This window comes from Pseudomassariella vexata, assembly GCF_002105095.1.
Source record: "Pseudomassariella vexata strain CBS 129021 chromosome Unknown BCR38scaffold_7, whole genome shotgun sequence".
NCBI lineage: Eukaryota > Fungi > Ascomycota > Sordariomycetes > Amphisphaeriales > Pseudomassariaceae > Pseudomassariella > Pseudomassariella vexata.
In genome coordinates, this window is record NW_024467962.1 from 937,169 (window position 1) to 1,052,089 (window position 114,921).

At 51.6% G+C, this 114,921-nt stretch overlaps 33 protein-coding genes across 33 annotated transcripts; 14 read left to right on the top strand and 19 right to left on the bottom strand.

The window, feature by feature from the left end:
* Positions 1 to 2,029: 2,029 nt before the first annotated feature.
* On the bottom strand, positions 2,030 to 3,351 carry BCR38DRAFT_297278 (uncharacterized protein; the record flags this gene model as incomplete). The annotated part of the gene is made up of 10 exons (XM_040854511.1): positions 2,030 to 2,091; positions 2,148 to 2,218; positions 2,272 to 2,302; positions 2,355 to 2,469; positions 2,522 to 2,612; positions 2,665 to 2,701; positions 2,757 to 2,835; positions 2,906 to 2,935; positions 2,997 to 3,193; positions 3,282 to 3,351. Coding segments are annotated over 10 exons (783 nt in total), but the record flags the coding sequence as incomplete, so codon positions are not given.
* A 3,437-nt stretch (positions 3,352 to 6,788) lies between these two features.
* BCR38DRAFT_343510 (uncharacterized protein) lies at positions 6,789 to 8,355 on the bottom strand (the record flags this gene model as incomplete). The annotated part of the gene is made up of 3 exons (XM_040856040.1): positions 6,789 to 7,104; positions 7,157 to 8,094; positions 8,152 to 8,355. The coding sequence occupies 3 exons, from the start codon at positions 8,353 to 8,355 to the stop codon at positions 6,789 to 6,791; spliced, it is 1,458 nt and encodes a 485-aa protein (XP_040715491.1).
* A 3,484-nt stretch (positions 8,356 to 11,839) lies between these two features.
* BCR38DRAFT_433945 (tubulin cofactor B) lies at positions 11,840 to 13,523 on the bottom strand. The gene is made up of 2 exons (XM_040860281.1): positions 12,793 to 13,523; positions 11,840 to 12,616 (listed from the first exon to the last, which is right to left on the bottom strand). The coding sequence occupies exons 1-2, from the start codon at positions 13,027 to 13,029 to the stop codon at positions 12,131 to 12,133; spliced, it is 723 nt and encodes a 240-aa protein (XP_040715492.1). The 5' UTR covers positions 13,030 to 13,523; the 3' UTR covers positions 11,840 to 12,130.
* A 1,479-nt stretch (positions 13,524 to 15,002) lies between these two features.
* Positions 15,003 to 16,099, top strand: BCR38DRAFT_206208 (uncharacterized protein). The gene is made up of 2 exons (XM_040854127.1): positions 15,003 to 15,926; positions 16,008 to 16,099. Exons 1-2 carry the CDS (start codon positions 15,451 to 15,453, stop codon positions 16,039 to 16,041), a joined length of 510 nt encoding a protein of 169 aa, XP_040715493.1. The 5' UTR covers positions 15,003 to 15,450; the 3' UTR covers positions 16,042 to 16,099.
* A 1,440-nt stretch (positions 16,100 to 17,539) lies between these two features.
* Positions 17,540 to 19,380, top strand: BCR38DRAFT_457871 (uncharacterized protein; the record flags this gene model as incomplete). Its single annotated transcript, XM_040862086.1, has 3 exons — positions 17,540 to 17,558; positions 18,036 to 18,570; positions 18,690 to 19,380. 3 exons carry the CDS (start codon positions 17,540 to 17,542, stop codon positions 19,378 to 19,380), a joined length of 1,245 nt encoding a protein of 414 aa, XP_040715494.1.
* A 1,174-nt stretch (positions 19,381 to 20,554) lies between these two features.
* On the bottom strand, positions 20,555 to 21,334 carry BCR38DRAFT_343560 (S-adenosyl-L-methionine-dependent methyltransferase; the record flags this gene model as incomplete). Its single annotated transcript, XM_040856044.1, has 1 exon — positions 20,555 to 21,334. The coding sequence occupies one exon, from the start codon at positions 21,332 to 21,334 to the stop codon at positions 20,555 to 20,557; it is 780 nt and encodes a 259-aa protein (XP_040715495.1).
* A 1,783-nt stretch (positions 21,335 to 23,117) lies between these two features.
* Positions 23,118 to 24,404, bottom strand: BCR38DRAFT_343323 (uncharacterized protein; the record flags this gene model as incomplete). Its single annotated transcript, XM_040856025.1, has 3 exons — positions 23,118 to 23,235; positions 23,299 to 24,298; positions 24,356 to 24,404. 3 exons carry the CDS (start codon positions 24,402 to 24,404, stop codon positions 23,118 to 23,120), a joined length of 1,167 nt encoding a protein of 388 aa, XP_040715496.1.
* Positions 24,405 to 24,888: 484 nt separating this feature from the next.
* BCR38DRAFT_433957 (NADP-dependent oxidoreductase domain-containing protein) lies at positions 24,889 to 26,338 on the top strand. The gene has a single exon (XM_040860282.1). It carries the CDS (start codon positions 25,210 to 25,212, stop codon positions 26,275 to 26,277), a length of 1,068 nt encoding a protein of 355 aa, XP_040715497.1. The 5' UTR covers positions 24,889 to 25,209; the 3' UTR covers positions 26,278 to 26,338.
* Positions 26,339 to 26,568: 230 nt separating this feature from the next.
* Positions 26,569 to 28,954, bottom strand: BCR38DRAFT_343062 (uncharacterized protein; the record flags this gene model as incomplete). The annotated part of the gene is made up of 5 exons (XM_040855996.1): positions 26,569 to 27,015; positions 27,072 to 27,267; positions 27,319 to 28,070; positions 28,122 to 28,619; positions 28,787 to 28,954. 5 exons carry the CDS (start codon positions 28,952 to 28,954, stop codon positions 26,569 to 26,571), a joined length of 2,061 nt encoding a protein of 686 aa, XP_040715498.1.
* A 2,078-nt stretch (positions 28,955 to 31,032) lies between these two features.
* On the top strand, positions 31,033 to 33,003 carry BCR38DRAFT_433970 (uncharacterized protein). The gene is made up of 5 exons (XM_040860283.1): positions 31,033 to 31,283; positions 31,351 to 31,446; positions 31,503 to 31,539; positions 31,597 to 31,664; positions 31,727 to 33,003. Exons 1-5 carry the CDS (start codon positions 31,188 to 31,190, stop codon positions 32,678 to 32,680), a joined length of 1,251 nt encoding a protein of 416 aa, XP_040715499.1. The 5' UTR covers positions 31,033 to 31,187; the 3' UTR covers positions 32,681 to 33,003.
* Positions 33,004 to 33,125: 122 nt separating this feature from the next.
* On the bottom strand, positions 33,126 to 34,028 carry BCR38DRAFT_485223 (uncharacterized protein; the record flags this gene model as incomplete). Its single annotated transcript, XM_040863851.1, has 2 exons — positions 33,126 to 33,165; positions 33,229 to 34,028. 2 exons carry the CDS (start codon positions 34,026 to 34,028, stop codon positions 33,126 to 33,128), a joined length of 840 nt encoding a protein of 279 aa, XP_040715500.1.
* Positions 34,029 to 35,739: 1,711 nt separating this feature from the next.
* On the top strand, positions 35,740 to 36,954 carry BCR38DRAFT_433975 (uncharacterized protein). The gene is made up of 3 exons (XM_040860284.1): positions 35,740 to 36,059; positions 36,261 to 36,345; positions 36,419 to 36,954. Exons 1-3 carry the CDS (start codon positions 35,997 to 35,999, stop codon positions 36,463 to 36,465), a joined length of 195 nt encoding a protein of 64 aa, XP_040715501.1. The 5' UTR covers positions 35,740 to 35,996; the 3' UTR covers positions 36,466 to 36,954.
* A 596-nt stretch (positions 36,955 to 37,550) lies between these two features.
* On the bottom strand, positions 37,551 to 38,668 carry BCR38DRAFT_343816 (uncharacterized protein; the record flags this gene model as incomplete). Its single annotated transcript, XM_040856065.1, has 3 exons — positions 37,551 to 37,966; positions 38,044 to 38,281; positions 38,336 to 38,668. The coding sequence occupies 3 exons, from the start codon at positions 38,666 to 38,668 to the stop codon at positions 37,551 to 37,553; spliced, it is 987 nt and encodes a 328-aa protein (XP_040715502.1).
* A 2,169-nt stretch (positions 38,669 to 40,837) lies between these two features.
* On the bottom strand, positions 40,838 to 41,604 carry BCR38DRAFT_485226 (SMN family protein Smn1; the record flags this gene model as incomplete). The annotated part of the gene is made up of 5 exons (XM_040863852.1): positions 40,838 to 40,932; positions 41,019 to 41,115; positions 41,229 to 41,337; positions 41,403 to 41,461; positions 41,512 to 41,604. The coding sequence occupies 5 exons, from the start codon at positions 41,602 to 41,604 to the stop codon at positions 40,838 to 40,840; spliced, it is 453 nt and encodes a 150-aa protein (XP_040715503.1).
* A 1,283-nt stretch (positions 41,605 to 42,887) lies between these two features.
* Positions 42,888 to 43,792, top strand: BCR38DRAFT_206403 (uncharacterized protein). Its single transcript, XM_040854128.1, has 2 exons — positions 42,888 to 42,986; positions 43,036 to 43,792. Exons 1-2 carry the CDS (start codon positions 42,943 to 42,945, stop codon positions 43,655 to 43,657), a joined length of 666 nt encoding a protein of 221 aa, XP_040715504.1. The 5' UTR covers positions 42,888 to 42,942; the 3' UTR covers positions 43,658 to 43,792.
* Positions 43,793 to 44,728: 936 nt separating this feature from the next.
* Positions 44,729 to 46,438, top strand: BCR38DRAFT_206405 (uncharacterized protein). Its single transcript, XM_040854129.1, has 2 exons — positions 44,729 to 45,827; positions 45,879 to 46,438. Exons 1-2 carry the CDS (start codon positions 44,893 to 44,895, stop codon positions 46,270 to 46,272), a joined length of 1,329 nt encoding a protein of 442 aa, XP_040715505.1. The 5' UTR covers positions 44,729 to 44,892; the 3' UTR covers positions 46,273 to 46,438.
* Positions 46,439 to 46,603: 165 nt separating this feature from the next.
* On the bottom strand, positions 46,604 to 47,742 carry BCR38DRAFT_457877 (uncharacterized protein; the record flags this gene model as incomplete). The annotated part of the gene is made up of 2 exons (XM_040862087.1): positions 46,604 to 47,657; positions 47,723 to 47,742. The coding sequence occupies 2 exons, from the start codon at positions 47,740 to 47,742 to the stop codon at positions 46,604 to 46,606; spliced, it is 1,074 nt and encodes a 357-aa protein (XP_040715506.1).
* Positions 47,743 to 48,406: 664 nt separating this feature from the next.
* Positions 48,407 to 49,389, bottom strand: BCR38DRAFT_206432 (CHD5-like protein-domain-containing protein). The gene is made up of 2 exons (XM_040854130.1): positions 48,928 to 49,389; positions 48,407 to 48,860 (listed from the first exon to the last, which is right to left on the bottom strand). Exons 1-2 carry the CDS (start codon positions 49,094 to 49,096, stop codon positions 48,502 to 48,504), a joined length of 528 nt encoding a protein of 175 aa, XP_040715507.1. The 5' UTR covers positions 49,097 to 49,389; the 3' UTR covers positions 48,407 to 48,501.
* Positions 49,390 to 49,729: 340 nt separating this feature from the next.
* Positions 49,730 to 50,746, top strand: BCR38DRAFT_457879 (uncharacterized protein; the record flags this gene model as incomplete). Its single annotated transcript, XM_040862088.1, has 1 exon — positions 49,730 to 50,746. The coding sequence occupies one exon, from the start codon at positions 49,730 to 49,732 to the stop codon at positions 50,744 to 50,746; it is 1,017 nt and encodes a 338-aa protein (XP_040715508.1).
* Positions 50,747 to 53,317: 2,571 nt separating this feature from the next.
* BCR38DRAFT_342600 (aspartic peptidase domain-containing protein) lies at positions 53,318 to 54,774 on the top strand (the record flags this gene model as incomplete). Its single annotated transcript, XM_040855959.1, has 2 exons — positions 53,318 to 54,422; positions 54,473 to 54,774. 2 exons carry the CDS (start codon positions 53,318 to 53,320, stop codon positions 54,772 to 54,774), a joined length of 1,407 nt encoding a protein of 468 aa, XP_040715509.1.
* Positions 54,775 to 55,479: 705 nt separating this feature from the next.
* Positions 55,480 to 57,891, top strand: BCR38DRAFT_474638 (vacuolar amino acid transporter 2). The gene is made up of 4 exons (XM_040862978.1): positions 55,480 to 56,851; positions 56,928 to 57,145; positions 57,198 to 57,552; positions 57,633 to 57,891. The coding sequence occupies exons 1-4, from the start codon at positions 55,693 to 55,695 to the stop codon at positions 57,659 to 57,661; spliced, it is 1,761 nt and encodes a 586-aa protein (XP_040715510.1). The 5' UTR covers positions 55,480 to 55,692; the 3' UTR covers positions 57,662 to 57,891.
* A 2,786-nt stretch (positions 57,892 to 60,677) lies between these two features.
* On the bottom strand, positions 60,678 to 62,007 carry BCR38DRAFT_514863 (Rho GTPase rho1; the record flags this gene model as incomplete). Its single annotated transcript, XM_040865076.1, has 5 exons — positions 60,678 to 61,087; positions 61,154 to 61,288; positions 61,350 to 61,547; positions 61,838 to 61,865; positions 61,940 to 62,007. 5 exons carry the CDS (start codon positions 62,005 to 62,007, stop codon positions 60,926 to 60,928), a joined length of 591 nt encoding a protein of 196 aa, XP_040715511.1. The 3' UTR covers positions 60,678 to 60,925.
* Positions 62,008 to 64,617: 2,610 nt separating this feature from the next.
* Positions 64,618 to 66,107, top strand: BCR38DRAFT_434005 (uncharacterized protein). The gene is made up of 2 exons (XM_040860285.1): positions 64,618 to 65,184; positions 65,248 to 66,107. The coding sequence occupies exons 1-2, from the start codon at positions 64,738 to 64,740 to the stop codon at positions 65,971 to 65,973; spliced, it is 1,173 nt and encodes a 390-aa protein (XP_040715512.1). The 5' UTR covers positions 64,618 to 64,737; the 3' UTR covers positions 65,974 to 66,107.
* Positions 66,108 to 66,618: 511 nt separating this feature from the next.
* Positions 66,619 to 70,808, bottom strand: BCR38DRAFT_343261 (elongator complex protein; the record flags this gene model as incomplete). The annotated part of the gene is made up of 5 exons (XM_040856017.1): positions 66,619 to 68,311; positions 68,357 to 68,699; positions 68,752 to 69,537; positions 69,590 to 70,524; positions 70,615 to 70,808. 5 exons carry the CDS (start codon positions 70,806 to 70,808, stop codon positions 66,619 to 66,621), a joined length of 3,951 nt encoding a protein of 1,316 aa, XP_040715513.1.
* Positions 70,809 to 71,579: 771 nt separating this feature from the next.
* Positions 71,580 to 72,710, top strand: BCR38DRAFT_343599 (uncharacterized protein; the record flags this gene model as incomplete). Its single annotated transcript, XM_040856046.1, has 1 exon — positions 71,580 to 72,710. The coding sequence occupies one exon, from the start codon at positions 71,580 to 71,582 to the stop codon at positions 72,708 to 72,710; it is 1,131 nt and encodes a 376-aa protein (XP_040715514.1).
* A 3,078-nt stretch (positions 72,711 to 75,788) lies between these two features.
* On the top strand, positions 75,789 to 76,808 carry BCR38DRAFT_206656 (hpt domain-containing protein). The gene is made up of 3 exons (XM_040854131.1): positions 75,789 to 76,031; positions 76,106 to 76,278; positions 76,393 to 76,808. The coding sequence occupies exons 1-3, from the start codon at positions 76,020 to 76,022 to the stop codon at positions 76,640 to 76,642; spliced, it is 435 nt and encodes a 144-aa protein (XP_040715515.1). The 5' UTR covers positions 75,789 to 76,019; the 3' UTR covers positions 76,643 to 76,808.
* Positions 76,809 to 79,073: 2,265 nt separating this feature from the next.
* BCR38DRAFT_434011 (uncharacterized protein) lies at positions 79,074 to 79,832 on the bottom strand. Its single transcript, XM_040860286.1, has one exon. The coding sequence runs from the start codon at positions 79,734 to 79,736 to the stop codon at positions 79,272 to 79,274; it is 465 nt and encodes a 154-aa protein (XP_040715516.1). The 5' UTR covers positions 79,737 to 79,832; the 3' UTR covers positions 79,074 to 79,271.
* A 1,170-nt stretch (positions 79,833 to 81,002) lies between these two features.
* On the top strand, positions 81,003 to 82,776 carry BCR38DRAFT_457890 (uncharacterized protein; the record flags this gene model as incomplete). The annotated part of the gene is made up of 6 exons (XM_040862089.1): positions 81,003 to 81,154; positions 81,793 to 81,965; positions 82,021 to 82,062; positions 82,122 to 82,200; positions 82,262 to 82,608; positions 82,673 to 82,776. The coding sequence occupies 6 exons, from the start codon at positions 81,003 to 81,005 to the stop codon at positions 82,774 to 82,776; spliced, it is 897 nt and encodes a 298-aa protein (XP_040715517.1).
* A 1,183-nt stretch (positions 82,777 to 83,959) lies between these two features.
* On the bottom strand, positions 83,960 to 85,594 carry BCR38DRAFT_485241 (uncharacterized protein; the record flags this gene model as incomplete). Its single annotated transcript, XM_040863853.1, has 1 exon — positions 83,960 to 85,594. The coding sequence occupies one exon, from the start codon at positions 85,592 to 85,594 to the stop codon at positions 83,960 to 83,962; it is 1,635 nt and encodes a 544-aa protein (XP_040715518.1).
* A 1,752-nt stretch (positions 85,595 to 87,346) lies between these two features.
* BCR38DRAFT_342620 (velvet factor-domain-containing protein) lies at positions 87,347 to 88,230 on the bottom strand (the record flags this gene model as incomplete). The annotated part of the gene is made up of 2 exons (XM_040855960.1): positions 87,347 to 88,032; positions 88,092 to 88,230. Coding segments are annotated over 2 exons (825 nt in total), but the record flags the coding sequence as incomplete, so codon positions are not given.
* Positions 88,231 to 95,270: 7,040 nt separating this feature from the next.
* BCR38DRAFT_485243 (uncharacterized protein) lies at positions 95,271 to 97,776 on the bottom strand (the record flags this gene model as incomplete). The annotated part of the gene is made up of 3 exons (XM_040863854.1): positions 95,271 to 95,341; positions 95,480 to 95,862; positions 97,742 to 97,776. 3 exons carry the CDS (start codon positions 97,774 to 97,776, stop codon positions 95,271 to 95,273), a joined length of 489 nt encoding a protein of 162 aa, XP_040715520.1.
* Positions 97,777 to 99,581: 1,805 nt separating this feature from the next.
* Positions 99,582 to 101,148, bottom strand: BCR38DRAFT_369486 (glycosyl hydrolase catalytic core-domain-containing protein; the record flags this gene model as incomplete). The annotated part of the gene is made up of 2 exons (XM_040857266.1): positions 99,582 to 100,731; positions 100,894 to 101,148. 2 exons carry the CDS (start codon positions 101,146 to 101,148, stop codon positions 99,946 to 99,948), a joined length of 1,041 nt encoding a protein of 346 aa, XP_040715521.1. The 3' UTR covers positions 99,582 to 99,945.
* Positions 101,149 to 110,550: 9,402 nt separating this feature from the next.
* BCR38DRAFT_434035 (6-phosphofructo-2-kinase) lies at positions 110,551 to 113,719 on the bottom strand. Its single transcript, XM_040860287.1, has 4 exons — positions 113,342 to 113,719; positions 112,097 to 113,277; positions 111,878 to 112,039; positions 110,551 to 111,826 (listed from the first exon to the last, which is right to left on the bottom strand). The coding sequence occupies exons 2-4, from the start codon at positions 113,222 to 113,224 to the stop codon at positions 110,969 to 110,971; spliced, it is 2,148 nt and encodes a 715-aa protein (XP_040715522.1). The 5' UTR covers positions 113,225 to 113,277; positions 113,342 to 113,719; the 3' UTR covers positions 110,551 to 110,968.
* Between the last annotated feature and the right edge of the window lie 1,202 nt (positions 113,720 to 114,921).

Here is a 114,921-nt window from a genome sequence, read left to right on the forward strand (position 1 = left end):
TTGAGTTCCGGGAGCTCGAGGTAGGTTTGCCATATTGATATCGACTTGGTAGACCACAACGCTTGCCGCATCGCAGCACAGACCGTAGGATGGGGTTGACATTTCCCGGCTCCCCTGGTAATATCGGAAACGAGGCAAGATACAACGCAATGATCTGATGGTAGACCTACGCCCAAAGACGGTAGTAGGACCGTGGTCTCGTTTTTTTAGAAATGGAATGGAGCAAATATGCCTGGTCGGTCTGGGCGGCTTAGGGCAATATCTACCACTTTACGAGTAACTAGGTTCCATACAGATTCACAAAGGGACTATTATAGCGCTGCTTAGGCGTGGGCATGTTCCTCGTCACCCGTGATTTGTCTTGGGGAGTTGAATGCGAAAAGTCGTTTGGAAACCCCTTGAGCATCTAACTCAGGCATCTCGCTGGCTTTCTGGGGAATTTCTGTGACAGTCTACTGTGCAGGGATCTCTCCCGTGCTATAGTTGAGGTGATGCTGACGCAGATAATAAGCTAATTTACTCAGAAGTGTACGGGGGAACAGCCCTAGTACGTATGCTCTTGCCAGTGCAAGTAGGAGAGCTATATTAATGATGATAATAATGACAATGAGATAAACTATTACACCTCTGCAGTTATACAAGCGCTATATATATCTAGTTGTTACGAACCGTTAGTCCTCACAGCCTAACCAACACAGCTGGCCCGTTAGGTTAGCATACCCGCCGGCACCCCGGAGGAAGAAATCGGTTCGTGAAGGAATCATTGGATCGGGATCAGTAAGATCCGAGTTACGCGAGAGAAAGCATCGAGGTTAGATCATTTAACGATCATCTTGTTCCGGATCACTGTGATTACCTAATGACCGTGGCAATCGTTGCCGATCATTGTTGCAATCCAATGATCAGCCACGTGGTCCCTCCTTGATGTCGCCGTTAATCGTCCTATTGTTCCTCCGTTCTGTTGTTCCGTTCAGCCCGTGGTGTCACTTTCACCTATTGGATTTAGTTCGATCGAACGGTTCGTGACACTTCTATTTCCGGGTAATCCTCTATTGTTCTATCTGCGTCCACTACACCGCCTGAGTCTGTTTGGTAGATATGTGTATCGTGTCGTGTCTTGATGAACGGATACGCTCTTCCGGAGCTAGGCTTCTCCCATTCTGGACAGAATAGCAGAAGAACGACAGGGCACTGAGCCAAGATCGTTTACACGTCGTTCAGGTGTCTATTGGCACCACAGTTACTACATTCAGCTCGATTCTTGTAAAGTGAATAATATGAGTGTTGCCCCAGTAAAACCCCAGACCCCGAAATGCATCGTTTTCCGCAACGTGATATCGCCAGACGCCTAGTCCAAACCCTGTCTATACTCCAACAATGCTCCAGTCCCGTTCCGGCCTGTTCTCTGGTGAATCTCATCAGTTGAGTGTCCCGTTGTCGCTATGCTAATCCAGTGGTATTCTATATTATGTCATGCCTACCGCGATGATGTCGGAAGGTAGCACGTGGAGATTTCGCGTCATCCCGATCAAGCCGTTATTTTCTCATTCGAGTTCGTACTTCTTTAAACCCCCGTCGAGGCCGGACTCTCTCTACCCTCTACTGACGAGGTCCCACTCCCACTCGCTACGGACTTTTCTTCCCCGTCCGCCTCTTGGTCTTCCCCATAGTTCCCTGTTTGCCGTACTTGATCTCGTATTAGCACCTTCTCCAGCATCATCACTCCAGTGCTGAGTTGCTGCTCCAGTCCCGCACCGTCCGCGTGAGCATCGCTCCACATGCCGCTATCCCGTATCTTTCTATGTTCGTCCGTCCCAGAGTCCGTCTGCCTCACAATATCTGTCGGATATTCGTTATGTTGTTGTTGTTGTATTTGTTGTAGTTGTTGCTGTTGTTGTTGTTGTCTATTGCGAGAATGATTATTCAAGCTAACCATTCGTCTGTGTACCTCCAGTTCATGGCTGTTGACGTTGGGTGAATTGGAGCCCGACTGGCCGACGCGTAAGTCGTACAGCCATGGGTCGATGACAGACGCCTTGCCTTTGTGGTCCCGAGATGTCACCCAGTGTATGACCATGGCTGAAAAGAGGACTATGTGGAATTTGGTGTCAGGACGGTCATCTTGCGTATATACGGGTGTAACCTACTGTCGATATTACAGCACATCAAACATACCCAGCCTGGCTCGCCATTGAGCACCATCAGAACGCTCAGATTACTGAATTCTTATCAGAAATTAGCAAACTAACAGGATGAACATGGCAAACTTACACGACGCTGGATACGGTCGTACAGCATGCCCCTGCCGAGACTCAAGTTAACGACTACGTTTCCGGCATGTATCATTTGCTCACCAACAAAAGTGCGCATTGCCACGGTGCGCAACCTATCAGTGATTGGCGTGCGTTGCATATTTCGATACGAGTAAAGACTTCGGAGCGGGATCATGAAGATCAGCGTCAAATAAATCTATTGCCGAGTCAGCTCGTGACGGCCGAACATCGAAGCTGGTAGTACTGACGTTGACGAGGAGGTCGAACGAGATTAGTGGTATCATGGCCACCTTCTTCATTCCAATGGTGCATTGGCCGTGCTCGATTCGGGCAATGCGGCTAGGGGATCGTTAGAAGATCAACCACAGGTAGACAGTGTATGGAGACTAACAAGACGAAATTCAAGGCCGATACAACGACATATACAGCTGGAATTGTGTGAGTACGGTTGACGTGCACTCCTCGCTCCTCAGAACAGCTTACATAACATTCCGAACGAGTTGAATACGTACAGCTTGGAAGTCAAGCGCGTTGTAGACGAGGTGCCTTTGCGAATCAAGAACTGTCAAATTCCTCAGTTAAAACTCTCGTGTCAATTCTGACGGAGGAACGCAGTAGGACGATAGACTGACGGCTTTCTCGACGAGGAAGAAATATATCAACTACCAGAATATATCAGCATCAACTTGTTTGCCATATGCGAGCTGGTCATGCGCAGCTTACAATTTTAGTGGTAACATAACACACTAGACAGAGCAGAATAGCGCCCTGACATATCTTATAGGAGGTGCTGACGCCGATTCCGTGTTGGAGGATGGCCGAGGTGAAGACAAAAGCCCACGAGTCGCAGAATATAGCGAAGACGACCCAGACGACGAGAGGAAGCTGCCGCCAGGCTGTAATACCAAGAAACCGCTCGGCTGTTTCCATCGTTAGTTCCTTCATGATATCGACATTAGTAGCAAAAAGGTGGCAATATAAAGAGAGCGAGGATATGGGTATACGAACTAACAAAACCGGACAGTATCGCTATAGCGAGAAGCGACACTACCAAGGCAATAATCGTCCCGGCGAGCGGCTCGACATGAGCGCCAGGCATAGCGGAAGCCTGATCCCGCCCATAGAATAGCAGGTCGGGCAATTGTTCTGGTGGTGGCATATCGCCAACCCTTTTTCGCTACAGAAATAAGAGAAGAAATACCTGCTTCTCTGGGATAACACTGTTTCGCGGCTTTCGCACGGCGAACGTAGTATACAACCAGTGCGGACGGTAACCACGGAATGAATCGATGAAGATGGAGCACCAATGAAAACAAGGACGTGACACCCTCTCGTTAACCTTTAGCGTAGGTAGGGTTCCTGGGTTGGGTTCAGGGCAGCGGTGCTGAGCTATGCAGCTTCTGATCAGAAGATTAGGTTGACTGTTACGTCATGCCGTGCTGGCACCGGTCTCAGAGTATGGGAGATAGGGAGGGGAAGGGCTACGTCCAACTGGGTGGTCAACCAAGCTCGTGCTATTCGCTAGTGATTTACAGTTCTTTTCCGAGCAGGGTAAGGAGAGATGAGAGGGAGGGATAGGCAGAAGAAAGGGGGGGGAGGGAGGGGGCCCAGGGAGGGAGGCCCACAGGCGGCGGCATGGGCACGGAAAACAGGCAAACCTATATCTTCAGGAGCGACGCGACTTTGACTATTTCCTGATACTCCATCCGAACTAAAGTCTTGCCCTCGTGAGAAGCTAGGATGAAAATACCCTTGCCATGAGATCAGAAACGCACCACTTACGCAAGGGCTAGATCACCATATTTCTGCGTTCGTGGAACATTCTCTCTTTGCCACTTGTATCCCACAGGAAAACGGGCACGACAAGCTCGGGGCGAAGTCCCGAGTCTACTGTGTGGCATACGTTATAATCACCCGGCCTCCTCACCGTTATTTGAGTTAGCCTTCTTCAAATAAGGGTCCAGCCGTACACGGACTCTTCAGGACTCATGGGGAAAGTATAAAGCTAGATCCAGGAAAGCTCGCACAGGGATGTTGACCATAAAAGTCTCCCCACATCCAGCCCAAAGCTTCTGGAAGCTAAATGTAATGTTCCTCACCGAGTTTGTGAATTCGTGCTTGTCTCTTAGCGGGAAGCTTGCTGAGAATTGCGGCCAGACAGGCACCTTAGCTAATGTTCGTCAAGACCTAATGCAGCTCATAGTCGAGACGAAGAACTGTCCTTTTCAGCAGTCCTCATGTGTATTCACTCGTAATTGCAGGACTGGAATGTGATCTAGTGACTGGCTGAGCAGAGCACTTCAGAATCAGCGACATGTAGCTACTGACCTCGACCGCCTGCGATTCGACAAAGTTCTTATCTCGTTTGCTTGCGGAAATATTGACCAGCTTCCAAGCATTCATGATGCCACACCGCCAAGCTCAATTGTTAGGTTTTAGTGACTGAAACTACCCCATTCGTGCTTGCGGTGTGGGATGGAGTGGGAACGGTCAATGGAGTTATCACGGGAACAACGTCGCCACGATGCCCGAGAAGATTCCTAACAACCGCCAAGAGTTATCAAGGCGAGCGAACTGTAACGTCCTTGTCGGGGGATACACGGCTCCGGTTCTTTGGACGGACACGAATGAGTGAAAGAGCTCTGGCCATCCGTACATATCTTGGCTACAACCTTGGGCAAACTTCAATGATCTCGATAACATATGCGGGCATCGGTATGAAGCGTCGGTGAACCCAGTGAAACCTTCTACGTCTGTATACACCTTGATACAACGCAGAAAGGGAGTATGAGAGACCGTCGTCCTTCCTGTTCGTCAAGGTGGAAAAATGTCCATCCCTGTAGCAACTCGACCGCTTGCCATATACATGCACGTTTAGGGCTTTCCGCGATGCCAAGCTGACGGGATCGTCGTGATCACCGTGATCGCCGTGGTCAGTCTGTGATGGCGACTCAAGTCATAATGAAGCACTCGGCTTGGTTGCAAAGTAGTGCAGACACCGACGAAAACTTGTCGTTGCCGGCAGCTGCATGGCGACGCCGTAGCCCACATGGAGTTCTATCAGATGGCTTTACCAAGTTCACCTTCGTTGCATGGAACAACACGTGTTGAAATCGTGTCTACTGATTCGCTACTTCCATTTTGTTGTTTGGAGGGGCGAGTATCATACGCATCTCGTAGTAAACTCGTCGATGTGGACTATAGATCAGAATAGCCAATTGGGTTGTCGTGAGTCATGGCATAGGCACGACTACAATTGTCTGAATGTTTCCCAAAGCTTGCTAGCCTTCACGAGATCAGCAATGGGGGACATGTTCTGGTTCTCTACATTTACAATCTCATCCTAATCGAGTCCTACGCAGTTCTCCATCGCCGGTCTTCCCACGAACTCCACTAACAATACCGCAAGGCCATCTGCAGGTGCGACAATTTGCCCTTTCCACCCTTCCCACCCTTCCCACACCCCCTCCCCGGGATCCTGGCCTACCGGTCTACTAGTCAGCCCCCGCGGGCGATGCAGACAAGACCTTTGATCGAGACGCCATCCCTGTTCCTCCTAGCTGGGTAATGCTCAAGCACACCCGAAAACAGCCCCAACTCGTCTCCATATGACGGTCCCTCTTTTCCCAGGGAAGTTTGTGCCAAGCCTGTCAAGCTCGCCCATTGCCTAAATGTGGTTTCCAGAAGAACTGAGTTGAAGTAAACAGTGGATATTTGCTAGAAGGACAGTGGGGAGGACATGGAAAGGAGAAGGGCTTAATCCCATTTAATTTTACCTTGCCAAGTTGCTGCTCCAGACATAAAGCGTAAAAAATATGCAAGTATATGAATCCCGCTTCTGTAGGTAAGGTATGTCGTCGAGATTTGCAAGACGACCCGATTGAATGTCTCGGAGGAGAGAGGCGAGTATCAGGTTCTCTGGGGACTCTCTGGGACCAGCCAATTTGCTTTTACTCTTCAAAGTTAACACCAAGGAGACATTAGGTAGGATCAAAGAAAGCAGCGGTATTGGATCATTGAGCGATATGAAAACCACGCCACTGAACAACAGATGCATGATGTATCAACTTAGCAGGACATGAATAACCATATTCCAAGACATGGCTGATGATCTATTGTAGCAACAGTCTATGTACACGCATATAACTACGCCCAACTCTAGGAAACGACAGTGTGTCAAATTAATCGATCAATGAGCCCTCTTCGCCCTGTACATAGTCCTTCAAAGTCAAATGCTGTTGATATCGATAAAATGACATGTCCGCTAAAACGCCATCCCAATGCATTTTGAGCAGTTCGCTCCCCTGTCCATGTGCGCCCGCATGCTTGAATATTTCGAAGCCTTCTACCCAAAGCATCAGAAAGTGTATATCGCCCATCAGAAAACACGAATAAAAACGTCATTCGTGACCCGCAACATGCTCATTCATGCATTCCCACTCTATACGTTGACCTGTCCAACCCGTAGTGGCATTATTACATTATGCGCCAAGAACGGTATTGGGCGTCTGAAAATCACGTTCTTGTGGTGCGAACGTGAAACTTCTCCCTCAACCTGTCAGTAAAAGTCGGATGCGGCCCACGTTCACTGGGCAGCCCCTGAGCTGATCCTACGTCTTGCTGCTCCCGGAATTGTCTCAGGGCTCGGATACGCTCGTCGACGGAAGCGTGGCGTAACCTATTCCAGTCCAGAAGACGTGACCTGCGCCGCCGCTGTGCCGCGTCGGTGTCGTTCACATCCTCCACTGACAGCGAGTCGCCAGGGAGCTGGCCGTTTTCGGACCTGGCTTCCTCGCCCTCAACAGCTCCTTGCGAATGCAGGTCAAGTCGACTATTGGATGATAATCAGTAGTGCAGACAAACACACCAGTGTGGGGACTTACCATAACGGACAGGTACCCGACACATTGATCAGCCACGGGTCGATACATGCCGGATGGAACTTGTGGTCGCACGGGAGAACCCTCACATCCTCACCAACCGTAAAGTCCTCGGTGCAGATAGTACAGCCCGGGTGCTCATCCTCCGCGTGATCCTCACTGGTCGGGCGCTGCCCTACCGTGCCGACAGCACCGGACATGGTCTCGGTAGTACCGCGCGCCCTCTTTTCGACTGACACTGATGGCCTGGCCTCGTTGGTAGCTTCATTTGTCGTCGATCTCTGCACCGGCACGGCAGTCTCTGGCCGGGGATCACTAGAAATGCTTTCGAGTTCATTTTCCGGATCACCCTTGACTGGATGCGGATCGCCAAATTTTACGATGGGGAGCGTCTCGAGTACAGCTCGTGCTAAACCCCGAGCTCTACTCTGTCTTGGTTGGCCTCCGTGGCCAGCGCGAGGCCCATATCGTTCGGGATGCCTGTGAGCCCGGATCGCTCCAGTGCCGATGATAACCAAGAACAAAAGCGTGATGAGGCCCGTAATGCTGTAGAGGATGCTCATGGCGACGGCCGAATTGTTGCCGCCCGCACCGTCGCCCGCATCGTTGTCAGAGGTAATATTCCCGCTAATGGTTGCACGAATAGTCCCCGTGGCAGCCGTAGTCCAGTTTCGCGCCTGCCCAGATTCACCTGGGTTGAGCATAGTCCAGATCGCCCCGTACGCCAGGTCGTTCCCTCCCAGGGAACAACAGCTTTGCTTGATGCTGTAAAGAACAATGGCTTCCAGCTGTTTAGTCATAAGACTGTCGAGCATGTTGCTTTGAGTGATGTACGAGTCGTCATTCGAATCGCATGACAGGTAGGCAATGACGTCGCTACCATTGATGTTGTTGAAGTTGCTCTGATCGACAACGACCATAGTCCCCTCCACGCCGATGTTCTAGATCTGGGTTTAGCATGCCGGACTACTCAGTCACGAAGGAGAGGTTCGATTTACTCGGAGGTAGTTCAGATTGGACGTGTTCAGACCCTCCTGTTGCGTCAAAGGCGTTATGGGATAATTGACATCCAGTGGACCTTCCGACGCCGTGAGGGAGAGCTTCATTTGGAACTTGGTGTAGTACCCGGGAACCTGTGTCAGTGCGCTGGTTGTGGCCTTTCCGGCAGCGACGGCAGGGAGTAGTGCAGCAACGAAGGCCATCAAATAGCAAGCCATCCTTGTAACAGCAGCGACGGTCGAGGCCGCCATGTCCGGAAACTATTGGGCGCTCGGCCGGAGGGTTGAGGAATGCTCTGAACGACGCGTAGGAGATGAACAATGGGGAGAATTGGGTGTCTTTGAGAACAGAGTCGCAGACAAAGGCGTTGTGTCGCATCCCATCCGCTATCACTGCCTTCGGCCGCCGGACATTGGGGTTCGGAACACGCGGGGTTGGCGCGGCTTCTTTGGCTTTGCGATCGGCTGCTGACACTCTAATCGCAGGCTCTTTGGGCAGCACTCACTTGGTGCGTTATTATGGCGATTGGCTTGGTTGATAAAAGGGAAAGGATTGCGTCCAGTTATTTCTGTTCAAATGATGACAGCAGCGATTTGAGAAGTCGAGCACGATCTGGTTAGATGCGCATAATCAGCACAGGAGGGATGGGCGGCAGTTTCCAGAGGCGGCGGCCGGCTCGTCAATAGAGTGGAGATCATGAGCGTCTATCGATGCTAGTCTGGGTTGGGCATGGAATACCAAGGTGCCTTGAATGGGCTGTGACTATGTCAAGCCATTGTTTTCCTCGTCGGCTTGGGCAAACTTGCATTGAGGCGCTCTCGGCGTGGCGATCAGAGGTGTTTAGCAACTTTGCGACGCTCAATTCTCCAGCATGGGCCTTGATTGGATTGGAGCTTGGCCCTGATCGTCTCTTTCTGGTTTGTGAGATGGGTTTGGATGGACATCCATCCCGAGACGGACCTGAAGAGGCGTTTGGGACATGTCTGAGACGTCACATCTGTTTTAGCGCATCTTTGTTAAAGCACGACGGCCTAAGCGATCCAATCGCAGACCTGGTCATCCCGCATTTCGTCGTCACCCCACTGACGACACCGCATCTCATCTGAGGATTTGGCACGAACTGGAGTGGGTTGACGAGCTGGCAATTGCCAATTACCAAGTTGGCATGGCCTTTTCGAGCCTTGTTCAAAGGTAAAAGCCAAAAGGGCCGCCATGCAACGCAACCACAACCGGCAGATCAGCTAGCTGCCGCCGTACCACAAGACCCTGGTAATATATGTGATATATCGGTACAAGCTGCTGGAGACGCCTTACATCCTATGCCTTATCCACGCGATAACGACTTACTTCAAACGCACAGAGCAAACAGATCTCCATGCTTCAAACCGTGCATGTCTAAGATTGTAATTCCGTCGGTTTCTTCCATCCTGCGCTTGGCGATCGGACTGCGGAAAACAATGATTGATATTGTTCTCTCCCAGTCGCCGCAAGCGTATGTCATCGCCGCGATAGCAAACCAGCCATTGAACGCGTTCTTGGAGTCCCGCGCGCGACGTGATGGCGAGGACTTTTGTGGTCAGTGAGCGGCAAATGTGGTTGTGCTACAGCAGCCATCATTCGTCAACAACACACTTCCAGACCCACAGTTTATCCATGCCTGCGTACATGATCATTTGGGTTTCGGCCTTCCCATGATTTTCATCCTGTCCAAAGACGGAAATTGTCCGTCGGCCGAGCTCAGGCTTGCTCCCGTTATCTGACCTCCATTTTGGCCAACACTTTTTTCTGCAATGGTGACTTGTCCGGGCATGCTATCGACGACAGAAAACTTGGGAACGGTCACAGCGTCCTGCATCAGGATGCACATCATTGTTTTGTTCGATTTACCTTGGATTGGATGCACCAGGTCTGGGGCGCCCCATCCGGCCGTCTCAGAACTGTTCAACTGAACCCTGGAACCCCTGAAAACAGATCCGGCACTCAAGGTGTAGATGCTGAGGCTCAACTAACCCATGCCAAGGCCGAATCCCCTTGCTTTGGACGTAACCCACCCGTTGAGCCTCAAAAGTTGTTGGCACTGCTCCGTAATGCTCGCTCAATTAGGTTATCTAATCGTAAATGTGGGCGCTAGATGGCATAGATTGATCGTCCTCACCAACAGTAGATGGAACGTCTTCGGAATGAGACCAGCGCATGAGAGTCCTCGGGACAAGTTTAGAGCCATGCCAAAAATTGTCTGCTTGACTGTGTTACGTTCGAGGGGCTTTTGGCATGACTGGCCGCTTTCTCATTACCAGAATAACTTCTTGTTCCAAGTCCAGCACAGCATCAACTCATCGTGACATGCAGTATGTTGAGAGGACATGACAACTGCCAGACTCGATAGATATTTTCATCTCTTGTCTTCACTTGAAGTTGATTTATATGTTGATTCGCGGAATGGTCCTTCAAATAAAAATGCTTTCAATGACATGTCTGCACAAGGCTATACGTAACACACATGGCTATCTTGTACTGTGTATACTACCCAGTAAAATCGGCTTGGTAGTCATGTCGATTCAAGGCAAATGATGCTTACCAGCACATGCAAGATCCTGAATGCTCTAAAACCATTGAGAATGGCACTCCTTCGACCGTAACTAGTTTCCGTAAGCGCTACTAGCGCGACTCTGTTCTCATACCTAACTAACACGAGACTCCATGCTTCACCATGATTATCGCTGGCACTGTACCGCAATTGTCAGACGCCCAGTGATATTTTCAGCCTCATTCACTCAGTTCTAACGAATATTGCACTTCTCAGTGTTCCCAAATATTGCCCGTCTCTCCTGGTCTTGCCCACGTATATATGTGACCAGCCTCGGCTTTCTTCCTCGTTATTCTCGGCACTAGCCATCCACAGAAGTAAAGATTGTCATGTGCCTTCCGCTTTTTCTTCCTATCACTCTGAGACGCATATAGGAATAGGCCGGATACGGTCATGAAGCACTCACTGGGAAGCCAAGAGCATCCCCCTTCCTCCCTCAACCCGCACTCTCATACCAAGACTGGTACTTCCTATCTCACCGAATCAGCGCGAACGACGTACTCCAAGATTCGGATTCCGTGCTCGCGGTACTTGTCTGAGCTGTTGCGGAGTTGTTTTCATATCTCGAAGCAACCTCGCGACAGCGATATGTAAAGTGCAGCACCCTGCTGGACCAAATGTGTACAAACCTTGCCACATACCTACTGTATTGGAGGTATGGGGTGGGCGTATAACGTACTGTGGTTTTGTTTTTGTTATTATCCTGCATTGGCGTTGCAAAGACTATAGAAGCCGGAACTCAGTGAAAGAGAATACAGGCACAGAATAGCTTCAAACCTCTGATTAAATAGACTCAGATATAAGGCCGCTCGGTGTTCGTAGCTACAAACAGCATCGCCAAGCTGGCCAAGCTCGACTCATCTACGAGTAGTTTACAAATTCGCAAACTGCTGGTGGGGGCAACAGATTACTTATTTGAAAAATGTGATGCCGTTCGGGTTCGTACCCGGGGTGGGACGGAGGGGTGCTTGACTTAGCTGACGCCTAGCGGGATTGCGTTCGGGTTGTCCTGTATCTCAGTCCAAGTCTTGTTAGACAGGCCTTCGTTGTGGGATGACCTGGTTTATTGCTCAATGGCAGTTGAGCTCAAGCCACGTACTCGCTGATGAAATCACGTTGGTATTACTACGGCAAATCTACTCTCTGGCCTTGTGCTTTAGTCATGGAATCCTCACATCTTATGCAAGCCATCCCAATACATGCTTGGCAAGAGACGTACATTCCGCCGACGACGTCTTCCGTACCTCACGTCAATGATGAGGCTGGTCATGGTACATCATTAATGCTACGCCATGGGAAATCATCACAATCCCAAACAAGCTGGTGACCGCAAAGATTGCATCTCTGAAGAGATAGGTCAACTGGTGATGAACAGAGCGTGCCGAGGTCACTCATATCTCTTCCATATCCCCCAAATCATCCAGTGCCGGCCAGTCCCCCACCTCCACTCGCTCGGGCCGTACAAAGACACCATGCTTGAGCGACGACTTTTGTCCCCAATATCTGGAGTCGCCTAAGCTGCCATCGTTCTTGCCCACGGGCTCATCAAGCTGAACCCCAACCCAGCCTCCTAAGCCAGGGATCTCTTTGACATCGCCCACATACTTGATTTCACCCCGTCTCGAGTCATCGCCACCCACCCGGCATCGCTTGCCAACCTCTATGCCACGTTTTGCGATTTCTTGCGCAATAGCATCAAGCTTAGCTTTCTCCAGACTGGGAGCATCAGGGTTGAAGCGACCTAGCTTTTCCGCCTTCTTCCAGGCCAGGACCGAGTCCGATTTCTTCTCGTACTCCTCCTCCGGCATGATGTACTTGTCAACGCCGGAAGTATCAGTGAAATTGGGTTTGGCACCGGCTGGTCTGGTGTCCACAATCTGCGGCAGTTGTCAGTGGTCATTTACACATATGTCGGTGTTAGAAACTTGAGTCATGAACAATGCCTCCGTCAGAATAGCCACACGTGAGGTTTCGAGAGTCGTCAAGGCGGTCATAGCCGCAAGACCAATCGTCTCACTTCAAATTTGGGATAAGTGTCTTCAGGCACACTTACGTGTAGTTCGGCATACGCGGACAAGGGAAAATTGAACAGGTGGGTATTGTCCTCATCTGCAGCCTCGATCGGGATATTTTCCTTGGCCGTGGGCTTAAGAGAGAGTCGCTGGGATGAGGGGGGAATCCCCGTCACCGGCTCAAGTTTCGCCTTGAGCTGGGTGATTGTCCATGATGGGGTGATCCGGCGTTCAGACGAAGAATATTCGGAAACGACGAGGAGTGGTACATCGGCCATTTTTGCCCTTGTGGTCCGGTTTCAGCGTTGGCCAAGTGGGTTCAGACGAGAGCAAACGGTTGCCAAATGAGGCTGAAATTGCTCATAAGCTCTTTAAACTCCTTGGCTGCGACGCGAGCTGCGAGGTCTGCTGATGCGAGGCCAACCTGATCTAGTTTGGGACGATGAAGTGTATACCGGTTTCGCGGCGATGGGCGTTGTTCCTTGTGCGAAAGCGGGAAAACAAACTATGCTTGTTTCTTCCAGGTCTGGGGGACGAGGCAAGCCTGAAGTGTGATAAGATTGGCGCGACGATTCGAGATGTCACAAGGTACCTAGGGAAATTGTAATGATAGTCGAACCACGAGTCGCTGCTTTTGAGTGAAGTCGACAACACTACGCGAGGGCTTTTAGCGCAAGTCCAAGTCTGTCATCGTTCCGAATTGGGCTTCCTTAGGCCTATTGTGAACTGTAATCTTGCAGCCACCTCCAGCCACAGTTGCTTCAATTCTACAATGGCAGTCTATTGCCAAGAATTGAAATGCACAACTGTATTATTATACCCTTTCGTTCCCTACAAAATTGGTATTTAAGTTACTAGTCCCCGAGAAGTGACTACTATGCGTCTAGGTCAAAACACGCGTTCTCAACATGATTGACTATACATTCCTGTATTCCTTCAGGTTCTAGTCTTATGCACCTTCAGCATTCGCCTTCCGGTTGCTTCTTCTCGCGTACTCCTTCCTTCCTCTACAATTCAGCCGTTCTGCGTTATGTCTATTCAATGCGGAAGAACGTTCACTTCCCGAAGAGCTTCTACGTGCAGATCGTTGCGGACCCAATAACTGTGGCCATTGGACAGAAACGTTTGCGATGATGCCAAATCCACAACTTCATTGGGTACACGACAGAACGCCGGCAGCATCGAGGCATCTGGCGGAGGGTCTTTCTGCAATCAAACAATGGCATAGACGATTTGGTAGCGGCCCTGATATCGACACGCCATCAGTGGTACTTCGCACTTGGTTACTTATTTTGCCATGCCAGCCCTGCTTTCAGGGATAGAGTTCCGTCAGGTAGTGTTCAAACGGATAGTTTCTAAAGCTATCTTGCATTACCGGCACGACCGCAGTTCCCTCAGCCGCCTCGTCGGGGAGGGGAGTGGGGGGGGGAACACGGACGGCGCGGCTCCAATAATCTTAGGCTGGGCAAACAGGTTGCCTGTCCTGCTTCTTTCACTCTGTGTGTCATTCCAAGATACGAAGAGTGACCAGTCACAAGCCTTCGGAACTGCGCCTGCCACCAGGGCATGGCGGGTGTCTTCGAGTCAGGCTTGAATGTGTTTCTTTCTGCAGATCAAAGTCTCGCCTTATGCCACGCTTTGACAATGTATCCCCTACCCGCCGCTGAACCGCTTGATATTCTTTCGACGCTCAACGGGGGCCTACAGCAGCGTTACTTACCACCATCACGTATTACCAAACCCCATGCCAACTCCTCTTGACTCCGTCTGGAGGCTGGTTTGGCTGGTCAGTAGCTGCCACAAGCCGATTGCATCTTGAAAGGGCGTGATGGCCACACGAAGACATTCTGACGTGTACTACCGGTGAGGACGGCCACCACAATCGGAACTTGAGAACTTGAGTACCTGAAGTTTTTCCCACCGCGTCAGCGTATCGGGTAGCACCAAGACTCTATCGTAATGCGCCACGACTGCCACATTCACATCGGTCGTCTTATGCGAGCGAGATCTTCGTCCGTCGGGCTCAGGTGTGGCACGATGGCAAATCTAGCATTACATCCCATAAAAAAAGTGGGATGAGCGTTGTTTGACGTATGCAAGTATTGGATGAGGCGGCCAGGTCCAGCCACCAATGCATGGCCAACAAAGCGCAGAATACCGGTACGGCACACTCACTGCTTGGGGGCGCAAGAAGCTCCATTGGACAATGACGTCCAGAGAACGCAAGGCTAATGAGCCCAACAAGATGGCCCTAGAATTGACTGGTCCGTCGGGAGCCATGCCAGGAGTATTCTTGACATAACTTATAGAATGCATACATAGGGCTCGTCTCACTTGACAATCAAAGTCGCATACCCATCAGCCGCCGATGAGACACGAGGACCTCGACAACAGCATTGCGGAGAAGCTCGGCCATATCGGACGCATTATAGGGTTTCTTTTTTGTGTGTGATTATCGACCGCTCCTCAAAACATAACAATTATCACAATCACATTGTCCGCCATCCCGGGTTTAACTAGGCAATAGCGCTTGTTGTTTATAGCTGGGAAAGTGACTGGCAAACGGAGATGCATACAAAGAAAAGCGACTTGACCCGCTGAGTTCGGGCAGCAACAGGCCAAACAGAGCCGACCGATGATCTGCCGCCATCCCACGCCGACTGCGTTTCTCCATCTGTGTGTGTCGTCCAGTTTTATCGATGCCGCCGAAGACTGGGAACTCATTTGGCAACCTTGGAACCCCGGAGGTGCTCATTGTAGATGCCCGCTCGGCTGATCGACGTCAAACCCGCAAGACAAAGGCGTGGCATCCTTCCACGAACCCCACCCGCCTTTTCCAAGACCAACGTCGTCACCCATCAATCGGTCAAGCTACCCTGCCTGCCTGCCAACCTGCTTTGAGCCGGTCCTTAGAGGACAACGATTATGTACGAGGGTACGAGCAAACCCCTCACAAATTCTGCATTGCATTTTTCAACCCAAAAGAAGGCGAGGGGTCGACGGGGGTGCTGGTCCTATCAGACAGCAGCCGAGCAAACAGATCTATGTGCGTTGTGAAATCGACTTGGGTTGCAGGCCAGGCCCGGGCAGATCATGGTTCATGGCAGTTGTTACAATGCAAGCCATCGTCGTCAATGGATACTTCGTACATATGTAGTAGTTCGGAGAGCGGCCGGTAGGTACTGGCCTGGTCCCTGGAGAATAGCAGTCAACTGGAAGTACCCAAGTCATGCAAAGCTGACCGCCAGTTCATCAGCCTAAGCAGGATGTCCCCGGCGGCCAGGCATTGACGGTTTGTCGTCTTTGCTGAGCATCTGGGACCCATTGTGTGATGGAGTGCACAATGTGCATTGTCAGGTCGTGGAGAAAAGCCTTATCTGACAATCGATGTATGATGTGTGCGAGCTAAACGCTGCCAATGGAGGCCCGCACAGACATTGGGCTCTGCAGTTTCCTACCAGGGAGCCCCATTTCCCGCACCCGGGACCCGAGCAACAAAGCTTTTGTCAGGTTCCAACGTTGAGAACAGACACAGCACCCCAACAACAACCCTCGCTCTCCCCCCCTCCACCCCCCTCCCCCTTCGCTTCCGTGGTTAGCATTCATCCATAGACGCGAGGAGTAGTCTCGTTCGGGTAAGATGGCCAACACCAGAACCCGGAAGAGCATACAATGGACCAGTATCCGCGCAGGTGCATCCGCAGCTAGCACTGAGGACATATAGCAGCACTCTCGTTTCAAAGTCCCCACTGTTCTATGCAGTTTCATGGCAGCCACTTTCACCACCTGATGATCCCATTGGGGACGCCGTCTTCTCCAACTCCTTTGTACCACGGCCCTACGACGGCTGCTCGATGGGCTCTCGTTGGTTTGGCTGGTGGTTGACGCCAGCGTGAATATGCTCTATGCCCGGGGTGCCTGTCCAGTCCAGCCCAGTGTCGCAATGCAGCGCCAACCGACCAATTCGCAACGCATGCACCCATTCGTTGTGTCAAACCCACAATGCCATTATCCACCCCATGAGCTTGGAGCTTGACCGGCAGAACCCTGCTTGGAAGATGCCATCTCGAACTCTTGGAACAATGGACACACTTTGTGCTTGACTATTGCTCAAGAAGCCAAAGCCTAGACAGTCAGAAGTTCAACGTGCGCCATTAACCCGCTTATTTTCCAATTATCTTAGCGTGAGGAGGAGTGGTGGTGGTGACTTTTTTTTTTGTTCACAGCGAGCTCATGCATGCTTTCGTGTCCATGCCATCGGCCCTAGTCGCAACGTCGGCGTGGCCAACAAAGTCGTCTGTTCAACTTACATCTAAGACCATCTGGGATAGATTGAGTTCCCATACAGCCAGTTCGTGGTGCGACTAGAGACCTTTTGGCTTCTGTTCATCCTATGTAGCACAAAGGTACCTACTGCTGGTCTCGTTGACGGGGTCGTACGCGCCCTACCTCACACGAGCTGGTGCGTCTGTTATAGCTCGCTGACTTACATATAGACTGTTGTTGTCTTTGGACTCCACTCTTACCTACGTTTCAACACACCTCTCACACCCTTTACACCCCTCCCCTGGTCAACATTTCCTCTTTCTGGTCGTTGTTAGCTGGACCCTTGCTCTCGTTCCCCCACCGCTAACCAGCTACTAGAGTTCCCAAGCCTTCACGATTCTGTAGGAATTTCTCTAGCTCTTCTTTTTTTTCTTCTTTTATGTCCAGCTGCACTGCGCAAGTTCCCGACGTGGAGCCTCGCTACCCTGCGTCTTATTCCATACCGGCATTCGGCAGGATATCATGACTATCGACCAAGCCCGTCTGGCCGTCCGAATCCCTGACATCTACCTGGCCTGACTGACGTATTCACCCGCTCTGGCGTTGTCTCTCATTGCGAGCTTCATTTCTGTCCTGGGTTGTCCGTCTATTGGTGGAGAACTTGTTGGACGCATCCAATCATGTTGATATCTCTCAAAAACGCGAGCCACGCCTCATTGATCTAAAGCCTGGCCACCTTGGGAGCCTTCGTTTTCCCATCTCTTTGGGCTATCAGGCGCAGTCGACGTAGACTACGAGTCACGAAACCCTAATTACCTGAACAACCTGTCAGACGACACGACTTGTTCAGGTCTTTACATTCGCCTGCCCCCAACCCCCAAACCCTCATTCTCCCCCCCCTTTAAGTGCGTGGAAGAAGTACCATAAGCCTTTGACGAAGCCCGAGCTGGAGCCTTGACCCAGTAGAAGAAGAAAGAGTGCTACGAGTGACTTGAAGACGAAGACATCGTCGATTTAGTCAAAAGGTCCCCCTCAGCGCCAACAGCGACGCTCCCACGCGAACCTGCCTGCTCCAGGCTCTGTAGGCGACATACCGTCATCGTGGATATCGCCTCCCTTCTCAAAGCCCCCGACTCAAATGAGTCTTCCGTGTCTCCTTCCCAGCATCCGCGTTCTGCATCAGTTCCTCCCACGGTGGCTACGACGGCCTCGACAGTGCCCATCGGGCCCCCCTTGTACGCGTCGCCCCGTCCAAATCTAGGAATGGGCATGGGCATGGGCATGGGCATGGGGCCGTCGGTGGCAGTGACGGGGAAGCGCAGCATGCCTCCTCACGCCTCGGATCCTCCAGCGAAAAAGCAAAGCAAGTGGTCGCCCGAGGAGGACTCGCTCATCATCGACCTCCGAGGCAGCGGGATGAAGTGGGAGGACATCTCTAAGCGGTTGCCGGGACGCAGTGCCATCAGCTGTCGACTCCACTACCAAAACTATTTAGAGAGACGCAGCGAGTGGGACGAGGAGCGCAAGAACAAGCTTGCCCGACTCTATGAAAGGTAAGAACCCGAAACACTAACAGTCCGAGAGTCTCCTCCGTCTAATTGTCGAAACACAAGAGTTGGGGAGCCTGTCGGGGTGGAACTAAGGAAGTGGGTTACTGACGAAATAATCATAGGTTCAAACCTGAAATGTGGGCAAAGGTAGCGGAAGAGATGCAAATCCCCTGGCGAGCGGCCGAGGCAATGCATTGGCAGCTAGGCGAACAAGACATGGCCCGGCGTACAGGCACAACCCCCTTTTCTCTCACAGCAGTCAACTCGGATAACAACACGCATTCGGGGGGCCGTCCCCGGGGCCACGCTCACTCGCAATCTCAGGGCAGCATTCCCCGCGAAGTCATGGGCGCGTCATCGAGGGCAGGAGGAGCGTACGGCAGAGGCAACACGATGCCATCCATATCACCCAGCCGGCCCTTAGCCACACGCAAAGACCTGGGCCCCCCGCCGCCTCATCACCACCACTTTCCTGTCAAATACGAGCACAATACCGACAGCGCGTATGTACAACATGGGGCGCCCCTGGCCCCGATCCAGACGCAAGCACAATCCCGGCCCGGCATGCTCCCCGGCCTCGCCGAGCTGACGACGGGCGTCAGCCCTTACAGCACCCCGGCATACTCGGTTGGCGTTCCCAGCGCTAGTCCCGCCCACAGCGCAACGGTAAGTCCGGCACCGTTCGTGCCCGTGGGGTACCCGTCTCTGGAGCCGGCCGGGTCGAAGCGCAGACGGAGTCCTGATCTAGGACCGTCGCCCGAGACGAGCAGACGGAGACATTTGGACCAGTCGATACCGCGGCACATGCCCTGAACTTGATCGGTATCGACATTACCAATACCAATACTTACGTCGCTGCCATTTCTTATCTATCTCACACGCCGGGGTTGACGGCAACGGGAAGCACAAAAAGAGGAAGAGAAAAGTGCTTTAGGAGCAGGTGTTCGGGTTCATATCATCCAGCCTCGTTGCGTTGATGTCTATCTATCCATCTACCTATTAAACACGTCACATACTTACTTGCCTGTTTATTCTTTCTTCCCAGCACATACATACATACTTCGCTTCTTCTTCTACACAGAAAAACGAAAAATCGGCATGGGAGGGAAATGGGAATGGAAAGGGACATGCATGTTGCATTCATCTGCATCGGACTGGAGCGAGCATTGGAGTGGCTTACGGGCGTTTTATGCATGAGGGGGATGGGATTCACGACGGACGAATGGACGAACGAATGAACGACCCCGAAAGATGGAGGAGTTGGATGGGTGTGTTGCTATTTCGTTGGTTCGTTGTCTGTTGGAATTCTCGAACATAATTTGTCACTTTGTCCCCAACCTTCATGCGGATTGATTGGGCAGCGGTGCGACGGGGTCATAGAGCACACAGAATCCCTTCTCCGAAGACGGGCAGGACAGGACAGGGCAGGGCAGGGTAGTGGTGTACGGCAGGATGGGATAGGATGGGTTGGGTCAGGACGTTGTGGATGATCATCCACGGGACCCAGAGAAAAAGCATCACTTGGGAGGAAGGAGTTGGTGTAGTCGCGCGTGTCGCTTTGGGAATGAACGAAAGAGTGTTTCATTTTTTTTGTTTTGGGTTTAGTTTCCGTTTTGCTTCACGACGAATACCATCGGCAGCATTTTGAAGAGCCAAGCGAATCTTTGTTTTTTACCCTGAAAGACGTTGTCCTCGACATTCCATAGCATTACTATCATGATAGAGGAAAGAGGAGGAGGGATAGGAGGAAAGAGCATTTAGACTAGGGTTTAGGGGGGAGGGAGGGGAATATGTGCGTGAGTCAGGAGACGGATGGATCTATGTATGCGTGGAAGACGCACCACTACCAATACCGCAGCTAGTCACAGTCCCTACTGTGTCAGTACTTACTCAATTATCTTACTCAAGTTCCTCGTGCATGTACTTAATCCACCGACACAACCCGGGAAGAAGACGACTCAACTAGTCAACTACCTACCTACCTACCTTAGGCCCGACTCGCAACGACCCACCAATTATCCCTATCGTAGCCACTTTCCACGACTCTACCACCCACAGCTAGCACGTCTTCCTCGAGCTCCCCCTTTCGGTACAGGTGATAGTATCGCTGGTAAGTAGTCTCCGCGTTCCCAGGCCCATCCACCCCGCCCTGCTTCGCCTTCATCACCCACGGTACCAGCTGATCCTGATCCGATCGTGCATCCCAGCCTCGCCGGCTGTTCCCCTGCTCCAGCGCCCACACGTACACCAGCACCTTCCCTCGTCCTCCCTCGACGACACTCCCCAACAAAGTCCCCACCGCCTCCCGCCTCCGGTCCCGCGTAGACATGTGATGTATCACGGCCACACAAATCGCGAAATCCACGCTTCCCTCGCGGTACGGCAGACTCAGCCCATCCGCAACCGCGACCTCACACCGCCGTTCGCCGGAGTGATCCCGCGCGATGCGCACCAAGTTGGCGCTGCGGTCCGAGCCCAGGATAAACACGTTGGGGTTCACGGCTAAATACTTGCCGTTACCGCAGCCGACGTCGAGGCCTACGGACCCTGGGGGCAGGGCGGAAAGGAAAGAGGCGATGACAGGCCAGGGCTTGTACCGGGTGGAGGAGAAGTGGCTGGCAATGGACTCGTAGACGTTGTGCACGTGGGTTTGCTCGTAGGACTCGGGGGCCGCTGCAAGCGCTGCTTTATTGAGAGCTGGCTGCTCTTGCGGCTGCGATATCCCGGCGGCAGATGCTGCGCTAGCGGCCGTGGTAATCCGAGACATAGAAGTGGCCTGGGAAGACTTGGGAGAGGGGGTATGTAAAACAGCCGCGCCAGCTGATGATAGAGTTGCTGGTTGTGACTGTTGCTGCTGTGCAGAACTGCCGGCGCCCTCAGAAGTTTCTTCCTTGTCAGCACTTGGTGAAACGCCTAGATCTTGTGTTTTCTCGGTATCGGTAGGCTTCGACGTTGATATCTCCGTCATTGTGACCGCTCGTACGCTCTTCTTGGCCGGGGTCATGCTCGGCGAACTACGGCTGCCACGAGAAGGGTTGTCGGTGGTGGCAGAGTTGCCGGCTCCTTTTTCTTGCCCCAACTGCCGCGATTCAGCATCATCGACATGACCACCATGCTCCCGCCGCCGCAGTGGTTGATGACCAGTTATGCTTTCCCCACCAGCATCGAATGTGTTTTTGTCCTGCTGCTGCACCATGACGTGCATGGGAGAGCCCTGTCAAGAAAAATCGGATTTGCGGCGATCTCCTCCCCGCCGTAGTTGCGTGGAAATGCTTGGGCATACAAAGTGCAACGGTACATTGGCACTCAGGCGTCTAAGACAGCTACAATTAGCATAAGTTTTTTTGTGCAGTGTTGTGTGATGTACCGAGGTCGGTCGGTCGGTGGTCCAGCACTTTTTTCTTCCGACGCGGCCCTTATCCGGGACTTCACCGATTCCATGACCGTAACCAGGTTTCCTCGTTGTTGTGTCTTGCTCATGCAGATGGCAGCTAGGCCTGCATTGGAGTGTGACGCACGCAACATGTCTCAGTCACAGGACGTGACATCCTATTTGCCAACTACCCCTACAGTTGCCAGCGTTGTGTTTCAGCTTCCGGAATCTACTCCGTGGCTTCGGCGTTCGGCACTCACGGGCAGAGACGGATGGGGTTTGCAGATTAGGTGCCGATTAGTGGCATTTCTTGTCGCCAAATAAGGAAGTACGTATCTTGTCAGACGAGGCATGGTACTATTCCGTTTCGTTCAATCCGACGGTTCAAAAGCTGTCTAACCGTGCGCAAGTGCCCGAGACAGCAGATCGTTCTGGGCGTTTTCTCGAACTTCCTCTTTTGTGTTTGGCGCGTGCGTTGTTTATGCATTGTAGAAAAGTTGGTGTCGGCTGTCTCAAACTGCGGTAGCAAGGAGCTCGGGATGAACTCTGCACTAGATGATTGTGGAGGAGAATCCATGGATATTTCCAGTACCCTTATGCTAAGAGCTGAAGTACACCCCGTGCCATCCTGTCGAAATATATCAGACTCGTCATGAAATGAGACTGTGTAGCAGGAAACCTAGTTAGGCATCATCAAGCCTTTTCTCGTTGCCGGGCACCGTTTCAGCTCCCTTCATTCGGACAGAACCATTTTATACCTATAGTTCGTCAGGCGTCCTGACAGTTCATGCATTAAAAACTCTTGGTTCCTCGAAACGAACTTCCTCGGCAGTGCCAGCATTGATGCAGACAATGCATCAAGCACGAACCGCTGTTATGGCAAGAAGAACTCGATGTAGCCAGGTCATTCCTTGATATGTCTTGGCCCTTATAGAGAGACACCCAGGGGTGCAGGACCGAAATTGTATAGTCCCCTACGTGACTTTTCAACGGCGCCTATAGCGGTTCGGCCGAACTTTATTTGTTGCTAGAATGACTCAATCGTGGAAGTCGAAGTGAAGTCATGTCTAATGTCAGGACCATTCAGTCTAGACCAGTCTGTCTAGACCAGTCTCTGAAGTACCCTATCCTACCTACATGTATGCTTGAGGACATGGCCTCGTCATGTGCCCGCCACTTACCGGCGCCCTGTGTTGAGCGGGCTATTCGGATCGTAGACGTCGGTTGTGATGAGTTCGGGGTACTCGATTCCTCCTTGCTTCAGCGCTTCATCCATCACCTCCATTATTGTCACACTGTCTGCATGTCAGCGACAATCAACCAGAACATATGCGAGCTCAGTTCAGCCCATGACTTACCTCTCCGACCAAGGAAGCGTGGCACTCTCAAGCTTGCCATTGCGGATACATTTAAAGCACTCGTCAGCTTCCCAGAACATACCATGGCCCCAATCTCGGTCTTGGTCCTTGGGAATGGGGCAATCGACGACCTCCATTTTGCCAGGCTTCTCCTTCAGAATCACCCTGTATGATAGCGGCTTGAAAGCCGGTCCCATCACCTGGATCTCGCCAAGTGGTCCTTGGATTTTGATAGCTGGTCCTGCCGTGTTTTGACCATCGACATCAGTGGGGAGCCGCATACCCGTCATGGCGATTCCCATGCTCTTGTGCTTCGGGAACTGCACAATGATATTCGTCATTTCATCCGCACCAGTGGTGTACTTGTTCATCGCCGCCACCGTGTTGGGCTTCTCCTTCACAGCCTCCGGCTGACAGTGGTATAGGATTTGGAAGACCCACGTCAGGGAGTAAATACCCAGGTCAAGAAGAGCACCGCCAGCTAGTTCCCGGTTCACCATCCTGTGCTCATCGGGGAAGGTGAGCGAGCCGTTGGGTCCGTCTTGGCCGAACGAGTTGTCGGCGACAACCCGGTACACGGGACCGACGAGGCCAGACTGCACTAGCTCACGGATCTTTATGCTCAGGGGGAAGTACCGAGTCCACACGGCTTCCATCAAGAATAGCTTCTTCGCCTGAGCCACATCAACGAGCTTACGTGCCTGGGCTGCGGTTACGGTGAATGCCTTCTCGCAGAGAACGTGCTTCCCAGCTTCCAGGGCCAGCATGGTGTTTTGGAAATGATGGCTGTGGGGGGTCGCGACGTAGACGATCTCGACGTCTGGGTCGGCTACCAGCTCGGCGTAAGAGCCGTACGTCTTGACACTGTCTGGTGCGTTAACCTCGGACAGGAACCTCGTAGCACTGTCCTTGGAGCTGGACGAGGCCACGGCAACGAGCTTGTGCTTGACATCGTGGACATCTCTGCTGGCTGGGTTGGTGAGGAGGTCCTTAGTGAACGCTATTTATCATCACCACGTTAGTCCTGCTGATGACAAGCTGGGGTAGTGAAACCGACTTTGGGCGATGCCTCCCGTTGCCATAATACCCCACTTTAGCTCGGCCATGATTGAGGCTATGAGTCCTGGGTCGGGAGAGCACATCAAAGACTGAAAGATCTAACAGTTGAGAAACTATCACAAAAGCAGTCAATATTTCAGAGAAAAGTATGCGGCGTGTGGTTTATTATATTTGGTTACACGACTACGAGCTAAGCAGTGAAGTGAGTGAGGGATATTGCCCCCTCACGTCGTCACTTCCAAGAGTGGGGTAACACGTACACATTGCATCACCTTGTCTGCCGTTGATACAGATTGTTCAACCGTTTTTCGGTGAGCATCTGATCGCCAATCTGCTAACTCTCTAGGTTAGCAATATCCGGCATCGGAGCCGATAAGTCCCTTGCGGTTATTGGAATCACCATACGGTATCCCGAAGCGTTTACATAGAGCCCCACCCAGCACTGCTGCCCAGTATCCCATTGCTCGAACAGTTCTCGACGAATACACTTGGGGAGTTACGCAAACCAGGTACTACCTACTATAGTTCTCATGTCAATACAGTCATTCGATGAATAAGTTGCCAATTGAGATTGCTGAATACGTAGTAGACGTGACGTTTGATATCTGCACACTTGAACGAGCAAGTCATCTGGACTTTCAGCCGATCCCATTCGATGTTGTCATTATGCGTCGAGATAAATCACCGTTTGGTTATTCCGCCTCTGTCTTCCATCCAGTTGCCCAACAGTGAGAATCGCAGCACTTTTCAATCCCAGCAAACAAACCAATCCAATTCACAATCTTATCAACGGCGTAGAAACATAACACATTCCCCAAATCCTCGACGGGAATAAAACGAGTTGCAGTGGGCATGTCCACGAGGACGACAATATCAAGAACCCTCAAGTTCAGAACCACCCAAATCTTACCATTCACACCGTCACCACATCAACCCCACCTTCCAACGAATCATCAATCCCTCACCATGTCCACCACACCCCTAACCTTAGCCCTCTCCAACGACCTGACTCTCCCGGGGTCCCCCACAACCACCACTCCCCGTCTCGTCTACGGCACTGCCTGGAAGAAAGACCAAACCGCGGACCTCGTCTACCAGGCCCTGAAAACCGGCTTTCGAGGCATCGACACCGCCGCCCAGCCGCGCCACTACCAAGAACACCTCGTCGGCGACGGCCTGCGCCGCGCCATATCCGAGGGTATCATCACCCGCAAATGCGTCTTCTTGCAGACCAAGTTCACCTCAACTTCCGGGCAGGACCTGGACAACCTACCTTACGACCCTTCCGCGCCTTTAGAAGAGCAGGTGCACGCTTCTGTCGCTTCTTCGCTGCAGAATCTCGCTACGGGAGGGGATGGTAAGGCTGAGGGAGAGGAAGGGACATATCTAGACAGCCTAGTCCTCCACTCCCCCCTCCACCACCGCGAAGACACCCTGCGCGTCTGGCAAGCGCTCAGCACCTACGTCCCTCACGCGATCCGCCACCTCGGCATCGCCAACACCCCCCTCCCGACGCTCGAGATGCTGTTCTCGCACCCGGATGTCGCCGTCAAACCCGCCGTGGTCCAGAACCGGTTCTACCGGGACACGGGGTACGAGTCAGCCCTGCGGCGGTTCTGTCGGGCCAAGGGGGTCGTGTTCCAGAGCTTCTGGACGTTGACGGGGAACCCTGCTTTGGTCAAGAGCGGTGTGGTGGCGGAGCTGGCGAGGAGTGCGGGCGTGGGGAGAGAGGTAGCGTACTATTCGCTTGTGTTGGGGTTGGAGGGGGTGACGATCTTGGATGGGACAACGAAGGAGGAGCATATGCGGGAGGATCTCGAGGGGATTGAGAAGGTAGAGATTTGGGCTCAGGGGGACGGAAAAGAAGCTTGGAAGAGGGCATTGGCGGATTTCAAGGCTGTAATAGGGGAAGTAGAGTGAATACAGTGGTAATGGTAGTAAGCAATAAGTCATAAAGCGACGGGAGACAACAAGTGCATAAACGCTACATCAGTTGGTCATCTACTCAAACAGTTCATCTATGCTTCATCTCCAGAGAGGAATGGCTGGCAGTTCAGGTGTATCCTGCGTTATGCAATGCGGTAATGCTCCCTAAGTTTCACCCCAGTCCCAATGCAATAACCCGCAACGCCAAAAGATGACTGCCGCTCCTCTCAATGTAGGTGCCGCCCAGCCATGCTCAAAAGTCGACAGCGTAATGCCGTTCCCTCCTTACGCTGCCTCCATCTTCAGCTTCCCGCGTATACCCGTCAGTTCATCCTGCTTGGGCTCCGTTAGTCGCAATCCATATGCTGTGCACTTCTCAAGATGACTTCGACTCACCTCGGCCTTTCTCTTGCCCAGCACCGGCTCAGGGGTATTGCGAGAGTAGAGAGATCCAACCGCGCTACTACCCATGGCCTCCTTGTGGCAACTGGCGTGATGTATCCGGTCTCCCACTCGGAGGGCATCCGGCCAGACAAACTCTTGCGCATCGTCGAGCCATCTCGTTTCGAACTTCTCCTGGCAGATGGGGCACACACTGTTCGCTAGCATCGGGTCATCGGGGACGGGGATGTACTGGAGCTTGGGGGCTTTAGCAGCCGAGCCCTGAGCACCCGAATCGCCCGTGGGAGCGACGTAATCCTCATCAATTGTCTCCCGAGAGTTGATCCAGTCCTAACGCGAAATATTAGTACTTATTAAAGAAACAGCTGTTTTTAGTGGTGACGTACCATCTCGTCAATGAACCAACTGCGGTGCTGGCCTCGCTTCTCCGTCTCTGCAATCCGCTGGTTGACCTTGAAGTGCCAGTCCATGTGTGCCGTCTTCTTCTTCTTCCCTTCCTCATCCGTCTTGAACCGTCGGCCGCATTGCGTACATTGTGGTCCAAGAGCCTCGTACATGAAGGACAGCAAATGTGGTCGGAAGCTAGACCGTGTGAGTGTTGGTAACCAATATTAGTTAAGTCATGCGGAGAACACATACTGCTTTAGCGAAGAGGCTTTGAACGCAATATCGCCTGTCAGGTTCTCAAGAGAAGGCGGCGTCATACCATGAACCGGGAGAGGGAACGGGGTTGCCACAGATGGCGCGACGTTCGGTACCGGTGTCGAGCCACTGGACGGGGTTGTGGCTGGAAGCATACCGGCCTTCCGTAACATGTTCAAAAGCGACATAGGGTCGGCCTGCGGTGCGGCCACCTTGGGAGGTTCAACCCGTTGAGGCGGTGGTGATCTGATGGCCACTGTTGCAGGAGGAGGTTGTGGTGTAGAAACTTGTGGCGTGGCAGAACCTCGTGCCAGCAGAGCAGCCAATGCACCCGACCCGAGTAAAGAATCTAAGGACACCTTTGGCGCCGCTGCGGGAGAAGGAGCTACTGCTACAGGTTGGGGGATAGGTACAGGTGTGGCTATTTGGGCAGGAGGTGCCCTTATGGTCACGGCGAGTTCAGCAATTCGATTTTTAACAAGCACTAACTGATCCTGCGGCAAGTTCTGGCTTTGAAGTAGACTTTGCAAATCCAAGAGCGCCTTAAGTCTTGTCTGTATACTAGGATCATGTGGGTTGCGTGAAACTTCAGCCTTAAATGCTGTAATCAGCCTCTGAATGTCATCAGTCAAAGCGTCTACGCTGATTCCTGATTGTGGCATGCTATAGCCACCATGAAGCGGTTGAAATGCATGCAAGCTTGCCGGAGGCTGTGGGGTTGATCGTGTTGGAGGGATTTGTTGCTGCATGGCCAATTAGTCACTGTTCGCTCCAGGTGAGGCATCCAGACTTACCTGGTGAAGGGGATAGTGGGACGGAGGTTGCGTCGGATGGCCATGGGGGCTGCCGTTCGCCATGGAGGCTGCATGCTCAGCTGGGTAGCCGCTGGCCTGAGAAGGTGGTCGATATCCGGAACCAGGCGGAGTTGGCGTCTCGCGGTACGGAACAGGTTGACCCATTGATCTGCCTCGACCAAGCAGCTGCTGCTCAGTTCTGAGATTTTGTTGCTGTGCGTGCATGGCCGACGTCCTCGCTTTGATTAAAGCATTCTCTATCGGGCGGGTGACATCCGGAGGGAAGACCGGCCGTGTGTCGATGGAACCCGGAATGGGCTCCTTCCAGGTTTTGAGCATCTCGTCCATCTTTCTCCGGGTGTTCATGTCCACTGAAGCGTAGGAGTCCATGTACGTTTGAAACAGCCTCTTGCCGAAGAATAACGTGTATGGTGTTCCGACATTCTTGACGATGGAATCAAGAACGTACAGCGAGGGCAGCTTCTTGTGAGGCGCGATCTATACAACGATGTGAGTAGTGGTTCGACAGACTTAAATATTTGGAGCAAACAATAAGAGGATAGGACAGTGTCGGTCGATGCTGCGGACGGATAATTTTGAGGTTGAGGAAGTGATTCAAGCGTGTAACGGGAGGAAGTGTCGGGACATTGGAAATATTAGCCTACCCGTTTGAGGTGATCTTGCAGCACCTGCGAGATGGCGAGTGCGTGTTCGGTATTCTCGCGAGCAATCATAGTTAAGTTCTGTATGTCATACCGGTTGTTCACTTGGAGATCCTCGAGAGCCTCGCGAAAGTCTCTCTCGAAATCCTCAGTTTCCTGATAGGATGACATGATGCTGTAGTTTGCAGACAATGGGCCCGTCTGTGCGTTGGTGAAAATAGAGAAGAAGCAGTAAGGATAGTGCTGCTGGAGGTGACGATGGCGAAGGCTTTGTTGCAAGGAAAGCTTCTTTAATGCTTGCACTGAGAGAACAATAGCGTTGCGTCAAACGAGGGGGTCACAATGGCGAGTGGCCCTCTTGAAATCTCTTCATCAAACGATATTGAGATCTGGAATTTGAATCACTCCTCCCTCAGAGCACAACCCCAGTGTCTTCTAATGCTCGTCAATAGCCAATTTGCCGCCGAGCAGAGCCCTTTTTGGTTGAGCCAGATGCCAGCAGCCCTTCCGATCCCGCGCGCCTGACTTATCCCCACCGACGAAGGCACCTCTCTAGCCGTATAAAGTACTTGAACTCTTCCCGCCTAGGTACTGGTGTACTATGGTAATATAAACCGGGGTGGCGGTGACGTGAATGCGAGAGGTCGTAAGGGAGAGGCGCACAAATCGAGTTCTTCGACCGGCGTCAACGCTGCGCCGTGGAAGTGGGTCGAGAAAAGTATGGCGCAAGCTGAGAAATACGCGACGCATCGACTAGATCTGAATTTGATGACGCTGTCGACAAGCACCTACTTGGTAAGTTGTATTCATTGTGTGCACGTCAACAGTCATTTGAAGATGTTGCCAGTGGCTTCCAGCCAGGAAAACAGGAAGCAGCGCTGAGTGTTGTGTGCACGTGCCACCTCGTGTCATAGCGCGAACTAGATCCACTGAACACAATGCTGCACTGTCTGTACTTCGTCCTTCAGGGCTGCAACATCTCATATTTAAATCGGCTCTGAAACAAGGAAAATTGAAATTTCGGTTGTTGCTTATACATGGAAAACTTAACGCGAAATTTCATCCATCATATCCATCTAATTTCTTCACTGAAGTCGCTGGCTGCCGCCTCGGATTACAATCTGGAGTTAGAAATTGGCTCACGAACAAGACCGTTGCGTTATCAAGCCTTCAGCAAGTATGAGCAGTCTATTTCTTGTACTCCAACAGCCTACAGACCAGGGGTTTTTGCTCACAACTATGTAGCCTTCTTCTTTACACCGTCTTTGCATCCTGTCCGGAAAGCTGTTGTCTAATAAGTCTACCAGCCTCTCGTGGCCCGAACATACCAGTGCCATCCTGGAAGTTGGCAAACGCTCTCGATCAATATACTCCGAGCACGTCCGTTGCTGATTCAAGCATAGCCGTGGGGTGAGCGCCATAGTTTTCGTGCGCACTACGTGAACCATGTGGGGGCGCAAAATAGGGAGCCCCTACCTACCGCGGAATGTCTTTGGACCGTCCGTCCCAAACCAGAAGCTCATCGATCGAGGAATAGCTAGAAGCACTTGCAGCTGACGGCCAGGAGCTGTGTTAGACCGTAAGGCATTGGCTATTATTAAACGTCTTCACGGGCCATGGATGGGTTCCTTGTGGATAGAAGGAGATTCAAACTCCGAGTGCTATGGGCCAATTCTAGTTGGATATGTTGGGATGAATGTGTCTTGACACGTCATGAGGGGTATGCCGTATGTCATTTGGTGTTAAACTTTCGAATCAAACACTACTACGGTATCAGGCCAAAGTTTTCACCCCCTTGACAAGTACCAGTGGACCACTGCCAAGGTAACGCTATACTGATTCTTACCGATTCTTACCTAGCCTATTCATACTAACGAAAAGGTACTTCCACCTCTGATTCCAACTTGCTGTTAACGCGTCCTAATTATCGCGTATGTAGCAACTACAATAGGGACTAAACACCTTACAGAAGCAGATCGCTAACCAATTCGAACCCTCCATTTCGACGGTGGTAAATCGAAAGCCGAAATTCAAACTACTACAACGTTTTCTTTTAATCTGATTAAGACAGCTAGCTGTTAAGGTCGCTTCAAGCCAGGTAGCTAAGAGTTGGCTCGTGCCTAGGTGGAGCACGGTACAAACATACAATTGAAAACTTACCCATGATACCATAGTACATGACCTGCATATGCCAAGAGAAGTCAAAAGAAAGTCTCGACCCCGGATGTTGATCACTAGACCAATTTTCTGGCTGCGTAGGTCCTGTAACTAAAGGTCAAGTCCAGTAACATGGTCCAGACCAATTTTAGTCTGAGCCGTTTAAGTCCTCTTTTCCTTCATTACACAGCTATGAGACTGGGTTTACAACCGACCAGTACAGTGACTTTCTTACACCAGTGTTTTCATGTCAGACTCGCAAACCATCACCGACTTTGCCGATCAACCCCAGCCATGGATCAACAAGGCAAGCAACTTCAGGGGCGTACATATCACAATGCTGGTATGGTTCCATATAAAAGGCATGGCTGCGGTAGTCTTCCCTGCTGATCGTTTGTTTGCCAACGCAGACCCTAGTCTACATCTTCATCGCCCTGCGGCTATATACGCGATTCTGGGTCCTTCGCTTACCAGGATGGGATGATATCTTTGTCATTTTCTACAGCGTGAGTTCCTTCTATTGACCTTCCGGTACCTGCCAACTAACAGTTGGGATACACAGTTCTGGTACATGATTGGGATCGTCCCCACCTTGATGTGTATGTCAAAATTCAAAATGGTCACTACAGCAGCTGGTCTCTGACATGGAACACAAGTACCGGCCGCGGGCTTCGGCAAGCACGTCTCGGAGCTCAAACCTGCGTCACTCGCAAATGTCATGAAGGTGTGTTGCACGACGCCGTGATGCCGTCGGATGCGATCAATGTGGACTGAATTGGTATGTAGTTATTCTACATCATGTACGGGAGTTATAATGTGTCGGCAGCACTCGTGAAGCTTTCACTCCTGTTCCAGTACATGCGCATATACGACACTGACAGCCGCCTCCATAAAATATGCGTTACGACAGCGTACCTGGTCGGTCTGTGGGGATGTGTGTTCAGTATTCTGGCGTGGTTTCCCTGCTGGCCGGTCAACGCCTTCTGGAACCGAACTGCTTCAGGGCAATGTTGGGGTGTGGCCATCAGGGGCAACTCCTTGCTCCTGGCTTACCTCATCCATGCGGCGACGAACGGACTTTGGGACCTGATTGTTCTCGTGATCCCCGTACCCCTTTTGATCCGGCCTCATAGCGATACCAAACATAAACGGGCCGGTCTCTTCACACTCTTCTCACTGGGTCTTGTGGTCAACGCACTAAGTGTCTGGCGAGTGGTGGTAAACATCAGAAACCAGGTGGGACAATACCCGACATATGACCCCACGTTTTACGGCCCGATCAGCGTCACGCTCGGTGTGGCGGAGATATCCATTGGCGCCATCGCGGGCAGCATTTCCGTCTTTTGGCCCAACCTCATACGACCCCGTCTGAACCAAGTCGTTGTCAAGTTCGAGGTCATGGTCAGGCGAGAACCGCTCCCTACCCAGCCGCTCCAATATCCGGAGAACCTGGGTATGGGTAAACTACTGTCACTTGTCGATGCGGATCCCCTCCTCCACAGCATGGACGACGGCAGAAACAACAGCGAAAGGCATGGATGCAGCACCGGGCGAGGTTTACATATGAAGCCTGCGCATTACCGAGACAACTTTGTTGCTGGGCAAGTGCTTCCATTTCCAGGGTCTACGGGCAGTAGTGGAGCATGGTCCGAAGTGAAGTCTGAACGAGTTCCGACGATGGCGAGCACCAGGGACCCGATGCGTAAACAATCGCTGGTGGAGCTTCTATGTAACTCATGATCTGAATAAACTGCACGGTGGCTGAGCTACGTGCAATGGATTTGGCATGCTTCGTGGCTTCAACAAAGCACAATCCACAGATTCACACTAATTTGGCTTCTAATACAGGGAATCGGCAGCATAATATACATTATGTAGCCAAATGGAGTGAAATTCTATGTGAAGTCCTCGTGAGTGAAGCGGGCTGCATATTTCGAGCGTCCGCCTACTTGGTTTTGTACAGGCTTCACCGGCTCACACTTATAACAAACTTCCAATATAAAACAAAATTGCGGGGTGCAACGCAAGGTAAAAAGAATGAAAATAAATTGTTAAGTATAGACCTAATTAACTAGGTGAAATCGCTGCCTATTTCAAGGTCCCCTGGGTATTTCCTATGCAACCTAAACGCCTTTTCGTGTATATGTGTAATGTTGACCTTATGTCAAGATTTTGGTACTTCTCTTCAAAATCGTGGGATGTGTGACGCCTCGCTGTACCGTGGACTGCCACCAGTCCGCATTAGTCCGGGAGTCCGATACGCGACGTGCCGCACACACTCGACTTACATATAGTTCCCTCGGTTGTAGGGGTGGTGAGAAGACTCGGGTCTCACGAGGTTGGGGACGATAGGAGACGTCTTGACTTCGGGATGGTAGGCCGACTCGTCATCGGAGCAACCCGCCTCGAGGTCGTGGTCGTATGCAGAAGTATTGATGGGACCGCTGATCTGGGGCTTCTTGGTGTCCTTGTCCCTGCCGCCACCGAAGACGCCGAAGAACTTGCTCTTCGACTTTTCCTTGCGGACCGAGTTGCTGCGCTGGCTGGAGTGGTCTTTCCAATTGACGTTCTCGACGGTAGCGCCTCCGCGTCTGACCTCCCGAGCACACAGGCCACTACCCTTATTGGAGTAGAGCCATGAAGTGATGATGTTCAGGAAGCCGAAGACGATGGCCAAGATACCAGCCGCAATGCAGAGGCGCCAGAAGGGAAGACCCATCTTCTGCGGGATGTTGCGAGAGTCGCTGAGTTGACCGAGAGTGTGCGACCCCATGATGATCATGGCGAGTCCCAGCCAAGTCAAGCCTCGGTTGGGACCAATGACAGGAAATGTCTGGTCGAGGAAGCGGTGGATCCTTTCGAATTCCGTCTCTGCCAAAACAAGAACAACGCAGACTCCAACCACAAAAAACAGGGCAATGTCATTGAAGAAGGTGAAGCCGTTGGGCAGCTTGGCCACGACCATGAGTACCACTGATGCGGCACCGATGATGGACAGGATGAGGACATTGATGACCCGGATGATGTTGAGGATGATGTAGCCCAGCCCTTGGAGGCGGCCCGAGTTGGCTGGTTTCTTGCCGAACATTTTGTTGATAGTAAGATTGGTATCTCTGGGGGTGTAATCGTCAGTTTTTGGCGTGCTGGCCATGTAGATGAGGTGCGTGTGAGTTCCGGGATCACCAACGAGTGTGACTGCCTGCAGTGGAGCGGATTTGCGAACGAGTGAATCGAATGAGAATAGACTGTGGGTTGATTGCTTTTCTGATAATACGATCTCGCAGATCGCAAGGTAGATTAACTAGAAGGATTCAAAGGACTGTTGAGGGTGGGATGAGTGCTGGAAGTCGAGGGAGATGCCGAGTCGCTTCCACCAAGGAAATTTATAAGGCCGAAGACAATGAATAGAAAGTGAATAGTATCATCATTCGCCTCAGCCAAGGACAAAGAAGCGCTGACTAGTCAAATCGAGGGACAAGTAGATCGATAGATGGCCGGCGGGTCTCGAAGCTTTATTGTGAGAAAGAGCACCACTATCGAATATTAAGATGAATGGACATTGAACCAAAGGAACAATGGGAAAAGCTTAGAAAAAACTTCGGTCTGGGGTTCCTCCAGGCGTTTCGCATTGAATAATTGTTTCTTCAGTCGCTAGCCAATGGATTAGTTTCTTGATGAAGTGTGTCAAGCCTAATGAAGCCCAAATGCCCAAATCAATCTAGCGAGCAAGCGCACGGCATTGGCAATTTACAGGCCACAACGCGTGATGTTCGACTGATACAGCTTCGCAATGTCAAACTGACGCGTTCCTGCAGGTGGTCTACCGCCGCTCCTGGCTTGCCGGGTTGTTGATAGCTCGTGATACTAGAGGGGTCTCTTTGAACAGTTCACACTTGAAGATGTATGGATCCCACGTGCCCACAGGCAATCGCTTGGTAAATTGTTGACAGCCCTGTCTGACGGGGTTGATATGATCCAATAAGGATGAGTATTCCCAAGATCAGACGGATTGGCATCGCCATGTTCCTGGAAGGGTTCAGTAAACGCATCAGGGCATTTCAGGACTAGTTGATGTTGGAAGTTCGATTGGCTGTGGTTTGAACAGGCTTTGTTTCACTCTCTCTTTATGCATGCAGTTCCTATGCCCCACATAAACCCGACAAACCCACACAAGGGAGCGGCTGCTTCGTGCTTCAGGATGTCCACAGGGAGAGCCTCCAGATTCCAGATGCTTTGTCCCCCAACGAGACTTGCAACAGTTCAAGTCTCGTAATTTCTTGTAGTGTTGCGCCAAATAGGGCAGTGCCTCGCCTTCTCCCAGATTGCCGAGCCAACGAACCAGATGACAATGTCAAAGCATCTGCAGCTTCGTGGGAGAAAGTTTGACGGTTTCCTCAACCTCAAGACGCCATGTGTCACCATGCACACCTGTTATTCAAGCCTCTATGAAAGGTTTGATGTTACAGGTTCTGTTGCTCCTAGTCTCATCGAAAGAGTGATGCTACTTTACTTACAAAACCTTACAAGACATCGAGACTGGAGGCGTTGGAAACCAGCACATAGTTCTGCAACTGTTCCTCCGATGACTTGTCGTTCCGCACACATGCATTTCTAGAAGCGACAAGGCCATCTTCATCTCAACCGCAATGACATCCTCAACGGCGAATAGAGGATGGGCAGTAAACGCACTCAGCTGTTGTGTTGTTCAAACAGACCGAACTTACAAACAGAGGACAATTCTAATAAAAGTAAGCGGCGCCTAGCAAGACGGGGAAAGCCCCACCGAGGTCCAGACAAAGCAGCCGCCGAACACAGCCTCACTTCACCTGAGGCCTACGACCTTGCAGGCGAATTTTATTTCTCTGCGCTTCCAGATTCCCGATGCTTTGACTGGCCTTTACCTTCTCGACCCACGAAACCAAACCAGACGCAGTCCCATCCAACCCATCTCTCGTCCCACGGCCTGCTTTGTCTGCTTTTTTGCATTTGTCCACACATTTTTCTTTTGCTCAAGCGCTTGCATAGAGAGTCCAGTACCACCTCGCGTATAAAAATAATGGCCCGCGGCAACCAACGCGAGAAGGCGCGTGAGAAGAACCTCAAGGCGCAAGCATCCCAGGTAAGGCCAACCACAACCGCCGCCACCGCGGTCGTTGGGTCCAGTACATGCGCCAGCAGATGCGCATCTGTAGCACTTGTCGTCGTTGTCGTTGCCGCCCGACTATCTATCGGGCCAACACAGAGTTCCCACACTGCTTGCTAATCCACTGCCCTTGTGCGCGGGAGAGATTACTGACCATTTGCTTCGCGCTTACTACAGAAATCCAAGAACGCGAAGACTGGCGCCGAGATGCAGCGCGACAAGGACAACGTAGCCGAGATGATGCGGAAGAAGCAAGCCGCTGGTAAGGCACCAAACTACCGTTCCTGCACCACTGCGAAAGAACCTCGTCCACTAACGAGACTCTTTGTTCCCAGCCGATGCGAAGAAGGCTGCTGAAGCAGCCGCGGCCGCGAAGAAATAGAGCGCCCCTCCCTCGTTGCAAAATGTCTTGATGGGGCCCACTGTTGGACAGCAAGAACACGATATCACGATATGGATGAACCAATGGGCGAGACTGGCGTCGGCGTGTAGGCAGAGCTTCCTGCCGTAGGATCACTTAATGAAGCCCAATACCCATAGAATCTAGCGACCTACATTATGAGCAGTCCTCATTGGGACATCGTCATTCCGTGGTGTGATCATGTTGGGAGGAGAGTGCTATACGGTTATAAGATTGGGAACGATCTGCCATGCCTGTGTCTTGATCTGAACATGACATATCTCCCCCAACAGGTATTTCTGGATAACCTGCCATTCAGGTCCTCGATCATCCCCAACTTCCGTGAAATTTAGTATGTCGATGAACCTTCTGATGATCCAGCTGCTCAAAGTTGAAACCAAGGGCACATATATTGCTTTTTTTTTCAAAATAGTAACAAACTGAACATAAATGAGGAAGATAAAGCCCCTTGGTTTGAAGAGGAAACGCAACAAAGTAACTATTACCGTGGCAGGACACCTACGTACGTCTTACTCGGCCATGACGTTCTTATACTGATTCTTTCTGAGAATCCATACCACCAAGTAGTTCAGTGTCCTGGGGGGTATAATTCTACGTCTCCCTATCTTAGAGTATACGGAACACTAAATAAACAATGGCCACCAACTCAACATGACTCCCACACGAAAACAGTGGTGCAAAAATAGCGACAAAATATATAAAAAGAAGAACATGGTATTTGACTATCATTCAATGACCTATTAAATTTGCATCCCCATCCAGAAAAAATACGATCCAGTCATATCTAACAACACCATTCGTCTTCTTCTAAAGCCCGATAGAAAAAACGCGCATTGAAGAAGAGGAGGAGAATATTCTAAGCCACTACAACCCCAAACCCTAAACCCAATAAGGACTGATGGTATGACGGGGTTTTTGTTCGACTCAGGTCTATACGTTGTATATATAGAACAAAAAAAAGTCGAGGTATCATTCGCATCATGCCCATTACCGTAACGGACGAAACCGCGCCCCGATCCCAAGAACCACTGACTGACTTAATTCCACTATGCCTCGACCATGGATGCGGGCAGACCACCTGGAATGCCGCCAAAGGCACCAAGGCCTTGAGCTTGGATGGCAGGGAAGGCACCGGCTCCGCAGGCGACGGCGCAGATGCAGGTCTCGCCAGTGAGGGTGGTGCCGGTGCCGCTGGTGATGGCACCGGCCTCAGCGGGAGGAGCAGCCTCAGCGGGAGCAGTAGCCTCAGCGGGAGGAGCGGAGGATGCAGGAGCGGCCTCGGCGGGAGGTGCCTCAGCGGGAGGAGCGGCCTCTGTAGCGTTACCGGTGATAGCGCTGCCGGCTCCAGTACCCTTCTGTGCGATGGCCATAGACTGGAACATAGCTTGGGTCTTGTCGGCGGTAGGGTTGATGGAGAAGACCATGCCCTTTCCGCAGTGGCCCATTTGCTTGCAGTAAAACCCTATTGGGAAATTTGTTAGTCATTATTTCACGAGATTTCAGGAGATGAGGATTGTCAAGGCTTGTGTGGCAACTTACAGACGGGCGAGGTGGTCATGACTTGCATGGCGACCTGGGGAGCGGGCACAATGCTATTGTCGGGGTTGGGCTGGAAACCAGTGTCCATGCCGCCCTCAAGAGGATCACAGGGCGTGGCGAAAGCGGACTGGGTAGCAGTATGGTTCGTGCTCTGGAATTCAAAGATGACCATGTCACCCACGGCGGCTTTCAACTCGGCGGGAGTGTATACGAGACCACCAGCTCCACCAACAATGACCTATGTCTGTTAGGAACTGTACTCAGTGCGGTGTAGTGCGTATATTTCACTTACATTGTGGGTAGCAGCGGCAGCAGGCGCCTCGGCAACTTCAGTGGCATCAGGTTTGGCGGTGACTGTTTGTGTCACCGTCACCTGGTCATTCAGTGTCGTGGTTGGGGCACCGCCTCCCGGGTTGTTCCAGATCAGGATGATCTGGGTTGTGACACTCGCGTCGATGATATTGATCTGGTTTCCTACGTTCTTGCCATCGTCCTTGTTCTTCTTGTTGTCGTCATCGTCGCCCTTGTCCTTATGTCCATCTCTCCTGACGGGGTAGACGTTGTGAACGGCCTTGGCCAAAGCGACGGGGGCAATTGCCAAAGCGAGAGCTGCTGCGAACCTCATCTTGACTGATTATTGAATAATTTGGGTTGTACTGGGTTGTATTGTAATAGCCTTGACCTGAAGGATTGGACTGAACTGGGCTCGAAGATTCTTGAATGGGCGAGTTCCTGCTCGTGACGAATGGAATAATGAATGAAGATGAACAATGGAGACAGGAAAAGAGTGAACACACAGCAAGGCAGTCGGACTGATGAATAAAGATAAAGAGAAGAAACAACCCACAGTCGACGCCCTGAGAGGGGATCGGATTGTTTAAATCCAGTGTTGAAGATCGGTGCTGCCCTCCACTGTAGGAGCCACCAGTCAGCCCATCGGCCATATTGGCATCCTGGGCCAGGACCTGGTCTCGAAACAGCACGAGCGAGTCTTCCGTGCAAGGCATAGCCGGGGTCCTGAGGTCATCTCGTTCCGGCGTTGAAGACGTCCGATCAGGGCCAGTCAATAGCAAGCGGCACTTGCAGCATTGGCATCCCATCGCAACCTGGCTGTCAGGGTTGGCAAGGGCCGGCCCTGCCAGGATGTCTTGCGGCTCGGAGTGCTGCATCAGGACTGGCGTCAGGACCGTTCAGGGGTTATTTAGGGGTCGGATGTGACAGAATCGTCTCGAGTCGTGTTTTGGCATCTCGCTAAACGTGCCAGCGCGGTCATAACTCAGTACCCGCCAATGCCACGAGAGATAGACTTTGGGCCGTTGAAAGTCGGATAGATTGTCTGAAAACTTTTGACCCGCAAAGATTGAGACGATGGGATTGAAAATGAACAAGTCAATTGCTGCTTGCCATCTCGAGATCAATCGATTATGTCGAGAGACCTAAGTGCAGCTCAGTTGGCAGGCGCCATGACTTCAGCATTGGACCTGCCAAGACGGACACTGCATCCCCAGCGGGTAATATGGCAACAATTAAGCTTATCCGCTACACCGGCACAGATTTGAAGTTGGACCTCGTGCGGAGAACAAGAGTTGTACCTTGACCAAAACCCATAGCTGCCGCCCGCTCACTGGTGCGACTGCTAAAATACGGGCTAGGACAGGCATTAGACCATGTCTCCCCGACGCTAGAAAGAAATTGAGAGTGCTTCTAACAAGGGATACCTAAGAGTCCGAAGCGCCCCAAGAGCCCGCGTGCTGTAGCAATCACCAGCAACTATCAGTTATTAGGCCTTGAGTTGGGCTCCAAACTGCCCCATTTTTCGCGTCATCTAATGTTTCGAAGCGACTGAAAAGTCGTCGTCCAGACTTGTCATTCATCCCACTCAAATTTTGCTTCAGTCAGCGAGCTGCGTACCGAGTATCCACCGGCGTCCAAAACTCTGTTGCATACAAGCAATGGCTATTCATTAGCTTCGTTGCGTAACTTATGGCTTTCGGCCATCCCATCTCCTGGCCTCCCCTGATGCTAGGCGGCCCTATCTCGACGACTTTTCGGGTTTGTCGGCCTACTAAAGTCAGTATTGTAGGCGGCTGGTTTCGAGCCTCTCGTGTTGCCAAGCACCAATCTCTCCACATATGTTTGGTAACTGGTCTCGCATAGTTCCATGCGAAGGGAGGCCTCTTGGATCTGAACCGGTTGGTCTCTGGTATTCGAGGCTGGCCAGTAGTGTTGACTTGGGGTATGGGTGTTACTTAATGAAGCGCTGGCGGCTGAGCCCAGTGGTCACTGACTTCGCTGGCGCCCTCGGGCAGTTCCCCTGACAGAAGTGTATTCTCGGGCTTACCTGCTTACTCACAACGGGTCGTTGATGCGGCCATACGCAAATTGGTCCGTGTGAGATCTTGGTTTAGACCTGGCACCACTGAAATTTGACATCAGTCAAACATCCGAAATGTTTCATGGCTCAACCGCACTTCACGCCGTTTAAAAGGCTGTAGGTATGTGGTCACTATAGCGATTACTACGTGCCTGCGACTCATTTACTTCATTCTGAGCCGTCCCATTATGTCACATTTGTCCCATTTTTATCCGTCCTGAAAATCCCATGACAACGACAAGACGGGGCATGTCGCACCTCAGACGACCATAGACTAGGTGTTGTTGTTGCAACAGCAACTGTTACAGAAAAACCCCACTTCCTGGTTGATCAGATACAGGCCGAACACCATCCGGACTCAGCCTTGACTAGACAAATCTTCATCGCTGTTACAGCTACGGCGACTTGCGTAAAATACCACTATTGCTGATGCTCCCTTTGGCCTTCGTAAAGACCAGTGTAGTATCCAGCATAGTACCAAGACATCAAGAGCTTCTTGAGGCCCTCATCACGCACTGATTCTGGTCAGCCAAGTGTTGACACATTCATCCGTTTGTTCCTTCAATGACAATAACACCTGCATGGACCGGCTGGAACTTACCTGAGCCGAGCAACGGTGCCGGGATACAAGCAGCCCGCTCAGCGGGGAGGCTGTGCTGGGTATCTGGATTTCCGACCTTATCACCGTCGTAATTGTCCTTTCGTTTCATTAGAATCGTTTATGCCAAGCTTCGTGATCTCCCAAGATCCCTCTCAGCCCCTTGATGAACCCCAGTGATGGACCATGGGGATGCGATTTCTCGCAACGTACCTTTCCGACCTTACCGTTTGCACTGCCTACATCTGGACAATCTACCGCATCACGAGAGCTTGGCAACTCAGAGTCTTCATTTCCGTCCTTGGCATCCGAAGTTGCGGTCCTACGGTGAAATCTGCGTGTGAGTAATTTTGACAAATAATCTGATGTATCGAGGGATGAACCGACTTTTCAGGGTTGACAAGGTCGTCGACATTGCCGCCTTTCGAATGAATGCTATGATATTTCTAAATTTGTCAGTATTATGTCCTCGTGGAAGTTTCGTGGTGGCAGGCACCTTGTATTCCTCCAAAGCGTCGTTCCACGAGTTTACCAACGCTCTATCGTCCCAGATCTCGTCATGGGTAAGGTTCTGATCTCCTGAATCCATAATACTGGCGAGGTGGGTGGGTTAGCAATGGTTGTGAGAATTTGAAGCGATAGAGAATATCATAGATGTTGTTCTGTGTTGATTGCCAAGCTTGGGGTTGAGTCGAGAATTGCTAGAGGCAGCTGCGACTCGTCCAGATAACTTGGGGATCAATGCCTCTGCAGAGAGGCTAATAACTACAGGCAGTGGCTATTGAGGATGAAGATCAAAATATCACTTTCGAGGCAAGTCTCGCAAGTGCACAATACTCATTAATGGCAAATTTGTCCCCGAGGAAGAGAGCTTGATCTGGCTTACTTGTTCGGCTTGATAAGAAGCAGTTACACTCGAGTGCTTAGTGAGTTCCCAGCAACAACAGAAACTGGCTTCTCAACCGGGCCAGAATGTCTTAACCACCCCTTGGACCCAAATCTTAAAAAGGATCGAAGAAATGTTGAGATATCGAGAAAAGACATATTCTGACTTGCCTCCTACGGTTTAGTCAAAGGAAGCAGTCGATTGGTTTGCCACTTCGTAAGGAGGTCGAGTTCTCTTTCGGTGTTGTAGTGGGGCAGCTCACCGCCCTGTTTTCAACGGTGGCAGAATTCTGGACTCGTTCCTGACCGAGAAAAAAAAGTTCCATGAGGTGAGAAGCTATATTCTTACAGCTGATCAGCAATATACATACCTTGACAACACTTGGACAATGGCTCCCGAACTCAGAGCTAAGAAGCCTGCAGGTACATTACAACTGATACTTTGGGTTTGATTCTCTTCAACTCACCTTTTTCTAGCGGTTGCAGCTGCAAAGCCTGCCAAAGCCAAGGCCTCCAAGCGGAAAGCACCCGACGATTCCAGCCCTGTCGCGCCGAAAAAGGCCAAGTCTGTAAAGCCAGACGCGATCAAGAAGAAGGTAAAGGCTACAGAACCGGATGTGACTGAGAAGAAGATCAAGAAGGTTTCCAAAGCGTCAGCGAAGCTAGAAAACGTTGTCGAGGACACGACGGTGGTCACCACCAAGAAAGTTACTGAGGAGATCCCTGTAAAGGAGGGTTCGCCATTCTCCGATGCAAACGAAGCCGAGGACGAAGATGAGGACCAAGTCCTTGCTCTCGCTGGAGTGACCGAGAGTGACGATGAAGATGCGGTGGTGGATAGCAGTGCAGGGTTCCAGAAGGACCAGGACGTTGGCACCGCACCGAAACCATCAAAAGCAGTAAAGAAGGCTGCGAAGGCCGGCAAGGGAGAGAAAGAAGAGCCCGGTGTTGTCTACATAGGCCGAGTGCCGCATGGATTCTTGTGCGATTGCTTCCACTAGATTTCATACGTCGTTACTAACCTGAAGGCAGTGAGCATCAAATGCGCCAGTACTTTGAACAGTTTGGTACTATCAACAAGCTCCGGTAAGCATATACTCTTCGAGGCCTCTACTAATAACTAACAAGTGAGTAGCTTATCGAGGAACAAGAAGACTGGGGCCATGAAGCACTACGGCTTTATCGAGTTTGCGGAGTCGAGCACTGCAGAGATTGTCGCCAAGACCATGGATAATTATCTACTGTTCGGCCATATTCTCAAGGTGAAACTGGTTCCGAAATCCCAGATCCATGACAGTCTGTGGAAGGGCGCAAACAAGCGGTTCCGAGCGAAGCCACACAACAAGATCGAGGGCAGCAACCTCAAGAAGCCTCGGTCGGAAGCCAAGTGGGAGGTCTCAATTTCCAAGGAATACAAGAAGCGTGCGGTTCGAGCTCAGAAGTTGAAGAAGATGGGTTATGAGTTTGAAGCACCGGAACTCAAGGCCGTGGTACATGCCCCGGGAGAAGCAATGACCCTCGAGGAAGGAGACGAGGCCCCGAAGACGATTGAAGTAGCGCCAGAGGCCACATCAGCTGAAGCTAAAGTGCCTTTCAGCGCCGATGAAGAGTTGGGAGACGGCATCGAGTCCATGGACGACGATACAGTAGTCACGACAGCGAAGAAGATGACCAAGGAGGATGGGAAGGGTGGCAAGAAAGTCAAAAAGTTTTCGAAGGTCAAGAAGACAAAGAAGACTAAGAAGGTGAAAGCATAGTCATTGTTAGGTTGTATCGGTAACATTGCCCTTCTCGCATAACATTCGTGGCAGACTGTGTTGGTATGGTAATGAATTAGTTCTGGTCCGTCACCTGTATCTTTTCGCTTGATTTATCGATATCTCAGCAAGTGAGGACCTTAATTGGGAATTATATGGCCATTGAACGGTTGCCTATCCCAAGTCGGGCTGACTGGGAGCTATCAGCCAAGATTTTAATGGCAGAACTGCAGTGCCGGGCACGATGAAAGAACTTGGTCGCACCCAACTCAAGTCCTGCGAACTCTGAAGTCCAGAACTTTTGTGCGTGGGTTCAAACTACATCACAATGTGTACGTTATGTTTGCGCATAGCGAATCCGATGCACCATTTAGACCAAAAGTCCGGGTAAGCAGCAGGATTATAAAAGGCAATGATCAGTCTGCTTTAGCTGGGGCAAGTGAATCAGTCAGATAAGCGCTGAATTGCGCGAGCCAGATTCAAAAAGTATGCCAGCAAAGGTGAAAATATGTGAAGAAGAAAGAAAAATCTGATAAAGCCGCAGAGCTCGAGGTTTACTTGGTCTACAGTGTAAAGTTTGCGGAGCACCTGCGGTCCCATACTTCAACGGCAGCTGCCAACCCTGAGGAACAGGCAGATACTACAGCTGGCAGAGACCCAAGCACGTAGGCCGCCAAGCTGTGTTGTAGCTTGCTGAATCCTAAAGTTGAGTGCTAACTAAGACTAGGCTCGCTAAACCCAAAAGGCTTACGTGGTGTGCAAGTGGATTTGAATAGTCGCCAACAAACAGGTCGACAGCGCAACGTCAACCCCAATGCTCCACTGCTCACCTTTGCAACTTGCCAATCGCCGACAATGACTCCCGCTGAGCCAGCCCAGCAAACGAGTACTGGTCCGTGAGCTCATTCCCACCTGTGGAAACGTAGCAGCTGACGTGGGTCATATCAGCCTCCAAGAAGAAGAACGCCAAGAAAAAGAAGAATTCCAATAAGCCGAAGCCCCAAGACGATGAGGCGAAGGCAGTAAAGACGCCTTATAATGGGCAACACGAAGACGACGACGACAACGACCAACCCGACGACCCAGACGCACATGCAGTCCAAGTAGACGAGCCAGCTGCAAATGGCCATGTCACGTCGTCGACGACGAACGGATACCCCCCTGAGCATATCTCTCAGAAAGCAATCTCACGAATAGACGTCCCGAGTACGGACACGACGGCTAGACTGGAAGCCATGTCGCAGGAACGCGAGGCGCTACGGGCCGAAGTAGAGCAGTTGCGGAAGCAATTGGAGAGCATACAAGAAACGCATCAGCAGGAGGCGTCACAGTTAAAGACCGACTTGGAGGAGAGCGAGGCTGCCAAGGAACATGCAGAGGAGCAGTATCAGACGCTTCTGGGCCGAGTGGAAAAGATCAAGGAGACGCTGGGAAGCCGACTAGCGCGAGATAAAGCCGAGTTGGAAGAAGCTAAAGAACGCATCGAAGAACTCGAGGCCCAAAATGAGGAACTACAGACAGGCTCACAATCATATCAGGAGCAGATCGAGGGGCTGCGGACGGAGCTTCAAGATGCCTCGAGGGAACTTTCAAGTCTGAGGAGTCGCAACAATCTTTCACAACACAACTCTCTCAAAGAAAAGGAAGACCTGCTGAAGCAAATCACGCATCTGCGCGAGGAAGCAGAAGCGGCGAAGGATGCCATGGGAGACTGGGAGGTGCTAGCCATGGAGGAGCGGTCCGTCAGAGAGAACTTGTCAGAGAAGACATCCGCTTTGGAGGAGCAAGCCGCCTCGCTGCGAGAAAGCTACGAGCGCGCAGCCTCGGAACGGGACACCCAGTCACAAGCCGTTGACAGCCTTCAACGAGCCCTACAGGAAATCCAGGAGGCTCGAAAGAGGGAGTTGCGAGAGATGGTTGAGATGTCTGAGGAGCAGCTTCAAGCCATGAAGAAGCTGGTTAAAGAGGCTAATTTGAGGGCTACCGAGGCCGAGACGCTTAAGGATTCTCTGCAGAAGGAGCTAGAGCGAACCGCACCATTCGAAAAGGAGGTCAAAGAGAAGAATCTGCTCATCGGCAAGTTGCGGCATGAAGCTATTGTCCTGAATGACCACTTGACGAAGGCTCTGCGGTATCTCAAGAAGACGAAGCCAGAGGATAGCATCGATAGGTATGTTTCCCTGAACTCCGCGTTGGCATACTGGTACTGACTATTGAGAAGACAAATTGTTACGAATCACTTCCTCCAATTTCTGCATCTGGACCGATCAGACCCTAAGAAGTTCCAGATACTGCAAGTCATTGCCGGCCTACTCAATTGGACGGACGAGCAAAGAGAACAGGCGGGTTTGGCGCGGCCGGGAACTGCTAGTAACACTCTACGGCTACCCACGTCCCCCTTCCATCGAACTCCCAGCACGCCATCTCTCAACACTGAGTTCTTCTCGGAACCGACACCAGCCTCAGCCAAGGAATCCCTTGCGGACCTATGGGCGGGCTTCTTAGAGCGCAGCGTCGAAGAGGCATCTACGGGAGAGGGGTCCCGAAAAGGCAGTGTATCGAGTGTAGCGACAGGGGCAACGCGGCCGGACACAAGGGGAGGTTCGCATCCATAGACTTCGTTTCTTTCACGCTGGTAGCATTGCGAAGCAAGCAACTGGGTAAAAGCCTTGCGCTCCCTAAGGTCAGAGAAAATATTATCAAACACTAGCATCCATCTCGGGCGTTGGGAGGTTTCTAGGAGGGTGCACAGGTTGGGGCCTGCACGAGAAGACGGAAGGCCTGGTCGGCTACCATATTTGGAATATTAAAGCATCTTGACCAATATCACTCACTCACTTCATGATGCAGACGTGACCCTGAGTTTCACATCACAACCAAACTATGTATTAGTCAGAGTTCTTCATGTTGGCAATATATTCATTTTCCTTAGAATCCTCTCTAGACCTAACCCACCACGGTTTCCTGAACCGTATCCTCAGCCTTGGGTAACATATTTATCGCATACGTCTTGGCATCGCGCGATATATCCTGAATGTTGATCCGATTCTGCAACGCATCATTCACCCCCTCAATCACCTCCCTCTCCTCCATGACCTCACGCATCAGCCTGCCCTCATGCTGCCAATAAGCTCTCATCCGCTCTCTCAGCTCCTCGTCCCGAATCGCCGTGTTCTTGACGATCCCCACGGCATTGATCTTGCTCTTCGTCATCAGCAACCGTCTCGCTACGGCCTCGACGCGTTCCGCGGGCGACGGAGGCGAAGCAAACGCCCGGTTCGTGCTCGAGAGGTACAAGAGTGCGGCGAAGGCGACGTCAAGAACGGCTAGCGCTAGCAGTCGGTAAACGCGCGCCGTCCAGAAGAACATATCGAGTTCGGCGAGGCGCGGCCGGTGCGCGTTGGACTGGTGGTTGTAACTGCTAACGACGTAGACATCGAGGGCGGCGAGGACGAGCGTAGAGATTACCGTTGCGCGGCGCCATTTGCTGCCGTCGAGGCCGACGAGGAGGCCCGACGTCGCGATGGAGAGGACGATCAAGTTCAGCAGGTGTGGGGAGAGGAGGGACGGCAAAGCGTAGTAGAAGTAACTGCGTGGGTCGTCGGAGGTGCAGAAGGGGCAGTTGGCCAGGACTTCCGGGCCGAACTGCAGGTAGAGCGTGCGGGATTCCATGTTTACAAATTTATTGCGCAGGGCCGTGTCCGAGGGAGTGAGGACATTTTTGGGCCGGAGAGAAGAGAGCCGCGCAAAGAGGACGTCGGTGGGAATTTGGAGGCGGGATTGTGTGCGTTCAAAGAGGTTCTCCGGCGCAGAGGGTGGCAGGGAGAGGAGGAGGTAGAGGAGCGTCGTTAAACTGAGGAGGGAGAGTGCGCGTAGAACTTTCGGGTTCAAGGGACGGATCGTGAGCCCGTTGGCGGAGGGCCCCGCGCGGATGGTGCGGTAGTATCCTATTGCCTTTGGCAGAAGGATGGGCCCGAAGAAGATGAGGACCGACTTGATTCTGTAGGCGGTTGTTAGCGATGATGTTATTTGTAGTTGCGTCGCGCGAGACGGGAGTATGCGTACGTTCCCCAAGAGACTGCCATAGCTTAACCTTCATATCAAGAGTTTGGTGGTGAAGAAGGAAAGTCTATAAATCGACTAAGATGTTGGCCAAGCTGGTTGAAGTGCAGCATGATAGTTGTCATCATTGTATCCATTCGACTAACACGGAATTCGTTGCAGGGACATCGGCCGTTCAAGCCACTCAATTCTAGTAATTGTTAATGGTTCCTGATTGTGGCTGAGAGTCCCACTTAAAATTGCCTACAAGAATTTTTGCTGGACAAATCCACCTGTAAGAATTTCTCACTTTCAATCATTGCAAACAAATTGTTTGGCAACAACCGCTCGGGCTGAGAAACCCGAAGATGGGTAGTCTATAATAGGGTATCCGTATCTTTTACGAGTACTTGGACCTCCGCTGCGTCTCTGTGTCGGCTTTATGTCGATGCGGACGTACACAATATTGCAGGAGAGCTTTGCTCAGGTAAGGAACACATCTCCAATGTCGAGAAACTATTGGCACTTTCGAAGCTTTGGCGACCTCTCTTCCCGATGGTCTCCAAAGTCATAAAGAAGCCTAGAACAAGCCCAAGCACTCTGCCAAGAGTCATCTCAATCGTGTTACAGAGTTCCAGCTACGCGCCATGAACAACTCTGCGTCAAATAAGATGAGAGACATAACTTCCTCGTATTCGCCTCTTCGTGCTATGTAGCTAGCTGCCATAACGGTAGGCCAAAATATACTGCTGGCAAGCCAATATGACAATAATTTGCCTTCTGTGACGTGATATTTGACCCCTCTATAACTCTTTTTTCTCGCTCGATCTCGCCGCAGGCTTAGCCTTCATGGGCATCTTCTCCCGCTGCTGTATTCTTGCGCCTAGCATCAACCCCAGAATGGCTGTGACCGTGTCGCTGATCAGCGTGATAACCCCCGTACACGCCAACTGCCACGATACAATGCTGATGCTGCCCAGTGGTGCCCGGGGAAAGGACATTATCCACTCAATGTAATACGGGAACCAGCCCTCGGGAAGCCAGAACATAGCTTGCTTCGAGTACCAGAACGGGAGGACGATCTTCAGGCCTCTCGTAGCAGACCAACGTACAGCGCCCACGGTGCTGTCGAACTTGGCCTTGGTGGCATCGTTGGAGGCTTCTGCATATAGCTGTCAGCCTTTCTCGCGTAAAACGAAATGATATAGCCTCTAGGGGGTGTGGCGCACTCATTTTCTCCAGCTGCTCTTGCAGCTTGTCATGTTGTCTGCGCAGCTTCGCCCACTTGGCGAACTCATCCTGGCTGCTAGTCGCATTAAGATCGCGTCGAATGTTGAGGTATTCGATCTGGAGCTTCTTTCTCTCGGCGCCGGCTTTCGAGGTTTCGGTCGGCAACATCAGGTACAGGGTCCATAGCTATAGAGAAAGTAGAAAGCTATGTGTCAACAGCGATTACAACTATGACGTGGTACGTCAAGTTTGCAAACAAAATGTCCATAACAACTTACCAGGTTATTGATGGTGGCAGCACCGATGGTATTTACGACGTGGACGGCGAGCTCGACCAGGAAGACCACGAGGAGGAGGGACGGCATCGTGAGGGGGGTTGGGCGTTGCCGGTGACGTGGAGGTTGTGAAGAAGCAGAATCTTGTCAGACTTGACCCATGGAGGGCTTGCCTGTGATGTTGGCTGGAATCGTGGCCGTGGCCAGCGGAGAAAATGCTCGTTTTCGCCGACCTCGTTCCACCTCCTCACAATGAACCCCACCAAGACCAAAGCTCTCATTGTAACAGTCCAACATCCAGAGATCACGTCGTCCAATTCAAACCACAATGTCTTTATTGGTATTCACATTTTTTGAAGCAAACTGAATACGGAGCGCGTACTGTGAATCCTTTGACTTAACTATTGTTTACAAGCAGACCTCTCAATCGTTTCAACTACTCATCTCCAAGGTACATACTAAGCTCTACGGTTTGGCATGAGCATTGCTTCGATCTTTTGGTGATCAGAGTTGTGTTGAAAGCAGCATGTCTCGCGCTTTGGATAAGGAAATTTTGGCTTCATTGAAGTCAGAAGATCCCGTCTTCGTTTACCAAGACATCTCAAGCATCCTGGTCTACCCGCCGAGTGACAACCTCTTAGAAATCGAGCTGCTCGGCAAAAGTCATCCTTTAGAGCCGGGCATCAACTTCCTCCAGGATGGAAACGCAGTGGCAATACCAAAGCTGAGACTGACGCAAGCGTTCTTCGTGGCCTGCCAGATAATACGAAAACATCTTTCAGAACCGCCCAAGTCACCAATGGACAAGACAGTGGAAGCCACGGCGGTGGTGCTACTTATGGATCCCGAGCATCTCACAGCTGCAAACCTCAGGAAAAGGGCGGTCCAGTCGAGGCTGGCTAAAGGAGAACCAGTCCAAATAACGTTGCTCCGCGAAACAAGATTTGTGGACAGCTTACTTACGGCCCGTCTACACCGTCATACGAAGTCTCCTACTTTATGGAGCCATAGGCGATGGTTGATGCGGAGATTCCATGAATGCGGCCTTCATTACGACCTTCGGGGATTCATGGGGAATGTAGTCATGGTCGCCGCAGAAAGACACCCGAGAAATTACTACGCTTGGGACCATGCGAGGTATCTCGTGAAGGAATCGCAGCTTGAAGCTCAGTTGTACCGTGGCCTGGTTGATGATGTCAAAGAATGGTGCTTCAAACATCATAATGACATATCCGGCTGGATGTATCTCGGCTTTCTTGTCTCGAGCATCGGGGAGGAGGGTGAGAGGGCGGCCAAGTGCTCATCTGTTCTTACAGACACCATCGACCTTGTCAGGACTTTTCAGTGGACGAACGAGTCCGTTTGGGTATTCTTGCGTACGATGACTGCGAGAGAACCGGCAAGCACTGAGACCCTCGAATCTTTCGATAGCGTCAACAGAAGTTTGGCTTCTGCTGCTGGCGATGATACGGCTACTGGGAAAATTCTCGATGAAGCAAGACAATGGGTCGCATCAAACCCAATAGACAGAAAAAAAGTTTGATAAGAGTCCTTATTGGCATACTATCCTCGGTGGTGGTGGTGTTGTCGCCTTGATCGTGGTCATGGTTGCTCGATGACTAGTTTCGCTGGACTAATCTTCCGTTGTTCCGAGTTGGTGTTGATGTCAAATCTATCGTTGGCCATGCCAAATCCGAAGAGAATGGAAGCATCGGACAGATCATATCTCACGCACCGCACCGGACAATACGGAAGGCCATAATTGAGTTCAGATGCAAGCGTGGCAGTCCCATTTGGACCCCCAAGATTGATTGAGGACGACTATCGGCGGCTGAAACACGCTGTGAGGACAGTGCAATGGAACGCCGTCTACCAACGGCATTTGGTGGCACTTGAGGACATGAAAAATGCAAGCAGCTAAGAAGTTGGCTGTTGGTTTGCGGGTAAGAACCTGCAGAAGAGGCGGCTAATAAACTAGCAAACGAAATGTGGTGATGAACCCTGCTGATGGCTGGCTCTAATATGCAGGAGTTCATAATGGGAAAACCCCTATTCAAGCCGCAACCCTCTCTGCTGCAACCCTCTCTGTTGCAAATCCCATATGTGAGGGATTACCAAAAGAAGTATGTGGTTGCGTCGTTGCAATTCGTATGCGGTAACAATCAACCAAACTTTCAACATTTCAACACTTGGCTCGATCTGGAGTCCTAAATACCCAAAACGGACGATGCCAAGATTACAATCTCAAAATGTCAAGTGATCCTTGCCTCGAGTCCGATGGGCAAGATGGGACTTCAGCAATCTGACATGATACCTTGCAGATCCGTTGATATAAATTCGCAACGAAGTGCGTATGCTCGGTAGCAACTGCCGCAGTCCACATGCTACTTTCCTGCAAGGACCGAATTGACGACCGAGTCGAGTGCTTTTGTGGAGAGGATCTTCGTGCCCATTCCCTTCGCCGTCCAAGTGCAAGCTCACTGGCATGGCTGGCTTGGACCATAGTCAAGATGGACCAATCGACCGCTTCGAGATACCCTTGTCGACCAATTTGCGAGGCCGCATATGAGAGCCCCTGCTCTTCGCATTGCAGCCGCAGGGATATCAGGTAACCCACAGCTAACTACATTTTGTCAAGCAATTTGAACAAACATGAGAGGAAGCAGATGGACAACATTGAAAATAGAGAGGGATCGAACATTGAACGCAACAAATGCAACAAATGTAACCTTCGTCTCGTGGACTGGCTGAGCCATTGCGCTGTGCGAAGTAATATCTACACTCAGCAACTCGACTTAGAGGCACCGTAAATCAAACCTTGGAGAAAGAATATCCACCAAACAGTTCGTCAATTACTGGGTCTGGTCATAAAGAAGGGCCCGCACTTTCCCAAGCTGATCGCTATTTGACCAGAACATGCAGATACGTACTTTAGCCACCAAGCTCACTACCACGCAAACCAGGTAGCATGGCATGTACAGACAAGGATTCGACTTTCCAAGTCATGAAAGACATATGCGCTAAGACCGAAAACCCCTGCTCAAGCTCCATATCAGGCGCCCGATAGTGACATGCGTTATACACCTTTTGGGAAGTTGACGGCAAGACGGGAAAGATGGGGGATGCAGCTTTGGAGAGGATCCGAGGGCCGCACCTGGCGAAGTTGGAGAGGGTCGTTGCACGTTTTCCTCAAACCTGATTGAACTCTATCTCGCGACTTACAACCTCCAAGGCCATCCTTCCTTCCGCATCGCCAGATCCTTCTCTCTTAATCGTGGTTGCCGTCCCCTGCCTCTCTTTTACGTTTTTTTTTAATCGCGTCCATGCTGCATTGGAAGGACCACACTGTCTCAATTTTCTTACAATTGTGTTTCTCGCGCTCGGTGGTTCTGTCTTGGAATTCCTTCGTACCCGCTTTCGAATTTGAGCAGCTCAATCGCAAGTGAAACTACACTCGTATTATATTACTGAGTGTTTTTCCTCCTTGCCGCCTGGTTCTTCTGTACTATTCACAGTTGTTGCCGTGGTCTCGAGTTCTTCTCCTTACGATCGACGGTCACTAATGACGACCTTATAATCTATAATCTCTAATAATCCAGGCGGAGTCGGCTACTCTTAGACTGTTGGTCCTCCAAACCAGAAAAGCCTCCGCATCGCCAAATTCCCGGACAACGGCCTCGTCTCCGAAAGCAACTAGGATCTGGGTTAAAACGGGTTGCTTTATCTATGTTCGGTTCGCGGTCTCAACATAGTTGCCTCGACGAAACTCGAGACAAACTCCGACCGAGAGCTGAGGAAACCTCAGCCGCACGGTCACTTTCCGGGGCCGAAGCTTGGCTTGTGTTGTTGCTAAAGTCATTATGCACCGGACGGTAATCCTCCTTCACTTCATGCTATGGATCTCCGGCATTCAGGCCTTCTTTCCATATGTTCCACCTTATGTCAAAGTCGGTGCGCAGGTTGAGGCTACTGAGAAACGCGTTCCCGGGGCCAAGGAACAGTTGGATCGCAGGGAAACACAGTCCATGGGTTTCGTGACGTTCAAGCTGTCCCCAAAGACATCACACGTATGCATTTCTACGTCATCTTCAACTTATTGGTCCGTGCTAATGAAATGGCACAGATCGATCAGCCCACGACAAGCAAGGTCGCTCGCATCGCTGCTGCCCTGGGGAGGAAACACAACTCGGATCTGCCGTCTAGAACGCTGCTGCGAGACTCGTCTCTGCGTACCCGGGAAAATGATTTCAGCGTGGTGGAAGCTGAGGAACCAACCCACAGCAACAGCGCCGGGATCGACCAGGATGGAACCGATTTCTCGTACTTCGTCGAAGCTCACCTAGGGTCCGATGCGACGCCAATGTATATGCTCGTTGACACGGGTGCTAGTACAACCTGGGTCATGGGCTCAAAGTGTACATCCAAGGCCTGTGCGGTGCATAATACTTTCGGGCCAGAGGACTCGACAAGCTTGAAACAAACGGGGGACAGTTTCTCGGTTGAATACGGTTCCGGATCTGTTGGTGGTCAAATGGTCTCGGACAGCCTCCAAATTGCCGGTATGAAGGTCACGATGCCTTTTGGAGTGGCCAATGAGACGTCAGATCAGTTCACCGAGTTCCCATTTGACGGGATATTGGGGCTCTCGGGGGGCGGTGGAGATGAAACGACTTTCCTCGAAGCACTCACAGAAGCGAAGACCGTCTCCTCCAACGTTTTTGGCGTGTCGCTTTCTCGGAGTTCAGACGGCCCCAACGATAGCGAAATCAGCTTTGGCGCTCCCAATCCAGCAAGATACACAGGAGATATCTCCTATACATCTGTGGTCTCTAAGAATAGCTGGGCCATTCCTATGGACGATGTCATCGTCAATGGACAATCAGCCGGGGTCAAGAGCCAACTCGCCTACATCGATACGGGCACGACCTATGCGTTCGGGCCCCCAGATCAGGTCAAAGCAATATACAAGGCGATCCCTGGTTCCTCAAGCGCGGATGGTGTCACATATACAATCCCATGCGACTCGAAGGCGTCTGTTGCTCTCACCTTCTCCGGCACGAGTTACACCGTCTCCTCGAAGGACTTTATGTCTTCATCTGGCTCGGGGAATCGTTGCCCTTGCAACATCTTCGGGATGCAGGTAGTGTCTGGTTGGTTGCTCGGGGACATGTTCCTCAAAAACGTCTACACTGTTTTTGACGTAGACAAAGGGCGGATCGGTAAGAAGCCCCCGGATCAGACGCCGAGGTCAACACTAACGTACTCACAGGATTTGCGTCAAAAGCGACTGCTAAAGGGTCAAGCACCACGGCATCGTCTCCAACTGGCACTCCCACTCCCACTGTAACCTCTGGCAATGGCGCAACAACCCTTACCACTGTGACGGCAACTGCGGGATCCGATATGGGACTCGGTGGCCACCAAACGGGCACTATGTCAACAGCCACAGCCGCAACCGCCGCCGCCACGACATCTACTGTAGTCGTATCGTCCTCAAATCGGCATGTACAAAGCAGAGGCTTTTCCGTCCTCGCCATGTGCATACTCTCAACCATAGCATTGGCGCTGTAATGTTTTTCCCCCAAGGACCACGCTTCTCGACACCTTACATGTACCCATTTGTCACTGGCCAGCAGCATTAGTCAGTGAGACTCGGAACTCACTTCGCGCAAGGCCTCCTAGTATAGGGAAGGATTGGCTTGGGACATAGCCAGGCGACAAGCTTTCATACAGGACAGCATGTCGACATTGCTTCAAAATATTAGCGCTCGTTTATGCAGATGATACCCATGGGTGAGGGAAGAAAAGTAAGGAAACATAAACAGATTATGTTTGGGGACACCAAAAAGGCCAGGAGAGTCATAGTATATAGTAACTGTAATGCGTAAGGTACAATAATACATTCGCTTCTGGGGGGTCCCATAACCTGTTTCCAAATGGTGCTGCTAGTGGGATGGCGTACATCTGATCTGGGTACTTAAAGCAATTATAGGGGAGTCCTTGAGGCATTGACAGGTAGAGTAGGTCTTGATATCCATCAACAAGGATATGTACGACATGATGTGCCTTTGTAACACGAAGCATTGAATACTATATGAGGAATCGTATACTTAGCGTAGCGTGATCCGTATTAGGAAACACGCAATCCGAAAGCGTTTAGTTTTTGTGGATTTAGGTCCAGTTTAGGCAATAGAAGAGCCCTGCACGACCTAACCAACGGCCAACGGCCAATTTAAGACGGATGACACGGAGACGTATCTCTCACATGACTGATTAGCGACACGTAGTGCTGAACTCTTGCAAGTTTTCTCCAACAAGGAACCTTTACTCGGTACAGCATCAGCATCCAATCGTAAACAATTCCGACCGTTTCCTAGCAGCAAGCATCAACCGTAAGCAGACAAGCGTTTGCTATTCGGTTTGACGTGCAGGCCGGGTGCGCTTTTCAGGTTCCTTCGCAAAATGCATCAGCGATAACACGATTCTACAATGGCTAAGGCCAAGACACCAAACAGCAGCAGCAACAGCTCTCGCAGAGACGATGCCGTCCCCGTCGCTGCGCGCCAGAATGAAGAAGAGCACGGTCTCCTTGCCGCACGCATTTCCGACGATGACGACGACTACGACGTCGACGAGGCCAGGCACGCCTTTGCAACGAAGGCAAACGGTAAAGGTGGCTTGGTCCTACATCGAGGCAACTCGTCCCCCGGTGTAGAGGCAGCACAGGCAACGGCGACGACAGAAGCGCACAAGCCGCGCACACCGAGGACGCCAAACCGAGTGCGCTTCGATCTGCGACTGACCAACATCCCGCCGCGCGCCAACGGCCACCGCTACAGCGACAGCTACCCGAACGAGGATTTAGACGACCTCGAGATGTCCGAGCCCAACAGCCACCACGGCGATGCCTACTCCCCCTCGCAGTCACACCACCCCCTCCTGACAGACATGGAGGCGCCCTCAGTCGCGCTAGCCAACAGCCTCTGGGGCGACGAGGATGCGCGCTCATGGGCCGAGGCCGAGCGCGCGCGCCCCAAGTCGGGCCTCCGTTCCGCCTTCATGAATATGGCCAACAGCATCATCGGCGCCGGCATCATTGGACAACCCTACGCATTCCGGCAGGCTGGCCTACTGGCCGGCATGATCCTGCTGGTAGGGCTTACTGTCGTCGTCGACTGGACCATCCGCTTAATCGTCGTCAACAGCAAGCTGAGTGGCGCGAATAGCTTCCAAGGCACCGTTGAGCACTGCTTTGGCAAGACGGGGTTGGTCGCGATATCGATTGCGCAATGGGCGTTTGCGTTTGGGGGGATGGTGGCGTTTGGGGTGATTGTCGGAGACAGCATACCGCATGTTTTGCAGGCTATCTGGCCGGGGCTCAGCGAAATACCCGTACTGGGCTTGTTGGCGGATCGGAGGACCGTGATTGTGGTGTTTGTGTTGGCGATCAGCTTTCCCTTGACGCTGTATAAAGATATCGCGAAGCTGGCGAAGGCGAGCACGGCGGCGTTGATCAGCATGATCATCATCTTGGTCACGGTGCTGATCCAGAGCGCATTGGCTCCGATGGAGGATAGGGGGTCTTTCAGTACGCCTTTGCTCACGGTCAATTCGGGCATTTTCCAGGCTATAGGCGTTATATCGTTTGGTAAGTGGCATCCGGCGGCCGCGGCCGGGGCCGGGGCCGAGGCCGGGGCTGAACATGTGCTAACATGACTGCGTAGCATTTGTCTGTCACCACAACTCACTCCTTATCTACGGCTCGCTCAGAACCCCGACTATGGACCGCTTCGCGACGGTAACGCACTACTCGGCGGGTGTTTCCATGGTGGCTTGTATACTCATGGCGCTCGCGGGTTTCCTCACATTTGGAGACAAGACGCTGGGCAATGTGCTCAATAACTTTCCGGCGGATAACACTATGGTCAATGTCGCGCGACTAGTACGTTTCAAACACCTCCCGTAGTTCTCCGCAATACTGACTCTCATCACAGTGTTTCGGCCTCAACATGCTCACCACGCTGCCCCTCGAGGCCTTCGTCTGCCGCGAGGTCATGCTCAACTACTACTTCCCCGGTGAGCCTTTCAACATGAAGCTGCACCTGATCTTCAGCTCCGGCCTCATCCTCTCGGCCATGGGTATCAGCCTCATTACGTGCGACCTCGGTGTCGTCTTCGAGCTCGTCGGCGCCACCAGCGCATGTGCCCTCGCCTACATCCTCCCGCCCCTGTGCTACATCAAGCTGAGCTCCAGGAGCTGGAAGACGTACCTTGCGTGGGCGGTGGTGGCGTTTGGATTTAGTGTCATGGGGATTAGCGTGTTGCAGGCTGTTGGAAAGTTGATCAAAGGTAAGCCCGCTTCTTTCCATGATGATTGATGTCTTGCGCGTAAATACTAGTTGGGCTAGGCTGACATATATCGGAAATAGGAGGCGAGGGTATGGCGAAATGTGTTTAGACTTAGAATAGAAAGAAAAAGCGAAATACGTACGGCGTGCACTGCTTTAAAGGCGTTGGGGCCGTGTTGTGTCGGTTCCCGGGCGTGGTTATGCATATTCAGAGACCAATATGGCGGGGGTAGGCACGGTCCGGGTCATACTATAGACGGTTTCAAAGTCGGTTCTGTAAAGAATCAAGAATATGCATCACAGGTTAGATAGATAGAGAATATATAAGCACTGCTCAAGCAACCACTGCGGGACCCTTCTGGCATTGCATATGAAAAAGTGGATGTGGGTGAATAACTTGGACACGTCTTGAATCCACAACGACGGATACGCCCATGCAATGGTGTCAGCTGTTCACCGTATCCGTGGACCAGGGACCAGAAGCTTGTGTGAAGAATGCCTAGGTCCTGAGCATGATGCTGTATTGTCAGTGGTAGCATGGACGGACAGGGGCAATGCGCGGCTAGTAGCGAATGCGGCACGATAATGCGGAACGTCCTGGAGTAGCAAGCGGTGGGCAATATAAACGGCGCAGCGCAGTGGAATGACCAAGTTGTTTCTGTCCACCGGTGGTACTACACTAGAACATCGGGCTATCCCACATTATTCCACCCTTGGTGCGCCGTTGGTTTCGGCCTCTGCTTGACTGGCTGGCTACCCTAGCTAGCTTAGCTAAGCCGTGGCTTATCGAGCGCATATCGCGATAATGCAGGTAGGGTCGCCCAGATAGATAGAGAGCCGTTGTGTTACTTGAGTAAGTAGTCTGCCAGAACGTGTGTATCTGCAGCAGTGTCGTAGGTGATATGGGGGGGGCTTCGTGCTGGTCTCATCGGTCTGTGGGGGGCCGACGAAAACCATTGCCTTGGGCGATGTTGTATCACTCCAAAGCCGTGTGATTCTGGGAACTTCCAGCACACGAAACGTGCAACCGGCCTGTGATCAGCCAGTTGATGTTATCTGGATATTTGTGCTAGATGTCCCACAGTTCGCCCAGCTGACCTATTGATGACGCCCCATTAGGCAGGAAGTCGCTCGCCGGCCAGTTGCCGAAGTGGGGATTCAGCGTTGCCCACCCTGCTGTAGTGGTGGGCAGGTTAGGTCAGGTCATGTAGAGGCCACTTCCGAGTCGATAGAGAGAAAATGGCACCAGCTAGAGCGGGAGCGTTTTCGAAATACAGCTGGGGCGCCCCGAGCGACACCGAATAACCCCGCTTCCGCACGTTGTATTAGTTGCGAGAGTCCCGCTGCCCACATGACGCTCAGTCAGGTCAGATAGATTTGCACACTTCACCAATCTCTCGATACCTTCATCGTACGCACAAAGAACGACACCGGTTTCCGTCTGCTGCGCGAATCTTGTAAGTACCCACTGGTGGGATATCGCCGCCTGATGCGATGCGATGAGATTCGGTTCGACCTCGCCTATCTGTCTCCCCGTCTCTCTATCTCTTCGTGCCTCTCTGCAAGTGTCTCTGTCGCCTTCTTCCTCCGAGCTAACTGCCCGCCTACCCACGACGAAATGCCTGCTTGCTTACTTGCACATCGCATAGAAACGTCACCCTCCCAAACCAGATACCCATCAGCCAAAATGCACAACAACGCCTGCCCCAAGTGCGGAACCAGCTTCTCTGGTGGTTCCAAGACGTGCGGATCCTGCGGTGCCGTAAGTTGTCTTTTTATCCATGAGAAATCTAGATGTAATGTTGCATCTTGGCTACGTAGGCCATACTGATGGAAAGGTTTCTGTTCAGAGCTGCCCGCAGTAAACACGAAACCACTTCTTGATGAGAAGGACGGAGATACGATGGCGAGACCGGCCATACTGAGCTTGGCGACTAGGCCGCACGTCCATTATTTTTGACATCGTTTGCGTTTTGCTGTTGAGGATTTGATTTGGGGATCAGATAGGGTGACGGTACCGCATGACGGCAGGTCGGCGCATGGGCAAGGAGTAGGGGGCTGTGGCTGAGGGTGTCGTTTGGGGGTATGATATAACGGAGAATGCAATGGATCAATGATTGAGATGATTCCGACGGACTTGAGATGAGTCACGACGGCCGTGTGCTGAAGGGTCACGTCGTCTGTTACAGCTAGCTATGGCTGATACCTTGATCTCTGAGCTAGTAGGCCTTGAGGCTGAGGAAGCCCAACGCCTAATTTAGTCACTCATTGTTACCCAGCTGTATCTGGATAGGCTGCGCTTCCTCATTGTGTTGTGACGAAAGGCGCATACACGTTGCCTCGGTTGCGGAGCAGAATCGAGTTCTCTTCCATTTCCTCGTTAACGAAAAGCGAGGAGGTACAGATACTGCGAGAAACCCGAGCTATCAACAGGGTTGTCGGCCAAAGGCTCACGTGTTGAGGCAACATAGTGTAGCAACGGTTCCCTTCTACTGTTCGCCATTTTTAGATATCCAGCTAGCAAAATTGTTGTGTCTGTCTGGTTTAGTGTCATATTGTGGAGTGGTTGAATAGGGGTACGTTGGTAGAAGCAATGAGACGGCAAAGACCTGTTACCGGATTGCTTGTGCATGCACGTAACCTCACAGTAGAAGACGGACCACATCACTTCGCTGATCACGGTGCGGTATATGACAAGCTACTTGCATTGGGGGAAAGACAGATAGAAGAGTAGCCCATAACACAGCACATGTCCAGCTCCATGTCGGTCTGACACAGGGACTGTCCGAGAGAGAGAGAGAGATAGAGCAGTGGTAAAAAGGAGAAGATTTATGATATAGCCGTATTCTCGAGGTTTGCCTACTGTTGGCTCGCCAATCTTGACACACAGATACGCAACCGCAACGCGCACACACGCAAACGCACACACACATCTAGCTCACACGCCGCAGCGATGACGTCCATCCGCCCTTATTCGCCTCCCTTTCCTAGAGTAGCAGTAGTGGAGCAGTAAAAACCACCTGCCTTGATCAACATTATCCTCCCTCCCTGGAAATTGCCGGGAGAAGGAAAAACCACTGCCAAAGCCATCCAATGTAGCGCGCCGGCTGAAGGAAGCAGCTCCGACGAGGTTAGACGGTAGACGAATCAAACTCCAGCCAAGACCATATGCACCGGTTACCGGGTTCAACGCCTTTCCCCCCCTATCCGCCATACCGTCGTAGACAGAGTCATAATCCGAGAACGCAGCCACGAGACGACACCAGGTTGCCATCTGTGAGTAAACGAACTTGGAAAATTGACGAAGATATTACACGAGTATGCCGAGCGTCGGGGATGTCGAAGGTGTTGTATTGGTGGAACGATTGTGCTGCTTAAAGGATCATGCACTTGCCCTTGTGGCCACGGCCAGGGCGGTTGCGGGAGAGCAGAGCAGCGCGCGTAGCGTGCTCAAAGACCTCTCGGACACCCTCGTTCGTCTTGGCCGAGCACTCAAGGTACTTGTACGCCCCGATCTTCTTGCGGATCTCCTCGCCCTGAAGAGAAAAAACCAGAAAAGTCAGCATGTTCTTGGTTCAGAGCGATCTCATGTCACATCTTACCTCCTCGGGAGAGACAGGCTTCTGGCTTGTCTTGCGGAGCTCCTCAATAGTCTTGGGGTCGTATCGCAGATCCTTCTTGCAACCAACCAGAATGATGGGAAGGCCCTGGCAGAAATGCAGAACCTCGGAGATCCACTGTTCGATGTGTCAGCAACTTTGACTCATCTTGGTGTCACGATGGGAGAGATTGGCTGACCTTCTCCTGAACGTTGTCCAAGGAATCGGGCGAGTCAACGGCGAAGCAGATCAGGATAACGTGGGAATCGGGGTAGGACAGAGGTCGGAGACGATCGTAGTCTTCCTGACCAGCCGTATCCCATAGGGCCAATTCGACGTGCTTGCCATCAACCTCGACATCGGCGACGTAGTTCTCGAACACGGTGGGGACGTAGACCTAGTAGAATCATATCATCAGCAACCATGTCCATATTGGGTCGGCGATAGCAAGCATGGTTCCAAGTATGGTTCCGACCGCGTGTGGCGCGATTGCGGTGATGGAAATGGAATTGACCAGGCGACAAGGCAGCAGCTTCAACGCGGACGGGTTTGGGATGGTGGTGCAGCGAATTTAGCTGTGTTGACTGGAGAGTCCATTGGTCCGGTGCGACGCGAACTGGGATCTGGGCGACATGTAGAATGGAAAGCACTCGTGCATCAGGGGAAGAAGCTCTGGTGCTATCTTACCTCAGGGAAGGTGCCCTTTGAGAAGACACTGGGGTGAGAGTCAGCATGGCCATCACGACACAATTACGGGGTCGATGGAGTGCAGGGAGAGCGGCGACGCACATCAACAAGCAGGTTTTACCGCAGGCACCGTCTCCGACGATAACCAACTTGCGGCGGATCTCAGCCATGGTTGCTAAGGTGAGGTGGGATTAGGGGGGAGGAAAAGAGGGAGCTTGGTTTGGGGGGTGGGGGGCGTATTCAGAGAATATGCAAGAGGAAGGGTGTCGACGATGGCCTGGATGGGTGCGTCGTTGTTTTGTGTCGATCGCGGCCGTTCTCCTGTGGGATTGATGGAGGACGAGAGGGTTGTTGTGTTGATGGAAGATGGATGGATGAGAAAGGAAGAAGGTCAAAGTCAGGTTTGGTCGATGCTCAATTGACGACAGGAAGCGGAGAGCAGATAATCAAATCTCCAGGTGCAACAGGTGCAAGTGCTGAAAACCACCGCAGCAGTAGGCAACGCCAGCGGTCAATCAAAGGTGTCCGGACAGGTGTTGGGGGGGCGCGCTCAAGGTGCTGTGTCAGGCAGGCAGGCAGGCAACCTAGCATTCGCAAAAACAGGACCAAGAATCAGACCAGCGAGCGAGACTTGACGCGGACGCGGGCAGTGTTGTTTTGGGTCGTGTTAAGAATTTGCTGGCAATTTGCGGCGGGCTCTAGCAGTCTCAGACTTGGCAGCTATCTATTCGCACTGGGTGGAGGGCAGCCCGTCCAAGTCCTACCCATTGTCCCGGCAGCACCTGGACACGCCTGACAAAGCCAGGCTTTGCTCTGGAAAGTTGGTTGAGACTTGGCTGACAACTGGCATACCCTGGACCAAGATGAGATAACAGCTATCGCTCATGGTATTGCTATTTTTCATTAATTATCCCTATGTTTGGATGACGTGTTCGTCTCCTTTTTCCCCTGATCTTCGCGGTTCCCATCTGCTTGCTTATCCTCTGAAGCTGTCGACAGTTCGGGCTCGTTTTATGCTTGCGGCAGATAATCGATACAAACTACACCTGCAGGCCGCATCCGCTTCCCCAAGGTGCGTGCTAGTGAGGCAACCAACAGGAAGCTACAATCGTAGGATGCTCCACCTGGGTTGCAAGCTATCATACAGTGCCATTTTGATTTCCGTCTTTGCTCTGCACTAGCTCACTACGCGTAATCGTTACCAGTAGCGATTGAGTATGTACAATTGTGAGCCCAGAGCTTCTGTGATACGATATATGTATAACTAGACAACTTCTATTCACCGCAAACTGTCAAAGGGCTGTTCATGGCGCAGCACCAGCGGCTGAGGCCGCTTGTGTACGTGTACTTGGGACAGGTTTATACAACGGTACCTTCTGCTCCCATCACATGCAAGCCTGTCGGCTTCATTAGAGCGAACCTTCCAATGGCACGACTTCAATAAAAGCAAAGTCTCAGTGATACCCAGCTAACTTTCTACGCTCCCGCCTCCTAAGGCCCGAAGAGTAATACTTCGCGGCGGCTATCAACCAATCCACCCCCCAACCCCCCTCCCCAAGGCACATATCCAGTTTGGGCGGCCTTCCTGCAGGAGGTACAGGTAGGTGTTCACTACACACAAACCACCAACGAAGACATATACAGCCTCGTCTTGCGTCTCCCGTCTCCAACACACAGTCTCTCTCCTTTTCTCTTGGACTCTCTTGGAGACTTGGCTCATTCCCAGACTGCCTACTTGACTGCTCAAAAGTAGTACACAGAGCGGTAGCCGCAAGCTGGTCAGGGCTTCTTTCATCAGCTGAAAGGAGAGTGTAGCTCAGCACTCAGTCATCGTCATCTCGCCGAACGTCCTTTTGCCCTGACTTCAGGGTCCCTGGTTATCCCGTATCTACTTCAGACGACCCCACAAATGCTAATTCGCCTGGGCGGGCTTGTGGAGGCGGAGCTGGCATTCTCGCGAAAATGTCCTTTCTCATACGACCGCCAGTTTTAGAAAGAACACTTCAAGCAACGTTCAACGACCACACCCACACACCATCAACGCGGGGTGCGGAAACGTGCTTAACGTAGTTGCAGCAAGTGGGCAAGCGAGCGGTACCGAATTCATATGTTAAAGCATCCATCTTCGGAACCCACGCGATCCATGACTGACCCCGTTCTGGCCCTACAGTCCAGAGTCGTATTGCCTTGCGTCATGTCTGGATCAGTCGACATATTTCTAGATGCAAGGCGGTCTTGCTACGTGATGCCACCTCAAAACGGTCTTCTGTAGGAAGGCCAATTTTAAAGAATGTATTACTCGACCGGCATGAACTGTTAATATCCATTAGGGGGAATATCCACTCATTATGCTTCAATACTTCACTTTCAGGACTTCCGTCTGCAGGTTCATACATGAACCCATTGTCCTACCCGCAGACGGCAGAAGACATTGTCCCACGATCATGTGGACAGGCCATTGAGCAGCAGCTGCGGCCATAGATGTGGTTACCGGACTCTAGTGCTCCAGCATCCTTAATAACCGACACTTGCAACGAATGCCCTGGGCTGAACAAGCAAGTAACCCGTAACAACTGAATAATATATTGCGATGAAATGGACATTTAATGAATAAAATCGACAGGTATGTTATTCGACTTGATTTTAAGGGTCCAGCAAGCCAGGGGTTTTGGGTGACCGCTTTACCACAGTGTAAAACTGTCTAGCGATGGAGGTTGGAAGGAACAACCCTTAAATCCCTGTCCAACGGTGCATTGATTTTCTAATTTTCCGACCTTACCAAAACTTGCAACAATTGAGTGCGTATTGAACGGGCAGCAAGCCCCCAAGCTCGAAGCTTGATGATGCGCCATTGATCCATAACCCATCTTCTCCAAATCCCGCGCCGTGATCCTGCCACGATGCAGAAAGTGTTCCGTCGCGTCGCCACGGCAGAACGACAGGCAGCGAAGCGCACGGCAGACCGACAGCGTGTCGCCATCCTCCACGAAAAGTTATCCAACAAAGGCTCCAAGGGCTACCAACGCCGCGCCGCAAGAGAAGACATCATAAAAGCAAAGAACGCCATCAAAAATGACTGGCATCTTGGGCCACTGGCTCCCAACAACTTCAAGGGCGACTTGGCCGATACTTACGGTGCCATCTCCGAGACGAGATACAAGCTGAATGGAGCGCTGCGAGAAGAGGATAGACAGGCCCGGTGCGCCTGGCTGGACGGTGCAACGCACTTGAACCTGGCCCAAGGTGACCGTGTGGTTCTGCTTGAGGGTCCCGACAAGGGAAAGATCGGCCAAGTGAAGGATATACATCCAGACACTTGCGACGTGGTCGTTGAGGGGCTGAACAGGGTGGGTTGGGCAACATGTCTATTCCTGGCTTGACGGACGTCACCAGCTAACAGAGAAAATTAGAGCAACTTGAGGCTACCCACCGCGATCCGCGGAAAAGATAAGCCCCCAGCCATCAACATTGAGCTGCCCATACCCATCTCGGCCGTCCGTCTGGTACACCCGATCCAAGATCCCAAGACGGGCGAGACCCGCGATGTTATCATCAACCAGCTGCGGCACGACGGTATCTTCCATGACCGGACCAGTGGAATCACCAAGTGGCGTCGTGTAGTGCCAGGTCTGAATCTGACGATTCCATGGCCCAAGACGGAGCCAAAGCAATATACCGACCACAAGGTGGACACGCTGCGCATAGACGTCGAGGAGCGCACATTCGTCCCCACCCTTTTGCAACCACCCATACCGGAGCAGGTCATCGACGAACTGCGCAACAAGTACTCAAGATTCCGGACGCGCCACACGGAAGAGTACATTGCCAAGAAGGAGGCCGAGTTGCAAGCAAAGAAGGACCGCGTCAAGCTGATGGACAGTGTACGCACGCCGCTGCAGGAGTTCCACCGCGCTGAGCGCGAGCGCAAGAAGAAGAAGGGTAAGCCGAGACTGACGGTCGAGATGCTCGAGGAGATCGGCAAGGTCATTGCCAAGAACCGCGAGAGGTCACTGAACACAGCGGGCGTTTCAGAGATTTCCTCGGAAGGAGTAGCAGCAGAATCTCTCCCGGCTGTAACAGAGTCAGTTTCGGCGGCCACCACAGCAACTCCAACACCAACACCAACGGCATCATAGAATTGCATATGAGTGGCATGAGTTGGCAACAAAAGATGTGTATTATATCTGTATATAAAAACAGGCACGCATTGGGGCTGGCTAGAAGGTGGTGGGCCAGAGGCAAAAGCATCAATATCAAAATATACCACAATCGTCTTTACTTGGTCATTTGTCTACACTGAAGTGGTGTGAACCCATCTTTACTGAATGAAGCTGGTGGGCAGGTCAGGGGTAACAGTGTCACACCTGCCACAGTCATTTCCTCGTTATTCAGCTGCCTTGGTCTCGTCGAGGCTCTTCCAATAATAACGTGACAGGCTGTGGCTAGAACTACGGGGCTTGACCCTTACGAATATGGCCCCCTTTTCTTACGTCACCCCGTTCAAACATGGGCCCGCAACATCCCTTTACATCGAATGCCCAAAAGGAGAGACTGGTAATAGAGTAGAAAAACAATTGTGCCCAACAATAGCTAAAATCAGGGATATTTTTCATTTCAGGTTTGAGCACCACGAGAAGTAAGCTCAATGCAGGCAAACACATATGATACATAATAATTTCCTTTCATTTTATTGCTAGTTTTAATCGATTTACCTTGTTCCGTGCTCATCTTGTACGCAAATCTTTTCCACTACAAACGATCCTTTACATCGCTACGGCCTTTCAACTCCCGAGGATGCTCAACCGCTCCATAGCCGTTACAACAGGCGGCGGCTGCGTCCTCCATGCCGCGTCCAAGTGATCAGCCAACACCGCATCCCCGCCCGCCGTAGGCCTCCATTGCTCCCCTGCCCCTCCCCCACCCTGATTCTGCTCATCCTCACTCTTCGATTTCGCAGCAGCAGCGGGGAACACCTCCTCAACTGCCTTCTTACACCCCTCCAAAATCTCCGCCATGAGCGACTCCACCGTCCTGGCCCGTTCCGTCATCCCCCTCCTCACAAGCCCAAACACCAACCTCTCCACCTCCCCCTTCGTGCTCTGCACCCTCTCCACAAGCCTACGTACCGAATTAACCAGATATTCTTCCTCATAGACAGTGCCCTTCCGGCCCCTAGCCCGCTTCTTCTCCTCCCTCTTACGGTTCTTGGATGTGGCGCGGCTCACGCCCGTGCCCAGCGTGCCGACACTGCCGGCTTTGCCCGTGTACCGTGTGAATAGGGAGGCGCTAGTGCTAACGCGCGAACTAGCGGCCACGCTGACGTCGTCGGGGAGGTCGATGCCCCCGGCACGTTCACCCTCGTAGAAAGCGAGTGGGTCTTCGGCAGCTTTGCGTCGCAGCTCGAGGATCCGGGGGATTTGGGCTTTGAGCTGGGCTTTGCAGTCGGCGAGAAATTCTGTTGAGCTGGCTAGAGCGTCTACAAGGCCTGGGTCGACAGCGGATTCGAGGAGCGGGAACTGCTTGTGCAAAGCTACGAGGCGAAGAGCGTCTGCGAAGTGGTAACCCTTGCAGAGACAGCGGATGGCTGAGTCAAGCGAGGATAGATGGTTGAGGTGGATTATTGCAGCCGAGGCGTAGTCTTTCGCTTCGTAGAGGGCATCCGCCAATGCTGTTGCAAGGTCGGACAATGCCGCAGGGTTAAGGGGTGGCTCCTGCAGTTGGGCGGTGAATAGCGCCTCACGCCAGCAGGATACACCGGCAGCTCGGTAGCTTCGCGTTGCCGACGCGAAGTCATGGAGGGATTCGTGAGTCAGCCCAGCTTCGCGGAACCGGGACCTTGTTTCCAGGTGTTTGGCATAGAGGCGGGTAATGACTGGGAGATTGGCTGCATCGTACCGGTAGAGCTTCAGAGCCTCGGCGTACAGAGCATGTTTGACGGTGTAATCCTGAGCTTCTATATGAGAATGTAGTGCTTGAAGGTGGGCAAGTGCTTTAGCGTGCCGACCAAGATGGTCGTCAGTTGCAAACTTGCGCCGAAGTTCTGGCAACTGATGCAGGTTTTGAATAAACGGAAGGTACTCGCGGGGGTCCCGTTGCGATTGCTGCGCCACTAGAAGTGCCAGATCGAGATTGTAGAGTCCAAGGGCTTCGTCATAGAGAGTGTTGACATCGGCGAGGAAGCAGATGTGTTCAACTGCCTTCTCGGCCAACTGCTCATCTTCTTGCATCAGCTTGGCCACGACAAGCAATCCATCCTCCAAAGCCGGCGGCACCTTGCACACATTGGCCGTGATGATATTCTGCAGTGTCCCATTATCGATGGATTTCCGAGATTGCAAGCTCTCTAAGACAGCCTCGCATATGGAGTTAACTTTCGGTTGCGTGGATACCGATTCTTCCGGAACCGCGAGCTGGGCCTGACTCTTGGATGATTTCGTGTCTCTGTACATAGTCTGCGATACATCTTCGTCTCTGCTCACTGTTAGAATGTGACCGAAGAGTAAGGCCTAACTCACTTACCGTAGAGATGAGAGAAATAGATCAATGTATGTAGTATCTTTGAGTTGCTCCAGGAAAAGAGGAATATTGTCCAAGAATTGCTGGGGCATGTGGTCGTAGAGAATGTTCATGTCCACTCGCTGCGTTCTGCAGTACGAGAAGGCTCGTCCGTACTCCTTCTTTTCGACCATCTGTCGGATACCTGCCACTACCATTGCTCTTGGGAATATTGTCTCAAGATTGCCTCTTGGCATTTGTAGCACCAAACTCATACTGGTAGGCATTGCTGTGACCAGCCTGGCTCCACGCTCGATGCTGCGGCATCGTTCGTCCTTTTCAGGATCATCAGGGGGTACTTCCAAATCTGGGTTTGTCAGTCACATTGAAGGATAATGACACGGCACCCAATAACTTACCAGTGACCTCAGCCAAGTGAACAAACTTGAGAAGGTGGTTCGTCGTAGTGAAAATCAAGTGGTCAGGGGTAACTAAGAACGATGTGCAGTTCTTCAACAGCTGACGCGCGTTCGCATAGAGGTGACCGTTCCTTGACAGAGCAAAAGCAATAGGGGTTTCTTCCGTGCCGGCGACTTGGCACCATGGTAGTTGTGAGGTAACGCGAAGTGACAGAAGCTCATCTTGCCTATTGTGGATGCGATGGAATCTGCCCAAGCCATCCTGTGCCATTGCCCCCTGACTATTCGCAGTTTTGCTATAGCCCGCAAAGCTGAAGATGGAACCTGCCTTGAGGCGGATTGTCTCGGATACTTGCTTCGCGGAAATATCAAAGCTATAACCGCAGATCGTCGTCGTAGACTCAAAGCACAAGACGTGGACACTTCCATCTGCACTAACAGTGATTTGAAGCGCAATGACCTCATCTCCTGGACTCGCCTCTCGCGGTACAGAACTCAAAAGACTTGGCATAGTAGAGCGCTGGCCTTTGGTCTGCCATTGATACAGGTCGAAGCCTGACTGGTGCAGAACACCCATATAGGTATTATCTGGGGAGAAACCTACATCCACAATAGCAGACTCTGTGTCAAGCTCGAACATCGCCATTGGAGGCGGTACGTTTGCAGTCCGGAATGGGGTGATTTTCAGAGTCTTGCCATCAATAACAGCGACAGCTCCGTAATCGTATGGCGGAGTGAGACTCCCTCGAGAAACAGCAAAAGCATACTCGGCCAGTACTAGCTTACCTACGACTTGGTAAGCAAGAAAACTTCGTTGAGTCGACGGAGATGTTCATACTTCGCTTGGCAGCTGCAAACCGGAGAGACTTCTCGGGATGCCAAGCTATAGACGCAACTGCGGTTGCAGCAGAAATCTCCTGTTTCAAGTACCAGTGATAATTACCCACAGTCCAGAGTTGAATACAGTCCTGCAGAGTAATAGCCAGAACAGTAGAATCCGCATTCCAAGCAAGACTGATTTGGTCCCGGGAGAGATCTCGGCCACGCGGAGCCCGCAATGAGAATTCGCCATGTCTCAGGCCATTCCTTTCGAAGAAGATCACATCCACGTAGTCTTGCTTTCTTTGAATACCGGCGATCAGATTTCCGGCTGGGCGCCAGCTCAAGGCTCCTTCCATGCCATCGACCGCTTCACTTACACTATCGAGAACACCGTCTCGGGAGTAGACACGGATGACACGCCGAACACCAGGCTCGATGGAGTTGATCGCCACGTATGCGCCATCACCTCTCCAGCTGATAGTAACGCGTCCGTCGTCAACAGAGCTCAGAACACCCTCGTCGACCTTCTCCGGTATGGTGGGATCCCGAAGTGCTTTTGCGCCTTTTCCTTGAAACTGGGTCTCCTTCTTGCCCCAGCCAACCGAGATTTGTTTCGACAATTTGAGGTCCTCGGGCGTCATAGTCGCATCCGTGATTCCATCAAAACTGCGGCTCATAAAGACGACCGTCTGTGCCTTCGTCGAAATAGCCAAGAGCTCCTCGTCGGGCGACCAACAGGCGGCGGTGATACCCTCGTCGATTGATCCCATAATCTCGATGTGCGCGCCATTTTGGGGATCGTCATCTTCTTTGACGATGACAATATCCCCGCCTTCCAGGACGAGAACAGTAGTGAGGCTGTCGCTGAAGTGGTGCAGACTGACCACCCGGTCAACAGCAAGGTCTGGATTTGGACTCAATGCCTCCCAAGACGCAACTTGACAATGTTCACTACATATCGAATCAGCATTCAAAAGAAAAGAAATATCCCGGAAGTATCCCGGAAGTATATGCAAGAAACGAACACGGAAGAGCACTTACGCATCTACCGAGGAGGCCCTCACATGTTCCACGACCCTGACAAGCCGAATCGTACCATCGACAGGCGACGGACCAAAAGTACACAGGACCTCGTCCTTGGCGGGGTCCCAACACGATGCCGTGATGGGTTCATCACCATCACCGTCTGTCGACGACGTCCACGCGTTGTACCGTATATTGCGTAAATTACGCATGGCGGCAATGGAGTACGCGCTGTGACCTTGAGAGCTGAGTCAATTTTTCCAGGGTATTGCGCATCACTTCGTCGCAAAGTTCTAATGGCTGTCGAGTTCTGAAAATACCAACTTTAGAAATTTGCCTAGTTGCTGCTACTCCGTATAGCGCCGTTCGCGCGACACTGTGATGTATCGCCCAGGATGGTAGGTCTTTGACAGTGCCGCGAAGGAGGGGTCGGGAGGTCGGGCATAATAATAGCCGCGGAAGCCTTTTCAAGAAATCCGCTCGGTTTGTTCCTGCGTTCCTGGCCGCTTGATTCAACGCTATGAGATCACACCCAAATCTATCATAACTCTGCTGTACCGTGCAAACTTCAATCGAGAATAAACCTGCCTTTCTAGAATGTGTTATGTCTTTCAATTGACTAGTCATGGCAGGTAGTATTGAATCGGCACTGTTATCTCTCAGAATCCGGTCTCGAACGTTTTGACGTCTTGCCGTTCCGGGTTATTCCACCGTGTGTAACGGTAAATGTTCTCGGCCTGGCTTAAATGGCCCAAGCTTCCCCCAGTCGAAGCTTGTTATCCCTGTCGAAGATCTACACTCCAGCCCCATTCAAAGGAGGCTTGCCCCATCGTTTTATGTTCTCGACCCTCAAATTTCCATGCTACTTGAAGATCGTTGTCCCTCTGTCTGCCGGATTGGGATCCTATTGATTACATATTCTACGATTGTCCCAGTCTTCAACTTCACGCTGACTTAACTTACACTACACTGCTACAGAAAAGATGGACGTTGCCTACAAACAACACTCGAGTCAATCGCGGCGCAAGAACCGCTCAACCACCAATCTTAATCACCTGTCCCTAGCCCCCCTCACGTCCAAATTGCCTCTGACCGACCCCGAAGACCTGCCTGACGGCGAAGTTGTAACTTCGCCCCTTCACCACAATGTTTCTTATCTCCAGGGCAAGTCAGCCCCTACAACCCCAAGGCTCCTGTCGTCCCTGTCGCCGGCCGAGGCTAGGTCACGCAGTAGGAGATCATCCATGACGGGCACGTTGCCAAACCTCCTACCCAAGAGCAAGTCCGCCGTTCACTTGAGTGTTTGCACCGACGGGCGACATGCTGTGGCGGGTGTTCTCTCGCCCACCTCGCGACGCCGCAAGGATGATCACGGCTCCCTGAGCGCCAAAGACAGTAATGACAATGATTGGATGCTGCGGACGGGCGCCCTCATCAGTATCGAGACGCGTGAATCCAAGGGGCAGGCCTGGCTTGTCTCGCGAAGCAGCGCCACCAGTCTTACCGGGCTGCGTGACGCAGAAGAGGAGGCAATCGAGCGTGAACTAGCCAGAGAGAAAGAGTTGGCGAGCCGACGTGGCAGCCGCCGTGGTAGTATGAATGGCGGCGATGATGCCGTCACTTCTCCGAGCAGCCGCCGGGGGAGTCGCTCACATAGCCGAGTTTGCAGCAAGAGTGTATTGAGGACATCATTGGAGCGACAATCAGATGAGGGCTACTTTAACCAAGACCATATGGATGTCGAGTATATGCAGGGTCCAGATTTCGTTAGTCTTGACGAAAAGCTCGAGGCTCTTGAGGTGGACACCACTCAGTCCGATGAGGCGGCAGTCCGAAGGCTAGTGAAGCGAGAAAGTGCCGGCACGGGATCTTGGATGGGTAATCTCATTGGCTTCTCGTTGTTCTCTGTTGAAGAGCATGAGGAAGAGTCGGACACGGCAGACGGCGAGCTGTCCGATGGAGAAGATTGCCAATTGATGCGCAGTGTGAGTGCAAGGCATCTTCACGGCATGTCGACCCCACAAGAGCCACAAATCCCACCTCCAAAAGCAGATGAAGGTGGCTGGCAAGATGCTGCTTGGCTGCTCAGCGTGGCTTCTAAGGTGTTGTTGTAAATGTGAGACAAGGTTAAGTCAGGGGCTGGTTTGGCTGGGAATATCAGGCTCTATCTCTGTTTCATCACTCGCGTTTCTGTGGACAACACGAGGCGCGTTAACATCGACATGTTATCTTATTAGAGAATTAAGTTGTAAGATTGTCAACTATCATGAATAAAAGTTTGGAGGGTTTTGACGATTAATTCCAAGTCTATGAGTGGAAGAGAGTCAGCGTGCACAAGACACGTGATAGGTTGAGATTAGAGCCAGGAATAACGGCGACAAACCCACCACCAGCAATGTTCGAAAGCCCGATAAAAAAACAAGCAACTTATGCTCCCATACTCCAAAGCCTCTTCTGGCCAACATCCACTACTCAGGGCAGGTGAAATCTCATCGAGAACTTTCTTTGTGGGGATTTATAAGAAGGTCGGGGTAGCGACCAGCCACCAAGGCAAGTTGGCGCTGAAAACAGGTTTTGTGCCCAGGACTATGTACATTCGCATGCAAAGACCGCGAGCATGCAAAGACCGGAAGAATTTTCTCAGGCGTCGTCTGGTGGTGATAGTTAGACCCGACTTGGCGGCCTTGCAACGTCAGTCAGGTTGTTGCTGAGACCTCGGGTGTGAGGAGTTGACTTGATACCAGCCAGCGGGCCCACGAGTGTGAAAAGATCGTAAGACGAATGCATAACATCAGAACCCCAGCGGACCGTAACGCAGGAAAATGACAAGTTATATCGCTGCAATTTGCTCGCATGCTTCACCGTGGCTGCCCGAAGCACCGGACCAACACCGACTGCGAAAGTGGAGCGAGGCAGCAATTCTGCGGCTCAAGGGCGATGTCGAGACAAAATATATCTGGGCCACAATGCTTTAAAGTCTGTCTGTCCCCTGTCTCGGCAATGCACAATACAGGTCACCACGTGAGGGGCTTTTTTTCTCAGCAGCCTCACAACTCAATGGCGGACAAGATCTAATTGATGAAAGACGAAATCTCCGGGGAATTTGCCTTCTGTGTCTAGTAGGTATTCTGTAGCCCTGCGATGGTAGTCAGCAAAGCCAGCAGGGTTGGAATACCAATCCACTTCTGATGCCGATAGCCGAATGGAGGACAACCTTGGGAAGTCGAGCTAAGAAATTCTGCCCACATTGCTGCCCCATGACTCAATTCCTAAGCAATGGTGGAATCCTAGACCGACGTCGGGCATAATCATCCGGGCCTAGAATGTAAGGTAGGCATGGTCGGTAAGACGGACGGCGTCAAAGCCACTTGAAATAGCAGATGGACTTAAGGATGACCTATTCGGAGTACTGTGCGGAAAGCAAACAGTATACAGAGAAAACAGGGGTCCAGTTCCGTGCCCTATGACGAGGTTGTATGAAAAGCGGTATGACGTCGGCTAGGATGAATGCAGATTAGAGCAAATCTGCCCCACCGAAAAGGTTAGTTGACATCCTCCTTCTGATGCTAGGAGAGCCTGGCGAAATGTCCCGAGGACAACGGCCTCGGAGAGAGGGTTTACAATATTCCTCCGGCGACGGGGGGCGCAGGATGAGGGGTCGAGAGGTGTGCTGGCCAGTATCTAGTTACTGCTGAGTCTGCATAGTCCCTGCTAGGGACCCTTTGAGGGACGTCGAAATACTCCAGATGCCGCTTGCAAAGAACCCACCCAGACGGGAAAGTGGCATGCCGCCCGCTCGTACATGCTCTTGCCCGCTGATTCACGAGAGCTATTTAAGCCTCCTGCTTGGACCCTGCGTCGGGTCAGTCACGCATGCTGGCAGCCGCTCAGCTATACACTATTTCATAGCTGCCAAACTACAGTATCGTGGGGTCCCTGTTTAAAATCATTGTCAGCTTTATAAATCTTAAGTGAGAACAAGTACCATGGTGTTCCAACTGGACAAGCCTTTGGTGTCCTTCACTGCAGATGTAATGCATGGCGAGTAGAAATGCTGAGATGTGGGCCAGGTCTCTCTGGTGTTGAGATTCTGCCGTGTGTTGCTGTGGGAGTCTTGTGGGAGCTTCCCTGCGCAGGAAAGACTTGTTGCTATCTTGGCAATACTAAAAGACATTATTTATGAACTCGTCATTCAATGAGCATCATCGTGATCATCGGACGTGTGCCACATAGGCATGATCGAGTAGGTCGCGTGGTTGGTAGGTGACCGGGCCGGTGGGTAGGTGCACAGGTAGATGGACAGGAACTCTACAGAACGGCACTCGAGGAAGCCTCACGTCAATCATGGAAGTTTTGAGGACTCTGTTATATATCATCTTCGTGTGATGTCTTGGGTCTTGGAAACCTTCCCGGAAAGCCGTGGTGTGCACTCATGTTGGTACGAAAAGATAATGCACATCCCATGGGTCCCATTGGCTTTGGAAGGTGCAGGTGACATTCGTTTGGGGCTCGGTGTGTACCAATCCTACAGGTGCAATATTGAGGCGCCAGGTTCACGATGCCGGGTGCCCTGCTGTTGGATTTCTTCGGAGCAGAACGCAGATCCCTAGACAGTGTCTGTCACGACGTGGTACAGAGTTGGGTGCAGTTGCTTCCTCGGGCACCCCACACACCTTCAAAGGCTAATCTCTTTCATCAATGGCAATGGGCACGGCGTTAGGAGTAAGAGTGAGAGTGCATCAGGTGGTGTGGTGTGGTCTTGCTCTTGCTATTTTGATTATGCCCCCTGCACGGAGAAATAGACGTCAATAGTACTAAGTTTAGAGCACTTGACTGTTCGCTGGATAGAGCCGCCTCCCAAAAGTCATCCCAAGAAATGCTGTTTTGCAGCAACGTTTGGCGGGGCACTTTCCTGATTTTCTCAAAAACAAGCATAATCCCACCTTGAATAGCCAGCCCATTGTGGTTTCCGTCCAAAGATCCGCGACGCCTTTCGCACCTTCCCACTTTTATTCAAGCAGAAGCTGGCGACTGAGGTGACCATTCCACCCATTCACCAACCAGTGACCCCAGTCTTGCTTGTGCACATTTGTTCTATTCACTAAAAGCCCCACCAAGCCGTCCTACTAATCCCTAAAGTGGTCGCCCACCCCTGTGCCGTACCTCAGTGTGCGCCGCATCTTTTTCTACTTATCATTGAGTAAACCACGCAGGATATTCGAAGCCCTCGCATATTTCTATCAAAGGCACTGTCGGCTGCTGATCTTCAAATCCCGAAGCATCCTATCCTCGATTTGTGAGCCGTAGGGTTGGTCTGCGCTGCGGACACACTGTCGTGAATTTCTGATTTGTGACTTTACGGCTGAACCTGACAACACAGCATCGCCCAACGGCTCACCTTGTTCGCATCACTTCCAGACAACATGGCTGACAATGTGAGTTGACACGATGTTTAATCGACGTACCGGCGTGCCGATGCGACAAATGCTGATGCGACGACTTGATGTAGCACGACGGAGGAGATACCAGTCTCCCCGACTTGGGAGATGCCATTGACAGCGTCACCTTCGGCCAGATCCTGGAGATGGACGACAGTGAAGATGATCGCGAATTCAGCAAGTCCATTGTGTTCGGCTTCTTTGAACAGGCCGAGGAAACCTTCGAGAAAATGGATGAAGCACTGTGAGTTGTCCCACATCACAACACTAGGCCCTTCTGCCACTTCCCCCACGCTTGGCGCCTTCTTCTTTGCCACTATGAATAAAATGCTAACCACATTCTCTTACAATTCTCCAGGAAAGGCAAAAATCTTGAGGAGTTGTCCAGACTCGGTCACTTCTTGAAGGGGTCCTCTGCCACGCTTGGACTCACTAAAGTCAAGGACAGTTGTGAGAAGATCCAACGCTATGGAAAGAAGGAGAATGAGGACGGATCTCCAGAGACCGACGAGGCCCTTTGCCTGTCTAGAATCAAGGACACGTTGAAGACGGTCAAGGCGGAGTACACTGAGGCTGAGACGGCCCTAAAAACTTTCTTCGGGCCGTAAGCAGCCATGCAAGAAAGCTGAAGGACCGCTGGCACAGACGTGTTCCCCAACACTGCCCGAACGAGTCTTTGATGGGAGTGTCGCGCACATGAGCAGCACAGGCGGGCGGCTAGCTCATGGCCGACTGCTTCTATTCCCACAGACATTGAGTTGACTTCGACAAATACCCACTTGCACCAAATTTTCGCGGCAATCGTTATCGAGATGGATCTGGATTTGGTTTCTGGAGCGGCAAGGACAACGGCGGACAGAGAATTTATCTTCAGGATCCGACCAAATGCTTGACCCAGGGGCTTGACTACTCCTTATATGAAACCTTGATTAGGAGGAGTATGTCATGCAGAATCGTGAGCCAGGACAGCATGCTTACCGGTTTGGTATTTCTCTACATTATGGATTGTCTATGTCCCCTGGAAACGCATCTCCACACTCCACGAGATAGAGGGCCCATCATCATCGCTACGCAACGCAGTAGAGCTTCGCTTTAATTCACTGATGACGACATACCTTGGGGGAAGGGAGCTTCGCCGACGTCATGCATGCACCACACTCACCTGTGACGTCAACTTTCGTTGCCAGCTTGATTCTAGTCCAATCCGTCGATCATTCACTAGATTAGGCTTTTGACACTATACAAGTTCGATCTAACGTCCAGCTCCTTCAGACTCTAATTGGTTGTGGTTGATGCGTGGTCTTGATCCGGACTCCACTCGTCCCGTCTTCTGATCCCAAGCAACCCACGAATGACTGACGGACACATACTAGCTAGTCTAGGGCGAGAACTATTGTTATTGCTGGGAAACCCCAATGGTTGTGGCGTGCCTTAGGATGAAACTAATTTCTGGTCCAGTTTCATCTATTAGTCATTTACTGCCTAGTAAGGACATTTATCACGGCCTCAGTTTCAAAACCTGCGGATTTTACAGACCCCGAGATCCACGTCAAATCATTGATTCCATCTTTTCGAATTATGAGTAGCTCAAACCATGGTTGAGATGTGCAGTTAAGCAGACAGCTTTCATATCTGCTTTCTAATTTCTGGCATGGTCATAGCATAAGTACAGTATAGCACGCACTGCTGGATGGGTTTGCACGTTGTTCCTGCATTCCGCATAAACTACAACTTTTGTGTTAGCTGCGAACGAACGAAGTGATGACTGTAAAGGGGAGTGTTTGCGAAGATCTTGTACGTATGGCTCATCCAATAAGATGAAATGGTCAGAGCTTCTCAGGTCACAATATGTATATGATCTGCTGTGGGCCGGCCTTCGAATATTAGCGACATATCCAAAGTATGCATGCGGTTAAGTAGCCAATATCCCTACTGTAAACTCGATAGCATCCATAGTCTCGAAGACTACTTGGAGTTTTCCACGAAACAACGTCTGAGTGACCGGCACGAAAAACTTCACTTTTGTGAAGCGGTTCCCAGGGCCGAACAACTGGAGAAGACCAAGCAAACCTTACCTAAAGGTTATGACAGAATTTCCGACATACAGCAGATGAATAGAGATACCGACACTGTGGATATGGTTTCTGGCAGGTTCCACGAAGCATCGACGCAAAATACGCGGTGGAAACTGCACCTGTTTGAAGTTTTTCTGATATATTATCCCGATTTTCACTGCACAGCCCGAGCCCCTTCGTATAGTCATGGCCAATAGTGTACAGAAGTGGATTGGCGAGAGGGCACTTAACTCACCAGTGGCAATATCGTTCGTTTCTCGCATCAATTACTCACGAATGCTACGGAATACTGCAACGGGCCGTATTCCCGCAAAATTTCTCTAGGTTCAGATGGGCTTTGTGATCCTTTGAAGCTCGCAAGGGATTACTTACACACATCCGCAGATCTGTAAGAAAACAAATGGTTTAGACAACCACATGAATATATATGTAACTGGTTAAGCCATCTGCTTATTAAAAAAACTATAATTGCTGTGCTACTGGTTTCAGTTGAAAGCTGGGAAATCAAGCCGGCGGAAGTTGGCTGCTTAATTACCTAGATACATTCGAAGCATCTGGGCTCCATACACTAATACAAGCGGCCCTGAAAGTTCCCTCAGCCAATACTTTAAGCCAGAATTAGTTTAGCACACCTAGAAGATTGTATATACCATGTCGATCTTCTAACTTGACTCTTATACCGAAACTTTGGACTTCCGGTTATTACACAATTAAATGGGTTCCACATCCATCTCTAAATATACCGGAACCCCCGAGACGAAAGATCTTGCTGCAGGTACTACATTCTTTTTTTGTGTTACACCTCGGGAGAAGTGACATTTCCTGTGACAGCAAAGCTATGTTTTTATCAAGGAGAATATACCTTTAAAAGGGGGTGTGTCACGTTATAGTTACTAGAGCTTAAAGGTGAGAAAATCCGGTGAAATGTAACTACGGGTGCCAATACTTGTTGCACAAACGAAGGAGGATCATAATTGCATTGTATTGCTGCGTGTAGGTATTGTTTTAAATTACATTCGAGCCACGACTCCGATTCCCTCAACACGTAGACGGGGAACTAGTGACCTTTAGACAGCGTATCCTGAACACATTGATACGCACGTGAATAAAACCCAAGCTACCTCACCCACGCTACTTCCATATCCACCCATTACCAGGTCTCTCACTCCTTCTTCCTGCCCTTTTTACCCAATTTCCGATCCCCCGGAACCCCGACCCCAAGCACAAACAACACCTTCGCCACCAACGGTCCAACGGTACTCAAAATCGTAAACCCATTCACCAAATCCCACCGTAGCGGATTCAAGAACCACTCCCACCCCATGCTCTGTACCAGACTGGCCGTGTACCCAACATCGCTCAAGATAGCCGCCCCAAGGATATGCCTCCAGATCCGGACGTCGTCCCGGTAGATCCGCAGCGTGACCGCATCGTGGAAGGCGAACATGAGCCAGGAGCCCGCGAGCTGGGTGAAGAGAGGACGCAGGGCGGGCGTGTATGAGATGCTCGGGAGCGACATATGAACTAAGGCGCCGGGAGAGAGGAGGGCTTGTAGAGCGCCGAGGGTGGCGAAGAGGGGCTCGACGTAGTGGAATACTAGGAGGTAGGGGAGGGGGATGGTAGACATGGTGGTGGATTGTTGGGAGGATTGGGGGGTGAAAGAGAGCACAGGCCGTTTGGGAAGACTCAGAATGGGCAATACAGGCAAGAGGGTTGTATTGGTGATGATGGTGAGATCAAGTGCCAAGGGGTGCAGCTACCGACGAGCTTATCTATGGACAGTTGGCCCAAGCGTTACACCCAGCACAAATGTGTCCCTAGGGCACGCAACACTGGATATTGGTAGAGTGGGTTGAAGTTGGTCGTGTTACTTGGTCAAGAATGAACTACGTCGATAGGGAACTGTTCAGATACTTAAGTAATTTCACGAGGAAGCTAGGGTTTTGGAGCTGGGGAATCAAAACGTCATATGTAGTCGTCGTATAATCCTTTGATCCATCGAGATACCTGCCTGCCTGCTGCTTAGCCCAGACGCACCATCGAGTTGATTGTCTACGCCCGAGGTTTAGCTGACATACATTCTTAGCCGTTGCTGAAATCAGCTCTGCGAGTGGGCGTTAAAATGCCGGTCATGTCAAAAGAGGAAAAAGAACAAGATGATAAGCACTTGATCCTCAACTTCTCTGGCTTCTTTATTTTCACCCTTTGTTAGTGTAAGTGTAAGTTGGGGTTAAAGGGGTGACAGTTATGTGTTGGACCCCTGCATGGGTCATAGGTTGAGAAAACCTCAGTCTTTCATTTTCAGGATTCAACTTGGAGTTGACCTCTGGCCTGAGCAGGCATTCAACGATTATCAAATGTGGTTTTTGTGGCTTTGTAAGACGGCTTCTCTAACCTCAACCCGGATGGTCATATGACAATCCCAGGGATTACGGTCTCATTACCTGCCAAATTGATCTGCGATAAAGAAACAACATCAGCAAAACCACACACTTCCCGTTTCGTTCCCAGCCGGAAAATAACCCGACCAATGCTCTTGCCATGTGGCACGACACCCAACCCATAGCTGTGCAGCCTCAGACGCATGGCGACGAGCTATTGTTGTACTATGCGCTACCATAAGTAACAATCATGCCACCCTCATGTAGGCTGCAGCCAACCGCCCAATGAGGCTCTCTGGTCATTTGACGACATGCTGCCATCTGCCGACATATAGCGGTTCCGCACATTGACTATCTCCAGGGTCGAACGGGGTCTTGGAACGAAATCTGGGCAATGTTTGTTGGAACCTATAGTTGACAGATGTCTTGGCCCTTGCCAATGTTTGATTGCCGAACGTGCCGATGTTGATGATGGGAGTCATCAACATCAGGAATTTAGCCCGATCTCAGTAATGGTCCATCGAGAGGCTTCATGGCTGGTAAGCTCCCCAGTCACTAAACACCGACCACAAATCAAAGAGTTCTGTGGCACATGGAGATTTCCATTTGACCTATTTCTGGTTGTTGAATCTGAGGTGCTCCGAGTGCAGTATGAGCTCATGCCGTAAGTCTCCAGAGAAGTTATTTAGCATCATCACTACTCACCTTCCCATTGGTTCCGTCTTCAATGGTTACTCCTATCAAAACAAGGGCTGCAACACAGGGTGTCAGCCCGTTCTGAGCCGCCACTCCGCAGCCCCAGCATCTCCACCGTGACACCGTGGTAACGCTCTCCGCATTGACAGCTAATTTATGACTCGCGGATTGGTTAATTGCATCATGACACAAGCATTGGGCGTACGCATTGTCGATCCTCTCATGACGGACGCACGTCGCTAGCTTTGCTCCGGTGTGGGCTCCGGTTGCTTCTCGATCGTGAGGCCGAACAAGCATTTCGTTGGTTCATCTTGATCGATTGGGAAAAGTTTGTCTGCAAGTGTGCCGGCCGGTGACGGGAATCACTGGTCGATGGCATAGTATTCACCGGGAAACTCGGATTCTGAGAAGCTTCCAGATGGGTGGTCACTAATCTGATGCTGCCCAAAGAAGAACGTGATGACCATGCTCGTCAGGCGCTGGGAAAAGCTGGCTTTACGTCGTTTTGTTCTTGCAGCAGATGTCTCTATAAACCTTCTCTTTTCTCTCCAGTTTCTCTGTCTCTCTGTTTCAACTCAAGTCAATCCAGGTTTCGTCCCAGGAAAGGTCAGGCCACGAATGTTTGCGTCATTGGCCGGCCATCTATGTCCTGTCCCTCCTCGTCTTCTACGCTACGCACTTCAGGGCCTACTCGGATGAGAAGATATTCCATTACATCTTCGCCGTTGCCTTGCTCGTTGGTGCTATCGCCTACTTCTCCTGGGCCCCTCGTCCTCCGAGTCAGTGACTACGCCCCTCAATTAAGATGAGATACATCTGGACATGTACTTACAGAACACATATTTGACCCAGAACACCTGGCGAGTCCAACCCGCCGTAGGCCTAGTGACAGTGACGACCTCGTAGCCCAAGTCAGAGGGTCGTCGAGTTCCCAGCCGTCATCATCGCGCTAGTCTTGATCAGCGGCGTGTCTTGGGCTACCATCTTCTTTAATATTACCCTGTCCTGGGTCTGGTCAGCCAGAAACCATCCTGCTTCTTCTTTTGTGAGTCCGTGTCACTGACCACCACCACAGGATTGTTTCGTACCTCGTCTCCGCCTTCACCGTAAGCAAGTACAAATGGGGGTTTTTCGCCTTCGGCACGGTCGCCTACCTCATTCTCGCCTACAACACACTGGCAGGCGGCCTCACTTCATCGAGGCGTGTCGGTATCTCCCGTGACTATACCCTACTAGCGGGATGGACCAACCTTCTCTGGCTGCTGTGGCCCATCACCTTCGCTGTCTCTGATGGTAGCAACGTCATCGGCGTGACCCCCAGCGCTGTCTGGTTCGGCATACTGGATGTGCTCTTGACTCCTGTTATTGCGTTCGCCATTTTCAGCTTGTCGCGTAAGTGGGATTACAACAGGCTGAACTTGGGTACGTATCCCGCGTCCTCCTGGGGTATCATCGTCAGATGAGCATATAATGACAAATTGCCTAGCATTCACACGATATGGTCGCGTCCATACCGATGGCCACTACCCGGAGAAGCACACGGCTGCTCCAGCATCGTCTGACACTGCTCCCTCGGGAGGAGTTGTCTAAACTCCCCCCATTGTCTTCAAAGCAACATAGTTAACTCATAAGCCAAAGACCGTAAATATAGATGGGAAAAAGGTCTCAACGTCATGGGCCAGCTCTTTTCTCTCCTTGAAAACGATACCAAGCATCTGGCTGTTAAGTTGTGTAGCAGAAAACACCCTCGTTTAGGAAGTAAGCATGGATACTCGTTGTGATGGACGGGGAGGTGGATGTATTTTGATAGTTATAATATCCTAGTTTAGGAGACGTCATGCATCCACAGTTGTATTCCTCGACCTATTCATTCTTGGTAGCTAGAAGTTATGCGTATAAGAATTTTGACAAGGCTTGTTTGATCATCTGTCAACCCGCCTGAACCTTCAACCCTCGAGTAGATCACACCGTCCCAGAACCCTGCGAACCCGTCCTCGCACTGCATATATATTTCACAAAAAACGAATACGTTCAAGCAGCCACCGCCGCCAACCAGTCATCTTTCTCTGAATTCATGTGATGGAGTAATAGTCATTCGGTCTGATGCATCGGCCGCAAGTTCTCAGTCGGATCACCCAACGCACGATAAGGGAAAGGGAAATGGAAAATAGGGGCGCAGTCAGGGTTATTCGCAACCAACGACAAAAACATGCCATAGCCCCTAATTGTCTGAATCACCAGATAATACATCCCAGTAGCGAAAGACATTCAATCAGTACCCATTTTATATTCATTAATTCATTAACCCTAAGGTTATCCATCCCTATAAAACTAGCCAGCCATCTTCTGGTGGTGGTAGTGCAACGATCGTTATATATACAAGTCTCTCTCCCTTTTCTCGGGAGGAAGAAGGAGTCTTGGTAGAAGCTGTGTGTATGTCTGTATCCACAGAGACAAGGTCAGACCACAAACTCTTTTCATACTAAAAAGTGCAACCTAAACGCCTCATATCCCGTGATGTTTTTCGTGATTTGCCGCAAATGCATGCCGCATCAGAGAAAATTTCGTTACAGTCGTTGGTCTTCGTGTGTCGAGTTCGTGTGATGACGAGGGAAAAAAAAAAGAAAGTCGTATGCCAGGAATTTCTCTTTCCATCCGGCCATCTTCTGTTTTGTCGTGGTTTCGTAGATGTCAACACCAAACCAGCCAGCCATCCACCCATTCTGTCGCCAACTCTCTCACCAGACCGAACAAATCCGATCAAGCGGCCCTTTCACAACGCCTCACCCAACCGCCAATCCATCGCCTCGCCCGGATTCTCATTCTCATTCTCATTCTCATCCCATCCCCCGCTCTCGCCACTCCCGCGACTCCAGCGCTTATAATGCTCCGGGATCCTTGGCACCGAAGGAATCCCCCTATTCACATCAGGCACAACACTCAACGGCTCCGGCGCCGTGCCTCCTCCTCCTCCTCCCCTCACCACCTGCTGCTGCTGGTGGTGCTGGTGGTGCCCATAATGATATTCCCCATTGCTGCGGCTGTCGATATCCATCATCTCCATCGCATTCCTAGACGCGGACGGACCATGCCTGAACCGATCATGTAGCGAGACAGGGGGGCGCGAAGGGCTGTGCCTCATGGGTTTGCGGAGCCGGTTGCTCACGCTGCCGCTCATGGTTAAGCCCATTCTCACGCCCAGTTTGCTCCTGTTCGAAGGGGGGGTGCTAGGGGCGGCCGGGCTAGGACTCCGTAGCCTGACCGCTTTCTCAATTTTCTGCGGCATGGCTCTGCCGTCGCTCGTTGCGGGCACGAGGCGGACGACGCCGTCGGGGGTTTGGGTGGTCGTGGTAGCAGAGCGTGGAGACCGAGTAGACGCAGCATTGGGCATCTTGCACAGTTTCTTGGAGACGCGCTTGCTGAGCTGGGTGAGCGACGCAGAATCAGAGGTGTTATCGTCCGAATCGACGCGCGCACGCTTGCGGCTGCGGAACATGTAGCGCGAGCTACCTTGGCTCGAGATGCTGGGCGTTTCGCTTCCTCGTTCTGCCGCCGATCGCGGCGGCGGGGCGTAGGCGAAAGCGCTTGGGGCCGAGGCGGGTCCCATGAAGGTATTGGCGGCGCGGCGGGCGTAGGCGGCAGCTTTTCGGCGCGGGGAATCGGGATACCGCGGTACGGCGCTGAAGCTGGGTCGGGAGGAACAGGGGGACGAGGGTGCCGCGTCGGTGGAGGAGCGCGCGGAAGAGGTAATAATCGGCATAGGGGCGCTACGTTGGGGTGATCTTGCGCCTGGGGGTGGCTGTCGAGTGGATTGGATGGCGTGATTTTGGAAGAAGCCCGTCGCCATCAGCTGATTATAGCTCTGCAGTACCTCGTCTCGAGACGGTCGGTCAATATGGCCGTTGACGTTGGTGCGTTGCGTTGAGATGGGCAGTTGGGGGTTATGCATCTGCTGTGACTGCGACTGCGACATCCGCACGCGGTATCGGCGTTGCGGTGAGGGTGACAATGGCGGCGGCTGTTGCAGACTGGCGCGGTTGGCCATCTCGTTCTGCACCTTGCTCGTGGTGCGAGATCCAAATCCAAAGGCATCCCGTAAGCGGCCCAACAAGCCTGAAGTCCTCTTAGGCTTCAACTGTGGTTGCTCGCCGTCGGATTGGCCCTGCAACGACGCCAAAGCCTGCGCGTTGCCCTGCAGCTGCGCCGAGGCCGATAACGGCCGCGGGCCATGCTTCCCATTACTGCGCGTCTTTCGTTCCGCATAGAACTGTCTCTCGAACGCGGCAAGCTGTCCTGGCTCGATGTATTGTATGGGCGGCGCGGCTGAGGCGCGATCGTTCATGGACCCTTCTATGAAGCGACTGTAGGATGGGCGTGCCCGGTCCATGGATGGCCGTTCCGAGGCCATTTCAAAGGCCGCTTCGATCCTAACGCAAAATGGTGATAAGGTGTGATGGAATCGACGAGCCAAAGCAATTCGTTGTTGATGGACGGGGGGTGCGCATTAATACCGTCTCTCTTGGGTTGGGTTGGGTTGCAGATTGTTTATTCTGGGTAGCTTGTTTACTTTGGATGGAGCACTTGGTTGCGGGGGCACCAAGCTTGAAAGGGCAGCTCCAAGCTCGGCCAGAGCGGAACCCACAAACACGTTGCCTCGCCGGCTATGCTTCCAGATGGAGATCTTTCGAGCCATAGTAAGTCGGTGAGTTATTGTCTGGTACATAACAACATGATTGAGAAGCATTGCCGACAAGCTTTGTTCATGTGTTCCTGCCCTGAAGCTCCTCTATTGGTTGAAGTCAGGTCGTGGATAAACCCACATGGCAGCGGCAGCAAGTGCGGATGCGCCCCATACGAGCTTGGCCAACCTAGCAACCGCAGGGAAGTCCACTCCGTCGTTGGAACAGGCGACGGCAACACGCGGTGAAGTCGGAACAGTATCGTGTGAAGGCATGGGTACTGCTGTCATTTCGTGACAATTTCGTCAGAATAGTTCAGTTCCGTATTTGGAGAGGCACTCAATACCAGCCCTCTATAGTTCTCGGCACCAAAGTTCACCACGTTTACAAATCCTCTAATAGACTCTCAAATGTAGCAATTAAAATCTCCACATAGTCCATCAAGCTCTCCCAAAGTGCCCCTCGCTCTAAAGAGGTTATATATACCAAGATCCGTACCATCAGTCCACACAAGAAAGTCTCAACTGTCGCTAGCGTCCCTGGTTTTGGGTCGCCATCAACCCGACGCGACGATAGAACACACTTTACCACGAAATACACCGTAGGAAAAAGAATTGTATGCAAATCGTGTGAGCGTAAGTATCTGTAACGCCATTCTCCAAAATGAAAACGAAAAAAAAGACATCAATGCCGTCGCTAGCACATATATACAAATCCTGCCGGTTGGACCAATCCGTGATGAGGCATAGGGTATCCAGTCATTGTCTTCAGTCGACAACGCCTCAAGCCCGCCCGTCTCACGCGGTTCCTAGGTGAGGTCGTTTCCTAGCATAGGATTCCTCTTCCTTCAGATATGTATCGTCTGTTGAAGCTCGCGAGTAGTACTCGATGGGCTGCTCATCCGGATAACCCATGTATTGTTTCTCGACGTTCTTCCCAGAGGCCCGCCTGTAGACCATGGGCTGGCTCTCATTGCCTGCGCTTTCATCCAGGGACCGTTTCCCAGATCGAGCGGGCGGCGTCGGCGGTAGTCCATGGGCGCTGTATGAAGGGAGGTCCGACCTAGGGCTGATGACCGGTGACTGGTCCATCATCAACGGCTTGCGGAACATGATGCTGGTATCAATGGATGGCAGAGAGGACGTGGAGGACTGGCTCGGGCGTTGGTGACGTGACATTGGCCCGTACGAAGACGTCGTAGAAAATGCCAGGGAGGGCCGTCTGTCTTCATGAGCGGATGGGGGTCTTCCATACGAGTGCCCTGGTAGCCCATAGGTCGACGCACTGGATGGCGCGTGGTAGGAACCACCGTGGTGTCCCTGGGGGTATGGCGGGTGTGCCGGAGAGACGGGAGTCGACAGCGGCGCAATGGGAGGCTGGCAAGACCCGTAGCCGCCTTGTCCGAAAGACAACATACCCCTTGAAAGCTGGGCGGCAGCTATAGGTGATGGCCCGTACTCAACTCCAGACATCCGCCGTCCGTAGGGTGCCCGGTCCATGCTGGAATTACTTGCAGACCGGGCCCGATACACATCGGCGGGAGACTGGGTCCTCCGTTGCCTGGCCAGCTCATCCTGCTGTGCCTGCTCGAACTCGTCGTTGTTGCTGGTCTTGCCCTCACGTCGTCGCATGCGAACATCTCTCCGAATCCGCACGCGGCAGCCCTGTTCTGCTATGGTGCGGCTCAACGCGGTGCTTTCCGCCAGGCCGGGGAACTTCTTTGCGCTGAAGACATGGAACTTCTGGGACTTGATGCCCAGCACGTGGTTGAAACATTCATCCTCCTCGAGGACCTCTGGGTTGGCTGTCGGGTCGGGCAGGTCGAAATCCCCGCGCTCCTTCCTCTGCTCGTACAGCTCAAAGGATAGTCGGTACGGTCCTTCGTGGCGGACAGATAAGTCGGGGAAGAGGAAATATCCAGCGGGGTCGGGGCGGTCGAGGTAGGCACATCCCGAGACGGGCATGCCCGTCAAAACGGGCGGCGAAGTGGCTGCTGGGGTCTGCACCCGGCCGTGGGCGATTGGGCGTGCATTTTCGAGCGAAACATACAGGAAGAAGAATGCATTATAATCAAACGTGACATCTTTGGCCGTGTGGGGATTTTCGCCTTCGTAGATGTGCAACTGCACAATCGGGGGTGGATCGACCGGCCGACGATCCGCGGAGGCTAGATCACAAGTCAGTCTCGACAACGCTCCGCTTCATTGGAGATGGGAAGAGCATTACACTTCGGTCCAGAGCCGCATGCTCTAGCACGCTCAGGCTGCTGAAGTACTCGCAGAACGTAATGAAGGGTTTTACCACTGGCGGTCCTGCGTGAGACACGGCCCCAGGACTCGTCACTGATGGTGGTGGTAGTGGCCATCATGGCGGCAGGGCTAGGGTGTCATGAGCATTCATGTCTTCGGCGGCAGGACGACGAGGACTTACGAGCAATCGAGGCCAAGAACTATGCGGCCTCGAACGACAACAAGTTGGGCGTCCCGGGCTGTCGGGTCGCCGTAGACAATTGTGATGTTTTAATTCAACTGAAAGAAATGTGGCATCGACTATGGGCAATGGACAAACCCGAAACTGTGGAAGAGAAACGAAGAGGCAACGAGACCGACCACCTGGTTGGGTTGGGGTGAAGGTTAAAGGATGAACGACGGTGATTTGATTTGATTGATTGAATTGGGACCCGAAGCGCTGGCTTTCGGTGTTATGAGAGTCGAGGGATGGACCCGGCAAGTGGGAAGGGTGGGCTCGGGCGGTTATACGAAATGCCTCACAACTGGCCGACGCAAAGACAGGCCAGAAACGGCCCCTAGCGAGTTTTCGGTGCCGTCGTCGTGATGTTTGGTTGTCCACACCGTCGCTTCTCTCGAGAATGTTGTTGTCAGCCAACAAGTTAGCAGATGGGAACGAGGGTAATAAAAATAAAAGTAGCGCCTGATTGTTCAGTCGATCGAGAGGATGAGGAAAGGAGAGGAAGGAGTCGCTCTCCCACGAATGGAGGAAGATTGGGGGGCACTTCCCAAGGGATACATACATACATATGATGGGCCCTGGTGTGGGTGGAGCAAATGGGGGCAGATTGGGACCCATGATTGTTGCATGGGTCTTTTTGGGGTCTTCTCCCGGCCGGTGTACGACCCGCCCACACTGCATCAATGTCGATGGCTGGCTCGTTACTGGCTGGGTGTCCAGCCAGTGCCCACAGACCCTCGCTCCATCTACCAGACGCAAGGATGTATCTTGCACCGAGTTGTTTTGCTCACAATCCCAGATCGCTGGGCTCCAAGCGGGCAAGCGTCCAAAAGTCGACATTCCCAGGAACCAGAGTCCCAGGACTGAGAGGAAACGCTTGCTTGTTGCTTGCGTGCTTTCTCATCCACAACGCTGGAGACTACCTCACTACCCAAGTTTCTTTCCAACGGCACTCTGCGTTACATCCACATCTCTGGCACCACCAGAAAGCCCCGTAGCGCCCGTTGTCCACCAAAACAAATCTGCGCAATAGCGTCGTGTCCCCTCCCCAAGGTTTGCACACAAGTCAGGCACCCAAACACGAGTACATGATGCTCTAGCGTTTCTGCATACCCGATGGAGGTGCCCTTGCGTGCCAGCACACCCAAAGGAGGTACCTTGAGCCTGCTAGAGGTAAAAGTCTCGCCAAGCTTCTCGAGTTTCCTTCCCTTGGGGAGGGGGGCTTGGGGGCCTGGTTCAACTGGAAGACCCACAAGGCCTGCCTGAAATACCCGAGTGGAGTTAGCGGAATCCAGCTCGTCACCAATCACACGTTCATTCCAAAGGCCACGCCCGGAGCGAACCCAGTCGGTCGGTGCAAGCGATTGACCACCCAGTCCTGGGCTCCATTTCGGCACCGTCTTGCTTTGGCTATGAATCTATGGTTGCAGTGGGAAAATAACCGTACCAACCCTGGTCAAACACCAGATCCACCAGTGACTCCAGAAGGCCTTATTACCGAAGACGCACTGTGGATTGTTCTGGGAAGCTAGGCTATACCCGGATGATTAGGGCCGCGGCAAATGACGCGCAACAAATCCGGGCTATCAAAGGCCAGGCTAGGTTGGGTTTTGTACCGCTATCATTACGATTACCTACTTCTTTAGTTCTTGATCGTCCGCCGTCATTTTGATTCATGGTTCAGTTCTGGAATCACATCCGAGAATGCTGCGGGGCCAGAAACCAGACTTGAATTGATGCAGTTGCAATGCGAGTCTCGACGCGATAGTACCAAGGATAATGAGGTGAACACGGCGCTCTACATGAGTTGGGACGGCCAATCATATCAGGTACCAACCCAGTGCCTGTCTGGTGTGTGTCTGCATCCAACCGGCATTTCCTCTGCCATGCTCCTGGTTTTGGGGCGTCGTTGCAACGCTGACCGCTCATCGCGGGACCGCACCGCCATCGTAGAACTTAAGATAGAAACTAGACGCCGCCAGTTGGATTTCGAGCATGATTCTGACGTCTGGGTGGCGCAAACTACTTACGAACTGGCAGCCCGAAAACCGTGACGGCGGGCGCGCTGTCTACAAACTCAATTCCGCCCGTCTGGGGATGGTCAGAAGTCTAAACGATAGCACAAGAAATCGCGTACAGTGCTAGCTATTGTCACTGGCACGACGGTTATCATCTCGTGTTACTCAACACAAAACAAATCTCGCTAGTAAGTTGGCTTCACCACAATTGTTGTCCCACGTGGTTTATACATTCTCGGCTTCCGGGCTGTCTTATGGCTTGCTTCTGATGGACTCTAGCTTCAACCACATGTTCGTTGACGACAATTGAAACAAATCCATGATGATATCTCCCTTCGCTAAGTGATCCCCACACACCTGGTCACAGCCACGGGCGTCGCGTGATGCCACTGTAGAATCGCACTAAAAAAAGTGCAATTTATCCAAGGGTGCTTGGTGCGCGGCGGTTATTAGAGTGTGAAAACGGGACTAGTAACCGCACGCAAAGTCAATCTTGAAATGCGGCGGCCAAAGCACATCTCTACGTACTAGCTCAGCTTCGTCTAGCTGCGCACTGAACACTTCGGAATGGCATCACTTCATGTGAGGCTATCCCAGCAAGCAGAAAAGCGACACGAGATATCTCCCCATTCTCATGGATGGCGCGGTCGCCCAGTACAATTTGCCTTCCGATACAGCCGGCCAAGAGTCTATTCCCCAAGTGGGTGTGCCTGCCCCCGATCCAGGTTCTGCATTTGTGGTTGCTTGCTTGGTGCATGTGCAGACAGACGACCGCGCCCAGCCTCCACACCACACACTTTGACCTGCATACTATAAGGCCTGTCGCGGCATCTCGAAGAACGCATGTGCATTGTCATCGTATTGTTGCTACTAGCCAACTGCATCCAGGCCATAATAGTTGACGAGGGTCCCGTCAATGGACCAACATGGAACATTGCCAGGCAGGCTGATTGGCCAGATCCTGGAATTGTCCGGAGATACCATCGCGATGTATTCTCGATACTGGCTTCCAATAGCTGGAATAACCTGAATTTGATGGCCGCGAAAACGCAATGTAACGTGATGACTCAGGCGGACAAAAAGGCAAAGCCGCCCACCACACTCTGGTGACGGACATACCATGTGTATAGTCAAGGTAGCAACTACTCTCTCTCCACGAAGTCGGAATTTGGATCATTAGGCAAGGTTGGTTTGCTCACCTGGCACCGACCGACCGACCGACCGACCGACCTGGTCCTAGTGGTGGTGTCCTGAGTAAGACAAACTCCAGATGGATGGTTGATCCCTTTTCAACACAGCCCCCCCACAATGATGGATCACCGTGATCGACGACCCTACCCGCGCGTGAGGATCCGCAACCAACCGACTGCTTCACTACCGTTCCAGCTTCGGTGGCGTTGGTTCAACATCGAAGGAACACTTGCTCATCATCAGTATCCGCATGCTCTCTACAGCGTATCCGCCTCCATGGCCTGATATCAGCTCAGAGGTGCTCTTTCACGAGCAAGATGGCTTGCTTGTCGGTCAATTACTAAACATGGACGATGCACTATGTTGTCAGCGGGTCCCAACGAATTCACCCTTGCTGTGAATCAAGCTTCTCTTCGGCCCAGAAAAACAGACCCGTGATACTGGGTGATGAAGTTTCCAGCCCTCTGGTTGTGTCTAGGAACTCAACTTTGCCACTGCTCGACGGAGTCACCAAGAAACTCTGTCGAAGATGAAATGGCATGATTGTGAGTTTCTTCGGCGCCCTTTAGAGTTTCGAAACTCGTGGCATTTTGAGTATTGACAGGCGCCACGGTTTGGTCTGTGGTCAACAGAAAGAAGCTCAAGAGTAAGCAACACACTAACTAATCACACCTGGCGAGTTATGTGCGTCAACTCTGCATACACCCCGAAGATCACCTGCATCCAGGGGCGGATATAAGGAGACATATACATCCGAACCGCTGGCGAAAGTCTCCAGCTTAGCTAGATGCTTCGTATCTCAGATCTCCCAGAGGATTTGGGTCCTTCGACGTGTGATGCTTCTGCCGAGTGACTTGACTTAAGCAGACTAATATTAGGATATCCCTGTTTGAGGGTTTGTGTGTGCTGTTCTACTGATGGCCGCACAACAGTACGGCTAAACTCTAACGACAACCCGAGGTGTTATGATACATCAAGCTTCGCTGCGCTCTCAGAGCTCTTTCCCCCAAGCTGTCCAGTGCCATGATGCTGGAGATCGGATTTGGAATATAGTAAACTACCGGATGCTTTCTAGGTTATTACCAAGGAACTGAGGATCTCCGATTTCCCAGGTTTCTCTTTTTTTTCCCGGGAAACCGGGATTTGACGCCACAGCACCCATGTATGCAATGAATGGTCAAGGCCACGGCATCAGAAAGTAAAGCTATGGCACGAAACTCGATTCGGATGACCAGATACGAGCACTAGAGACTGGCCTGCCTGTTTGGGTACCTTGTTGCAACCATGGCTGATATCAAGCTTTCGTCCGGCTAGTTCGTGTCCGCAGCTTGCAACTAATTGATGCTGGAGTTTTTGCCCTGGCGCACCGGCATGACTCGACGATGTTGATGACGACAAGTTGATGTAGTTGGGTGAGTGGCGGTTGACTATATACTAGTTAGTTAGATCTAACGCTGTCGTAGGCTCGGGGGCCAGTCGGTTCCGTCAACGACCCCGTCCGTTCTCGCGAGATTTCGCCAAATCATCAGGGTACAGCCATCAAGACAATGGATTGATAATAATTATACGGTTACCCCATAGACAGGCATACTCAACCGCAAGACATCATAGACGGTACCATGCTTCTCAACACTAAACCCCCAGAAATGGAGAAGCGCCCAACCAGACTCTTGGTTATTGTCTAACGCCTCCACAACGCCTCGATAAATCTTACCACTGGTGAGTAGTGGTACGTTCTCACATGCTCTCCACTCGCTTCTTCTTGCCCTGTTCTGTTCGGTCGGGCGGGCACACAACGGGATCGGGTCGGTTGCTCAGCGGTCCGTCGCACTTGTGTGACGCGATTATCACTGCCCCGGCTGCTAGCTAGCTTACCTACCGAGACAAGCCGGTCGTCGCCTCTATCCTCGGCCAAACATCCTAGAAGCCAGGGTGGGCGTTGTTTGTCATCTGGGGTGGTTGGTTCTGTCGTGTGGTCGCTTCTGACGTCCCTAATTATGCTCTTATACACTCAGAATGATGCATTGCATATGAGTATTGGAAAACAACATGGCGAGCTTTAAAATAGTGGCCAATGATGCATTCCGGAGCTCGTGTTTTCCTGCAACCGCCCCTGGAGATCGATAAGCTGAGCATTAGTGGCCTAAACAAGACAGCGAAGACCAAGCTTTTACGTTATGTTGAGCACTCCGTGGATATCGAGCAGAAACGACTCGATACAATAGGAAATTACCAATATGAGGAGCCGATTGTCATGTGCAGGGAGGGGAAGCATGGCCATGCCCGTACGAATCACACGACATCCAGTAGGGCATGCCCCTAAATCGACTACAACTCACGATGACATACCTATTGCGAAAGCAGTCTTCGCCAGGTCGACGTCTCTGGCTCTTGAAGACGAAACTGCTTTCTGTTTTGGGAAGACTGAAAAGTAGACTATCCGACCGAAAAATGGATAAGAGCTCCTCCAGACAGGTTAACCACCAGAATGTTGCTAACCAAGGTGCTCCTCAACCCCAGATAGATCTCCCGTTCACGGCATTGGCCGTAGTGAAATTCGCTCTGCCTCTCTCTTCACTACGCCTGCAATCTGCACTAAATGCTTCGCATAGCCCTATTTCCTTTCTCGACATTTCTTCTGGATGTCGTCTTCACATTGCCTATGCTTCGCCTTCTCTTTCCCTAAAAACTCACACCTTTTATCTGATAAGTGAGCTGAACCGAAATAACTCTGATGCCCAGTCGATGCAAAGAGCATGGACACACCGTCTATCGTGTCCCGCCTCCCCGGCGCCCCCTCGCGTCTGAGATAGATGAATGACCTGCACCGAGCCGCCGAGATCAAGCATGCACGGGGATGATGCCATGTGGTCGCTAGGATCCATTCCGACCGGAAACACAAGCCGCCCCTTGCTATAGAAACGAGTGGCACGAAGATGGATGCAGTGAAACATTGATGCCGACCAATCTTCCCTTGCTGCTGCTGCTGCTCCTCTCGATTCTTTGCCCTAAGATGTGGCGCCTGTCACTACCCGTCACGGGCTGGCGGTTTGGAACGTTTCCGTGACACGGAGATGCATGTTACCAAGCCGGAATTTCGATTGGGGATTGGTTGCTTGGTGGTGACGGTGTTCTATTGTTGGTAAGAACGGTTGTCTTGCATACTTGGTCTGTTCCGGAGCTGTGACAACGGTCTAAGATGAATCATATCCGATTAGAGAGCGACCTGGTCACCAGAATCAAATGTAATCCATGTCTTGCGTGACATATTAAGCGACTGCTGAGGTTTTGTCTCAAACTTGATCGAGTTACCGAGACGTCGGAAGATACTAAACAAGCGGCTTCTAGACGATTCTGCATGTAAAACGAGAGGCGCCGGTACTTTTCACGGACGCACAAGCTCATTATCGTTGAGTATCATCTATCGTCTTCCCAAGGGCGTCTTCTCCGATCCATTGGTAACCAGAAGCCATCATAGAGCGCACCCAACGTGCAGAAGTCAGCCCCTGACCAACCTCGGCAGACGGGCACCGCCTCTGACGCCTTTGGTTTCAAAGCATTCTACATGCTCTCGCTGATGGGACTCGTCATTGGGCCTCACATATCCTCTACACTGGCAGTAGAGTTGGAGCCCTAAACACCCACTCCACCCCCCGAGCCAATAAAACCCCTCCACGCACCATGATACCCATTACTAAGGCGCCATAATCACCCATACCAGCGCTTTTTAGACGGCAAATGGAGACCCAGTGACTACAGCTCCACCCTGTGCAGACTGCGCAGTAGCTGTTGTACTACCTGCTCGGCCACGAGTCAGTAAGGGCTCGAAGTTCTGGGTAGAACGAAGACCTACCAGCTCCTGGATCCAATGCCACCCCAGCTCAAGGGGTTCAAACCCGGGCCCCAGAGTATTCCATGGGCAAACAGAGGTCCTACCTGGGTGGTATCCAAGGCTGCATTGGCAACACTCGTGTAGCCACGCCCTGTATTGTTCCTTCGAAGCACCAAAGAAGTGGCCGACGCCATTGGCTGCGATATTGAGATGGAAGACGGGGTCCTCAAAGACGATAGGCCATCTTAGTCCCTGAACCCAAGGGTGGTTAGGGTCGGGGCTGAAGAGGTTGGCCATGCTGAGATGGAAGCCAGGGTTCTCCAGGATGGTCGACCAATTTTGTCCGTATTCTGGAGTGCCTCTGTCTTTCTTATCCGACACATGATTGAGCAGGTTCTCGATGTCTTTCTTCGCGATGTTGAGGAGCAATCCGGGGTCCTCGAAGATGCTCGACCACTTGGGTCCATATTCAGGGAAGTCGTTGTCGCTTTGGTCTGCTTCAGATTGGAGAAATTCGCAACATCTCTACCAGCGATGTTGAGGTGGAGTCTAGGATCTTCGAATATCGTTGGCCATCGTAGCTCAGGAGCGCCTGGTCTCTGCTCGGCCGTAATGTGCGTCAGCCACAGCAAGAAAAGGACAGCGATGTGTGTAGGTTCCTGGTGAAGAATTTCAGAAGTTGATGTGATGGGAAAGAGAAAGAAAGGTGTGTTTGATTCTTTGCTGTGTTTATGTGTTATTCATTGGAGCCTCAGATCAAGGCTGCCTATCAGGCCTTTCCATTTGTCTGCGGCCTTGTGACATAATTGATCCGACATTTACAGATGATACTCTAGCTGCTTTCACGAGTAACCATTGTGATTTCCCTTGTGTTGAATCCTGTGATATATTTAATGTTGTAACAGGAGACTTTCATCGAGCAACTACACGCCTCATGATCATGATCATCGAAGTCGCCGGCTTCTGTAAACTAATTCATTATTTTGAAATCATCACAGTGGAGGGCCTCCCATAGTATTTACTCCATACCAATTTGTGAATATTTCTTTTACAACAGTAATTCATCTTGCCTAGTTTTGCTGTAATCTTCATTCTATGAAGTGCCACAATCCCCGAATCCCTTGGCCCCGAGAGGTTCGTCCAGAAATACACGCCTTCATGAACTAAAAGACACAGGGAAAAGTATAGCATATTTTCAGTCGAGATTATGTAAAGCAAGCTACATTTGTTCAGACGGGAATACCTCGATATGCGCTAGTATCCCATAATATGTGTAGTTGCAAGTTTGATTACATTGAGCATCAAGACTGAGAATACTCGCAGCTACTGGCCTAATGCCATATGTATGAGACACATTAGAATGGAATGGAAAGGAAAGCAACATGATGAAAATTGCCACAAACCCGAAATGAAAGGAGACCAAAGTTAACCAAAATACCATCCTATCCCGCCGAAAGCGACACGCCCACGGCCAGTTTTTACAATCTATCCACGCCCTTGCCTCGTGTATTTCCCGTCATCCTATCAGTTGCGAAGTTTAACATAACTATCGTCCCACCCAACCAGGCTTGTCCAGGTCGCCCGAGGATTTTATGACTGCCTGGTGGGCATCTTAGGTTGAGGGATGCCTTCTCGAGCTCCTCGCATGGAAAGCTGACGGGAAGCATAGAGCACATTCTGATGCCGTTGGTGGATTTAAAAGGTAGCTCAGGTGTCCTTGGTGAGCTGTATAGGGTATGAATGAGCAGCCAGACATTCCACGTATAGAGTAAACCGATGCGAGTTGGAAAGGTGAAAGCTCTACTGTTGTTCCGAGAGGTAGATATGGACATCGTGGCCGAACGATACTCCTGAGCTGTCTGTCTTTTGGGTGTTAGTTGCGCTGTGTGGTCTATACGAGTAGCCATATCCATATTGCACCGCAACGGATATAATCGCGGCCCGTTGCTTCTCTGCCAAAGCTGAAGGCAAAATACTAGATTTTTGTAGCAATACAAAGAAGATGAGCCCATCATGTGATGGATTGGACGTGTTGATGCATACGATTTGTCAGTTGAGGCCATATTAAGGGTGGCATGTGCTTCGCAAAGTCATTTCTCGTGGATACGCAAGCGGAGGTTGTTATATCTTCAAGTAATGCTGGAAAGAAACAAGGTAAAGAACTGAGTCTCCCCCATCACCACAGATACCTATGGCAAGCTGTTTTGAACGTGACTAAGAGTTGATTGGTTGACGGACCAGCATGCAAGGGACGAGTTCCCTTCTAAGCCTAGACTGCGTAGAAACCACCAAGGCATCCAGCTGACGGCAGGAATGTTACAACGATCAACAGCACCCCGTAAGCATATAGGAGTACTGTCTCATACATTGCACTGCTGATATTGCTGGCATCTTGGGCCATCCTGGAGCATTGAAAAATATGCAAGCATCGCTGAGAATCCGATCCCAATCAACCGTTCCTGCCTGGTCAGCGTGAGGACAGTGGGTTCATCCCAAATCGTCCGAATCTTTTCTTTTTCCTGCTTTACATTACGAGCTATGAGATAATCTGAATTTCTTCTTCCTTATGTGGAAACTGACGCTCCCCAGAAAGCAAGTATTCATGCATGCTTTGGTTATTGCAAAGCGTAACGAAACACCATAGATACCATCCCAATGTCTGTACACCTCTGGAAAGTTTATGACATAAAGCCTATATTGGCAAGCTTCAAGCTCGAAGCTACGCAACCTGACTCGCCACTATACCGAGCCTCTTGTAGATAACTCTTTCCCTACTTATAGGGACTGCGACATCTCTTAAGCTACATCAACTTATTATTGCTCTACAGCCTTCATCTCTTTGCTCCCAGCTGTCGCGGCAGGAGAGATCTCACTTCCAATGATGTTGGAGGAAAAACAACGTCCCGGCACTTCGCCCCCCTGTTATCATCCCCAAGCGAGCGCTTTCAGATCGATCGCCAGTTGGGCAATCGGAAATCACCATTCCCATGTGCTTCTAGTCCATCGCGATGGGACTAACAGGTTAAAACAGGAATCGAACAGAACAACACCTACTCGTTTTGGAGCCATTCCCGGCTGTAGATATGGCTAATGCCCTGCTCAAAGGGGGATAGCATATTCTCTCGGAAGTCTTCTCTATAATTTTCTAGCGTCATTCTTCCACACGCTCGGGAACTCCAACCCTTTCAAGGTTATTTCTACCCAAGCTAGCACACCTCGTTTTTAACTCAAGAACGACTCCCTTTCTAGTTTTTGATTCGACGGTCACTCGAACTTTTCCCTGGTCGTGTAGTCCATCTTTGTCTAGCTTATACTGGCGCATCCTCGATGCCCAAACCCTGATTGGATGCGTGCCTTGATTATCCCAGCTCAGCCTTTGCTCCCAGGATGATATCAGTTCACGTTGATGTTGGCAGTAAAGACAGCCATGAGAGAGAGCTTGCTTGCTTCCTTCAAACCAACTCTGTACTGTCGTCCAACTAACCTACCTTTTAAGAATATGACGGGTGCTGCTGGACGGTCTTTTTTCCTAGTTAGTGACATTATCGAATCTGGGATATTTATTTGTCTTAAGTTTCCCATATGATCAAGACAGCCACCACCTTCACGAAACCAAGTTACGCATCCTCTGACCTGGACATATCTCCACCCTACAAAGTATTCCCGCTCGTCTTCCATCCACATACCTTAAGAATCCTATTTCTGTCCTATACTTGTATCTAACAGAATCGTCTCGTCCTCGCTTCTTATACGTATGATTATCACGACTCTATTCCTCTCTTAAGGCACTGTGTGATGTTCCATAGATACATACAGATATATATACCTGCCCCCTACAATCATCCCTTACACATAGGCCATGCCTACCACCTGCAGTATAGCAAACATCTTCAGCGAAACAACATGGCACATGTACATGCACCAACCATGCCCAAAGGTATGACGCAATATAGCAAACCCCTCCGTTCAAAAAACAGGGCTGAGAAGGGAAAGCTTCAAACTTTCAACGTACTCCCTACCCAAGAGTCCATCGTTGGATTCTTGTCGTCTTGTGCGATATAATTCTACAAACAGCCCGCAGTAACCCTCTGAATGCATGTCTTATACTTCAGAGGCACAAGTGCTTAACCAATGTAAGCAGTGCCAACACTATACTGAGTCACAATTCCGAGAAATACATTCACCATGGAAAGACAAGTCATAATACGCGTTTAAGTTCGTCTTAATTGTCTTGTGTTCGTAGCTCATGAATCTATCCTGATCCTGAGGTTGCGCTGCGCTGTCCGTAATCTAAACATCGAACCGAAAAAAAGATTTTGTAAAAATCCTTTTACTTGCATGATCATCAAAACAACCTCCTAATAGATAGACTTCTGTGTCCAAAGGACACTCTGTCGCGAGTCATCGGAAGTATTTACAAGAGAAGTGAAAAGAACTGGTTTTTGTAATCCCCAAACACGAGAGAGGCCCAGCAAGGCCGGCCTCCCCTCCCTCTCCGTGCGCCGCTGAAAAAATTGCTACAAGAAGTGGAAAGGAACTGGGACCGCTCAAGGCTAGCGAATTCCTTCCCCTACGATGAAGCGTAAAGTTGGCCGAGGGTGCTGAGGCTTGTGGCCGAGTCCATGAGACTGCCGGCGGCGAGGTAGAAGTACGAGTACCTCTCGACGAAGGAGTAGGTGGGGTTGTTGTCGAGCTGGTCGAGAGCTCTCGTCATGAAGGTGGAGGAGTCGCCGCTGACGGTGGCGAACTCGGTCAACCAGACGTTCTTGCCCTGGCAGGCAGTTTGGACGTTGAGCAGGTGTGCGAGCATCTCGTCGGCGCCTTCCTCACCGCCGGGTCCGTACCAGTGGGCGGCGCAGAAGTCGACGGAGCACTGTCCGTTGCAAGCGGTGAAGAACTGTTCCAACCAGTCGGTGCCCTGGCCGGCCTCTTGGCTGCTCGTGATGGCGGGGGAGCTGATGCGAGCCTTAGAGGCGTAGGGGTTCATGTACTGGATGTGACCGGCAGCAGCACTGGCGGGATCCATGTTGGCCTGTCCGCCGTTGTCGGGCTCGTTGAAGCTGAGCAGGGCGGTGGAGCCGGCGTCAATGGCGGCCTGAGCGTTGGTATCCCAGACAGTGATGAAGTCAGACCTCGTCGACCAGAGCATGGCAGAGTAGTCGACGCTGGCCTTGAGACCATCCGAGGTGGAGCCCCAGTTGTAGCACCAGCTGATTTTATTGCCAGCCGCGGCAGCGATGATATCCACGAAGGAGGCGTCGTTGTAAGCAACACCACGCTTAACTCCGTCAGTGGATGTGGTCGTGTAAGTGGCCACGGCAGCAACAGGGTCACTGGTAGAAGGAGTCGCAGCAACCTCGGCCACGGAGAAGGCGTCGGCCGTCTCGTAAACAGGAGCAGCCACCGAAGTAGTAGCCTTGGTCGAGGTAGCCAGAGTCGTGGGAACCACGGGGGCAACTGTAGGCGTCGTGGGGACAGCAACAGGAGTGGAGGTGCTGGAAGGTGTTGTCACGGGGACAGGAACCGACTCCGGAGTGGTAGAAGCACTTTCAACAGGGTTAACTACCGGAGCTGAAGAGCTTGCCACCGAGGTCGACGTCGGCTCGAAGCCCTCAGTGACCGTGACCGTGACCCACTGCGTGGCGATATCAACTTCAGTTGCGACAACCTGGTAATCCTTCTTTTGGTGAAGGTGACGGTGGTTGCCAGCGGCAGCAACTCCCTGGATGGAGGCGCTGGCGGCAAGAGCCGGGACCATGTACTTGGCGAACATGTTGAAAGAGAGATGGCCGATTCTTTCGAAAAATCCTTGGGACGATTGTCGTTGATCTTGTCTTCGCTGGGCCAAGGGTAGCACGGATCAGGTTGATCGTGGATGCCTTTGTGGGTAGTCTTTCTGGAGACTTTGTTCGTTTCCTGGAGTAGAGAATGTGGGTTGCCAGCCAGTAGAGGGAAAGGTTGGTGTATTCGCCAATTACAGCCCGATGATTGGGAGTGGAATCAAGTGATTGATTTCGGGAGACACACGCGTGTTGGACGCAAGATGTGGTATGCGTAGCACAGTCTTTCGAAGACGCAAAGAGAGTGATGCGCTCGTGACTGGAAGGATGGAAGTACTCTTTTTGTTTCTTCCCGGAGATTGATCGTGATTGTACGTGGGTTTTGTTGCGTGCTGATGTGCGTGTGTGTCGTGGGATAGGACAGCGTTTTGTGCGAGTCGAGCAGTCACTGCTGGCAAATGAGATACAGGGGTCGAGCTGGCGACCTGGGGAAATGAAGAGAATGAATGTATGCAAAAAGAATGAGAGATGGGGCTTGCGGTAAGACCAAGAGCGTAGCTGTGAGAGACGGTAAATGAGTGTGGGGGGAAGTGAATATAAAGAGACCGGAGGGTGATAAAATCAACGCTAGCTGGCCTGCTGGTGTGCGTGTTTGCAGAGAATGAAAGGATCGGTGTCAGGGGCAGCAAGTCGCAGGGGTGACTCCTTGTCGGAGAACAGGCCCAAAAAGGCAAGACGTTAGTCCGTCTGGAGCACAGCTTAGAGCCTGAGCATGGGCGGCATAGCGGGTGGAGCTACCCTGCTAAAGACCACTCTGACGGGCTCCTCCTACAAGCCCTAGCAGCTAGCTCCTATCATAGCCCATCACCTCAACTCTCACGATCCGGACTTTCAGACGATCCATGCTGGCCTAAGCCCTCGAGCCGTTCGGATGAAATGCCCACAATTGTGATCTAAATCCAGGCCGATCTGGGCCCCTGATTGGCTCTGTCTGTTTTTTTCTCCCTACGAGTCAGTGAGCTAGCTGTACGAGCTGTCGTCTATTTGTGCCCTCTGGTAATAATATGCTATGATATGCAACTCAACCTTCCGAGGCTCGGTTCTCCCTTTGGAGGTATTTCCGCATTTCCGCATTTCCCTCGCCTCAAATTGCCTCACCGTTCCATGGGTCGTTGCCGCCATCGGTCGGCACAGCCCATGAACAGGTGGTCCGGTGTATGTGTCTGCCGGTTCCTCTTTTTTTCCCCTGAGCCGAACGTCCTCATACGACGTTGAATGTTCCGACGGTCTGGTCCAGGAGAGAACAACTTAAAAAATAATGTGGTCAAGATTTGCGCCATCACCTCGACTTCCCCGATGACGATCCCAAAGCCTCTCTCCGGGCGGCGCCAGTGGTCTGACCCATTGAATCAGGGCGGAAAGTGAATCTGACGGCTTGATTGGATGCTGACATATGCAGGTACACGGACTTAGCTGCAGGCTCCTCCATGTCAAAGTAGGCGTCAAGTACACGTCTGTCGTGTTCTTCTTGGCTGTAAGCGCTGGCCACGAGATACGAGCCGTCGTTGTACTCTGAATGGGTCTAGCGGCCTATTTTTGCCTATTCCCCCTGCCCTTCTTCTCCTTCTCTCGTCTAAAATAATACAGTGTAGGAGCACATGCGCATTCCAACGAGGCTACGTAATCAGTCTCGAGTTCTCAACATATCCATATTTATCGTAGCATCGACAGTGCGAAACGCGGCTTGTTCCTCTGAATTAGAAATCTCGGTCCTTGGCTCTGGGGCTATATTTACGAACCTATCCGTACATACGAAGTCATGAAGATCATCAGCGCCATGTCGAGCTGGGAAGCCAAGCAGCATCTCGTCCGCCGCCACCGTGCCGCGTGTTTGGCTTGGAATCCAGTCCTGATCCAGCCATCAAGCCATCTTGGACTCCGATTTGGTCAACGTATCCCCCCCAAGCGCCGTGCACCTCACCAGGCGACGACGACCTGGACCGGAAACCAGACATTCTCTGCTTTGTTCTTGTTGCAGTTTAGCTTGGTTGCTTAGGATGTGGAGGCGCCGCTCGTGTGGAACTTTTCTTTTGGTTGGCACCGCTGGTCTGTTCCTCGCTCTTGTGGTGCTGCTGTCAAGGTTGCGACGGAAAGAAAGGCTTGGCAGGGAGCTGGAGCCCGATGTGGGGAGGGAAGGAGTGAAACCATAAGCGAGATTACTTCCCGCCGCCACAGGGACGGACGCACCCGACCATGGCACACAGTAATCAGCCGTCGTGTTGGACCAATGCGCTGCGAGGATTGGACTCGTTGAGTTGGCACACGGAACACATCGAACTGCTGATCACTTGATCACTTCGTGCTTTACTGGCTCCAGTTGGGTTCGGGCTGCTGAGGCTTCGAGCTACTCGACTGCCGGGCTGCGAATGCTGCCTGAATGAGCCGGACTGATGGGCGGGAGAGATATTGAAGTCAATATCCACACCATCACTCGGCGTCACGCGTTCGGGCTTGATCTTTTGTTTGACATGTCCGGATTGCAGTCATTCGTCTCCATGTACACTAGACCCTACTAAGAAGCAGCCAGAAAGCTATCTGCTGTTTCTGAAGTCGTGATGCTTCGAACGTCCCCCAATCCACAATTCAAACTCTATCCCTCTCCAGCAGTCTCGGCAGGACGCTACGTGTAATTGAACAATTTGCAGGCCTCTGGGCATGGCTATTGCGTTCCTCAGCGCAGCCTCCCGACCGCTTGTGCGCCAACCTCATGCGTATCGGCCAATTTCCCGGGGAATCTGTGCCCATCGTGCAACGCACCACGGCAGACAACAACGACAGCTCCAGTCGAGGCTAACTGTGGTCCCAGCCGGCCGTTTTGGATTGATACTCTCCTACCGTAGTTTCCAGATTGAATAACCTACGCGTTTATATCGGGAAAATGCACTCCACACTGCGACCCCGCACATCAAATGTGAGGGAGCGCCTGTTGAACGCCTTTCCTAAGATGCGTAATCACTATGCCTGTGCCGTCCCGATCAGAAGTTGACCTGGATTTCGCGGTGGGAGTCAAGTTGGCAAGGCTCGTGAATATTTCAATGCCCCGAAATAGTCTGGGGAACGGCTAGTTCGCGACTAGAAGAACTATCAATTACCTAGTGGAGACCAATATCCGGCAGTTGTTAGAGCTGACCAGAACAAGTTCTCAGCGAGGCCCAGTAAACATGAACTTACTCATGGATAGCACGTGAACAACACCGCTGTGCCTCCGACACCTGCTTTTCGAAAGTCTACTGAACTATCAGACCCCCGGCAACGGCCCGCCCGAGCGAACGCACGGTGGGAATGCCCGGGAGTCCCCCACCTGCATGGAGCAAAGAGCAAACAACGTTGGAAAGCTCATTTGAGAGTATAGTCTCTGAAGGGGTATGTCTGCAGGTGCTGTAGAGGGGATAAGAGCCCCAAAACCCTTGGTCGCAATGGTATAACAAGCCGATCTCTTTATGTCGTCAGTCTTATGGCTTTGGAAACACAGGACGGCGAACGACAATGTCCAACAGCCTCGGCAACAAGTCTGAGTTTGCCTCTTCGAGCGTCCTTGAAGCATGCACTGAGACCTACAGGTGGGAAGGATTAGACTAAACCTAGCTGGCAATCTGTCCATCGGAAGGTTGATGCCTTGTGTTCAACAGATCATCTAATGCTACCACCCCGCCATTTAATGCACTACACAGCTTCGATCTGACGTTTCTAGAAGAGGAATCTGGCCTCTACTATCAGACCGCAATTGACCCCGACTTCCGTACATGTGCCAAAGAACGGATAGGCAGAATGAGTCGGCTTCAAAGTTTACCCGCACCGTCAACTTGGCCAGCTGCCTGGCAGCTATTTCCCTTAGGACACCATGGAAACCGCTGGGCTTGTCACCTTTGATGGTACGGGCACTTCCGTGGAATGTCTCGTTTCTGACATGATTTTAAGACATGCTGTCCTTCATTGGTATAACGTCTCAAGCCGAGAGAGACTAGCCATTCAATGGCCGGTATTAACAGCCTTCCGCTTAGCACTACGTCAATAGCACTGCTACCATTGGCCCCTACGTAATTCCTCCAGCTGGTAAACGAGCTCTCCATGCAGCTTGGCAATGCTTATGACTTCAGCTCTTCTTGAGTAGAGTATACCCGATGAGCATCTTTGAGAATGTATGGGTGAAGTAATGAGCCTGTGAAATAAGTTTCTACCAAACAAAGTCACATTGAGCCGCTCAATTCCTCTCGTGTCTATCAATACGTTATCACACTCGCTTCTACGAAGCTACATCACTCCTCCCATGACGGAACCATTAGACATAAGTCAAACTGGTCTCCCTTTCATGATAATGAGTGGGAGCCCCATAGGGTTTAACCACGGAGCATTCCTCCGGGATGAAGATATCAACTATCTGGCTGGGGAAATGCCAACGGTCTCAACTGTGACGCTGCCCGAGTCGGGGTCACCAAAAGCGTCACCCCCTACTAATGACTTAGTTGCCGAGAGCAATCCTCATCAGCAGCAGCGGTTAGAATGTCGAGGCCACACCAAAAGCTGCAGAGGGTGTTATAATTGCTCAAGGCGACGGATTAAGGTGAGTGCCAAATTATAGTGTAGGGGAATGATATGGAACTTTGTCCGATACTTAACAACGGCCAAGAAACTCGACCACCCTGCGTGCATTGGGTCAAGGCCAGTTTGAAGTGTGAGCATCCCGCTGCTGCATCAAATCCCCCTATTCAGCCTGCAAGGCATGCGCTTCTTCCAACGCTTCTTACTCACCTGCTTCCCATCATCCCCTGGGCAAAGAAACAGTCTGGACACACGAGGTCTCCTGCCTATCCCACAACGTAAGGTGTTCATACCGGCCCCTCGGACACCTCTACTTACAACTCCCCAACATGAATATCTAATGCACGCCATCCTCGGCCTCGCCGCCTCAGACCTAATGAGTGAAGACCCAGCCTCATCACTTTCGCCATGATACTCTGCCTCAAAGCTTTCAAAGCCACCAAGAAGACCTCGACCAGCGCCCCTTCTAAATCAGCAAGAGCCACGAAAAACCCCACACACCCCAACCACAACTCATGGAGCAGATCCCGCCTATTGATCGGGAGTGCACTGATGAGGCGGTTGCGGGGATAAAGGGGCTAGTGACGCCAATGAAGCATCATGTCGAGAGGGATTTTAATTGGTTGCTTTGGAGATGGCGGGGGCGTTGTACACTTCATCGTTTTGGGGTGATTGAAGTTTCACTCTATATTTCTAGATTTACTTGGACTGTTCACCAGGAAGGTGGTCTATCTACGTGAGTCCTGGAATGGACTGGCTTATTCCACCTACATACAGCCCACCCAATCCTCTCCAAATATTATGGCTGGTGGATGCAGATCTGACCTGAGAATTTCAACCGTTTCATCGATCCGAAGAACCAAGCCTGCACGCTCCTGGCCTCGCACTGGGTCGGTTTGAAGCAGATCATGGCGACTATCACCAAGACGGTATATCGCATGCGGTCTCAGCAGCCCAAGAGGAAAGGGAGGGGGGTATATAGATCGTAGCCGGAGCAGCTTGGCACTTGTCTAATCTAGATACTGGATTCTGATATATAATGCGAACTACCGGGTGAACTCCATCGCTGTCCTTCCAAGAATTATGGTATCGAGAATTATCGATACTAAGTCCAAGTCAGGTGGTTTATTAACTGCCCTCAACTAAGTCTTGATTTTACTTTTCCAAACCCCAACCAATACATCCCAGCCCCAAGCTATCATCCAAGGCGCCGAGTCTGGCCCTTTACAGAACTCTCAAACCTCCAGATCCTATCCCAATCTTCAGCCGTTTATATATCGACCGCCGTCCTAACCTACGGCTAGGATCGTGCTGCCTATTCCACACCAATGGTAAGTCGGAGACGCCACTGAGCCAGACTACGTACCAATTTGGGTCGTCAAAGCCGCCTAGGGTGCAGCAGCTCGTTTATTCTGACATTGATGTTGGGCATGGGGGAAAAGGGAGTGGAGATGAAAGGGAGGAGAAATAGGGAATAGTTTTGAAGTGTCCTCGCTCTCCCTGCTCTCGCGCTCACACACTCTTCGCGGCGGTTGCAAGGTACGGATAATTTACTTGTATGCGAGTGGGTCATCAGCACCATGGCGCAGGAGAAAGACGACTGCCAAAATTCCAAGAACATGAGAAGGACGAAAGCCGCAGAGCTGGTCCGGAATAAGCTATACAGAAGTCATGGGAGCGGTGGGCACACGGCGGGAAACAGGGATAGGTTAAAGGCGGATCTGGAGGCGTTTGGGGAGAAGAAGAGGGAGAGGGCCAAGGTTCTGGTTGTCATGATGGCAATAGTTATGGTGAAGAAGGAGACGGATCGGAGGAGGGTGTAGCAGATTGCTGCTATGAGTGCGGCTGCTACTGGCGGGCCTTGAGATGTGGTCATTGCTTTGTGCCTTGGTGTAATGGGAGGAGTGGGAATGTTCTTGGTTTAGAGGGATACGAGACTAGCGGTTGTTGCGATGCGCGATAGAATGGAGCTGGATACCCTGGTTGCTATCCCTGAAATTGGAAGTCTCTTTATCTTTCAGAGTCAGACGTAGGTTTAGGTCGACACAGTCCAGATTGGTAAATTCCTGCAAGTACTCATCGTGCCTTTTTGCGGGTATGATTCATTCCATAACTTCAAATGGACACCCCCTTTCAGAGTCCTGCCGAGAAACTAGAAACAAGACCTGCAGATATTGTGTTAGCACCCTCTTGACATAATAACCCACCGATTCTAAGTGCCCAAAGCAACCGCCGTCTTCGCGCCCGTCCACAAGTCCACGACATCCACCTCCCCACCCCCCTTGACTGACCTCTCCCACTGCCTCCTCTCGCACCTCGTCTCATACGTACAGCCCCCCTCCCTCTCTCCCACAAGCCGATCCTCAGGATATGCCGTGCCCCAAATTTCAAAGAATAGAACCCACAGCACCAAACACGTAGTAATCGCCACCAAATGCACCGAGTTGAGGTCCTACGCGGCGGGGAGACAGAAGAAAATCGCACACACGGCGGCGCGGTTCAGCAAGCGCGCCCACTGCGGGATATGGCAGTCGGTGGTGAGGATGATTTTGGAAAGAGCGGCGCTGGAGAGGACCTGGTGTTGATGTACATCAGTCATGGGGTGCTCCTTGTCAGGATCAGGGGTTATGTATAATGGGAGTTATCAGGAGATGTTGATGTTGCTTACACATGCGCATATAAAAGGCAAATGTGAAAGCTCCCAATCCACACCGTATCCACCTTCCTCCGTATGGCGTGTAAATGCACATTGCCATTATCGAGATCAAAGTACAACCAGTTAAACACAAACGCCTGCACAAGTCCCATGACGGCCTGCCCGAAGAAAGCATTCAACCCAAACGCGGCGTTCTGGTACAGCAACCCCACGATGTCATATCCCATGAAAAGCGACACGAAGGCGTTGGTCCGCTCGACTTTGTGCTCGATGTTGACAGCCGGGTAGAACTCGAAGAAGCGCTCAATTCACTTAGCCGCGGGCGTCTCGTGCGCGCGAGTAGCGGAAGAAAGCCACTGTGAAGGCGAACCCTGTGATATCCAGAACTCGGGCAGCGAAGATGAGACCCAGACGGTCAGGCAGCTTGATGTGCGTGCTGGCGATTCAGAGGGCGGCTGTAATGAGGGCCGTGAGGATTAGGCAGAGCATCATGCTCTTGATTAGGGGCAAGAGGAAGGCGGTGAAGAGGCGGGCGGCGAGGTAGAAGGCGACGAGTGGACGTGTTGGTGGTGAAGCTGGAAACAGTCAGTTCGGTGTCTAAACTGGCAGAGCAACTGTATAGGGGAAGACTGATCCAAAAAGACATGCGATGAGAAAGAGGATCTGGATTCGCGGCAGTACATCGTCCGTGTTGAACCAACTCACAGTCTGCTGTACTTCCGACCAGATTTTCCAGCTCATGACGAAGGTTACTACAAACCGAAAAAGCTCAGCTCCATTAGCTTCTTCAGACGTATGGTCTCCGTTGATGGCCAGGATACCGACTGCGAGGTTGTTGTCAGTTGGTTGACTTGAACCCCTATCCCACGAACCCGGATACTTACATGACAGAACAAATTCTACGCACATAAAGCAAATCAGAAAAGAGCTCAAAGGACATAACCTCCGTTTCCTCACTCGCCCTCCACAACAACCTGCGATGAAAATGCTGCTTTATGACGGGCTTCTGAAACAACTTGATCATCTGCCTACTTCGTCTGGTCTCCCCCCAGTTCTTGCAGATTCCATAGTAGAAAACCGTGCATACATATACTGAAAACTCTACGTCACGTTCTTTACAGGAACACAGCTGGATACACTACTTTGTGTTGATATACTCGAAATAAAAATAGCCTAATTATAAACAGATACTCACCGCTGCACATGGCGCAAATAATCACAATGCTCCTCCGACCCATGAATCACGACCTCGACCTGCACCGCCCCCGGCGCATCAACGTGATGCGCATACTTCTCACGCAGCTGTACGGCTTCTTCAGGGATGGCGACAATGACCTTGCGTTTATCGGGGAGGAGAAACTCCCTGGGTTTGCGACAACTACCGCTACTGGTAGTTGTTGGTGTATTGCCTTGGCCGGGAGCCGAAGCAGTACTTAAGTGCCGGGTTGTCTTTTCTCACATGGTTAACGAACCATAATCTTCTGGTGAGTAACCATTAGAGGGTCAGTGGGGTAGATACGAGCTGGCCGAAGCTGAAGATGGGCGAGGTGTTGGAGAAGATCAAGTTTAGCCCTGGCAAGCAATACCTCCCCGACCTGCACTGGGTGTCGCCATTGCGGTGTGAATTGTGGCGGCACGGCCCATATCTTCTATGTAACACCTCCCCATGCGCCAAAGTCCGTTATCTAACTAGCCATTCCAGTTGCTTAGTAATGTCCCGGCAGTAGCTGGTATTGGCGCGGCATAAAAGAAACTCGAGAGTCTTGAGTTGGGTTTGGAGGGGGGATCCAAGGGTCTGGATCTGATAGGGGTTGAGGGGACGTACATGTAAGCACTAAACTAGCGGTATGAAGTGTGTCAGGCAGGGGTTCAGATGCAGCTAAATCTGACGGGAAGGCTTGTGTAGCGCCGCGCCGTGGGAATGAAGAAGATCAATGGAGGCCTTGAGAAATGTTGTCACTAAATCAGTGGTGTCTAGCAACAGAAGCGGGCAGTTGGGCATATCCGATGCTGAGAAACGTATAGTCGATATTATTTTTTGACTGGTCAACACCCCTTTCCACGTTCTCTTTGTATATGTTGTATGGCTCCCATTTGCAGGTTTCACTGGGAAGTACTCGAATAATCTCCATGGGCTCAACAGGGATACCATGTTGTTGAACATTTCTCTGAATCAGCGCAGGCTCTATAACCAAATTGTTGCAACGTCAGCGTTAGCTATGTAATACTCTAGAAACCCCGCATCCTCATTGAGTGGCGAGGTTGAAACCACCTTCAATCGAAACTACCTCCAGCGCCCTAGAATGTCACGCCCTTAACTCCCGCACTATCCTGTGAATGGATCGCGACTGGTATCTGCAACCCAACTCTCCTTCCTTATCAAACGCCACTAGAATCCACTGCAATCGATCCATTCTATTGCACGCGTGCCGCCAACCGTTTGCGAAACCCGGACTTTCGCCAAGACATGTCTTTTTTTCTCTTTCCTGTTGCGAGGCAATGTCTAGTAAATGTACTGTACAGCAAAATTTTGTATGCACACCGCCGTCGATATGCCGTTAAGCATTTTGATCGCTTGCCCTTTGAGGTACGTAGTTGGGTAGCTCGTCGAACCATCCCTTGTCCTCGTCGTATTTGTATGCGTGGAATTCAATGCCATAAGGTTTGGGCTCGATGGCATAGACCATTCCAAGGGGCACATCCAGGTCCGCAATATCGTCCCTTGTGAGATCCATGAAATACGCCATCAGGACTCTGCAAACCGATCGATGTCCGATAATGAGCAGATGATCTTTGATTCGTTCGATTTCCCGCACCAAGTCGCGAACGCGACTGATAATTTGTAGGTAGCCCTCGCCTCCGACTCCAGGGTAGACGTAGTGAAGCTTGTCAAGCTGTCTCTTCGTGTACTCCCCCGTATGGTTGCGGGAAATCTCTCCGTAGGTCATGCCCTCGAATCTGCCAGCGTTGAGCTCGTTGAGCATCTCCCAGGCCTTCACGTCGTAATCCTCATCTGCCTCGAAGTATTCGGCTGTCTGGATGCTTCGCTTCAACATCGAAGTCCACACGCACGTGTTCTTCTCTTCAAGCTCGCGATTGAGCTCGGGATAAGGAGGTGACCGGTCGCCAGGCTGTGGAGGGAAAGAGGCCTGGGCAATCTTGTTTTTTTGCTCAACCAACCACTCCTTGCGCTTTTGCGTGATGAACTTGTACAACGTGAGAGCGTAGAAATGTCCCCGCTCTGTGAGTTCCGAATTTCCGCCGATTTTGCCCAGCTGATTATCATAAGATTGACCATGTCTGGTAATCCAGATCTGACGCGGCGCCAAGTTGAATGACGAGAGATAGTGTGCGATACCGCCCGACAAGAAACCCTCTAGACCGAAATGAGTAAGCTTCTTACCCACATCGGTCATCTGATAGCCGGTTAGCAGTCTTTCTCCAAGTGGAAACGGATTGCTTCATACTTTGATGTACTGCATAGCGTGTTCTTCTTCGTAATCGCCCAGAGGCACGTACGCACTTTCATACTGCCTCACACGCTCTTTGAAGTCTGCGAGAGACTTCATGGGATCCTTGTCTTTGTAGTCAGGACCCGAGAGCTTGAGGCGCATGTTTGCTTCCAACAACTGCATGACGCATTAGCTATGCCGCTCTGGCGTTACCGAAATACTGTATCCACATACATCTGGATTCTTGCAGACGCTTTCGATGAAGAGGATGCCGAGTTTCGGTTCCCTTCTCTTAATGTGGTCGAAGAGCATTTGCCGACGGTTGATGGTGCTGTTCGTGGCATCCAAGATACCGACAGACCCCCCACCGCTGATCAAGTAGTCGAGCAGCTCATCCAGTGTGTCGATAGCACATTGCTCCCGAATCCTGAAGGCGGAGGCATTCTTGGGATCAAAAAAGTTGGCCGATTGATCCATGGGAGTGGCGTTGGGATCATTGAGATCCCATTCTGCTGGTTCATTCCGTCGTGGAGATTCTAGTGAAGAGACAACTTGAGTGCCATTAAGCGGTTCTAATGGAGGGGCCGCTTGAGTGCCGTTGAACAGAATCTTGGCCACCTGCTTCGGAGCATCCATGGGGTTTGACTCAGCACGTGCGATCATCGGGGAGTTCATGCCTACTGCCACACGCCGTCGGTTACCGACATTGAAGATCCTGGTATCATGCTGCTGCCAAGAGAGATAGCGCTTGATCTTCTTTGTGATGTATGATTTACCACGAGCCGGGAGGCCAACCATGATAATGACCAACTTGGCAGCAACATCTCGATCAGCTATTTTCCCATCGGGGGAAATATTGGATCTTGTCATGCCCGGAATGCTGAGCGTTGTCGCGTGTGGGCGCACGCGCGGGGTCTGGGTGCCTGAGTTCTGTCGAACGGGAGGTATTCTGGGCGACCCAGGTGCGGTGGACGAGATGCTCTTAGAATACGGCGAATCATGCGGCGGGGGGCGATCGCGGAACGGCAACCCTGACGTGCCGCCTTCATTGATGGCGCGCAAGGCAGTGGCCAGAGACGCTGGGTTCGCCGGTACCACATGACTCGATGAAGTGGCTGGCGGCGGTAGCAGATAGCTAGACTGGGGTTGTATGTTCACCGTGCTGGAGTCCTTCGACGAGGTCGATGCTGTGGGGGAGCCGCCATTATGAACCGGTAAGACGTTGGAGTTTGGGTTGGAGAGAACGGCGGTTTCTAATGGAGCAGGCGTTGTCGCATAGCGGCCAATTTCTTCGTCGGGGACAGATCGTGGACCGTTGGTGGAAGCCGTTGATGAATTCGCAGCAGCCAGCTGATTGGCCATTACAACTTTGGCTAGAGATGACTGCTGCGACTGTCTGCGAGGCGCCGGAAGATCTTGATTGGGGGAGCGTAGCAATCGTTAGCGACCTTTGTCAATGATAAGACCTGTGATACTAACAATGAGGAGGGGGCCAAAAAAAAACTAGATCTCTTAGGTTCGGGGAAGGTTAAGAAGGCTGACAATGACAAAACCTTGATAATGGCACAGGCAGCGGGGTTTTAAGGGAATGGGAAAGAAGGAACAGAAGATACAGGCCTGGGGTTTTGATCAAGACTGTGCTCACCCGTTGTATCTGTGTCCCAGAGCGACGTGGAAATGATGCTGCTGTCGTCAGGCGCGAGATGGTGCTGTGGTGTGTTAGTAAAGAGCTGTACGTGGTGCTGCGGGTGGTGGTGACGGATGCGTCTGGTAGCTACTGGCTGCGGAATCGACATCTCCAAGGGCTTTTTTTCGTCAAGGTCCAGTAATCCCCGAGTAGCGATCGTGTTGTGATTGGAGGTATCGGGGGCTTCGCTGATGCGCCGAGCCCCGCATGCACCGGTAGCGGACAAGGATTTTGTACAGTTCTGACCTCAGCGTTGTGCTCGGCGGAGTCGGTTGCTCCAACTTTTTGGGCTCCAGGGCTCCAGCTAGCTCCAACTTGGCTCCAACTTGGCTCCAACTAGACGGCGACAGTTGTGGGCTGACCTGCTGACGAGACGGTTCAAGTGGTACGTGTTACGTCGTTGTGGGGGCTCGATTTCCCCGGGACTTCAGGAATCTTGCCTCTTTTTGATTATGCGCTTCCGATGAATCCTCCCGCCACATGGGCGAAGTGCGAAGCTGGTTCCGGCAAATGCGGTCGTCTCTATTCGTACTTGTTCCTGCTTGCGACTGTGCTGCCTCCTCGACTAGGGCTGCTCCAGTTGGCCTGCAACTCTTGAAGGCGGTCGAAACGGGTGGTGCAGCTAACTTCTCCCTTTTGACGATCCGCGATAGCCTGGTCGCTTCCTCAACAATTGGATCTTCTTTCGGCCTTGGCGAAACTCCAGGAAACACGGCTTTGAAACAGAAGAGATGTGGTAGTCCGCCAGAATGATGTAACGGGCCGCCTGTCACTAATGAGCTGAACCGAGTCTATTTTTGTTGGTTCTCTAGGTTCCTGTGGCAGTCCTTGTATCAGCGGAACGGGCTTGGAACTTTGCCAAGATATTGGTAGGCGATCTGTGTAAGTCGTCGAGACCTGTCTACGACTTGTCGTCTCGCTTGTACAAGTCGATGACGAGGACTATGCAGAGGGAAGTGCATAGAATTGTCACAACCAACGATGCACAATATATCGAGATGGACAACAAGAACAGAGAGAGGATCACAGACGAGACAAGACGCGAGGGCGCCAAGAGGGGCAGAGGGCATCAGTGGTTCAAATCGGTTTCTAGGCCACCAGTTGACAGGCGCTCAACATGACTGGCCAGGAGACATATCTTACTAACTTGGCTATCAATGGATGCACCCCCGGGGAAGGTCATCATGGTGCCAGCTATCATTCAACCAGCAGGACTCAGTAACCTCAAAGCATTGGTAATGATTTCTCTTCTCACTACCTCATCACGAGTGCGGCTTCAACCATCCCGCGCTTTAGGCCTTCTCGCTGGAGGAACCGCTTCAGTGTCGTCTTCTCTCCTTGTCAAGCTGACTTGGTACCGTCTTATCATCCA

Coding starts and splice junctions, on each gene's coding strand:
- BCR38DRAFT_433945 (XM_040860281.1), bottom strand. CDS start 13,029: ATGGCCGATGTACCACTCCTCGTCGTTTCCGAATATTCTTCGTCTGAA. Junction 12,617..12,792: donor CCGCGTATGCCGAACTACAC/GTAAGTGTGCCT, acceptor CAACTGCCGCAG/ATTGTGGACACCAGACCAGC.
- BCR38DRAFT_206208 (XM_040854127.1), top strand. CDS start 15,451: ATGCCGCCGAAGACTGGGAACTCATTTGGCAACCTTGGAACCCCGGAG. Junction 15,927..16,007: donor AGTAGTTCGGAGAGCGGCCG/GTAGGTACTGGC, acceptor CCAGTTCATCAG/CCTAAGCAGGATGTCCCCGG.
- BCR38DRAFT_433957 (XM_040860282.1), top strand. CDS start 25,210: ATGTCCACGAGGACGACAATATCAAGAACCCTCAAGTTCAGAACCACC.
- BCR38DRAFT_433970 (XM_040860283.1), top strand. CDS start 31,188: ATGTCAGACTCGCAAACCATCACCGACTTTGCCGATCAACCCCAGCCA. Junction 31,284..31,350: donor GCGTACATATCACAATGCTG/GTATGGTTCCAT, acceptor TTGCCAACGCAG/ACCCTAGTCTACATCTTCAT. Junction 31,665..31,726: donor CACTCGCAAATGTCATGAAG/GTGTGTTGCACG, acceptor ATTGGTATGTAG/TTATTCTACATCATGTACGG.
- BCR38DRAFT_433975 (XM_040860284.1), top strand. CDS start 35,997: ATGGCCCGCGGCAACCAACGCGAGAAGGCGCGTGAGAAGAACCTCAAG. Junction 36,060..36,260: donor TCAAGGCGCAAGCATCCCAG/GTAAGGCCAACC, acceptor CGCTTACTACAG/AAATCCAAGAACGCGAAGAC. Junction 36,346..36,418: donor GCGGAAGAAGCAAGCCGCTG/GTAAGGCACCAA, acceptor CTTTGTTCCCAG/CCGATGCGAAGAAGGCTGCT.
- BCR38DRAFT_206403 (XM_040854128.1), top strand. CDS start 42,943: ATGCGCCAGTACTTTGAACAGTTTGGTACTATCAACAAGCTCCG. Junction 42,987..43,035: donor GGTACTATCAACAAGCTCCG/GTAAGCATATAC, acceptor ACAAGTGAGTAG/CTTATCGAGGAACAAGAAGA.
- BCR38DRAFT_206405 (XM_040854129.1), top strand. CDS start 44,893: ATGTCGCAGGAACGCGAGGCGCTACGGGCCGAAGTAGAGCAGTTGCGG. Junction 45,828..45,878: donor CCAGAGGATAGCATCGATAG/GTATGTTTCCCT, acceptor ACTATTGAGAAG/ACAAATTGTTACGAATCACT.
- BCR38DRAFT_206432 (XM_040854130.1), bottom strand. CDS start 49,096: ATGTTGCCGACCGAAACCTCGAAAGCCGGCGCCGAGAGAAAGAAGCTC. Junction 48,861..48,927: donor AGAGCAGCTGGAGAAAATGA/GTGCGCCACACC, acceptor AGCTATATGCAG/AAGCCTCCAACGATGCCACC.
- BCR38DRAFT_474638 (XM_040862978.1), top strand. CDS start 55,693: ATGGCTAAGGCCAAGACACCAAACAGCAGCAGCAACAGCTCTCGCAGA. Junction 56,852..56,927: donor TATAGGCGTTATATCGTTTG/GTAAGTGGCATC, acceptor ATGACTGCGTAG/CATTTGTCTGTCACCACAAC. Junction 57,146..57,197: donor TGGTCAATGTCGCGCGACTA/GTACGTTTCAAA, acceptor CTCTCATCACAG/TGTTTCGGCCTCAACATGCT.
- BCR38DRAFT_434005 (XM_040860285.1), top strand. CDS start 64,738: ATGCAGAAAGTGTTCCGTCGCGTCGCCACGGCAGAACGACAGGCAGCG. Junction 65,185..65,247: donor TCGTTGAGGGGCTGAACAGG/GTGGGTTGGGCA, acceptor AGAGAAAATTAG/AGCAACTTGAGGCTACCCAC.
- BCR38DRAFT_206656 (XM_040854131.1), top strand. Junction 76,279..76,392: donor GAGAAAATGGATGAAGCACT/GTGAGTTGTCCC, acceptor ACAATTCTCCAG/GAAAGGCAAAAATCTTGAGG.
- BCR38DRAFT_434011 (XM_040860286.1), bottom strand. CDS start 79,736: ATGTCTACCATCCCCCTCCCCTACCTCCTAGTATTCCACTACGTCGAG.
- BCR38DRAFT_434035 (XM_040860287.1), bottom strand. CDS start 113,224: ATGGCCAATCAGCTGGCTGCTGCGAATTCATCAACGGCTTCCACCAAC. Junction 112,040..112,096: donor GCGTCTGCAAGAATCCAGAT/GTATGTGGATAC, acceptor TGCGTCATGCAG/TTGTTGGAAGCAAACATGCG. Junction 111,827..111,877: donor ACGCTATGCAGTACATCAAA/GTATGAAGCAAT, acceptor ACCGGCTATCAG/ATGACCGATGTGGGTAAGAA.